The 144,179-nt window shown below is 37.3% G+C and overlaps 9 protein-coding genes, 2 long non-coding RNA genes and 3 pseudogenes across 19 annotated transcripts; 7 read left to right on the top strand and 7 right to left on the bottom strand.

The window, feature by feature from the left end:
• Positions 1–15,704: 15,704 nt before the first annotated feature.
• Positions 15,705–20,127, bottom strand: LOC113304952. Its single transcript, XM_026554071.1, has 11 exons — positions 20,074–20,127; positions 19,825–19,833; positions 19,132–19,307; positions 18,901–18,973; positions 18,304–18,834; positions 17,888–18,166; positions 17,274–17,630; positions 16,947–16,998; positions 16,662–16,836; positions 16,475–16,574; positions 15,705–16,358 (listed from the first exon to the last, which is right to left on the bottom strand). The coding sequence occupies exons 1-11, from the start codon at positions 20,125–20,127 to the stop codon at positions 15,705–15,707; spliced, it is 2,460 nt and encodes an 819-aa protein (XP_026409856.1).
• A 21,829-nt stretch (positions 20,128–41,956) lies between these two features.
• LOC113306900 (acyl-CoA thioesterase 2-like) lies at positions 41,957–46,756 on the top strand. The gene is made up of 16 exons (XM_026555818.1): positions 41,957–42,169; positions 42,261–42,328; positions 42,424–42,505; positions 42,706–42,752; positions 42,846–42,968; positions 43,106–43,183; positions 43,407–43,494; positions 44,298–44,410; positions 44,576–44,638; positions 44,726–44,781; positions 45,190–45,294; positions 45,412–45,468; positions 45,608–45,709; positions 46,096–46,144; positions 46,303–46,371; positions 46,481–46,756. The coding sequence occupies exons 1-16, from the start codon at positions 42,061–42,063 to the stop codon at positions 46,556–46,558; spliced, it is 1,287 nt and encodes a 428-aa protein (XP_026411603.1). The 5' UTR covers positions 41,957–42,060; the 3' UTR covers positions 46,559–46,756.
• A 2,978-nt stretch (positions 46,757–49,734) lies between these two features.
• Positions 49,735–54,040, bottom strand: LOC113303750. 8 transcript variants are annotated; one of them, XR_003337738.1, is made up of 7 exons: positions 53,827–54,022; positions 53,636–53,749; positions 53,495–53,551; positions 50,767–53,410; positions 50,580–50,650; positions 50,169–50,260; positions 49,735–50,016 (listed from the first exon to the last, which is right to left on the bottom strand). It is a non-coding gene; the product is annotated as an uncharacterized LOC113303750 (long non-coding RNA). The 8 variants fall into 8 exon arrangements; XR_003337740.1 differs by having other exon boundaries at positions 49,765–50,016; positions 50,580–51,817; positions 53,336–53,410; positions 53,827–54,040; XR_003337744.1 differs by having other exon boundaries at positions 49,765–50,016; positions 50,580–50,988; positions 51,134–53,410.
• Positions 54,041–61,661: 7,621 nt separating this feature from the next.
• Positions 61,662–65,662, top strand: LOC113304247 (bifunctional 3-dehydroquinate dehydratase/shikimate dehydrogenase, chloroplastic-like). Of its 2 annotated transcripts, none has more exons than XM_026553313.1 (6): positions 61,662–61,801; positions 61,923–62,155; positions 63,258–63,363; positions 63,452–63,670; positions 64,012–64,987; positions 65,077–65,662. In XM_026553313.1, exons 1-6 carry the CDS (start codon positions 61,781–61,783, stop codon positions 65,115–65,117), a joined length of 1,596 nt encoding a protein of 531 aa, XP_026409098.1. In that variant the 5' UTR covers positions 61,662–61,780; the 3' UTR covers positions 65,118–65,662. The 2 variants fall into 2 exon arrangements, with proteins under 2 accessions (XP_026409098.1, XP_026409097.1); XM_026553312.1 differs by having other exon boundaries at positions 63,452–63,679.
• Positions 65,663–66,473: 811 nt separating this feature from the next.
• On the top strand, positions 66,474–70,238 carry LOC113304457 (acyl-coenzyme A thioesterase 8-like). Its single transcript, XM_026553585.1, has 16 exons — positions 66,474–66,595; positions 66,691–66,783; positions 66,864–66,931; positions 67,013–67,103; positions 67,329–67,375; positions 67,476–67,676; positions 67,916–68,003; positions 68,207–68,319; positions 68,421–68,483; positions 68,572–68,732; positions 68,852–68,908; positions 69,072–69,173; positions 69,267–69,315; positions 69,398–69,466; positions 69,607–69,704; positions 70,027–70,238. Exons 1-15 carry the CDS (start codon positions 66,580–66,582, stop codon positions 69,682–69,684), a joined length of 1,296 nt encoding a protein of 431 aa, XP_026409370.1. The 5' UTR covers positions 66,474–66,579; the 3' UTR covers positions 69,685–69,704; positions 70,027–70,238.
• Positions 70,239–70,607: 369 nt separating this feature from the next.
• LOC113304951 (aspartic proteinase CDR1-like) lies at positions 70,608–71,948 on the bottom strand. Its single transcript, XM_026554069.1, has one exon. It carries the CDS (start codon positions 71,946–71,948, stop codon positions 70,608–70,610), a length of 1,341 nt encoding a protein of 446 aa, XP_026409854.1.
• A 5,307-nt stretch (positions 71,949–77,255) lies between these two features.
• On the top strand, positions 77,256–81,639 carry LOC113304950 (annotated as a pseudogene).
• A 36-nt stretch (positions 81,640–81,675) lies between these two features.
• LOC113304949 lies at positions 81,676–86,925 on the top strand (annotated as a pseudogene).
• Positions 86,926–87,737: 812 nt separating this feature from the next.
• Positions 87,738–88,524, bottom strand: LOC113301496. The gene is made up of 3 exons (XR_003336352.1): positions 88,204–88,524; positions 87,952–88,043; positions 87,738–87,865 (listed from the first exon to the last, which is right to left on the bottom strand). It is a non-coding gene; the product is annotated as an uncharacterized LOC113301496 (long non-coding RNA).
• A 2,432-nt stretch (positions 88,525–90,956) lies between these two features.
• Positions 90,957–91,722, top strand: LOC113304246 (putative glycine-rich cell wall structural protein 1). The gene has a single exon (XM_026553310.1). It carries the CDS (start codon positions 91,099–91,101, stop codon positions 91,495–91,497), a length of 399 nt encoding a protein of 132 aa, XP_026409095.1. The 5' UTR covers positions 90,957–91,098; the 3' UTR covers positions 91,498–91,722.
• Positions 91,723–110,275: 18,553 nt separating this feature from the next.
• LOC113304948 lies at positions 110,276–110,927 on the top strand. Its single transcript, XM_026554068.1, has 2 exons — positions 110,276–110,341; positions 110,427–110,927. The coding sequence occupies exons 1-2, from the start codon at positions 110,276–110,278 to the stop codon at positions 110,925–110,927; spliced, it is 567 nt and encodes a 188-aa protein (XP_026409853.1).
• A 798-nt stretch (positions 110,928–111,725) lies between these two features.
• Positions 111,726–112,277, bottom strand: LOC113304947 (putative invertase inhibitor). The gene has a single exon (XM_026554067.1). The coding sequence runs from the start codon at positions 112,275–112,277 to the stop codon at positions 111,726–111,728; it is 552 nt and encodes a 183-aa protein (XP_026409852.1).
• A 9,452-nt stretch (positions 112,278–121,729) lies between these two features.
• On the bottom strand, positions 121,730–124,925 carry LOC113304310. Its single transcript, XM_026553386.1, has 2 exons — positions 124,339–124,925; positions 121,730–124,228 (listed from the first exon to the last, which is right to left on the bottom strand). Exon 2 carries the CDS (start codon positions 123,734–123,736, stop codon positions 122,819–122,821), a length of 918 nt encoding a protein of 305 aa, XP_026409171.1. The 5' UTR covers positions 123,737–124,228; positions 124,339–124,925; the 3' UTR covers positions 121,730–122,818.
• A 5-nt stretch (positions 124,926–124,930) lies between these two features.
• LOC113304946 lies at positions 124,931–130,548 on the bottom strand (annotated as a pseudogene).
• Positions 130,549–144,179: the final 13,631 nt, after the last annotated feature.

The raw sequence follows: 144,179 nt of genomic DNA, 5'->3' as shown, positions 1-144,179 counted from the left end.
TTCAACTTACAAACAAAATGAAGACATAATAAAATGTAGTAACAGCTTTTCCCTCTTAATACCTTCACAACACCCAATCTTCTCAAGTCAGAGTTCTTTTGGACTTCTGATTCACAGGAATCGGACACTTAGCAAAGAACATCACACCATTTTTTACAGAATTAAGATGTTGTTGGATACTTGGATCTCGTTCCTGTTTCAAACCCCAAAATATTATAAATTGAATACTACTCATTGACAAAGAAAAAGAAAAACATGATGAAATGGTTTTGCATTAAGCTTTACCAAGTGATAATTAAAAGCTCATCCAGACTGATTCCACGTGGTGGACAATGTCTACAAACCACAAATTAAAGAATAAAATCAGCAAACTGAGCTTTACGGCAGTGTTTTGCAAAGGGGGTGTAAAGGTATCAGACCCGAACAGAAACAACATGGTAGTATCCTGACTAGAGTTCCCTCGACAAATGCCGTTACAACATGGTAGTATCCTGCACATGATAGTAGTCACAGGAACAACCTGCACATGATAGTAGTCACAGGAATTATTGTATTGACGCATATATAGTAGGTGATGCAGAAATCATTGAAGGCAATACAGAGTCTCACCTGTCAGCATCGCTTAGGTCTCCAACTGTATGTGTTTCATCAATCATCTGAAAAAACTAAAAAACTTTGCGAAGCTTACAATAAAGGACTTGCTGCAGAACAAGAAAAATGAAGAGGTCAGAAAGTATAAAACCCCTTTTCATAAACAAAACAAGAACCCCTAAACAGAGATTATGTTGGAAACTAATTTGTAATCTAGAGTTACTTTTACTGTTTGGTAAATCTTGTAACGGAACTAATGTGAACTAGTGTGAACAAGGGCAAATGAGTCGGCTGATAGAAGAAATATCTAGAGAACAACAAATTCTAGAGTCAGCTAGAGTTAGTCGGTCAAAATAGTTGAGATAAAGATCAGAAGACTCTAGTTAGAACTAGAGTGTGTACTGTCGGCAATTGTAGCCTATAAATAGGCAAGACATACACAGTTTGTAATTGAGCAAGATAATATAATAGAAAAGAGTTTCAAAGAATTTAATCTTGCTTCCACTTCTTAGATAATCTCCATGATCATCAAAAATATCAAAAAACCATCAGATTGAAATCCACAAAAATTACACACAGTAGATTCAGAGATAAACAAGTTGTATAAAAAAGGGACATATTTTTAAAAATCATAAAATCGAAAAAGCGAAAGATTCAGAGGTAGATCCACAAACCTTTGAACACAGCCACACCTCCAAATGGACTTCCAAAACTACCCCTAAAAATAAAGTAGAATTAGAGAAAAATTAGTACCAAAATCTTAATATACAGAAACAGAAACCTAAAATCTTAATATCAAAACCAATTTCCAAGAGAAACTGAAACCCTAATATATTAATATCAAAAATTCATAAAATTAAACTAAAACAAAAATAGTTTTCACCTTAAGAGAGGCAGACCGTGAGAGATGATGTGATTGATTGAGAGATTTGAGAGAAAGAAACCCTAAGTTTGGAGAGAAAAAAATAGAATCAGGTCAGGAGACCAGATTATACAGAAAAGAGAGGAAGGGGGAACTAAAACTTAGATTTGAATCCATTCTAAAATTTCAGAGTGATTTAACGGAAGATTTAAGGTGATAGGGGAATTTTTTTTGGAGCGGGAGAAGAAAAGATGAGGGGGAAAATGGGGATTTCGTTTTTCACGAAGTTGATAAGGTTTTGTGATGCAGAGAAACAGATGTGGTCTAAGGCGGTCCACGTTAACATTTTGATCACCATTCATTTTTATTATCCTAATCGACGGTCTTAAATCCTTTATTTTGCTCATACGGATCCAGTCAAAAATGAGGGTTAAAATAAAAAATTTTTCATACGGATCGCGCAATTGACGGTTCAAAATTAAAATAACTTATCAATTTCTGAGACACATTCGATTGAGATGCACTTGTCTAAACCAAATAGTAGATTTCGGATAATAAGGTCGGCCTGAATTATAATCGGGAATCCATCTTTAACATGAGACCGAATAAATAGAAGTAAATTCACAAATCAGTAGATTTTGAGTTCCTCATCAGTTTCTGATATTCGAATACGATTTGCTTATAAGCATCTGATATTTCGTTGGATAACAACACACAAACTTGTGTCTGGAAGACATTATCAGATTGAGAGGCACTTTTCTAAACTAAATAGTAGGGTTTGGATAACAAGGTCGGTATAAATTATAATCGGGAATGCATCTTTAACACGAGACCGAAGAAATATAAATAAGTGCACAAAATCGGAAGATTTTGAGTTCCTCATCAGTTTCTGAGATTGAGATCCGATTTTCTTATAAGCTTCAGATATTTCGCTGGATAACAACACCCAAACTTGTGTCTTGAAGACATTATCAGATTGAGAGGCACTTTTCTAAACTAAATAGTAGGTTTTGGATAACAAGGTCGGTCTAAATTATAATATGGAATGCATCTTTAACACGATACCGAAGAAATAGAAATAAGTGCACAAAATCGGCAGATTTCGAGTTCCTCATCAGTTTCTGAGATTCAGATCCGATTTTCTTATAAGCTTCAGATATTTCGTTGGATAACAACACACAAACTAGTGTCTTGAAGACATTATCATACTGAGAGACACTTTTCTAAACTAAATAGTAGGTTTTTGATTACAAGGTCGGTCTAAATTATAATCGGGAATGCATCTTTAACACGAGAACGAATAAATAGAAGTAAGTGCACAAAATCGGCAGATTTCTAGTTCCTCATCAGTTTCTAAGACTCGGATCCGATTTTCTTATAAGCTTCAGATGTTTCGTTGGATAACAACACTCAAACGTGTATCTTGAAGACATTATCAGATTGAGATGCACTTGCCTAAACCAAATAGTAGGTTTCGGATAACAAGGTCGGTCTAAATTATAATCGGGAATGCATCTTTAACACGAGAACGAATAAATAAAAGTAAGTTAACAAAATTGGCATATTTCGAGTTCCTCATCAGTTTCTGAGACTCGGATCCGATTTTCTTATAAGCTTCAGATATTTCGTTGGATAACAACACACAAACGTGTATCTTGAAGACATTATCAGATTGAGATGCACTTTCCTAAACCAAATAGTAGGTTTTGGATAACAAGGTCGGTCTAAATTATAATCGGGAATGCATCTTTAACACGAGAACGAATAAATAGAAGTAAGTGCACAAAATCGGCAGATTTCGAGTTCCTCATTAGTTTCTGAGATTCGGATCCGATTTTCTTATAAGCTTCAGATATTTCGTTGGATAACAACACTCAAACGTGTGTCTTGAAGACATTATCAGATTGAGATGCACTTGTATAAACTAAATAGTAGGCTTCAGATAACAAGGTAGGTCTAAATTATAATCGGGAATCCATCTTTAACACGAGACCGAAGAAATAGAAATAAGTGCACAAAATCGACAGATTTTTTTTCATCGGTGATGCATTCAATACAAAGAGAGCATTGATGAAATAAGCAAATGAGTGAACCCGACGTGAATCGAACACGCATTTTCTGCCTTGAAGTTAGATGTACTACCATTGCACCACATATTCATTAGTATTCAAACAGATTCGTTAGTTTCGTGAAACCCCTAGGAAAAGTGAAGATTCATTAGTTTCGTGAAACCCCAACGGAAAAGTGATTTGCAGTTTAGTCACTCAAGTGACAAAGTGAGTCAGAAAAGGTATTCGAAGATTGGACAAACCAGTTCGACATTTGCCTATGCAGAAAATGACCAGACTACCCTCCAATTCAACCACAATTGCATATGCTATTATTTTCATCAAATAGGAAATGACCAGATTTCCTTTTCCAAAATAAGTACAACAATTATTCTAGAAAAACGGTAAATGACCAAATTGCCCTCCAATTTCTTCATAATTGCATATGTTATTGTTTTATCAAACAAGAAATTGCCGGATTTAGAGATCGTGAAAATGACCAGATTACCCTCCAATTTTTTCATAGTTGCGTATGTTATTATTTTATCAAACAAGAAATGGCCAAGATTTAGAGCAGCAAATATTCCGGAGATCATGAAAATGACCAGATTACCCTCAGAACTACAAAATAAATTAAACTACAATATAAGCCTTGTGAATATTAGCTGATACTATATTTGTATTTCCTACTCCAAATAGAAACTCGGGATTTTTAACTAATAGGAATACAAAAACACAAAAATTCAAGAAAAGGCCGGAAACAATCAATTTGCCTCCTAGCCGAGCCAACAAGCAACTCCATCATCAGCGTCTACAGCTGCAAGTATCTCAATGCGTACATTCAACACAACCTGCATTTTCCAAAAAACCAAGTTGGGTTAAGAATAGCACCATCATTCTTCGACTTCTTTTAGTGCAATTTGATAAAAAATTGGTACAGGTTCCAACAAAACGAAATTTTAACAAGAAAAGAAGAACGAAAGAAAATTCTTCAAACAAGAAGAGAGGTTGATCTCAGGCATTGCAAAAGAGGGGTAGTGCTAAACTAGCAAACTATGGTATGTCGTTTTCGCCAGAATTCAATGCATAATTCCACTGAAGTTAGGTAAGTAGATGTTAACTACACATGTACACTAGTAAGACGGGGAGAAAACACCACACTAACTAGATCGTTTACAAGACTATAGAAACAGAATTACCTTAGGATTCTTACAAGTAGTATAGTACACAATCAGTATGAAGCTCGTTAGACGAAAAGTAAAAGGCCCTTAACTAGATGTAAATAAAACCAAACACAAGAAATTTGATGAAAGTAAACCAAAATCGTCGAGGAGTCCACAACACCTAGTGAGTTAAGCAAGATTTGACAAAACTTAACAGAACAACCATAATAATGATATTCTAGATTATCATAAAAGACTTATGATTGGTACTCATTACCTAGAGGAATTTGATGAATAGACATGCATAAATCTATAACAGCTGCAATGCAAATATTAGTACTCATTACCTAGAGGAATTTGATTATCTAATCCCCACTGATCAAAACCTCCATGGCTCCATCTAGTATAGAAGGCCAGAACAATTAAGAGATAACTTCAGTATGAGTTTATTAGCATTCAAAATGAAGCATTGCAACCTTATAGGAGCTGTACTTTGCCACCCTATTCTAATTAGCCGCGAGGATATCTGAGACCATGATTGCTAATGGTAAAAAGGTTACCAGAAAATCCCACTTCCTAGATGTTGATTCTTTGAGTTGCTGAGGAATTGGAAATAACCAAAAGTTGAATCCCATCTTTAGGATCTTGACATGGTAAAATTGTAAATAACCTAAGTTGAATATCACATTTATGAAAATAATCAGTCAGGATAGACATTACTCAGTACCTAGTTTGCAACCTGCATTTGAGGCTCTCTGCACTCAGATGCATAATACATTTGATGAGAGATGGATTATGGGCTTCAATAGTAACCTCCATCATCAACACCATCGTGCCGCGCCATGACTTGCCACGCCAACACCAACAAACTCGCCAAGCCAGCGTCACGATGTTCCCTAACCCAGCCAAGGTGATGCATGGCCAGACTAAGCCGACGATTTTCATCTCACCACTCCACGGTCTGCACCACCAGTACAATTTATGCAAGGCCGCCAACACGGGAAGAACAAACTCTCTTTACCTCTCGAAAAAGGTTAGTCGGACCTTCCTGGCCATCTTTTCAAGACTTGTTGTTTCGATTTTTGTCCTAGCCTGTCACCATATTATGCTTACCTCGCAACGATGCTCCCGTTCCGAGCTAAGCAGGGGACTTAATGTTGATGGTGGTTTTTATCTTAGGGTTAAAATCGTAAAACCGCACAACTGACATGACGTCACTATGACCATTAACACATTTATTGAATTGATCAGCATGCCTATGTAAGAATTACCAGGGTACCTTTTTTTTATGTCTCATGTTCCTCGGAAGAACCCTGAACATTGACCGACATCATCTATGCCAAACCCTAATTCTCATGCTACCGTGCCAACCATGCCAGCCGCACCACTGTGCCAATGGAAAATCATGCCAACCATGCCATCCGCACCACTGTGCCAATGGCAAACCATGCCAGCCACATCTCCGCGCCAAGGCATGCTAGCCGCACCACTGTGCCAATGGTAAACCATGCTAGCCGCACCATGCGCCAATGGCATGCCAAACCCTTGGCCCCACCATGCCAAGCCAACCGCACCTTACCTTGGCCCCAACCATGCTATCCGCACCATGCGCCAATGGCATGCCAAACCCTTGGTCCCACCATGCCAAGCCAACCGCACCTTGCCTTGGCCCCACTATGCCAAGCCGTCCGTGCCAAACCCTTGGCCCCACTATGCCAAGCCATCCGCGCCATTTGCCTTGGCCCCACCATGCTGGCCTTCCCTATGCGGCTACCAAAACAAAGGCGTGCGACGATCAACGGCCACCCTTCCATCCTAGATGCAAATCCTAGCCGTCCAAGGTCGCCAAACAATGCATGGTAACCTTTTGCCCAAAACCCTAGTCTTGGCCACGCCAAACCGCGCCAAGGCATGCCATGCCACATGTGTCAATGGCATGCTAACCACCATGCCGGCCTTCCCTACGCGGCTACCAAAACGAAGGCGTGCGACAATCAACGGCCACCCTTCCATCCTAGATGCAAATCCTAGCCGTCCAAGGTCACCAAACAACGCATGGTAACTTTTGGGCCAAAACCCTAGTTTTGGCCACGCCAAACCGCGCCAAGGCATGCCATGACAACCAACTTGCCGCGCCATACCATGCCGACCTTCCCTATGCGGCTACCAAAACAAAGGCGTGCGACGATCAACGACCACCCTTCCATCCTAGATGTGAATCCTAGTCGTCCAATGTTGCCAAACAACGCATGGTAACCTTTGGCCCAAAAACCTTGTTTTGGCCATGCCATACCGACCTTCCCTATGCGACTACCAAAACGAAGGCCTGCAACAATCAACGACCACTTTTTCATCTAAGGTGCAGATCTTAGCCGTCCAAGGTTACCAGCTAACGCATGGCAACCTTTGGCCTTAGTTTGGTCGCGCCTAAACAAAGCCAAAACCCTAACTTTTGGCCGCGCCTAAACTAGGACATATTAAAGCCATACTGATCATGCTTTCATGCCATTGGCTACCAAACGAAGGGTTGCAATAATCAACGGCTACCTTTCCTCTTAAGATGCAAAATCTCAACCGTCGAAGGTCACCACCGAGCCGACAAGTCTCCCAAGCTCAACTTGCCAGACAACAACAACGTGCTACATGTTTTTCACGAAAACACTCGAGACATCAACGCATTTCACAAACTGGGGGATGCTCATTGGGTATTGGTTTGGTGGGTTACATCGTGCGGAGTACACTACGCCCGTTATAAGAAAGTGTCATAAGGATGAGGCGGGTAGTAAATACAGGGAGTAATGGTGAAACGCTTTCTTTTATGGAACATCAATTTCAGGCGTTACCGGTTACCACCTTCTCCCATTTACTCACCTTTTTTCCATTTCTTAACGAGACTAGAGTACGTTTCACTTCGACTTGTATAAATAGGCATTACCTATTTCCACCGAAAACAAGTTTTTTGTCAGGAGCATACAACACTCAGAAATCACCTGTTAGCTTTCCCATCTGTTAGCTTACGCTTTCTGATACAAGTCAAAACAACTACTCTTCCAGAATCAACTATTCTGGTCTCAACACTCTCTTCACTTCCCTCCCCAAAACCAACCCTTCTCCTCCACTTTGTGACCGAAGCAAGTATGAAACGACCATTTCTTGGTTTAGGACGGACTTGTACATATTTATCTCTCGAACCTAAAGTACTCCATTGTAGTACATTGTTTAGGTTTAGACTTGTTTCTCACCCACATCGCACGAAATTACCGAAACCAACAGAAACTGTTTTCACCCTCAAACACTAGGTTAAAGGATAATCGACTCTAGTCGCAACTAGTATCACACAAGAGGTGTGGGGATTAGGTTTCTCATTTGCTCGAGTTGTCCGTTATATAGTATTCAAATTAGAGTTTTCAATCAATGTTACCTTGGTAACAAAGCATTCAATATTCACCATTATATGAAGACCTGATTAGACTCAAGCTAATATATTTCAACCGTTAGATCGAACTTAGCTTGTAATACACAAATGAAAAGTGACTTCATTTAGATATGAGTAACTGTACCTAAACCTGTACACCTTGTTGGCTCAATAATAGTTAACCGAAGTTAGCCATGTGAACACTTTCATATCAATCTTGTTCATCTTAACACAACTAGTTCAAATGACTCAAATGAAACTAGTTATGGAGTTGTTCAATTGTTTATATTCTCATAGAAGTATACAAGACACAATTGAAGAAAAATCGATTTTGATTCACTCGAATCAATTCATGAAAATTATAGTCACGGTTTGTAAAAGATTGTATTCCTTATTTTATAAATGTATTAGTTCATGAACAAACTTATTTTAGAACTTAACCCACTCAAGTGTGCAAACGGGTACACATACCTAAGTAGCGGACTTCATCTGGGTTCGCCAGTATGCGAACGGGTATGCATACTGTCGTACACCACCAAACCCAGTTGAATTCCCGGACTTGAACTTACGCCGGTACACATATGAGTATGCATACTAAGTTCCCGAACTTCAACTATCAAACGAGTACGCATACGGGTATGCATACTATGGTTCCCGGACTTGGAATAACTTGCAACAGTTAGCATACGAGTAGGCATACTGTGCTATATCCAATTAATGGTTAAATATTCTAAACTCCCATTTAAATCATTGAAACATTCTTAGAAGACGACAATAGCTATCTCACACACACTATTATCTTCAAAGCATTTTTCAAGTGATCGAATGACAAATACGAAACATTCCGATTCTACACCAAATGACTGTCTCACACAAATCATATAAGATTTTACCAAGTTATTTTCACATGATCATCTTTTTACTTTCATCAAGAATATAAGATGAACTTGGTTAAACCGAAAGTTTACGAACACATATTTCGTGAAATAGGTAAGAGAGTTAAACTCAGCTCGAAATATCAAATATGTATAATCGAAGTCTATATAGCCATACGAATTTTGTCTCAAATAGGAGATAGAGTAGAAATAAACTTCTGAATGATAGATGGGTTCAAGTCTCCACATACCTTTTGTTGATGAAGTTCCATAAATCTCTCCTTTGTAGTTCTCCGTCTTCAATCGATGAACGCCGTGAGGTCTAAAGCTCAACTACACATTCTATCCTAATCCGAGACTTAGCTATAAGTAGACTAAAAATCAAGACTTATAGTTTTGGCAAATAAACTTGACAAACAAGATTAAGATAGCAACGCTTGCGAGTTTGACAGAGCAGTGCTCTAACACAATCAGATAATGATAGGATTTTAACATATATATAAAATAATCGCAATCGCACGACGTCTATAATGTAGACAACATCAAGTATCGGTCGAACCCACTAGGAGCGATGAAAAATACCGTAACCAATTTTCGTAATCGACTAACTAAACAAGATATGAATCTCTGTTTTTTAATGAATAAAGCAAAGAAAATAAACTAAACTAATAAAATAACAAAATAAATTCAACGAGAAAAAGGTAACCAGGGATTATAGTATCCACCACTATTTCTATTCAATTACTGAAATAAAACATAATTCATGAATTATTTATTGTCCGTCCTACTGACATCACCTATTATATGTAATAGAAGCGCAAATATGACTGGGACACCCACCATCAAATTGCATTAGTGAAAAAATTATGCGAAACTAAATATAAGTTCACAAATAATACTTGGCTATTCTAAGCATACCCCATCAAAGAATTCAACCCAAGCATAGAGTATCTGAATAAGTAGACATATATATTTGCAATCCTATAAATTAAGCACGTAGGTTATTGTATTATACGTAAAAACTAATTTCATCATTAAATCGATATATAACATCATGTAATTGATTTATTCAAATCATAATAGTCTATGTTCTATAAATAAATTCAATTAACCTAATCTCCATGTAGTTTCAACATAAACCCTAGTTATAAAAATCTAGCAAGACATGAATCAAAATAGAACTGAAACCACCAAGGAAAATAAAACTTCAAAACCCCTTTCCCTTCTCAGCTCTATAGCCGCCTCCCTTCCGACGCCGGTTTTCCACCTTCTAGTACCGCCGTCCAAAAATTGGCGGAAGAACTCCCCATATTGCAACCGGAACCTTCACTTTTTTATTCCTTCAGTTCACTCATTCCACATAGAGAGCGACATCAATCTCGTTGTGCCTAAAGATAATTAGTCCAAAAATATAAAGAATTCCGTTGTACCATGTTATAGTGTGTAACCAACGAGCAATACTAAATGAATTTGGTATGTATTTTATGACTTGTTCTTTACGACACACGAAAAAACCTGTGGAGCAACAGACCCTCAACCACTCCTCACTTTGAAAATATGATCATAATATCATATCACATTGAAAGTGGGTGCAAAGTATGTGAATACTAAAATTTTCATAGGTTATCTGAAATCCAGTTCACACAGCAAAGATATTTTCTAAACCGAATTCCATAATGATATATGCATGGTCAAAATAGAGTACAAATAAGGAATCATCACGTACTTAACATGGGAAATCAATTTCCTTCATCTCATGGGCATAGTAGTCTTATTAGTTTTCTAAAGTGCAACTAGGCACACTTCACTAATTCACGACCAAAATCAAGTAGGTGCATTATCTCTTAGCTCAACAACACCATGTCATTTATTTCCCTAACACATTTGCCTCCCAGTGATTTAACAAAGAAAACAACTCTTTGTTCCACCACTTTTTTTTTATCTGTGAGTAGTATAACACTGCATTTGCCTCCTATTGATTTAACAAAGAAAACAACTCTTTGTTCCACCATTCTTTTTTTTATCTGTGAGTAGTGATGAAGATATTATATATATGCAGAATATGATCTTTTCGTCGCAAACATCATTTTGATCCTTATTTAGCCTTTTATTCTTATGGATGACTGGATTTGCTTGTATTTCCTACAAATGACTCAAAATAATCTTATTAGCGAAATAACGAGGCTTAGTTAATGTAGTTATGAGTATAATTATGTTTCATTTATGTGCTTATAAGATGCTATATGTTTTGAAGCGTTGCTTTTTTCTCTATGCTATTCCCTTCAAAAATGATATCTAAGATATCCCCAGATTCTTTTGAAGTTTCAATGTAGTCACATGATTTTGGGGATCTTAGCGTATCGCATGTATAATACCATTCAATCCATCCAACCCACATTAATTCCAATGGCGTCATAATCACCAATATCTTTGGCATAGGTTACACGGTTTACACTAATTATTGTACGAGTATAACCTTTCACCTGTGTATTGAAATCACGAGCTTGTAAGAAGGAATACATAAATAGTTTCCACCATAAGTAATTAATGCCATCAAATCCCGGTGCTACCTAAAATGAACCGGGTTGACACAAGCTCAAATTCATGTTTACAGGTTTAGATCGCAATGAACACAAACTTATTAGGTCATTACAGTGTTTGCCTACTCTGATACCAATTGAAAAGAGAGAGTAACTAGTACATCACCAACTTTTTCGTTTGGGAACTTATATGGACAATCCTTGTACAACCTATATGTTTGGTTACGAAAATGTATACAATATTATTTTACAAGATAAACTCAGTATATACCTTAACTGTACACGAACCGATATCTGATAAGAAGAAGTCTTGTAATTTATATTTCAAGACATGAATTCAACAAGAACGAGTCTTGTAAGTTCTTTACAGTTAAGTTAATACTATCAAGGTTTAATGACGTACAACCTATGATATTTCAATTGTAAAGATAAAACAATACAATGCGGAAAAGAAATAACACATACACTAAAAAAAAATTATTAGCGAGGAAACTACAATCTTGCAGAAAAACTTCGGGCCTAGTCCAGATTGAACACACAATGATTTAAGTTGTTACACCAATTGCCTACTACCAAATTTCAGGCTAGATGTAATACCTTCTTCAGTTGTGTTCTTGCACTTGTAAAGCTCCTATCAGAACACCGAGTATCTTTAAGAATTTTTCTTATTATAACTATTCTAGCAGAACACTAGTTTTCTTTAGAAGATATTAAAACAGTTAGGGTTTACAACTTTACACGTTCCACAACCTAATTGATTTACCTCATAAAAAATATTCTAATGATATCTTGATATATCAAATCTAAGGTTTATGATAAATAATCACCTAAATACAGGTTGCCTAATTATCTAAAAAGATTATTACCAACATATGCTTTAGGATCCCAAAGTAAAAATTTAACGTTTCACTCTTGTTCGTGAACATCAAGAGGTGGAAATAACCTTGTGTAACACAAACACAATTTTCCAAGGGATGGTTTGTGTAGCTACATGAAACCTCCTTTAATAATGAATAACCGATGCTAAGTTGCTTAGAATTCAAGTCACCTTGTCTAGGAATGGAAACATCAAAAACTTGACCAAAATAGGCTTAAGGTCACGTTTTTTCTCTTTAGTTCACAAACTATTGCAAATAGTTCGTGGCTTCGTGTACTATTCCCTATTCACGAACTGCTTTTAGCCAAATACTTCTTCTTTAGTAAATCACGCATACCTTCTTCATTATAACTCAGAATTGAGTGATTCTTGGCTCGTTTACTTCAGATTTTTGTTCACCATACCATGGAGACCTTTCACGCGTTAAAGGTCGTTCTCACTAAAGTCCTAGGCTTAAATTTTCTCGTGTGTATACATATGTATATTTACCGTCATAGGAATTATTCTAAAACATGAGCACTTTGTTTCAATAGATAGATAGGTAGAACAAACAAGAGAATTAAGTATTCGTTACTAACCTTTAATGAAGATCTTTATAGGTCTTTATGTAGTCTCCAATTCATAATTTTTAAAGATAACTTCGATTCCATACTCTACTACTTCTAATCTAATCCGAAAATGAGTTTGTGGACTAAATCAAGAATGTCTTTTGGCATCTAATTTTACAACTGACTTAACATACCAACACCAGTGGGTTTAACTAAACAATGCTCTAACATAAGTTCTCGTTGATATCTTCGTGTGATCTTCGATTTTTAATCTCCATTCATCTACGATATATGGAGAATTATGAGACTCAACTATATAATCCAATCTAATCCTAATATGAAACTAACCTTAATAGATTTAAGCCCAAGAAATAGTTTTGGTCATCTAACATTGACAACATACCTGACAGCACTAACGGAGTCCGGAACACATACAAAAATGAAAGAACATCAAGCTCTCACATTTTGAACCTACTCACCAGTGGTGAAACATGAGATTGTTTTGGGTGCAAAGATAAAAAGCCTTAGAAGGAACGGCCAAACAACCCATTTTTTCCCATATAAACGTAAATTAACTAGTAAAAGATTTGAGAATTTTTTGTTAGGTTATAAACATTCATGCCTTAAATTTTTTGTACAATTTTCATATGAAATTATTATTTTTAATACATTTTTCAAAAATAAAAAATGAAAATCCTATTTCGGACAATGAGTCTAAATCGTAAATAAAAATAATCGGTGAATCCTAAAACTTCAATTCATACCTCAAAAAAAATGTCTCAGTCACTTTTGATTTTTTGTTTATTTCATTTCATTTCTTTTGGTATTTGAAAGATGTTTTTATAAGATCTCTACACTTTATAACGGAGACTCAAAAGATGTTTTTCGTATTTGGATACTGTTACTGTTAAATTGGCAATGTTACCCACCAGTTCATGTTATTCACATGTTCTGATGTATTTTGGGTTAGACTTGATCTAGTCATTGCCTTATACTTTGGTACATCCTGATTTTAAAAACAAAATCAGTTTGTCCCTAGTTGTTAGTTCCTTTCCTTTGCGAGAGAGAAGAAGGTCCTCTAGAATTGTTTTTAGGTATGAAATGATAGGAAGGAGTCGGTGGAGATACTACAACTTCAATGACTCTTTTGTAATCTTGATTTATTTATTTTTTGTAAGGTATTCGATTTATTAAATAAACTTTATTAGCCTTTTTATCCAGGAAAAAAAACAAATGGAGACTCAAATCTCGATATACCGGTATGACAATCTGGGCTCTGGCCAACCGGGTTAGTGTCACACCTTCAAACACCCCAGATATTTTTCTGCAAAAGTGTAACCCGGTAGCACAGTGGTTCTGTGAATAAAGCTTCACCCACCTGCACTTCAGCCTTATAAGTTTGCACCTATGCAAACAACCAACTCTTCAATTTATCAGCGGAAGTCTTTACACTACGGGAAAAACAGTTATCTATAATTGTAACTTGACAACTCATATTTTTAAATTTATGAAAGGTGGCATGTTTTACTACATTTATCAAATAATGGTTGTCAAAGTTAAAAAACGTCCAACTCTTAGGACAAAGAGGACCAAAGAGTAGTGACGAGAATCAAAACCACAACATTTTGTGTGCAAAGAGTAGTGACCACCTTTAGACTTTAACTACTCATAATGTAAATATAGTGAATAACTATATAACAACATTCATAACGGTTGTTGAAGTTAAAAAAAATATTGTTTCGACAAAAGCAGTTGGAGAGATTCGAACACAAGCCTGCTACGCGTTAGTACAAGTCATCAACCATCCTTCCGTATTCACAATATTGGTAGATTTGTGTTTTGTTTTTTGATCTCTATTCAAAACCATTATAAGAGTTGTAAAATGAAGAATTAACTTTGAAAAAATATTGTTTCGACAAAAGCAGTTGGAGAGATTCGAACACAAGCCTGCTACGCGTTAGTACAAGTCATCAACCATCCTTCCGTATTCACAATATTGGTAGATTTGTGTTTTGTTTTTTGATCTCTATTCAAAACCATTATAAGAGTTGTAAAATGAAGAATTAACTTTGAAAAAAAATGAAGATCGGGAGAGTCGAACCTGAGCCTCCTCTGTCCAAATCTGGGATTCCAACCGTCTTTCCACATTCACATGTGTGGTTATATTTTACTTCTACGTCTATATGTAAGAAAAATTTCAGCTGAGCTTAAAAAATGATGCCAGTGAATATAGCCACTATGCCTGAAACATACAAGGCATTCTCTGCAATCACATTTCAATCAACACTCATAGTATATCTATATCTCCACTGACGTACCAGATTCACGCAAGTTTTGGTGAAGCAAAGACCAGTCCTGAAGAAGTTTCAAATGCTCACAGTTGTGAAGTATATTGACTGCAAAAAAAAGCAAGACATTGACTGCAAAAAAAGGCCAAGTGCAGAATTAGAGACCACAACATGATTTAAGTCACCAATTTCTGCACATAACTTCAGAAAAACTGCATTTAAGTAACAAATCCTCTTTTCTGTCCTCCTTTATCCGGGCTTGAGACCGGCAATGAAATGATATATATATCATTTCAATGGCGGAGTTAAAAATGGGGGTTCATCTTAAGAGAAACAGATAGCATATCATATATACCAACAATATTACAAGTCATAAAGTGAAACAAGTAGCATGAAGTTTTAAAGATAAAACAACTCCAGACCAAAAGTACAACAAAACCAAAATGAAACAAAAATAATACCCAAATTCAGTATAAATGAAAAAAGTAAACCCACCATCAATGATACTTATTTTTCTTTTTCTTATTCTTCTTGTTCTTCTTCTTTGTTGGAACCACTAAGATAGGTTCATCATCAGTTCTTTCACAACTCTCGGTCTCGTCATCCATTTGTGAGACAAGAGTTGAAGGATCCACTGGATGGCAACTTGTGTCTTCTTGTTCATTGTATTCCTCTAATTCATGGAAACCCCTAGGTGGTGGTTTCAACATCACAAACCAATTAGATGTATCTGACTCTCGAGAATAGAAAACTTGCGGGGCTTGTGACGCTAAAATGAATGGATCATTCTGATATTGGTTCTTATGCTGACGTAAGTTTACCAATGTATAGCCTTTTTCAATCTTGACACCAAAATAGGTGTGAGCCCAGTCACATTTGAATATGGGAATCTGAAACATATGTTGGTAGTCCAACACGAGAATTTGTTTTAAAACACCATAGAAACCACTCATTTGTGACCGTCCTGCAACTAAAGATTTTGATTCAATTGAAACACCACTGTTTTGTGTGACTCTTTGAAAATCCTTCGTAATAAACCTTGACCCATTTATTTCCAAGCCTTTATATGATACACAATTATCTAAAGGACCATATGCCAACCATTCTACTGTATTTGATACTGATATGCCTTGACTAATTTTCATTTTAACCTATAAATATAATTTAGTTAGAAGAATACAAGTGATCACAGTAATTGGCGCAAGCTGTTTTGGGTAATGCAAAAAACAGGTACTACTGGCAAATGACCAAGTGGTAGTGCACATACCTTTAGCCGTATCCAATCTGCAAATGTCTCTGAGTGTATGGAAATGAGTTGGTTTTCATCACTGGAAGTATCATAAGAACTTAACTCATCCATGTGCATTCTAATAAGAAAAAAGTAATATGAAAAAGATTTGTAAAGGTATAATAACTGATAACAATTTGAAATGAACATATAATGTCATACTTACGTTCTATATGGGTCAATTTCTGTTGTGTTAAAAAGAACGTATCTATGAGCGATATTTAGCATATCACTATCAATACACACTCGAGCACCTTTAGAAAGAGGACGCCCTGCAGTTGTGGAAGCATGTTGATTGTCTTCATGACGGCTCTGATCTACTCTCCCTTCATCTGCTTTGTCTGCATGAACATTACAAAACCTGACGCACTCCATTCCCAGGTAACACTCTTATATACATGCTTCAGGTTGTGCGTAATTTCTTACGTATTCTTTGAATATCTTCATATACCTGCGACAGACCAACCTTTAACTATTAGAACATTGCACTTAAGTTGTTTTTTCTGTTTACATGAAACAAGAAAACAAAAGTGTTAAAACTAATGAAACAAGTAATACCTTTCAAATGGATACATCCAACAATATTGTACGGGTCCACACAAACGCACTTCTCGATCTAGGTGAATTTTCAAGTGTACCATCACATCAAAAATTATAGAGGGAAGTACATCTCCAACATACACAAAGTCTCAGCAATTTCTTCTTCAAGTTCTACTAATCTATCGAGATCAACTGCCCTTTGGCATATTTCGTTAAAATAAGAACATAACCGATTAACCGCAGTACTTGTCCCATCAGGTAAAAGTCCCTTCAAAGCTACAGGTAATATTTGTTGCATAAGAACATGGTAATCATGAGCTTTAAGGACACCCAAGCAACCATCTTTCGAGAAATGCCTCCTAAGATCAGAACTATACCCAGATGAAACCTTAAAATTTCTCATCCTATTATAAAATATAGCCTTTCCCTTGTCTCTCAAGTTATATGGTGCTGGTGGAAGCCATGTTTTGCCATTTTTGAGTGTTGGATGCAAGTCTTCTCTGATTCCCATACTTTTCAGATCATTACGGGAGTTTAAGCCATCTTTTGTTTTAAAATTTATATTCAATATAGTACCAATGACACTCTCACGGACCTTTTTTTCGTATGCATAACATCAATATTATGCCGTAGTAACAAATCCTAGGAAGGAAGGAAGATAATAACATCAATATCTAGCTCATGTGATAATATTTTGACTATCCAAACACTATAAGAGACAGCCTATTTACATATTCATACCGGGTAGCAGATGAAAAAGAGACGATTTACATATTCATACCGTGTAGCAGATTAAAAATAGTCTATTTAGATATTCAAACATGCCAACATGCATTTGAGGTTAGAACTTACCTTCCAATAAGGAAAGTCGAAAAATATGGACTGTTTGTTGAATATCAGATGGTCAGCATCCTGTGTACCAGAAGTAGCAGCAGCACTCGAACATGCATCAGTAGCAACTGCCCTTTTCCGCTTCTCACACTTAGAATTACCGTCATTTGCACCTGTTGCCGCACTACTCTGAACCTTTTTCTGGTTATTCTTCTTATTATTTTTCTTCTTATCATCTTTATCTTTCCTTTTCTCTGCCTCGTTCTGCTTCACTTTCCAAAAATCATTCACAATAATGCTCTGACGTTCAAAGGCCACAACACAGACATAATAGGTGGATTTTCATTCCTTTCAATCTCTCCATTAAATATGGCTTTCTTATTATGCGATCGATAAGGATGATTACACGGTAGAAATATTCTATGAGTCATGTAAACAATTTTACGACTAAATGACAACCAGTTCGAAAGAGTATTATCACCACAAAGAGGGCAGGCTGCCTTCCCCTTATACGTACATCCAGATAGATTACCATAAGAAGGAAAATCATTTATCGTCCGCATCAATAAAGCCTTCAAGTTGAACATTGTCTTACTAAACTTATCATAAAACTCCACGCCATTATCCCACAACTCAATCAGATCATCTATCAGTGGTTGCAAGTATATATCGATGTCTCTACCTGGTTGTTTCTTTCCTGGAATCAGCAAGCTTAAAATAATATTTTCGTCTTGCATACACTGCTGAGGGGGGAGATTATATACCACAATCAACACCTGCCAAAAACTGTGGGTTGGTGAAATATCGCCAAACGGATTAAATCCATCAGCAGCAAGCCCAAGACGCAAATTACGCGATTCTGAAGCAAACTCGGGGAACTTTGTGTCTGTGTGCTTCCAAGCCAAAGAATCTGATGGATGACGTATCTTCCCATCTTTACTCTTATGCGTCGCGTGCCATATCAGTTGCTGAGCCAGATCTATTGATTTATACAATCTCTTTAATCTCGGCACAATGGGGAATTATCTAAGCACCTTAACCGGTATCTTCTTTTTGGGCCTGTCTATCATGTCATCATATTCCATGTTAGATGTCTCTTCCTTCCACCTAGAATAGTGACATTTAGGACATTCATCTGCATCTTTCAACTCCTTTATGAACAAACAACAATAATTCTCACAAGCATGTATTTTCTCATATATAAGTCAGTTTAAAAGCCTTCAACAACTTTTTCACTTCATATGTTGATTTGGGAAGACAATGACCTGGGGGGATACATTGAACCAGTTATCTTGAGAAGTTCATCAAAAGCTTTCCGAGATACACCATTTACCATCTTGTGCCTATACAACTCAATAGTGATCGATAGCTCCGTGTATGTAGTACAACCAGGGTATAAAGAGAAGTCAGCCTCTACTATCTGGTTTGCCAACCCCTCGTCCTGCATAGTATCCAGATGACCCGGATATAATAACCTTCCACATTAGCTTCTGTACACATATGATAAAAATTACGTCTTGCTCCCTCTTCATGAACATCATTAGAACTATTATCCTTCTCGCCGTGAAGAACCTACTTTGTGCAAGTAGGATCCATTCCTCGTTTTAGAAAGTGAAGATGCACTGTACACGGAGGAAGTGGCTCAGCAAGATTCTTACAATCAACACACGGACAACTAAACTTAGGAGGATTTCCAAGTTTTTTACGAGCCATATCTACGAAATTTTGCACTGCATCCTACTATGCAAGACCAGCCCTACACGAAAGATGGATAAATTTAAACACGGTGTAGACAACATGGCACAACAAACCAAAGTAAAGAATGTAATATGTAGATTGACTTAAATCTACATTCTAGAGTGACAATATAGCATAGCAAACCAAACTTGGAAGGATATTAACCTTGGCCAATAAAACCAATCTTTATTCATCATTTGGACGGAGTTGAGTTTACCTACCACTTGAATCTGCAATAGAAAAAATTAAAAAGAGTTGGAGCAATATGATTCAGACAAAATATGCAGCTCTATCTATTTCAGAGAACCATAAGTATACACTTGTCTTACTTTGGAACATCTACATGAAAAGATTGTACTTCATATTTCATTTAAATCAGGTCTTACACATATAATTAAAAATTATTACATACGAAGACTTTTCCCTAGATTTTTAATTAGATCAGCCATTTGATTTTTAGAAACTCTAACTTTTTCTTTTGCAGCAATGAAGATAGCATCTGAACCCATGTAAAATCTCCACATTGTTCACATACAAGGTAAGCTATGTTCTTATTGTGTTGATTATTGCATATTTTTAGGGTGAGTTTGTAGTTGCAGTTTGAAGAGAAGCACAACTGATCATGCAGTGGACAACTTTTGAAAGAGTGTTCATCTTCTCCACAAGCATTACAGGTTTTCTCTCATGGTAACAACAACAACTTGGCTTTGCAAGGGTCAGAAGCATCATCAAACCATTCAAAGTAGGTGCAGGTAGGTATGGTGCACTTGAAGAACATTTTTCCATTGGTTTCAGTTGTTGTAGATCGTAGAAATGCTCTCACACCAATACAAGGAACATGCTTGCACCTAGAATAGAGCCAGGGACAAACTTTTGTCTCATGGTTCCCTTGTTCACACATAGCACACTCATTTAGGATTTTTTCCATTCTCATCTTACTGTTGATGTTGTTGCAGCTACTACTGCTACTTGGAGAGTCTTTCACACCTCCACCCATGACTGATCTACCCTACAAATAATATGCCTAATTAAGTAAACCAACAAGTAATGCAATCCTGCCACATTTGACTACTTTTAACAACAAGAAATGCACACACACAGACACACATTAAACTTAACGAGGTCCAAAATATGTATAACACAATCAGTTGACAATACTCTAAATATCTAAAACATACCTTTGAACTCTTCTCACAAATTAAGCTCTGTACATGAAGTTCTTATGAAATAATAAACTGATTTGAAGACCAAATTGAAGAAAATCCTGCAAAACAATTAAAATTTCAATCAAAATTTTAAATAGAATTTCATAGAAAAACACCTGAATTTAATGCAAAATTCCAATCATTTGAATTAAATGCAACTACTACATGAATTTAATGCAAACCTAAATTCAAAAAAAAACTAAAATTAAATGCAAACGTAAATTCAAAAAAACCCTAAAATTAAATGCATGCAATAATTTAACTTATTTAATCCAATGATTGAATTGAATGAACTAAATTAACTCAAATGAATTAAATGCAATGATTGGAATTTTTTTAAAAATCAAAAAATCAACATACGAGTCACATGACGAGAATCGAAAAAAAAAAAGTAAAACCTTAAACATATCGAGAAACCCAAGTTACAGACCTGTTAAGTCTTCAGCTACCTCGATCTATTGATGGTTGTAAGTATTCAACTTGATCTGTTGGTGAAGAAATCTTCAGCTACCTCGATCTATTGATGGTGGTTAGAGTGATTGTGAGCTGAGTTGATGATGGTGGTTCTGATGATGGTGAGTTGTTGATGATGATGAGCTGTTGATGATGGTGGTTTAAAGAAGAAGGGACGAAGGAGGAGGTGCTGCAAAAATGGTTAGAGAAAAAAGAAAAGAAGTGGCCGAGAATGGTTGAGGAAAGAAAAGATAAGGATAAAATGAAAAACAAAAACAAAAACAATATTGGACGGTTAGATATTGAAATGGATGGTCATGATTTAATATTTTGTATAACCCCTTTCACAAGTGTTATAAAATGTCGTCATAGGGGTTTTGTCATTCTGCTAAATATTTTCACTTCTGCTAAATTTGTTTTCACTTCTGCTAAATTTTTCACTTCCGCTAAATTTTTCTGTATTCTGCTAAATTTTTTCACTTCTGTTAAATTTTTCTCTATTCTGCTAAGGTTTCGGAGAATATACGATGGAATCTTACCCGTAAATGGTTTAATTCGTCGTTCTTACGAAGTTTCAGACTTATGCTCAGGTCCAGGTTTCGATCTCGGACCCAGTTTCTTTCTCGAAGTTGACGAATTTAGGGTTTGTTGAACGTTTCGGAGAATGTACGATGGAAGCTTACCCGTAAATGGTTGGATTCGTCGTTCTTACAAAGTTTCAGACTTATGATCAAGTACAGGTTTCGATCTCGGACCCAGTTTCTTTCTCAAAGTTGACGAATTTAGGGTTTGTTGAACGTTTCGGAGAATATATGATGGAATCTTACTCGTAAATGGTTGGATTCGTCGTTCTTACGAAGTTTCAGACTTATGCTCAAGTCTAGGTTTCGATCTCGGACCCAGTTTCTTTCTCGAAATTGTCGAATTTAGGTTTTGCTGAATGTTTCGGAGAATATACGATGTAATCTTACCCGTAAATGGTTGGATTTATTGTTCTTACGAAGTTTCAGACTTATGCTTAGGTCCAAGTTTCGATCAAGGACCCAATTTCTTTCTCTAAGTTGACGAATTTAGAGTTTTCTGAACGTTTCGGAGAATATACGATGGAATCTTACCCGTAAATAGTCGGATTCGTCGTTCTTACGAAGTTTCAAACTTATGCTCAAGTCCAAGTTTTGATCTCGGGCCAGTTTCTTTCTCTAATTTGACGAATTTAGGGTTTGCTGAACGTTTCGGAGAATATACGATGGAATCTTACCCGTAAATGGTTGGATTCGTCTATCTTACAAAGTTTCAGACTTATGCTCAAGTCCAAGTTTCGATCTAGGACCCAGTTTCTTTCTCGAAGTTGACGAATTTAGGGTTTGTTGAACGTTTCGGAGAATATACAATGGAATCTTACCAGTATATGGTTGGATTCATCGTTCTTACGAAGTTTCAGACTTATGCTCAAGTCCAGGTTTCGATCTCGGACCCAGTTTCTTTCTCGAAGTTGACTAATTTAGGGTTTGCTAAACGTTTCTGAGAATATATGATGGAATCTTATGGTTGGATTCGTCGTTCTTACGAAGTTTCAGACTTATGCTCAAGTCCGGTTTCGAACTCGGACCCAGTTTCTTTCTCGAATTTGACGAATTTAGGGTTTGCTGAACGTTTCAGAGAATATACGATGAAATCTTACCCGTAAATGGTTGGATTCGTCGTTCTTGCGAAGTTTCAGACTTATGCTCGAGTCCAGGTTTCGATCTCGGACCCTATTTCTTTCTCGAAGTTGACGAATTTAGGGTTTGCTGAACGTTTCGGAGAATATACGATGGAATCTTACCCATAAATGGTTGGATTCGTCGTTCTTATGAAGTTTAAGACTTATGCTCAAGTCCAGGTTTCGATCTCGGACCCAGTTTTTTTCTCGAAGTTGACGAATTTACGGTTTGTTGAACGTTTCGGAGAATATACGATGGAATTTTACCTGTAATTGGTTGAATTCTTCGTTCTTACGAAGTTTCAGACTTATGCTCAAGTCCAGGTTTCGATCTCGGACCCAGTTTCTTTCTCGAAGTTGACTAATTTAGGGTTTGCTGAACGTTTCTGAGAATATACGATGGAACCTTATGTTTGGATTCGTCGTTCTTACGAAGTTTCAGACTTATTCTCAAGTCCAGGTTTCGATCTCGGACCCAGTTTCTTTCTCGAATTTGACGAATTTAGGGTTTGCTGAACGTTTCGGAGAATATACAATGGAATCTTACCCGTAAATGGTTGGATTCGTCGTTCTTACGAAGTTTCGGACTTATGCTCAAGTCCAAGTTTCGATCTCGGACCCAGTTTCTTTCTCGAAGTTGACGAATTTAGGGTTTGTTGAACGTTTCGGAGAATATACGATGGAATCTTACCAGTAAATGGTTGGATTCTTCGTTCTTACGAAGTTTAGACTTATCCTCAAGTCCAGGTTTCGATCTCGGACCCAGTTTCTTTCTCGAAGTTGACTAATTTAGGGTTTGCTGAACGTTTCTGAGAATATACGATGGAATCTTATAGTATGATTCGTCGTTGTTACGAAGTTTCAGACTTATGCTCAAGTCCCGGTTTCGATCTCGGACCCAGTTTCTTTCTCGAAGTTGACGAATTTAGGGTTTCTGAACGTTTCGGAGAATATACGATGGAATATTACCCGTAAATGGTTGGATTCGTCGTTCTTAAGAAGTTTCAGACTTATGTTCAATTCCAGGTTTCGATCTCGGACCCTGTTTTTTTCTCGAAGTTGACGAATTTAGGGTTTGCTGAACGTTTCGGAGAATATACGATGGAATCTTACCCGTAAATGGTTGGATTCGTCGTTCTTACGAAGTTTTAGACTTATGCTCAATTCCAGGTTTCGATCTCAGACCCATTTTTTTTCTCGAAGTTGAGGAATTTAGGGTTTGTTGAACGTTTCGTAGAATATACGATGGAATCTTACCCGTAAATGGTTGGATTCGTCGTTCTTATGAAGTTTTAGACTTATGCTCAAGTCCAGGTTTCAATCTCGGACCCAGTTTCTTTCTCGAAGTTGACTAATTTAGGGTTTGCTGAACGCTTCTGAGAATATACGATGGAATCTTATGGTTGAATTCGTCGTTCTTACGAAGTTTCATACTTATGCTCAAGTCCAGGTTTCGATCTCGGACCCAGTTTCTTTCTCGAATTTGACGAATTTAGGGTTTGCTGAACGTTTCGGAGAATATACGATGGAATCTTACCCGTAAATGGTTAGATTCGTCATTCTTACGAAGTTTCAGACTTATGCTCAAGTCCAAGTTTCGATCTCGGACCCAGTTTCTTTCTCGAAGTTGACGAATTTAGGGTTTGTTGAACGTTTCTGAGAATATACGATGGAATCTTACCAGCAAATGGTTGGATTCGTCGTTCTTACGAAGTTTCAGACTTATCCTCAAGTCCAGGTTTCGATCTCGGACCCAGTTTCTTTCTCGAAGTTGACTAATTTAGGGTTTGTTGAACGTTTCTGAGAATATACGATGGAATCTTATGGTTGGATTCGTCGTTCTTACGAAGTTTCAGACTTATGCTCAAGTCCAGGTTTCGATCTCGGACCTAGTTTCTTTCTCGAAGTTGACGAATTTAGGGTTTGCTGAACGTTTCGGAGAATATACGATGGAATATTACCCGTAAATGGTTTGATTCGTCGTTCTTAAGAAGTTTCAAACTTATGCTCAAGTCCAGGTTTCGATCTCGGACCCAGTTTCTTTCTCGAAGTTGACGAATTTAGGGTTTGCTGAACGTTTCGGAGAATATATGATGGAATCTTACCCGTAAATGGTTGGATTCGTCGTTCTTAAGAAGTTTTAGACTTATGCTCAAGTCCAGGTTTCGATCTCAGACCCAGCTTTTTTCTCGAAGTTGACGAATTTAGGGTTTGTTGAACGTTTCGGAGAATATACGATGGAATCTTACCCGTAAATGGTTGAATTCGTCGTTCTTATGAAGTTTCAGACTTATGCTCAAGTCCAGGTTTCGATCTCGGACCCAGTTTCTTTCTCGAAGTTGACTAATTTAGGGTTTGCTGAACGTTTCTGAGAATATACGATGAAATCTTATGGTTGGATTCGTCGTTCTTACGAAGTTTCAGACTTATGCTCAAGTCCAGGTTTCGATCTCGGACCCAGTTTCTTTCTCGAATTTAACGAATTTAGAGTTTGCTGAACGTTTCGGAGAATATACGATGGAATCTTACCCGTGAATGGTTGGATTCGTCATTCTTACGAAGTTTCAGACTTATGCTCAAGTCCAAGTTTCGATCTCGGACCCAGTTTTTTTCTCGAAGTTGACGAATTTAGGGTTTGTTGAACGTTTCTGAGAATATACGATGGAATCTTACCAGCAAATGGTTGGATTCGTCGTTCTTACGAAGTTTAGACTTATCCTCAAGTCCAGGTTTCGATCTCGGACCCAGTTTCTTTCTCGAAGTTGACTAATTTAGGTTTTGCTGAACGTTTCTGAGAATATACGATGGAATCTTATAGTATGATTCGTCGTTCTTACGAAGTTTCAGACTTATGCTCAAGTCCCGGTTTCGATCTCGGACCCAGTTTCTTTCTCGAAGTTGACGAATTTAGGGTTTGCTGAACGTTTCGGAGAATATACGATGGAATATTACCCGTAAATGGTTGGATTCGTCGTTCTTAAGAAGTTTCAGACTTATGTTCAAGTCCAGGTTTCGATCTCGGACCCAGTTTTTTTCTCGAAGTTGACGAATTTAGGGTTTGTTGAACGTTTCTGAGAATATACGATGAAATCTTATGGTTGGATTCGTCGTTCTTACGAAGTTTCAGACTTATGCTCAAGTCCAGGTTTCGATCTCGGACCCAGTTTCTTTCTCGAATTTGACTAATTTAGGGTTTGTTGAACGTTTCGGAGAATATACGATGGAATCTTACCAGTAAATGGTTGGATTCGTCGTTCTTACGAAGTTTAGACTTATCCTCAAGTCCAGGTTTCGATCTCGGACCCAGTTTCTTTCTCGAAGTTGACTAATTTAGGGTTTGCTGAACGTTTCTGAGATATACGATGGAATCTTATAGTTGGATTCGTCGTTCTAACGAAGTTTTAGACTTATGCTCAAGTCCAGGTTTCGATCTCGGACACAGTTTCTTTCTCGAAGTTGACGAATTTAGGGTTTGCTGAACGTTTCGGAGAATATACGATGGAATATTACCCGTAAATGGTTGTATTTGTCGTTCTTAAGAAGTTTCAGACTTATGCTCAAGTCTAGGTTTCGATCTCGGACCCAGTTTCTTTCTCGAAGTTGACGAATTTAGGGTTTGTTGAACGTTTCGGAGAATATACGATGGAATCTTACCAGTAAATGGTTGGATTCGTCATTCTTACGAAGTTTTAGACTTATCCTCAAGTCCAGGTTTCGATCTCGGACCCAGTTTCTTTCTCGAAGTTGACTAATTTAGGGTTTGCTGAACGTTTCTGAGAATATACGATGGAATCTTATGGTTGGATTCATCGTTCTTACGAAGTTTCAGACTTATGCTCAAGTCTAGGTTTCGATCTCGGACCCAGTTTCTTTCTCAAAATTGTCGAATTTAGGTTTTGCTGAACGTTTCGGAGAATGTATGATGGAATCTTACCCGTAAATGGTTGGATTTCTCGTTCTTACGAAGTTTCAGACTTATGCTCAGGTCCAGGTTTTCATCTCGGACCCAGTTTATTTCTCGAAGTTGACGAATTTGGGTTTGCTGAACGTTTCGGAGAATATACGATGGAATCTTACCCGTAAATGGTTAGATTCGTCGTTCTTACGAAGTTTTAGACTTATGCACAAGTCCAGCTTTCGATCTCGGACCCAGTTTCTTTCTCGAAGTTGACGAATTTAGGGTTTGTTGAACGTTACGGAGAATATACGATGGAATCTTACCCGTAAATGGTTGAATTCGTCGTTCTTACGAAGTTTCAGACTTATGCTCAAGTCCAGGTTTCGATCTCGGACCCAGTTTCTTTCTCGATGTTGACTAATTTCGGGTTTGCTAAACGTTTCTGAGAATATACGATGGAATATTATGGTTGGATTCGTCGTTCTTACGAAGTTTCAAACTTGTGCTCAAGTCCAAGTTTTGATCTCGGGCCCAGTTTCTTTCTCGAATTTGACGAATTTAGGGTTTGCTGAACGTTTTGGAGAATATACGATGGAATCTTACCCGTAAAGGGTTGGATTCGTCGTTCTTATGAAGTTTCAGACTTATGCTTAAGTCCAGGTTTCGATCTCGGACCCAGTTTATTTCTCGAAGTTGACGAATTTAGGGTTTGTTGAACGTTTCGGAGAATACACGATGGAATCTTACCAGTAAATTGTTGGATTCGTCGTTCTTACGAAGTTTCAGACTTATGCTCAAGTCCAGGTTTCGATCTCGGACCCAGTTTCTTTCTCGAAGTTGACTAATTTAGGGTTTGCTGAACGTTTCTGAGAATATACGATGGAATCTTATGGTTGGATTCGTCGTTCTTACGAAGTTTCAGACTTATGCTCAAGTCCAGGTTTCGATGTCGGACCCAGTTTCTTTCTCGAATTTGACGAATTTAGGGTTTGCTGAACGTTTCGGAGAATATACGATGGAATCTTACCCGTAAATGGTTGAATTCGTCCTTCTTACGAAGTTTCAGACTTATGCTCAAGTCCAGGTTTTGATCTCGGACCCAGTTTTTTTCTCGAAGTTGACGAATTTAGGGTTTGCTGAACGTTTCGGAGAATAGACGATGGAATCTTACCCGTAAATGGTTGGATTCGTCGTTCTTACGAAGTTTCAGACTTATGCTCAAGTCCAGGTTTCGATCTCGGACCCAGTTTTTCTCTCGAAGTTGACGAATTTATGGTTTGTTGAACGTTTCGGAGAATATACGATGGAATCTTACCTGTAAATTGTTGAATTCGTCGTTCTTACGAAGTTTCAGACTTATGCTTAAATCTAGGTTTCGATCTCGGACCCAGTTTCTTTCTCGAAGTTGACTAATTTAGGGTTTGATGAACGTTTCTGAGAATATACGATGAAATCTTATGGTTGGATTCGTCGTTCTTACGAAGTTTCAGACTTATGCTCAAGTCCAGATTTCGATCTCGGACCCAGTTTCTTTCTCGAATTTGAAGAATTTAGGGTTTGCTGAACGTTTCGGAGAATATACGATGGAATCTTACCCGTAAATGGTTGGATTCGTCGTTCTTACGAAGTTTCAGACTTATGCTCAAGTCCAAGTTTCGATCTCGGACCCAGTTTCTTTCTCGAAGTTGACGAATTTAGGGTTTGTTGAACGTTTCGGAGAATACACGATGGAATCTTACCAGTAAATGGTTGGATTCGTCGTTCTTACGAAGTTTCAGATTTATCCTCAAGTCCAGGTTTCGATATCGGACCCAGTTTCTTTCTCGAAGTTGACTAATTTAGGGTTTGCTGAACGTTTCTGAGAATATACGGTGGAATCTCATGGTTGGATTCGTCGTTCTTACGAAGTTTTAGACTTATGCTCAAGTCCAGGTTTCGATCTCGGACCCGGTTTCTTTCTCGAAGTTGACGAATTTAGAGTTTGCTGAACGTTTCGGAGAATATACGATGGAATCTTACCTGTAAATGGTTGGATTCGTCGTTCTGACGAAGTTTCAGACTTATGCTCAAGTCCAGGTTTCGATCTCGGACCCAGTTTCTTTCTCGAAGTTGACGAATTTAGGGTTTGCTGAACGTTTCAGAGAATATACGATGGAATCTTACCCGTAAATGGTTGGATTCGTCGTTCTTACGAAGTTTCAGACTTATGCTCAAGTCCACTTTTCGATCTCGGACCCAGTTTCTTTCTCGAAGTTGACTAATTTAGGATTTGCTGAACGTTTCTGAGAATATACGATGAAATCTTATGGTTGGATTCGTCGTTCTTACGAAGTTTCAGACTTATGCTCAGGTCCAGGTTTCGATCTCGGACCCAGTTTCTTTCTCGAATTTGACGAATTTAGGGTTTGCTGAACGTTTCGGAGAATATACGATGGAATCTTACTCGTAAATAGTTGGATCGTCGTTCTTACGAAGTTTCAGACTTATGCCCAAGTCCAAGTTTCGATCTCGGACCCAGTTTCTTTCTCGAAGTTGACGAATTTAGGGTTTGTTGAACGTTTCGGAGAATATACGATGGAATCTTACCAGTAAATGGTTGGATTCGTTGTTCTTACGAAGTTTCAGACTTATCCTCAAGTCCAGGTTTCGATCTCGGACCCAGTTTCTTTCTCGAAGTTGACTAATTCAGGGTTTGCCGAACGTTTCTGAGAATATACGATGGAATCTTATGGTTGGATTCATCGTTCTTACGAAGTTTCAGACTTATGCTCAAGTCCAGGTTTCGATCTCGGACCCAGTTTCTTTCTCGAAGTTGACGAATTTAGGTTTTGCTGAATGTTTCGGAGAATATACGTGGAATCTTACCCGTAAATGGTTGGATTCGTCGTTCTTTTGAAGTTTCAGACTTATGCTCAAGTCCAAGTTTCGATCTCGGACCCAGTTTCTTTCTCGAAATTGAAGAATTTAGGGTTTGCTAAACGTTTCGGAGAATATACGATGGAATCTTACCCGTAAATGGTTGGATACGTCGTTCCTACGAAGTTTCAGACTTATGCTCAAGTCCAGGTTTCGATCTCAGACACAGTTTTTTTCTCGAAGTTGACGAATTTAGGGTTTCTTGAACGTTTCAGAGAATATAAGATGGAATCTTACCTGTAAATGGTTGAATTCATCGTTCTTACGAAGTTTCAGACTTATGCTCAAGTCCAGGTTTCGATCTCGGACCTAGTTTCTTTCTTGAAGTTGACTAATTTAGGGTTTACTGAACGTTTCTGAGAATATACGATGGAATCTTATGGTTGGATTCGTTGTTCTTATGAAGTTTCATACTTATGCTCAAGTCCAGGTTTCGATCTCGGACCCAGTTTCTTTCTCGAATTTGACGAATTTAGGGTTTGCTGAACGTTTCGGAGAATATACGATGGAATCTTACCTGTAAATGGTTGGATTCGTCTATCTTACGAAGTTTCAGACTTATGCTCAAGTCCAAGTTTCGATCTCGGACCCAGTTTCTTTCTCGAAGTTGACGAATTTAGGGTTTGTTGAACGTTTCGGAGAATATACGATGGAATCTTACCAGTAAATGGTTGGATTCGTCGTTCTTACGAAGTTTCAAACTTATCCTCAAGTCCAGGTTTCGATCTCAGATCCAGTTTCTTTCTCGAAGTTGACTAATTTAGGGTTTGTTGAACCTTTAGGAGAATATACGATGAAATCTTATGGTTGGATTCGTCGTTCTGACGAAGTTTCAGACTTATGCTCAAGTCTAGGTTTCGATCTCGGACCCAGAATCTTTCTCGAAGTTGACAAATTTAGGGTTTGTTAAACGTTTCTGAGAATATACGATGGAATCTTGACCGTAAATGGTTGGATTTGTCGTTCTTACGAAGTTTCAGACTTAATTTCAAGTCCAGGTTTCGATCTCGGACCCACTTTCTTTCTCAAAGTTGACTAATTTAGGGTTTTATGAATGTTTAGGAGAATATACGATGGAATCTTACCCGTAAATGGTTGGAATCGTCGTTCTTACGAATTTTCAGACTTATGATCAAGGCCAGGTTTCAATCTCAGACCCAGTTTCTTTCTCGAAGTTGACTAATTTAGGGTTTTCTGAATTTTTAGAAGAATATACGATGGAATCTTACCCGTAAATGGTTGGATTCGTCTTTCTTACGAAGTTTCAGACTTATGATCAAGGCCAGGTTTCAATCTCAGACCCAGTTTCTTTCTCGAAGTTGACGAATTTAGGGTTTCTTCATTGTTTTATTAGAAATTTTTGTAATCTAACAAACCAAATTTAAAGAAATCAAATCTCAAGCCAATCTAACGGTCAACATCCTTGTTTGGTTATACCAAATTTTGTGTTTTCTTCTCAATCCGTATGCTCTTTTTTAAACCAATGAAAATGTCCCATTTTTAATCCAACGAACCAAATTTAAGGAAATAAATTCTCAATCCAATCTAACGGTCAGCATTTACCAAATTGCGTATTCTTCTCAATCTGTATGCTCTTTTTGAAAATAATGAGAATGTCCCATGTTTCCCACCAAAAAAGCCTGCCCAAATTTTCACACATCCTTCTAGATTTTGACTATTGACCAGAACATTTGTTTCTCCGTCAGAAGAAAATAAACCTAACTATCCAAAACATTTTTTTTTCTTCTCATTTCATTTCTCCTTTCTCTCCGTCTCTTTGAAGGTGTTGCTCTGCAACTCAGAAGAAAGTAAACCTCACCCTTAAATAAATTTCATTCATACCAAAACCCAACTTCACCTCTTACCCAAAAGAAACTGAAATCAGAAAAAACTCAATCGCAAAATCCCAAAATCAATTGATCTGAAAAAACTGGAATCTCGCCTAAAAATTGAAGTCCGAGAGTTCAATTGAAACCCTAAGAGTTGAATAACTTCACCTTTAACCCAGAAGGCTCAGCTTCAATATCAGGTATAAATCTCACCTGATTAGGTTTTTTTTTTTTCAATTTTCAGTTTGATTTCTGATTAGTTTTTCATTTAGAGTTTCATTTATAGTTTTTAATATGCTTTGTGTTTGATGTATAATTTGATTTTAGAGTTATTTCTTGATCGGGGTTTTGTTAGCCGAGTTAGGGTTTTTTATGAAACGGATTCATATGCCGAGTTTGATTTGAAGTTTGATTTTTTTATTCTTTTTGTATGATTTAGAGTTATTTCCTGTCAGGGTTTTATTTTTCAGCCGAGTTTGGGTTTTTGACAGAACTGATTCATATGTGGATTGTTTAGAGTATGAACCGATTCTTATGTTGATTGATTTAGAGTTTGATTTTTGAGCATGTCTCTTATAAGCTACCAAGTAATTCTATTACGACAGGGGGTTGGAGTTCCGAACCCCTGGATCATTCTCAACTGAGATTTATGCAGGGCTTCGGTATTCCAACCTCCTGCTGTCAGTTGCTTGGTGGTTAATGTTGCTTGATTTTTATTGTTTGAATAGATATATGTATGAGAAATTTGGTGGTTAAGTATTGATGAGATCTAGAGCACTCTCTTTCTTATGAGCGAGACAATTGCTTTATTTTTAAGCAATCAACTTACTCATAAGAAAGTGAGTGCACCCGCTCATTTAAAAATCCTTCTACTTTGGTATCAATATAATGTTTTCTTGATGTTTGCTAGATTGTATGTGGGTGTTCCAATTATGCCAGATGAATTATGTATTGGTGGTCCAATTATGTATGAAGAATTTTGATGTTTTTGGTTTTTAATTTTGGACTTTTTAATTCTGTTTTTGCAGTAGCTGTACGTGTGGATCAAAAATGGTGAAGAACAATTTGGTGCGGGTTACCAAGGAAACCAAGACCAAAAACTCTGTTCAAACTCCCAAGAAGAAGGTAAATACATATCGTCAGCATATAATTCTTTGTTTAGTGTAATGATTTTATTTACCATCTTCTTTTGTTTGACCTATTCTAGTTTATGTCGCAGATTAGAAAGGAAGACAAAATTGTCCAGTCTGTCCAATTACCAAAGAATAAGGTACTAAGACATCTCTTATAGTTTACCAAACTATCTTGATTGTATAACTCAATTTATTTACCAAACTCCTGTTGTTAACTTATTTAAGTTGCAGATCATTTTGAAAAAGAAGCAGAGTTCGCAGTCTTCAAAGTCTGAAATCAAAAAAACAACTCCTAATAAGAAGAAGAGTTCAGAGCAACCTGCAATCCAAGAATCTCCAAGTCATTCACCAACTAAACGTGAAAAGACACCAAGACGGGCATCCCCTAGGTTTAAGAACAAGTCATAGGAACGAGATCATACTGCTGAAAAGAGTACTCCAACGCGATCATCACCTAAGAAAAGGAAAGGTTTAGTTGAACCGAAAAGCGCCGCACAATCTGAACCAGTCCAGTCCACATCAGGATCATCTCAAATTGCACGCTCCAAGGAAGTTACTGAGAAGGAAAGGACAGTGAAGCGGAAATTGTACCAATCAGGCCCATGTCCGAATGTGCAAATCGGGAATCCAAATGATACCTTCTCTGATATGGTTGAAGAATAACAAGAATATGAAGATAAAGAGAAAGCAGGACCAGAAAATATTGTTGCTACTGAAGAGAGGGAAGGTGAAGACAAGGAGATGGAGAATTATAAAGAAAATGACATCGCAGCAAATGAAAATGAAAAAGGAGATGAGGTATAACTCTTTGTGTCGTTGATTTAATTTAAGTTGTTTCCTTATGATAGTTTTTTAATCCTTGTTTAACTCTTTTTCTTGATAACTGTGATAACACTTAGGTTGTACAAGGAGAAGAGAAAGTGTGTTCCTCGTGGCCCAACACTGATGGCTTCACTAGGGATAACAGAGGTCATAACAAAAAATCCATACAAGGCCACTGTTAGCTTTAACAATAAAGATCAGCCCATTGGTGACCCTTCTGTGCAACTTGCAAGTCTGTTGGGAGTTTTAGTTAGGCGAAACATTCAATTAAATTTCAAGGACTGGAGAGTGGTCCCTAAAGAAGCCAAAGCTAATGTATGGAAGATTTTCCAGGTAATTTGTTAACTCTTCAACTCTTTACCTTTAGCTCTTTTAACCTTCAATATTAATCTCAACTCCTTCACTGTTATTTGCAGATGAGGTTCATTGTTGATGATTTCTACAGAGATTACTATTATGGGAAGATGGGTTGTTATCTTAAGGAGGCTAGGTCTAGGAAAGCAGGCAAGATATTAGCCCTTGATGAGTTGGAAGAAGAAGAAAGATAGAAGAGGATAAAAGCACTTAAACCACAGAACATGTCAGACAATGAGTGGGAGGAGTTCGTTGAAACTGTTTGCTCGGAGGAATTCAGAGTAAGTTTTTATATTATGTAATTTTTTAAGTTAAGTCCTTCTATAGTCATTTTGTTGGTTATGTCTTGTTACTTAACGACATTCCATTACTTTGTCAGCCAAAAAGACTCAAAATGCAGGAAATCCGGCAAAAGCATACAACCTCACACACGATCAATAGGGAAGGTTATGCTCGTCTAAAGGCGAAAATGGTATGTTCATTATGTGTTTGCTAGTATTAATGTTTAAAAACTATGTGTGGATTTTTTAACCAACTGAATTTACATTTTGTTTGCAGCAAAAGGAGAGGTACACTACTGAAGAGATTGATAGAGTTAAATTGTGGATAACGGGTCACAAGCAGAAGGAAGGAAAGGAACCAAATCCAGGGGTTCTTGAGGCTTTTGTGAGGACCCAAGAGACTTATTATTTCTTTGTTTATGTGTTTGAATGATTCAATTCATAAATGTGACTAATTCTGTTTAACACTAATACATGACAAAATTGCAAGAGCTGAAGCAGATGCTGGTGCCGATATTGGTGAATCATCTGTGATAGATGATCTTCTTGTCAAAGCTCTTGGTGATGACAAACCAGGTCGACTCAAAGAAATAGGGTTTGGAGCGACAAATACAAAGATGGTTGTCAAGTCCTATTATAAGAAGATCATTCACGAGTGTCGGGAAAGTGTGAAGGAATTGAATGGGAGACTTACGATGTTAGAGGTGAAAATTTTATTATTGATGTTGTATTCTTTTCTTAGTTTATGAATTCAAACGTGCCCCTTATACAGCTGGTTTGGTCTTTATATAGGAAAGGAGCTCGAGATGTGTCTGCTGCCATGATGGATCACTATTGCAAAAGGCCAGTCCAAATGTAAGTATGTTTACTTGTTTCTTCTTTGCATTATGGCATTTTTTTCTCTTTTCTTTATGTAAATTTCTCTTGTAACTGTGGTATGTTTCTGTAGTCTGGAAATGCTAGTAACAACCATGCTAGCGATAGCATTGTCCGTGAAAATGACAGTCCATTGAGAAGAACAAATGTGGTGCCACAGCTAGTGGGAGTGCCAGAGAAGAATAGAGCTTGAAGGTTACTCAGTTGGTACACTGAGGGAAAGATTATGGTTGATGCAGTTATTGCTGAAACAGATCCAAAGAAGTTAATCCATGGAATTCCAATAGGTTTTGGAGCTTACAAGGTATCTGTGAAAGCTTCTTGCGTGGATGATGCTCTTCTCTACAGGAAAACGAATGATTTGAAGTGTATCCATGATGGTATAGGAACTTACATCTCATGGGCCAAGGATCTGATATTGCTTGACTAGCCATCTGACTTCTTAATCTTCTTTGGGAGTGTTTCAAGAAACTTTCTTCTATTGCTGTTCTTTTTTTGTGTCACTGGATATTTTGAATGGACGAATGGTTTAGTGTTTGAATGATCTAAAACTGGTTAGGTGTTTGAATGAATGCTGGTACACTATTTTAATGGTGAAATGATTTACTGTTTTAATGATCTTAAACTGGTACATTTGGATGAATAATGTTGGTATATTTGAATGTTGTCGCCAATTTCATTTTGTTTTTCACAAATGATAAAGAACCACAACTGTTTTAAAAGCTTGTAAGTGGATTGTAATACATGTTTCTGCTACATGTAGCTTGGTTGTCAAAGATTTGACATACAACTCTAACAATACTTGTCAACTAAATACTTGCAAGTCTTCCTGTTGTTGTCAAATACTTAAGATTCAACTCTTACATGACTTGTCAAGAAAATAACTTGCAACTCTTCCTTTTGTTGTCAAATACTTGAGATACAACTCATAAATGAGTTTCCAATAAAATAACTTGCAATTCTTCCTTTTGTTGTCAAATACTTGAGATACAACTCATACATAAGTAGTCAAGGAAAGTGACATACAACTTTAGTAATTGTTGTCAAAGAAAAGACATACAACTATGACCATAGTTGTCAACATATTTTCTAGGACAGTAACAAGTGTAGTGTAGTAGTTATTTTCACAACACATATATGAGTTATGTTAGGAATTAAGAGGAAATTTTGAAAGACATTCACAACTGAAGCAAGTATTGTACAAAACTAATCGACAACTATGTTTACGACTATAACTGAAGGTTTGTAAAGATTTGAGGATTTTCTACAACTCTTTTCGGGAGTAGTTTATCACTTTTTCCCCCATAGTGTTAGCCTTCTTTCTCTTTTCTAAACTCATCAAATATATCCCATAATGCATTCAATCTTTGCCAGACTTTACTAACAACAATCATCCAACCAAGAACACTTAAATCATGACACAATCATCTCATTTCATTGCATCAAAGGGAAGAAATATAAAACTTGCCCACTTAAGGACTTACACAGACTTGTTCACCTTGAACCAAGCCTTAGCCTTACAAAAACTCTCCTATTTTGAGTCTCTCACTCACATATGCAAGCCTGCCGAATTTCCATGCCTTAGGACTATTTATACAATAGCTTTTCTTGGCCAAAATTGTGCACAACCGTTGTACACGCATGGGACAGCCATCTGTCCCATAAAGCAGTTCTGTAACCGCTAATAACTGTGCTAACTGGCCAGTTCTCTCCCAACTCGCGCCAATCATCCAACACCTATTCTCTAGAAGTTAGAACCTTTCTCCCACGCTTATAAACTTCCTTTATAACCGTTCTTCTTTGTCTCGCGTGTTTGGCATGCTTGTGAATCTCGTAACCAACTTGCAGCCGTCACTTGAGCTGTATTGCACTACTTGTTGCGCACTACTGGACTAAGCCTTGATTCCATGCTCAGCTATCTTGGCACTGCCAACTTCTTGCTCTAAGCTAATGCACATACCATTCTTATGATTCCAGCATCAATGCCACTTCCTTAAGCTCACTCTAGTTACTCATGGCGCCATATGCTTCACTTCGCCAACTTGCATGACAATAGTAATGCCACTCTTGCATTACTAACTTGTTTGCACTTGTCCAAGCTTTGGCCCTTCCTGGAACTCATGCATAGACTAATACTTAGTCTATTCTACTTGCTTCCGTCGTCTTTCAGTTTGGGCTAACTCAATTCCATGGACATGCCACTTGCCAACATGCCACACCGCATGTTGCATGTTGCATGTTGCATCTTGCAACTTTGGCTTCGTCTTTCCTTTCCCTCAATGAAGCTTCATTGTGTCGGCTAACCAGCTTCATTACTTAGCCAAATGTATTTACAATGTAGTGCTACTCTTTCACATCATTGACCCTGCAGGGTTATGCCATTCTTGGCACTTGACAGTCTATACAGTATACTGCTATTATGGCTTTGGTATTGCGCCATTACGGCTATACTGACTTGTCCTGCAACTCTGTAACGCGTACTCATTATGCGTCACTTGCATCCATGTCATAGAACTCCCCCACCTATTCTGTTCACCGTCCTCGTTGAACGCGATCCAGTATGAACACCATACTTGTCTAACCTTCGCCGCGTGCACTTTCAAAACCTCTTATGAAATTCAAAAATATTTTGCTGGCCTCTGAAACACGCTTTTGCCAACTTACATGCTTTAGCATCATCACCACTTAGCTTTACTGCTTTGCCATCGATCTCATCTACTTGAGCCACACATTAGCGCTGTGCACTACGCTTCAGATGCTACCCAAATTACGCATCAATACCCAAATGCAACCTGAAATTCTTCTTTTGCCAACACCCTTTGGCCTGAATTTTTCCTGAATCATTTACGCATAAGTGTACGCACAAAATGATTTTTCTCAACTTGATCATCACGATCATTGCCATAGTCTTTCGCCTCCAGACTTTCCCTTTTGCATCTAACTCAACATGACAAGGTCTTATAAACGACATTGGCTCCATTTTTCAATCAATTTTGTTGGCAACCCGCCTTTGGACTGTTGTCCTCCGTGATCCTCGTTAAACATGTCACAAAGTAAACATGGTTATCTTTGCATAAGACACCCGGATTCAATACTTCATGCCTTGCCAAACTCTGATTATGCAAACATCATTCAAGAACTAATTTCTCTGATTGGGGCCGCGAAGTATAAAACTCTCTATACTTATGCCATCTCGCATACCCGAACTAGAATTGCAAGTTTTCTTTGCTCAACTTCCATACAACAAAACTATTGAGTTGCACAACACATCTATGCAACCGTGACTAACTATCTTTTGGACATATCATTATCTAACCCGTTAGTTTTCCATGCGCCATGCCTTCAAAGCTAATATGTCTCCAAATACTTCTTTGAACTTCATTGCTTGTTTCCTGGAAAGTGTCTCTTTCGCCAAGGCCATGAGTTCTACCAAACTAATGCTTGTTGATAAAATGATTTATAACTTGCTATATTGCTTGCACTGTCGCCGCCCATCTGCTGTCGTGCCATTTTGCAATCCCCAAACATCAACTAGGAACCTTGTCCTATGCTTTGCTTATTAGCTTTCAACTTATCTTGCCATTGCATACGTTAGGCTAAGTATGATACTTGCAGCATCTCCCCATGAACTAGCTTTACATCGTAAATAAATAGGCAAGACTTTATAAACGAAAACACCTTCATTCATTACTGCTCTTACATAACAAGACCATGTACTATTACATGATTGATCCACTGATCACTTTTGCAAAGCTAAAACTTCATAAACAAAGCTACTTTCTTACACCAAAGCAAAGTCTATACAAACTTGAAGACTCAAATAAAAGTCTGTACAACCAAACTCTACACACAAAGTTTGCAACAACTAACAACTAAAGATACATAAAACAAACCAGAAAACACTCTTGTTTTCGGCATCAAACTGTTGCCAATGGAGACAACAACACACAATCTTGTTCTTAGCTTAGTTTCTCTTGTCAAAGTGAGCGAAAATTTCGCTGCGAGGTCTCCTCTTTGAACCTTCACTTCAACCTTCAAGAGTCTTGCTAGAATGACTCCCATAATCATCCCCAACTGATGCATTGAGTTGTGCCTTGAGTGGATAACTTCTAGCGAAGTGTAAACCTTTGCAAATGAAACATCCCCTGTACTTCCGGGCTGAAGAGAGTAGTTCATCTTCTTTAGGTTCATGCTTGCGCTTACTGCCAACAGATTTTTCCTTTCCTTTGGTTTTTCCTTCACAACTTTGCACATTTCCAGTTGTTGTGCTACTGGCAAGCTCTCTTACCGTCTGCATAGCCATCTGGATACTCTGAACTTTGCACTTATTAAGTTCAACAATCACACTTGAACTTCGCCCGAAAATTGGAACATCTGATCTTCTTCACTCATGCCAAACGTATCTTTCACCAATGCAAGGAAGTTTTCAGCATGGGCCTGTGGTGTACCAGTCATTTTTAGCCTACGCAAACTCTCTCTTGCGTACCAAGCACCATTGCTTGGCCAGAACTGACATCTCAGTCCATCTTTCATGTCATTCCATGACATAGGATTGGCATAACTAGCAGCTTCATCTTCTTGCAGCATAGTTCTCCACCAAACCTTTGCATCACCACCAAGGTAATTGCCTGCAAGAGTTACTTTTTGTCCTTCCCCAGTTCCATTCGCCTCAAAGTATGCTTCAACGTCATACAAGAAATTCTCAATTTCTCTAGCATTTCTGGAACCTGCGTAAACTCTTGGCTCGGAGACTCGATTTGAGCTTTCTCCATGCACGTTTTCCCCTACAAACATGCCGTTACCGATTAACCCGCGAATGCTTGTCACTTCCTCAGACATTTTATTCGCATGGCTTGCTAGTATGGTCTTTATGTCACTGAATTGCACCTTCAATTCAATCAGTTCAGCATTGGTTTCACAATTTAACAAGGTAGCATCATACACCTTGTCTTCAACAACACCTACCCTTTCGTCAAATTCTTTAGTCTTTCCTTCAAGTAAATCTAGCATGCCCTTATCTTCAGAAACAAGAGGATTTTCAAGGCCATCACAGCCCATGTCTATGGTCAAATCACCAAGATCGCCATACTCCTAAGGCTGATCAAACGTACCCGGTAGTTCTTCGTCGATCATCATGCCATTAGAACTCATTTCTAATGCAAAACTCTGAAAATAATGCACCACTTACTTGCTCACAGGAAAATAGCTTAAGAGAGAAAGAAGCACCAGCGCATTATCCAACAAATACACTCGAACTGTGTACCAAACACAGCTCTGATACCCGAACTGTCACACCTTCAAACACCCCAGATATTTTTCTGCGAAAGTGTAAACCGGCAGCACAATGGTTCTGTGAATAAAGCTTCGCCCACCTGCACTTCAGCCTTATAAGTTTACACCTATGCAAACAGCCAACTCTTCAGTTTATCAGCAGAAGTCTTTATCCTTCTTTCTCTTTTCTAAACTCATCAAATACACCCCATAATGCATTCAATCTTTGCCATACTTTACTAACAACAATCAACCAACCAAGAAAATTTAAATCATGACACAATCATCTCATTTTATTGCATCAAAGGGAAGAAATATAAAACTTGCCCACTTAGGGACTTACACAAACTTTTTCACCTTGAACCAAGCCTTAACCTTCCAAAAACTCTCCTATTTTGAGTCTCTCACTCACATATGCAAGCCTGCCGAATTTCCATGCCTTAGGACTATTTATACAACAACTTTTCTTGGCTAAAACTGTGCACAACCGTTGTACACGCATGGGACAACCATCTGTCCCATAAAGCAGTTCTGTAACCGCCAATAACTGTGCTAACTGGCCAGTTCTCTCCCAACTCGCGCCAATCATCCAAAACCTATTCTCTAGCAGTTAGAACCTTTCTCCCACGCTTATAAACTTCCTTTGTAATCGTTCTTCTTTGTCTCGCGTGTTTGGCATGCTTGTGAAGCTCGTAACCAACTTGCAACCGTCACTTGAGCTGTATTCAACTACTTGTTGCGCACTACTGGACTTAGCCTTGATTCCATGCTCAACCATCTTGGCACTGCCAACTTCTTGCTCTAAGCTAATGCACGTACCATTCTTATGCTTCCAGCATCAATGCCACTTCCTTAAGCTCACTCTAGTTACTCATGGCGCCATATGCTTCACTTCGCCAACTTGCATGACAATAGTAATGCCACTCTTGCATTACTAACTTGTTTGCACTTGTCCAAGCTTTGGCCCTGCCTGAAACTCATGCATAGACTAATCCTTAGTCTATTCTACTTGCTTGCATCGTCCTTGAGTTTGAGCTAACTCACTTCCATGGACATGCCAACATGCCACTTGCCAACATGCCACACCGCATGTTGCATCTTGCAACTTTGGCTTCGTCTTGCCTTTCCCTCAATGAAGCTTCATTGTGTCGGCCAACCAGCTTCATTACTTAGTCAAATGTCTTTACAATGTAGTGCTATTCTTGCACTTCATTGGCCCTGCAGGGTTATACCATTCTTGGCACTTGACAGTCTATACAGTATACTGCTATTATGGCTTTGGTATTGCGCCATTACGGCTATACTGACTTTGCCTGCAACTCTATAACGCGTACTCATTATGCATCACTTGCCGCCATGTCATAGTTAGCCATGTTGGTTCCAGTCACTTTTGTTTCCCACTCAGAGACTTCCATACGACTGTCCTCCATATGATTTTTGACTTTCACAAGTCTTTGATATATGTCATTCCGGCCAAAAATTCAAACTGGTCAGTGGCCGGTGGCAATTACAAAACTGCATTACACGCGGCGTAACCGTCCAATTCATCCAGTCTTTCAAAAATAAAGGCCCTCAATTAAAACGTGTCCGAAAATAAAAAACAAGATATCATTTCCCAATGAATAATAATCCCAAACCATAGGAAAAAAACCGAACCAAAAAGTTTTAGGTTATAGAAAAAGAGAAGAAGAAAAATCTCAAATCGGAATTTTGAATCATGAGTACAGAATCAGTGATCGAGTTTTTGTCTCACGTTCCATTATTACAGAGATTACCGAGTTCATCTCTTGATAAGATTGCCAAAGTCGTTCAATTCAAACATTACAGTAAGAATTTCAGTAAATTTCCTTTTCATTTTTGCATTTTTGATCAATTCTTGTATTTTGATACTGAATTTTGGTAATTCTTGGTGTACAGAACCAGGTGAATATGTTGTTAGAGAAGGAGAAATTGGGGATGGAATTTATCTTATTTGGGAAGGAGAGGTAAGAATTTGTTTAATCAACTCATTCAATTTTGTTTTTGTGTTGTTTAAGTTCTTCTTAGAGAATTGAGTGAAAGAATATGATTATTTTGGCAGGCTGAGGTGCATGGATCTCAGAATGTCGAAGGCGAAGATCGTTCAGAGATGCAATTGAAAGCATATGATTATTTTGGTCATGGTGAGACACCTAATTTTGCTGATTTTAGGTCTTATTCTACCATAATGGAAGGATTTGAATTGGAGAATTCATATGTCTAAGACTTTGCTGTGATGCTATGAGCTGTATTCGATCTTTCTAGGTGGAAAACAGTTGATTTTATTGTTAGTTGACTTAGAAAGCATTTATTTTATGAGAATGTGACATTGTGGTTTTTACAGGGACTTTATCATCTTATCACCAGGTTGACGTAATTGCTTTGACTAAGGTATATGTACTTCATAGCGTTAATTGCATAACTTCATAAAGGTACTTTATGATAGTGGTTTCTAAAATGGGTAACTGATGTTGATGGTGGCAGCTAACTTGTTTGGTGTTGCCACAAGGGCATAGTTCATTGCTGCAACCGAAATCGATCTGGAGGGCAGAAGAGAATCACGAGACCTCACTGATTGAACATGTACTGCATTTGGAGCCAATTGAAGTATGTTTCACTCTTGCTATGCTGCTTTTATGTTTCAATTTTCTACTAGATGTGGCAGAAGTAGAATTACTGCTTCTTGGGCAAAATGAGATATCTTATACTTATGAGTTACTCGTTTGTCTCCTTGTGTTTTGAAGGTAAACATATTTCGTGGACTCACATTGCCTGATGCTCCAAGGTTCGCACAGGTTTTTGGAGGACAACTGGTTGGCCAGGCATGCTTTTACCATTCTATTTACTTTTACTTGTCATATTTTGCTATCGTTCTGAAGATATTTCGATTATTGAGACTTGGTGGTATACAGATTGCCAAGGATTGTTGTTCCGAGCATATCCTTCATCTTGTTATTTTAGACACATTGATTTTGTCATGCACTTCATATTATCCGAGGCTTTAGTGTCCTAAATCAGTGATTTATTGTGCCGGTTCATTTGCAGGCATTAGCTGCAGCATCAAAGACTGTTGATTGCCGTAAGCTTCTTCACAGTTTGCACAGTTATTTTCTACTTGCTGGTGATCTTGGCAGTAAGTTGATCATACTCCTTGGATCCTTTTAGTGGTTTACATAATCAGTTTTATTACTTTACATCTTGAGGCTGTACTTGTCAATTGACAGAAACGTATGTTGGTGTCGGACTCAGATATAAGTGTCACAGGCATCTTCAGAATCCAAAGAACACATACATGCCCTGTTGATAGATACTAGTCATTCAAATTTGTAATACTAGTTTTAACAGAGAAAGAGAACAAATAAAAGAGGAACATATTTTAAAATAAGCATATGATGTTGAAATATCGGTTCATATGTTGGATGAACCCGTTCTGATCAATTTGATAGAACATTATGGTGGAAAAGGCACGCCATCCAAGTACTCAGCTTTCAGTTTGTGGGAGCACCATAATGGTTATATGGGATTTTCCAACTGGGCATGCTAGTGGTGGCATTTAAAGGACAACAGATAGATGCCACTAGTGCCTCAGTAATCACTGAGACCAAATTATTAGTTTTAATAATGGATGAAACATTGTGCAGGGAGTGACAGTATAACCATGAAGCAATACTTATACATACTCTGAAACCAATAGATCATCATTTGAAATCTGGTTTTGTAAGAGTTGCATGTGACATAAGAGTATTCATGAACTGTAATTGGCTCATTAGAAGGTTATTACCTCGTCTAAGTGTCTGGATCTTGTTGATTAGTAGGTCGTGCTATTCTCTGTTGATGTGCATAGGAACTGCATTTTGAATGCACATTACATATTATTATTTCGGGATGCAAGAAGTATTTCGTACGATTATATAATCTAAACACACAATTTTGCAGTGCCAATTGTATATCAAGTTCATCGTCTGCGTGATGGGAATAGCTTTGCTACTCGACGAGTAGATGCTTTGCAAAAGGGAAATGTCATATTCACTTTGCTCGCTTCTTTTCAAGTAATAACATTTGCCCAAATTTCTGACAGTTGTTTCTAAAATTTAATTTTAATGTTTCCACAAAAAACTGCATATGTACGATACCGGTATTGAGAGCAGAGGCATCTGAGTAGATGCTAGCACATTTTCGGTTGTATTAATTGGCTAGCTGTATTTGTTTTACAGAAAGAGGAAGACGGGTTTGAACACCAAGAAGTTACAATGCCATCTGCTCCTGCCCCAGAGATGGTAACTGTGCTTCGTTGCTCTTTCTGTCCTTTTTAAGTACCCGAGTCGTTTCCTCTTGTCTGACTGAAATTCAATGTTTCTCTCCAGCTTCTGTCGATGGAGGAACTGCGGGAGAGACAAGTTTTTGATCCCCGTCTTCCCAGGTTTGATATGCTTAAGATTTGATGTATGATTTATTCTTTTCACACATTCTAGCCTGTGTAATAGTTGGTTGATTTTAGAATTCTACGAATCTCGTACTGCATAGAGTACATAAACCAGTAATTTTCTCTGATAGTGCTTACAACTTGCTATCTCTGAACGAAGACCCATTTAATGCTACAGTGTGTGAATCTTGAGAAATCACTTCACATTTGCATCTTATTGAACATCTGCCTCTTAGAGGCTCCTACACTTTAGATTAACACAGCTACAAACTTTGGAGATACCATGTAAATATTAAGATGCACACAGATGTGGTCACTTTGTGTTGTTCACCAATATGTATGTATATTTTCCTTTCTGTTATTGAAATTTCCAAGTCCTAAGTTTCTAACTTAATGAAGCAACAGGAACTATCGGAACAGGGTGGCTACAATGAAGTTCATTCCTTGGCCTGTAGATATCAGATTTTGCGAGCCAACTAATTATACAGCTCAAACCAAAACTCGTGCAAGGTTAGACTTGGTTTGTTGCATTCTTCCGTCTCTTTTTTCTTTAGCAGACTATCTGTTGGATCTTTAGCTTCTAAGTTAGATGTATCACATTTTTTTGCAACTACTGAACAACTGCAGTACAAGATTCTGGTTCAAAGCAAAGGGAACACTTTCTGATGACCAAGCATTACATAGGTGAGCTATCATTCACTACAACTTATAACTTGGAAGATTGAGTAGTATGATTGAAAGGATATGTTGCTCGTGGAAAAGCATTGCACAGCTTCTAAACCATGCACATCTAATATGACTATGTTGGATGGTTGAATTGCAGATGTGTGGTGGCCTATATTTCAGATCTTATATTTCTTTCTATAAGCTTGAATCCTCATCGTAAAAGGGGTTTGAAGGCAACATCGCTCAGTTTGGACCACGCGTAAGTCTCCATCTCTCATTTGTCCCAATTCAGTCCTTTATGAGCCAAGAGAAATTGAAGTCTGACATTCAGCCATATAGAGAATATGCTGTTTTGATTTTTGCATCTGTTGGATGTTTTTTCCTTGTGATTATGTCGTCAAACCTTTAAAGGAGGACTGACAACATAAATGCAGTTTGTTGAAGAGTGAATTTAATCATATTGAACTTGTGAAGGATGACCTAAGGCCAGATAGTATAATTAGAAAAAAAATTATATGGAAGGGTTAATCATCTAGTCTAACCAACTACTTTGGAATTCTTGATTAAAATTCCACGTATAATATTTAAATCCATAATTCTAACCTTTGTAATTGTTAATTTGATCGTCCATTTCTTCCTTTCCAGGATGTGGTTCCATAGGTCTTTTCGAGCTGATGAGTGGTTATTGTACGTGGTAATTATAGAAACCTTTGAAATCTCTTGATTGCATACTTCATAGTTCATAGTACTTGAATATCAAGTATATCTCTGGACTCTGGTTCACCGAATAGGTGTCAACTACTTTTGTTTCTGTTCATATCATCTAAAGATTATCCAATAATGGTTTGTCAGATTGAAAGCCCATCTGCCAGCAATGCGCGTGGATTTTGTTCAGCTCGAATGTTTAACAAGAAAGGGCAGGTAAGGATACACTTGCGGCATACATTAGAAACCAAACACTCTTTTGCTGTCCTTGTTCCATTGATATGGATTTTAACTAGTACTTTAAATTGGTTTTTGTTGACGGCAGCTTGTGGTGTCCTTGATTCAAGAGGGTCTAATTAGGACGGCTAAAGCACAACAACCAGTGGCCCAATCAAAACTTTGAAAACGTTCATCTGAAGTCAATACATATATATCTTTTATAGTGAGTAGATAAAAATATATTTTTTACAGAGAGTAGATTACTGTATATTTTTGTTGATCCTGATAAAAATTCATTCAAGGTTATAGAAATAAACAGCCCCAACAAAATACTCGTTCTGACTTGTGAGTTACTTCATCAATATTATATTTTCTTTAAGTACAAGAGTAATAAGTATGCCTGAGACGAAATCAGGCGAGGATGCGTCTGCTTGTATAACTAAGAGGTGGCTGGAGCAGTCCAGTATCTATATCCTGCATTTCTCCCGGGAAAAAGAGTAGGACATGATTGCATGCCCAGAGCGAGCTCACGTTTCTGATTCGCAGGAGGTTGCCGATCAACACCATTCTTCTCTGCACGTTTCCACAATTGTTCGATCCCATCCATATGACCCATCCCGCCAACGGCAACTATTTTTCCTTGAAAACGTCTAAGCTGCATAAACATATGCTTGTCCCTATCTTCCATAAGTACCTTGAAAGTCTCTGGAGAAACATCTTTCCAAAAGTAGAATTTGGATCAATGATCTTGTATAGCCTTCCTTCTCTAAGATCTCTTTATAGAATTCGTGAACTTTTTCATAGGAATACAAGATTGAGTCCGAAGTATAGATAATTATCTAGTTTTTGATGAGTAACATTTATGTTTTCATCAATGAAGAAACATCCAGCTCCGACACTAGCAGCTTCCTCCATCGCAACCCTGAATTCACTATTTGATGGTATAACCTCTCCATGCAACAAGTGCAAACAGCTGCGTATAAAAATACCAACCTTTGTGGACAGTCTACCTCGAGCTCTCTTGGACTTTTCATACAATGAGGACCAACCATCATCTTCAGATGCCCATTGCAGCCATTTAGTGCCACGACTGTAGCACAACTCAATCGCAACAATATCAGGCCTTACATAATTGATCACCTTCTTGACGGTTTAAGTAGTCTCTTTATTGCGATGAATAGTTCCAACAAGATAGACTTGAGACCCATTATTGGAATTCTGAAGAAGAACAACTTTTCCATCATTGGGTATTCCAGGAATACCATGTTGGTAATGATCCTGCTGCTTCCTAGAAGATGGTGATGGTTGATAAGAAAAACTTGTTCTTTGTGTGCTTACCAAAGAAACCCTAACTAACTGACTGAATATGGACGACATAAACATTTCTTCTTGTTTTTGGTTTGCAAAGGAAGCCCTAATTTCAGTAACTGGAGTGGATTTTCAAACCTAGAACAATCAATTTAGCTAGGGTGGCCAACTGAGGGTTCATATTGCGTTTGTGTTTGTGTTTTAGACGGTAGATAAAAACCTAGCTCATCGTTGTCAACTTGAAGTAGAAGTAGTTTTTCAAACTTTTTGGAAGCAAAAAAGTTACTTGTCAAAAAAGTAGGCTTTGATGCACATGCAGAATTACTTTTTGACTTCTAAATATTTCAGAACGACTTCTAAAAGCTGAAAAATCAGTTTTTTGTAAAGCAAAATAGTTCTGTTTCTGACTTCTGCTTTTCCAGAAGAGAAGTCAGAAGCAGATTTGTATCCAAACGCGATATAAACTTTTAGAAGTTACTTTTCAACTTTTGGAACCGAAAATGTCATAAGTTAGTTGAGGGTGTTTGGATACCAGAAGCAGAAATCAATCCTAAAAGTCAGAAATAAAAACATTTCGCTTCATAAACCTTCATAGTTTGGGGCTTAGGGAATCTATTTGGACCTATGGATTTCTTCATCCACCCAATAGAGAAGGATATGAGATATATGAAGTGTATTAAAATAATAAATTACCCTTATACAAACTCTAAAACAAATACTAAATCTAATAATCTTGAATCAAAAACTAAAACCCAATCCATTAAAATCAAAAACTAAAAGGTAATAAAACAACAATTCAATTCTCCATTTTTTAGTTCTCGGACAACATTTAAGCGACAAACTAATTCGAGCGATTAAGTTAAATCCCTTTAATTTGTTTCTTTTAAGAGAGATTCATCAATGATTTAATTATGAATCTCTGAAATCTGTCATCAAATTTTTCTGAAACCAAACCAGAATCGGTTGATATAAGCATTAACGTAAACAGATTTTTGTTGATGTTCCCCGAAATCGGTAGATATGGTACACCTACATAAACCGATTCTGGGTTGATGTGATGAACATCAGCCACAATCTGTTTATGCTAACACACACATCAACCGATTCATTAACCATATTTGAATTTTTGCAAAAACCCTGAAATTTTTATCTCTATATTATTGAGCATGAAAATACGAGTTGAACGCAAAAAGAATGAGGTCATTTCGACACCGGACGAATAAGTTATGAGCAAAACAATCGAAGAAATGCCCAGATTTATAATCGGTTTACGTGGGCATTTATGTAAACCGATTCTAGTGAAACAAAATCACAGAAAAACTCTTGAATTATACAATTGGTCTATGTTCTAAGTCTTATAAACCGATTCCTAGAATCGGTTTACAAGTGCATGAACGTGTACTAATTCTGGGTTGAGTTTTTTTAATATATATATATATATATATATTTTTAATGTTTTGATGATGAACCAAGATTAGTTGGTTTCTAGGTTAACATGATTAAACATCAATTAATCACCCATATTAACCCTAATTAATCAGGGTTAACTTAACCATTAAGTAAAATAGTTGGATAAAGGGTTTTCTATTTTACTTCGAAATATCTGTTTTTTCTCGTAGTAGCAGGCCCCAAATAAAATGCCATCCCAAATTACCAAATTAGGAAGGTTCATGAAAGATTAACTTTTCTGTTTTTAGAAGTTGTTATGAAATTGTATACTTAAAAATAACTCGTGCCATAACGGCACCACTACACCAAATTTAACGTTTAGCAACATCAAATGGCAATTGCAAAACGGGGTCGATGTTGTAGTTTTTCGCAACGGCTACAATTTTGCGTTGCAAATATTCGGTTGAGCTGTTGGAATCTGTTGCGACGCAAAAATTTCGTAAAAGATTGAAACTGTTGCGACCAGCTGATGTCGCAACAGTTCGACACTATTGCAACTCTTAAACTGTATGTACGTAGCAGTTATCCGAAACAGTTACGAAATTTTTATCCAGTTTTCTTAAAGAACGGACAATGTTATCCGATCCGACTATAATAGTTTTGGTATAAAATTAGCAACAGAATGCATAGTTGCAAATTTTTTGTAACATCAAAAATATAGTTCCAGGTCAATTTTGGCCTGGTCAAAATGAGGATACCTGCAACAGTACCTACTTTCTTAAACAGAGTTCAGCTTTAAGCTTTTTAGAAAAACATTCACAACATACAAGAATTCTCTACGATACACTATTGTTACCCATTTACACACCACAACATTTGTGTATCATAACATACAAGTATAAATTTCTACACTCGCAATTCTTCGACAAGCAAGCATATCATCGTCTGCAATTTATAAAGAATGAGAAAGGATATGTAAGTAACTAAACATAGTCATTTCCTAAGTTGTTTTATTCTCATTTCCTAATAAATACTTGAAGGTTTTGTCTAAGACATACGAAACTGAAAAAATGCAACAGTGATTAAAGAGTACTTACTACAGAGAAGCATTAACAGTGCTCTTCTCATATTCTACATCCTCAACTTTATCTAGAAGACCCAACTCAGAATCTGTGATACCCAAGAGAACCTGCACAAAAATTATCCATTCCTGAGATACAATCCATAACACATCCAGCATTACGAAGAAAAACAAATTCAAACTCCACTGAAGTAGAAAAAAATGACAATTCAACTAACTGACAAAGGAAATAACCAAGAGCTGAGAACATTTTTAACAGATGCGAAACATTAACTGCAGGTCACATCTCTATTTACATATAGACTATTCAAGGCAAATAGGAAACTCGGATAAGATATGGAAAGAAACTCAATTTTTTCAGTTTAAACATAGAGTTGTATTTAATGACTCTAAAAAATGAATTCAGAAGCGTAAAAAGGAATTATACCTGCACAGGTTTATGCCGATCCTACTGCAGTTCACTTCTCACTAAGCAAAAATAAACATTAAGCATAATACCTCGCAAGTAGACAAAAAACTGAAGGTCAGACTCCATAAACAAGGTATACTTGAAGGTTTTTTGTTTAAGAAATAAGAAACTTAAAAAAATGAAACAACGATTAGAGAGAACTTACAATCAGAGAAACATTAAGAGTGAGCTTCTCATATTCTACATTCTCAATTTTATTCAGAAATCTTATCTCAGAATCTGTGAAACCCAAAATCTAGTGACCCTACTAAGGCAAGTAACAGATAAGATAACAAGAGGAGGTTCAATTTTTTTTTCCAACTCACGTATCCGCAGGTATGGGGCATAGATGACTTAAAAAGTTAAAATACATAGTTTTTTGATTAACCTGCAAAAAGTCATGACATGTAAAGAGGAAAGTTAATATAAATAGTATAGCAGATAAAAAATCAAATTTTTTTTCAGTTGATGAATTTTATCAAAATGGTATGCGAGCACATATGAAAAGTTTCAGGTTTTAACTTGTGCAAAACCTTCGCTGCCAAAGCTTATCCATCATTTAGTTGCCAAAGCTTATTCATCATAGCAGCGATGTAAGAAAAACAAAAAGGAAATCAACAATTGAACTCAATGAAAGAACTTCATTGCAGAAGAGTTTAACTACAACAAATCAACCAAAAAGAGTTAATTCTCAAAAAAGGAATAGTGGATTGAAGTAATTAACTACCCTCCGTCGATACGTTTCAGAGCTAAGAGACCGAATCCATTAACAAATTCGGAGTGACTCCTACGTGCAGGATAACCTGGAATATCAGTTCTTAATGGTCGACATAAAACTAAAAAAAAAAAAAAGGAAATGTAAGCGAATGGACAGAAAGCAAGAGAAGGAGATATAAACAAAAAGGTATGAGCAAAATTTCAAGAGCGAGATGAAGATGGAAAGAAAAATTCTACTTTGTGAGGTAGAAAGAAAATACCCATAATATTAGCATATCAAAAATTAACATAAGAAACACAGAAATGGTTGTATGCTGAGCTTGTTTTAAGAAACTACCCAAATGCATCCTGCGCAAGGAATACGTCGTTCACACAAATTTCAGCTACCAATTTTTCTTGGAGTCCACCTGCAGTGAAAGTGATACATTTTTGCAAGACACAACATCCATGTCAATCAACTGCAATATCAGTGTAGAATCTCTCAGCAATTCGAATGTAAACTGCAAAAAAAGAAAGAACGTCATGTATAACTTTGAATAAGAAAGGCATAGATAAGTCATATTAGAAAACAAATTAATGTACATAAATCCGCTGAATAGCTAATGAACGAAAGTACATTTGCTGAAAAATGAGATAACATATGCTGAAAAGAATGAGATAATGCTTCCCTTCTTTTTATTACTAGAGAATGACAAAAAAAATTATGTTACATTTGTGCAAAAGAACAAAATATAAAGGGAGTGACATGATCATATCATCATTGAATCAAATCACTGAAATGAATTTATAATCGCAGGTAGTACCATTGCAGGTATGATGCCACCACTTGCACTATTCGATCTTATCCTGCACTAGCTAGGTACGACTACAAAAAAAGTGACTGAGATATATTATAAGCTGACATTCATCGCTGAAGTACTTGCAACAGTGTTGTCATCACCATCAACCAAACGAGTCAACTCTACCTGATGGATATCTCTAAGAGGATACCATCAGAAGCAACGAAGAAAGCCGACATAATACTTGCAGAAGCTCTAAACAAGGATAACAAAATAGGTGCTTAGCAGATTAAATTAAAAACCCTAGAACAGACAGAAATATTGAAAAAACTAATTTATTGGGAAGCACATAAAAATTGCGTTCGTTCTTTATGTGTATCAGACTGAACAAATACCAGATAATCAAATTGTTATCCTCACTGTGGTAGGATATTGAGAAATGTGGCTCTAACAACACACTGAGATAAAACTTAAGCGGGAATGTATACTTTGACATAGAAAGAGACTCAAGTATCGTATGTCAATTAGTTTCATATATGGCCAATAAGTACATGGTGACTGGGAGAGGCATAAAACTAATGAAAAAAACAAAACCAAACATTATGACTTGGGATGAAGCAACATAACCAAAAGATTTTGAGATGAAAGACAGCAAGCAAGCCTAGCTAACAACAATCACAAAAGCATGAACGAATAAGAAACACTTTAAACTGAATATAAATGATTGAACTCAATCAATATAACATACTACAGCTTATAAAGAAATCAATTTTCTAGAATATACGACATATCTAGAGAGAAGGTTTCAAACATAGTTGAAATATTAATCAACAAGACAACACTAAAGAAATCCAGGTATTCCTACCATAACCCTTTCAGAAGAAGAAAAAACATGAGATTTCCCACAACTCCCTATCTTGTAAACATAACTTCACTAATAAATGATGGCCCTTCTAGAGAACCAAAATTGTAAATTCAGGTATTAAAGGTGAAACGTAAAGGCATATTCAGTAAAGGCATACTATTTATTAAACCAGCTGAAGTGATGAATTCACAGAAATCTTAGCAAAATCACAGATCAAACCTTAGCTTTATTAGACAATAGAATGATATTAACCTTTGCTCCACTTATATACAAATCCAAAAACAAAACAATTCATTAAAAAAATAAAACAAATTAGTTCCAACATAAAAGAAGAACCCAATATATATATTTAAGTTTGAGGATCATGAATTGACCTTCTATTGTTTACCACCACCAGATTTAGCTGGCTTTGAAAATTGAGGGAGCTAGACCTTTGTATTCTTTGGTGCCTGAATAAAGAAAAAATACAGACAATCAATTAAACAAAAATAAAAAAAACAAACCGACAAGATGAGAAGATGCACAATACCAACCATTGAATTGCCATGATGAAGTCTTGTACTCTGAAAACCTAATCCATAGGAAGAATTCTGGCAAGAAGAGAAATCAAAACCCTAATTAAAAATCAATACATAGTAGCAACTAAACATATATTGAAATTTGAAGTGGCTTACCGTTGATTAAGAAACTTGAACCCTTAAACATCTGATTGAAGTGACGTATCATCTCTACCATTATCATAGGTTTGATGAAGACGACTCCTCGATAGATTGAAAACCCTAACCACGCTGTAACAAAGATCCATACACTAAATTAAATCAATCAGAGAAATCAAACTAGGGATTGTAAGATTGAAAACCCTAACCTTATAATATCGAATAACTCCTCAGTTGCAGTTTTCTTTGTGATTCAAATCGTCCTCAACAACGGCGTTAGGCTTTTACTTGACAAAGATCAAATATATAGATTCAAGAATATTTTCGTATAGAGAGAATGAAAGAGAAGAGATTCAGTGGTGGTGGTGGTGAGCGAAGCCAGCCGCAGAGCTAGGGTTTTGCTGGATAAAGAGAAGAAGAAAAGGAAGTGAGAATGAGAGAAGAGATTTCTTTTGATAATAATATTATGCCGAGTCAGTTTTGATCTGATTGGGCTGAATAACCAACTAGACCGAGTCAGCTAAAAGTGTAGGCAACCACACTAGTTTTCCACACGCGTACAACTGGATGTAGTTGCGAATCGCAACTGTATCAAACAGTTCCGAGTTTCATAACTGTTTCAAACTGTTGCGAATCTGAGTTGCTAAACCCCATATTTGGTGTAGTGCACTGACATGATTTGATATTGAGATTGTTGATTATTTTTTCTTTCCAATTACTCAAATTCATAAACAATTTGAGTAATTGGAAACCTTCGATTACTCAAATTATTTCCAGTTCTCTTTCCTCTCTTTTCTCCTCCGTTGAGATAAAAGAAACCTTCGAACCCTAATCGCCTCCTGCTCATATTTGTTCCCATGGGGGAAAATCTAAGCAGATCATCACAAACAATTAACTCATCAATATATATACCACCCCTCTCTACCCTTTTCTGTTGTTTTCTTTAGTTTTTATTTGCTAGATTTAGGGTTTTTCTTCCACCAGATTTTCTATCATCCTTGATCCTAATTCCTTTGTTGTTTTCCTTGTTTGGGGTTGGATCTATCTCTTGGCCTTTCGAATCTCTGATTTCAGCGAACTTTTTAGGGATTTTAATTTATTTTTAGGTTTTGGGTCTTTTTAGTTAAGTTTTCTTGTTTATCAGTCATGTTATCTTTGGGGTTTCTTATTAGGGTATTTTGTTTCATAATCTTGTTGTTTGATCTGTTATTGCTTCGTCACATCATGATGTTGGTTCGCTCAAATGGAGAGGTTGTTTCCAAAAGAACATCAACTTCAACAAGAACAAGACTAGCATTGAATACTTCAACAACAGTAGGAACGAAATCTAAAACAACATCAACAACAAAAACAACAACAACAAAAGCAACAATAACATCAACCTCCGCAACACCAGTCACTGAGACTCAAAAGCCACTTCAGACACTACTTCAGACCGATTCAGACAATAACTAACCGGTTCAGACCGTTTCAGATCTGTTATTGCTTCGTCACATCATGATGTTGGTTAGCTCAAATGGAGAGGTTGTTTCCCAAAAAACATCAACTTCAGCAAGAACAAGACTAGCATTGAATACTTTAACAACAGCAGGAACGAAAGCTAAAACAACATCAACATCAACAACAACAAAAGCAACAATAACATCAACCTCAGCAACACCAGTCACTGAGACTCAAAATCCACTTCAGACATTACTTCAGACCGATTCAGAGCATACCTAACCGGTTCAGACCGTTTCAGATCGCCGAAGACCGATTCAGATTGAGTTTGTTGCTTTCTGCTACATTTTAATTTTAGTTTGTTACTTTATTATGGAAAATCTTGAGAAATGGATGGGTCATTTGCTGATCCTAACTTTCCTACCTAGTGAAGCGCTGTTAAATTGTTTGATGTTGTCTTCTACAACCCAAAAATGGCCATTTAACTTAGTTATGAAAACCCTTGAGAAATGGATGGGTCACCTGTTGACCTTAACATCTCTGCATTTTGCAGTAATGTAAAATTGGTTGGTTTTGTTTATACCAATCCAAATTTGTCCATTTAACCCAGTTCAGTCTATCTGTATTTGACATTTGATGGTTTTGATAGTTGTAATGGTGGAATTCTCTAACTTGTGGAGAGTCTTGAGTACTGATGATGTTGGTAGCTTAATCTTTGAATATGTTGCCTTTGAAAACGTTGTCATGATTGTAATCTCTAAAGTCAATCCTGTAACAATCCTAAATCTGTTTTAATGTATGAGGTTCGCCTCTTTTTCGAAAAAAAATAAATTCATAAACAATTTAGAAACTTGTATCAAACAAAAATCTTCATACACAGAAAATTAACCCATATACCTCAACTATAAATCAACAACCAAGTTCCTTAGTTAAGATGATTCGCTTCCCATCAAACTTGTACACAAATATAACATATTTGGCATTTTTATAATTTGAGTTATGTCCATAAATTAAATTTTTTGTAATTAACAAAACTGCAGTATCACTATAGATACCATGTATTAAGAATGCCAATTGAACCCCCTCAAAACTGGAGTATACATATTTTATTACCGGGTTTATTATGATCCTAAAATATCTTATTATCTTATTTGTAATCGTAATAGATACGACGCACATATTTTTTTTATTTGGTTTATCGTTCAGTATCCCTTTTAACATCTTGAGTTATGAGATGATCCACCAATTATTAGATTAAATTTATAACGAAAGAGGTTACATACCCACTAATTATTAAATTCATAATGAATGAAAGAGGTTACAAACACGACGACCTCCAGACGTCTATTGATAGGATGAGATTGAGATGGTTGGATCATCTGTTTCTCTCTTAAATATTATCTAACCGTCGGTGGCTCAAAACCCATCCCGTTTTTCATTATAGATATTAAGTTCTGAATTTTTTTCCTAAAATTCGAAAACAACTTCTTAAGCGAAATTGTCTTTTTGCATCTACTGAACAATTGCAGTACAAGATTCTGGTTCAAAGAAAAGGGAACGCTTTCTGATGACCAAGCATTACATAGGTGAGTTAAATCCCTCACTACAACTTAAAACTTGGAAAATTGTGCAGTATGATTGAATGGATATATTGCTCGTGGAAAAGTATTGCACAACGCTATTAAATCATGTACATATGGCTATGTTGGATGGATGATGTGTGGTGTCCTATATTTCATATCTTATATTTCTTTATACTAGTAAGGCCACATGTGCGATGCACATGCTTGAATTGGACTTTTTAACAATACCAAATATGATAATAATGAAAAAAAATTCTTAAAATAAAAATATTCTTGTTTGTACTCATTAGGTAGATAATTCAAAGAGCTTTCCAAATATACTAATTTTGTAAAAATCCGATATGTAAAGTTATTTGTGTTTTAAATTTTTTAATCTATCTTTAAAACAATGACATTCTTGTGAATATACAAACATTGATCCAATGTACGTTTTCACCCTTGAATACAAATGCATAGTAGTAGTTAATATTTAAGGTCATATTAGTAATATCAGGGTGACACCAAACTATTTTGGCTTTTTGTGACCAACCAAAAAGAAGGCTTCACCTAAAATCCTTCTTTTCTTTATATTAGTAAGATAAGCTTGAATCCTCGTCATAAAATGGGTTCGAAGTCAACATTGCTCAGTTTGGACCACGTGTAAGTCTTTGTCTGTCGTTTTTCCCTTTAAGTGCTTTATGAGCCAAGAGAAATTGAAGTATGACATTCAGCCATACGAAGAATATTCTGTTTTGATTTTTGTATCCGTTGGATATTTATTTCCTTGCGATTATGTCGCCAAACCTTTAGAAGAGAACTGACTATATAAATGCAGTTAGTTGAAAAGCAAAGTTAATCATATTGAACTTGTGAAGCAAGACCTAAGGCCAGAAAATGTAGTTAGAAAAATAAATATGGAAGGTTTAATGAAATAATGGTGGGAGTCCCTTTCTTTTGTAGGTACGACGGGTGAATGTTTTTTAAAGAAGTTAAACGCTTTAAAGGAGAAGTTGAAGGTATGGAATATAGATATCTTTGGGAGCATTGATAGGTCTTTAGACATGGCTCTCACCAAGTTGAAATAATTGGACGATCTAGATGATGATAGGGTCTTATCGAAGTTGAAGAAGACATGCTCGCGACGACTAAAGTGGATTTATAGGTGTCTCATCGTCGTTAAAACATAATGTTGAGACAAAAGTCCAGAATTAGATATTTTAGATGGCGATCGTAACACCAAACATTTTCATTGAGTGGTGAAAGGTCATAAAACTTTTAATAACATCAATAACCTTGGTATCAATGCCCGTTAGACCAGAAATAAGGAAGAAATCAAGATGGGTATTGCAAATCATTTTGAGTTAGCGTTTCAAGAAACTTCAAACAATCATCCAAGAATCAAAAATATGTGTCTAAAGCGTATTGATGAGAATGAAAGTATTTGGTTAGAGAGACCTTTTAGTGTAGAAGAAGTTAAGAATATAATTAAAGATTTGGGAACTGATAGTGCTCCGGGTCCGGATGGATTTCCTATGAAGTTCTTTGTTGTTTGTTGGGATTTCCGAAAAGAATATTTGATGAAGGTTTTAGAAGAATTTCATGACTACAATTTTCTTAATTCGTCATTGAAAAACAATTTTATTGCGCTTATCCCTAAGAAGACGGGTGTAGAGGAAGTGAAAGATTTTCGTCCTATTAGCCTCATTGAGATTATGTACAAAATCGTTTATAAGGTTTTGGAGGAGCATTTAAAAGTATACCTTCCTACTCTAATCTCAACAACTCTATCTATTTTTACCAAAGGAAGACAAATTCTTGATCAAGTATTGATAGCAAATGAGTATGTGGATTCTAAACTTCGTCAAAAAATTACTGGGGTTGGTTTGCAAGCTTGATTTTGAAAAGGTGTTTGATAATGTGAACTAGAATTTTTTAAATGAAGCCTTATTCAAAATGGGGTTTGTTGTTGTTTGGAGGGATTGGATTAGAAATTGTTTGACATTCTTTAAATTCTCGGTTCTTGTTAATGGATTGTCTTTCAGTTACTTTGGTAGTGAAAAGGACTTCATCTAGGGGACCCTATTTCTCCTTTTCTTTTTACTACTATTGGTGAAATTAAGTTTTATGTTGAGAAAGATGATGTCATTCGTTACCTTCTTATTTGTTTCGAGTTAACTTCGGGTTTGAAGATAAATTCTCTCTAAAAGTAGATTATTTGGGGTCGCAGTTGAGGATGAAGTTGAAAATTATGCTAACATGCTATGATGCAAGTGTGCGAGTTTTCCTAGCATATATCTTGGCCCATCTTTAGGAGACAAAGTAGGAGACACTCAAAAATGGGAAAAAACACTTGAAATTTGTGGGAAAAGAGTTACTTCCAGGAATGGAAAAACAATATCAAGAGGAGGTAAGTTAACTCTCATCAAAAGCGTTTTAAATAGTCTTCCCATTTATTATCTCTCTATTTTGTTGATCCTTGCTCCATAACTAAGAAAATTGATAAAGTTGTGAGAAATTTCTTATGGGATGATCAAAATAAGAAAAAAATTCACAATATTGGTTGGAAATTGTCTTCTACACCAAAAGAAAAAGGTGGTCTTGGTACGTATAAGAAGAACTAAGCAAGTGAACTCGGGTTTGCTCAAAAAATGGTGGTGGCGCTTTGGCGTAGAGAAATATGGGTTGTGGAGGAAGATCATAGTTGAAAAATTTGGAGAAACATTTACCGGTTGGGAAACTCTCCAATCCAAAGGATCGAAAGGTGGTATCTTGTGGTGTAGTATCTATAAAGAGATTGAATATTTCAACAAAAGTATTAGATTTAATATTGGAGCAGGTAAGGAAACTAGATTTTGGAAAGATTTTTGGCTTGATGAAATAAGATTATGAGATATGTTTCCTTTGGCTTATGAAGCTTCAAGGACCAAAGAATTTGTGGTATCTAGTATGTATGAAGTTAGGGAAGGTGGTGTAAGGTGGGAGTTTATGTCTAGGCAAAGATACTCTCAAACCATTACAAACAGTTGCGGAGGAAGTACAAAAACCTTTGGGTTCTCTTGATTGCATGTCCATACTCCATAGAGTATTTCTAAATAGACAACATAAAAAACAATTCTAAAATAATATACTCCAATGAAGGGTGATGAACCCGTTGGAAGCAGTGAGTCCCTTACTGAATGCCATGGTACCCAACAAACAAGAAAACATGTGAGTGGTTTTTTTTTTTTTAACATTGTTTCTTTTCATTGCTCATCAATAATTTTTGTACTTCATAGTAACCGAATATACTCACTGAGTAGGTGTCAAGTACTTTTTTTTTTGTCAGACTGATTTTTTTTTGTACTTCGTAGTAACCAAATATATTATATAAAGATTTTCCATTAATATTTTGTCAAATTGAAAGCCCATCTAGTAACAATGCGCATGGATTCTGTCCAACTCGAATGTTTAACCAGAAAGGGAAGGTAAAGGATACACTTGTAGCATACATAAGCAACCAAACACTCTTTGACATGGATTTTAACCAGTAGTTCAAATTGGTTTTTGTTGATGACAGCTTGTGGTGTCCCTGATTCAAGAGGGTCTAATTAGGACGGCTAAAGCGCAACAACCAGTAGTCCAATCGAAACTTTGAAAATATTCATCTGAAGTTAATTACACATTTTATAAGTTTTATAGAGAGTAGTCTGAGTAGATTACTTTATATTTTTGTTGATCCATGTGATAAAAATTCATTCAAAGTTGTAGTAATAAACATCCACATCAAAATATTCTTTGTGAGTTAGGGCAACTCCTATGGAGCAAAAAGTCATCCATATCTTTATGATAATCCACATCTTATGGACCAAAAAGTGCTACTATGGGTGATTTTAACATCCATATGTTTATGAGGTCAAGATAGTACTCCTCAAATGTGTGGAGGGTGTTGTGGAGAGTCCATCTGGTCATAGGATGACCGGATACCCCATCCAGACACTAAGTGTTCAGATCAATTTTTTTTTTTATTCTCATCCGGTCACTTAATGATTGGATGGAGTTTTTTATTTTGGCTGAAATTAATTAGTGACGGGTATAAAAGTTGCTGATTCAGTTTAGTGTTTAAGGATTGAAAAATATTACATTTTGGAACGTTTATAAGTGTACTCATTCAATTTAGTGTTTTTCTCAAATCAGGAACAAGTATATCTGATGCAAAATGTCATATTTTTGAATCCGGCCACCTGTTAACCTGATGGATCAATTTTTTTGATTTTTTACCATAGTGAGTTTTAACTCCACTCTTTGCTGAGGGTCCACATATATGTGGATACTCCTTAAGTTATGGATGATTTTTCCTCCATATCATATGAATTGCCCTTATTTATTATCAATATATTATTTTGTTTCATAAATGGTGTGTTTGTTTGCAAAATTCTCGATTTTGAGAATTTATGGTCCATCAGATTACAAGTTTGGATATCAGAAGCAAAATTTAGAAGCAAAATATTTTTGCTTCACCAAAACTGGACTTCTTGTTTTATAAAGTCATTCTGTAATCATGTACTAAATTTTGATTTTTTTACTTCCAGAAGTCAAAAAGTAACTTCTGGAAATAGTATCCAAACAGGTCATTAACTTTTCTCATTCTGAAAGTCATTCTGAAATTGTATACCGAAACTAATTTCTGACTTTTTCGCTTCTAGAAATCGAAAAACAACTTTTTAAGTAATACGTACAATTTTCAAATGACTTATATAAGCAAACAATTAACATTTTACGAAGCAAAATGTTTTTAATTCCGACTTGAATAGACTTCGGCTTTTGATATCCGAGCACCGTTGCTTTCAAGCTTCTAAAAATCATTTTGAAATCTGATTACTAACATGATTAATGACTTTTCAGTATAAACTTTTTCAGTGTATCCAAACACAATCGCCCCCGATTAAAAGGTTAACTGTTGATTGTGTTCCCAAACGGACTTCTGTTTTGATCTCCTACCTAACATCAACTAAACTTGTCAATCTTGTCTAAACCGGCACCAAGGGGATAAAATTGGAAAGCCCACGCGGAATTGCGGATTTTATGAAAATCCACCAACCCCTCACTAGGAGCAGCCACCTTTCTCTCTCCTTCCTCTTCACCTAAACAGTAATCCGGAGTCTCCTCTAAATCTTCAATTCCAATGGACTCAACCAGTCTCTCAGTAAGATCTCACTACTCAGTTTCTCCTTCTTTCAAACTTATCTTCTCCACCCTAATGTTCTCCCTTTTTTTCTGATTTTTTTGGAATTTTATTGAATTTTATTTTGTGATGAAATTTTCAGTTATCAGGTATTGAAACGAATAGCGGAGGAGGAATGGGAACAAATTCAACACTAGTATGTGCTCCAATAATGGGGAGAACAATTGAGCAGATGTTTATTGATATGGCGAAAGCTAAAGAAATTGGAGTCGATATTGTTGAGATTCGATTAGATTACTTATCAATTCTCCATCCTCGTAAAGATCTTCAAAACCTAATCCAAAATTGTACTATGTTAACTCTTTTCACATACAGGTACTACAGATTCTCTTCCTTTTTACGTACTTTACTTGCAATTTGTTTGAATGAGTTTCAAATTCAACTTAGAATTCTGGGACAATGTATTCAGATTTTTCAAATAAACAACAGCTTTTTCATTCATCCATCTACCTATATTGCCCAAATCAAAGGGTGTCGTGACACTAGCTAGTTTATTTAACTTGCAATTTTGATGCTGTATGTATCTCCCAAACAAACTATCCTTATCATGACCATATAACAAGATTCAATTGTCGAAATTTCCTGTACAACAATCAAATTTTGAGTTAGACAAATATCTGGTAGCCACCATGCTGTTCAAATAACACATTTCCTCTACCCGTAGTAGTAGTAGTACTAGCATTTTGTTTAGCATTTCTTTCACTATCTGTCATAGACTGGAACTGAGCTGCCGCATCTCCTATATCTTTGTTTATATGTGCTACCCAAATCAAATGGTATTACGACACTAGTTAGCTTATTCAATGACGAACTATCACGATGTATATATCTCCTTAACTGACTATCCTTATTATGACCACAACAGGATTCAAACATTGAAATTTCCTGCACAAAACTCGAATTTAGACGAACATCTGGTAGTCACCGTGCTATCTACATAGACATTTCCTCTACCTGTAATAGTAGTAGTAGTACTAGCATTTTGTTTATCATTTGTTTGACTATCTGAATACAACACAACATTCTCTTTCACATTAATACTAGTATCACTACATCTACCAAATCCTTTAGGCTGCGAAACTGATAGACCTTGATTAGCACAATTCCATAAAACACCCACTGCTGACACAAAGTCAATCGTGCTCAGAATTTCTGTAGACTTGGGTTCTGAATCGTGTGAATCAGAAATATATTCATTTACAATTTGTTATAAACCAGAAACATCAATATTACTTTTCAGTTTGTGTACTTTTTGTTGAGCTATTTGGGTTCGCTTCTGTAATTTTTTTGGCTAGTTTCTTCTTTTAGTTCCAACTTTTGTAAATCTGTTTCTGTTATTCTTTGGAAATAAATTTGATGATTTAGCTAAAAAAGAAAAATAGTTTAGTAACTGATGTAATTGGTTTGTTTTACGAAGACCCAAATGGGAAGGTGGTGAGTTTGAAGGTCATGATAGCATTCGGCTGGAGGTACTTAAATACGCCATGGAACTGGGGGCCGACTATATTGATGTTGAGCTTCAGGTTAGTAGCAATAATTTCTCTGGCCATTGTGATGTTCATTCTGGCTTACTAAATTACAATATAATGGTTGATACTTTTTGTCTTGAAGGTTGCGCATGAGTTTATTAGTTCGTTAGATGAGAAGACGCGTGGAAAGTCTAAAATTATTGTTTCTTCTCATAACTATCATGCCACTCCTTCAGTTGAGGAAATAGGCGATCTTGTGGCCAGAATACAATCTACTGGTGCTGACATAGTGAAGATTGCAACAACTGCCGTGGATGTCACAGATGTTGCCCGCATGTTTCAAATAATAGTCCATTCCCAAGTAAGCCATGTAACTACACATCCTTTATTGGAAAATCTTTTATAGCGGCGAACTTTCTCACTGTCATATGTGTTTCTTCTTACCGTTTATAACATTCACCTAGAGTAAGTGTAACAATAATACACGGCCCAATAAGTTCCATCGTAACTTGTATGCACCAGTTTACTTCTCTGTACATGTGCTCTTACACTTAGGTAATCTCCACATATTAGTAACTTTTTTGTTTTTTGTCGTTTTCAGGATAGGTGCCAACTGCAGGATTCTATTAGTTAATTTTGCCTTACTTTAGCATTTTCTTGAATGCTTTCACACTTAATCTCACCGATTGATTGGAATTTCAGGTTCCATTTATTGGATTGGTAATGACTGAAAAGGGTTTGATCTCACGGTTACTTTGTCCTAAATATGGTGGATATCTCACTTTTGGTACTCTTGAAGAGGGAGTAGTATCAGCTCCCGGGCAACCAACAATCAAGGATTTGTTGGATAAATACAACCTCAGACACATAGGTCCTGATACAAAAGTATTTGGAATTATTGGGAAGCCTGTCGGTCACAGCAAGAGTCCTCTTTTGTTTAACAAAGCCTTTAAGTCTGTTGGTTTTAATGGAGTTTATGTGCCCTTTTTGGTGGATGACCTTGCAAAGTTTTTGGCTACATATGCATCTGCTGATTTTGCTGGATTCAGTTGCACGATTCCTCACAAAGAAGCTGCACTTAAATGCTGTGATGAGGTTGATCCAATTGCCAAGTTAATAGGTGCTGTTAATACCATTGTTAGGAGACCAAGTGATGGGAAGTTAATTGGTTACAACACAGACTATATTGGTGCCATTTCTGCCATAGAAGAAGGGCTGAGAGGTTCAAATAAAATTTACCAGGGGAGTGGTTCACCCTTAGCTGGTAAATTGTTTGTAGTCATTGGAGCGGGTGGTGCAGGTAAGGCTCTTGCTTATGGTGCAAAGGAAAAGGGAGCAAGAGTTGTGATAGCCAACCGTACCTATGAACGCGCCAAAGAACTAGCAGATTTGGTTGGAGGCGATGCAGTTACTCTTGCTCAATTGGAAAACTTTCGCCCAGAGGATGGAATGATTCTTGCAAATACGACATCTATAGGGATGCAGCCAAAAATTGAAGAAACACCCATACCAAAGCATGCCCTAAGTGCTTATGCACTGGTATTTGATGCTGTTTACACTCCAAAAATGACAAGACTCTTGGTGGAAGCAGAAGAATCAGGAGCTACAGTTGTTACTGGGGTAGAGATGTTCATCGGGCAGGCATACGAACAGTATGAAAGGTTCACTGGATTGCCAGGTGAATTCCAATCTCCACCCGTTCTTTTGTTTTTCTCCTCTTTCTTATTTCGCTTGGTCTTAACACTTGCATTATCCTTCTTTCTGCAGCACCTAAGGAACTCTTCAGGGAAACCATGTCTAAACTGTAATTAGTAAGGTGATCTGTTCATACTATGATTGTTCTCGAGTTCCAATGGAATTGAAAATTAAGGTATTTATTAAGCCCCTTACTTTTTTCCCGAAATCTTGTCTGCCTTTTGCTCGGTGGGTCTGTGTTGTTGGAAAGGAACGCCATTCCGATTGCTTAGAAACAAGGGATAACATCAATGTGTTGTTACTTAGTTGGTCCATCAATCTTGTTTCATTTCAGAACATCCAACTTCATGATTTTGTATTTGATTGGGCGAATTTGTTTAGAGAGCAAGTTTGTTGTAAGCTTTTGTTTTTGTAATATCTATCAAGTTCTGGAAGCTTTATTGTTTGACCGGGAAAATTTGTCAGAAGCTTTTGTAGCAGAGTCAGAGATGTAATATCTAATAAGTTTCTGTATTTTGATTCTTGAATTGCTAAATGTCATGGGCATTGAATGAGTTCAGGTTGTAAAATGAATGAAGTAAAAATTCTTCCCATTGGGTATGTACTGATAGACTTCTCTGTCTCTGCATTTAAGGGGGTGGTTCGCTTGTGGTTTGAACTTTGAATGTGTAAATAGGTGGTAGGTACTAATTTAGAATTTAGAAAGGGTTGAAATCTTGACCTTGTGACTTTCCAGTTTTTTCTTAGCTATTTCCTACTTGTAAGACGATTCCTAGGTTGATTTTATCACAGAAAAACGACTTGTTCTTTTATTAAACTTACATAGGTATATTATTATTATTTCCTCTTGACTGAATGATAGCTGGTTGACTTAGATTATTATTATTTTTAGACTGCTGATCGTTGAAAGCAAATGCCTCTTGACTGGTTGAACCAGGAGGTTAGGTAAACACAAAATATTCTTTTAAAACATTCAAAAAGTAAACAAGCGGATTTCGTGACGGTTTATTTCGTCGGTAATTCGCATTCACAGTTCATTTCCTCGGCAATTCGCATTCTAGATATATTTTTTTTTTCCTGCTCAAAGGTGAAAAACGTGTGCCGGTTGCTGCACCACTCCAAAGTAAAAAAAAAAGAAATGATGGCAGCTTGGGCTGGTGGACTCCAAAATATAAAAAGAATGATGAGAGCATGGGCTGCTGCACTCCAAAGTAAAACAGTAAAAAAAAAATGATGAGAACTGAGGCAGCAATCTAGTGGCTGCTAGTCAGCACAAATGAATGACCACCGAAAGAAATAATGTCAATGTTGACTTGATATCCCAATCTTTTGCTTGTAAATTACTCCTCCGTGATAGATTTGCCTGGTCAGAGATTTGGAAATGTTTACCTATAGATTTTGTCTCATACACGTGAACAGAAAAAAAAGAACGTTAGTTAATTCCAAAGCGCTGCTGGGCCCAAGTGGAAGCAAAACCAAGAAGAAATTCAAACTTTTAAAAGAAGAATAATAGGTTTTTGGGTAAAGCATACATTCCAGATATCGAGAATTCTTCCTCAGAACCACCACCGGCGAATGGATATTGAACAAGGTAATTAACCTCATCAACATCATACTCTTTCTTTCTGATTCTTGAATGTCCAGAACTTTGTCTGATTCTTGTTGCTGTTGGTGTTGGATGAGCAGTGATTGAGTTTTTAGCTCATGTTCCGTTGCTACAGCGGCTTCCGGGTTCATCTTTTGCTGAGATCGCAAAAATAGTGCAGTTCAAACATTACAGTGAGTAGATTTGTTTCTTTTTCTTGCTTTCTAATTTTGGATTGGGTTTTTGTTAATCTTTTTTTTTTTTTGGAATGTAGACCGTGGCGAGTTCATCGTTCGGGTGGGAGACGCCGGGGATGGAATTTACTTCATTTGGGAAGGAGTGGTAAGAGAAATGAAAATTGATGTTAATCTTTTTCGTTTTTTTATTACAATTGAAATTGTTGTAAACTTGAAACTTGGGCAGGCTGAGGTTCAAGGATCTATCAACGATAGCGAAGAATTTCACGAAGATCGCTCCGAATTTCAATTGAAACGGCACGATTGTTTTGGCCACGGTGAGAAATTGAATTTGATTCTTCATTTAGGAAGACACACATCAAGCGATTTAATGGGTTGGCTACAGAAAGTAGCTGTCAAATTTGCCCAATTGAATTACTACTGTGCATTAGCATTGTTCGCAGCTTTAACTTTTTTTTTGAAAGAAATAGCTTTAACTGTTGAAAGCATTTGTATTGCATTATCACCAAGGGATAACACTCATACCTACTTTGATTTTATAGGGACTGACACATCCTACCACCAGGCTGCTGTAGTTGCTTTAGATAAGGTAATTTTTCGCTAGTTTGAATGTAGACTGTTTGTCCCGTTACCAGACGCCTTTCAGTATTGTCTCTACTGGATCTCTGATGTGCTGTTGATCATTACAGGTTACCTGCTTGGTGTTGCCAAATGAGTATAGTGCTTTGCTTGAGCCATTGTCAATCTGGAGTGCCACTGAAACTGAAGAGAACTCGATGATAGAACGCATACTGCAGTTAGACCCAGTTGAAATAAATTTATTCCGTGGATTTACACCGCCTGATGCGCCACAGTATGCAAAGTGTTATGGAGGCCAGATCATTGCACAGGTATGATTTATGTCTTTGGACATGTCAGAAATAAATGAGCAAATAAATACTTATTGTTCCCAACGCTGTCTAAGTACATGTATGTATCTATGATTCTCTACCTAATGAAATGCAAATGGTAGTCCCTTCAATTTTGGAATTGCGTCTGACTACGCAAATGAGCTTGTTACTCTCATGGAATTCATAAAACATCAAGTGTTTTTATATCACTGACTTTTGATACCGGTCTCTCTTTGTAGGCATTGGCTGCAGCAGCAAAGACCGTTGATCATTTTAAACTTGTTCATAGTTTGCACAGTTATTTCCTGCTCGGCGGGGATCAAAACAGTAAGTCTAGTTCCTATCTGTTCCACCCAATTTTTCTCTTCTCGTTCAGTGTCTTTTAAATTTTCTGAAAGTTCGTTCATGTCGCTAATCTACTTGAGCTTAGATGCTGCTTTTAAGCATCACTGGCTGGTTAGATGTTGGCGATCTTTTATGGTGTGAAAACTTCAAATCTACACATCTAACCATCCCATGTACATTGTCAGTGCCAATTTTATATCAGGTCCGTCGTTTACGTGATGGAAATAGCTTCGCAACCCGAAGTGTAGATGCAACACAAAATGGGAAAGTTATTTTTACATTGACTGCTTCATTTCAAGTAAGTACTGTCTTGGTCGTGTAATTTCGTCCTATTTATGGTTGGGTGTTCCTGAAATGTTTTCAGATCTCACTAATCAATGGATGACTTCTGTTTCGCAGAAGGAAGAAAATGGGTTTGAACACCAGGATATAAGAATGCCAAATGTTCCTGCTCCAGAAACGGTAACTGAACTTCAATTATCTGCTCTAATATTCCAAAGGCTGTTAATAGACTCGTCCTAGATGATTGACATCCAGTATTTTGCTGCAGCTTCTAAGGAAAGAAGAGCTGAGGGATAGACAACTTTTTGATCCTCGGCTTCCCAAGAATTATAGAAACAAGGCGGCTGGCAGAAAGTACATGAACATGCCAGTGGATATGAGGTTCTGTGAGCCACATACCTATACACACCAAATAAAAAACCCATCAAGGTCAGATACTTTTATTTCCTATAATGATACTGCTAGTCGTAAAAATTATAGCCTGGATTTTTATGTTCAACCATACACATCTGTTATTTTGTTTTCTGAAATAAGCTAAATTACTGCAGTACAATGTTCTGGTTTAAAGCGTGGGGGAAACTTTCAGATGATCCAGCCTTGCATAGGTGAGTTGATACAACTTAGGGACATTATGATGTGACAGCTTAGCAATATGCAAAAGACATCTGCAAAACAACTTAGCAACCTTATGAGCCAACACTTCCTTCATGCACTATTTCATCTTGCACTTCTAATATGCAAAAGATATCGTGATTCGTTGAATTGCAGATGCGTGGTAACATATATTTCGGATTATATCAGTCTTACAGTAAGCTTAAATCCACATCGTAAAAGGGGTTTGAAGCCAATACTACTCAGTTTGGATCATTCGTAAGTCTCTTTATTTTTCCTCCATTTATTCAGTTTTTCATATGATAAATATTTGGCAGTGTAATAATTCCTTCTTCTGCTTCCTTTTCGTAGGGTGTGGTTTCACAGGCCATTTAGAGCTGACGACTGGATTTTAGCTGTGGTAAGCATATACAAAACTTCAGAGACATTCTTGTTCTTCAGTATATGTAGATCAATGGTCTTAACACTTGTGATTTTAACAGATTGATGGCCCATCTGCCAGTGGTGGCCGTGGATTCAGCCAAGGTCGTATGTTCAACAGGAAAGGAGAGGTAAATTGACTTGCTTGCTATATTCCACTGTATATTTCAGAATTAGCATATACAAGAGGGTGTACACAAGCTGATCACCAACTCAGTTGACATCTTGCAGAAATGAAAACATTAAATGTCTCTCAATTTTTGATCTACAGCTTATCGTGACATTGATTCAAGAGGGTGTAATCAGGGCAGCAAAACCACGACCTCCAGTAGCCAAATCAAATTTGTAAATTGAATTTCTTATAATAAGGTAAGACTCTCCCTCCAACATTATTTTTCACACTTCAATTAAGCTGAGTTAAGTCCTGGGAGTCCCAAGGTTTTGGCCGCTAGAGTAGCTCCATCATCTGACATTCTACACTGCGCCAAACCAGTGGGTGAACATAAGTCTTCCCTTTATCAGACGGTGGAGACTTCAACCATCAAACCACATCATTAACATGGTGGGATTTTGTTCCTGAAACCCAATTTGGACACCAAAATGCATACTTAAGTACTGTTTTTTTCTTACTCTGCCAAGTTTTCCTGCCTGTTCTTGCTAAATCTTAAGCACTTTGAATGCTAATTTGCAGGATAGTACCAATGAGACATCACCAGTGAGGCAATGACCATCTAGAGTAGACTCTACTCGAAGAAATGAATGAAAGAAATGTAGAAGTTGTAATTTTGGTTCTCTAAATTTTTTTCAACAACAAGAAGATGTATTATTGTTGTAAGCATTTGTTGTACATATCTTTTGATCTAATAACATATACGTAACCAGCGAATTCCTGGCTCCCCTAGCAAACACAGATATTGGCACCTTCTGTCCTTTTGCCAAGGCCCAGCAGCATTGTCAATGAAAAACCCTTTCAGGAACACAAAATGATGGGCCATAATCTTTTAAGGCGCAATCTCAAGGGAATCTTAAAATATTTTCATGGATGCCGTCCTTCTAGAATCAACTATTTTCAAGATTTCTTTCTGAAAAAGAAATAAAAGAAATTTCCATATCAGATAAGCAGGAAAAATGAAGGAACAGAAGAATTATATGGCAAAAGAGAAATTTATTTATTTAGCAACAAAGATGACCATTACATGAGCTTATACACTAAGAAACCCGATCTATGAAACGAAATACAAGCGAAATAGCAGATCAACGAAACAGTACTAATTAACCCTTGGTGCAATCAGTTTTCTTGAAAGAAACCTTTTTGCCCTCGACATCATATTCGACAAGGAAATTTATCTGAGCTATGTTCCCATAAATGGGCACAGAATCAGTAGGAACAAAAAGTAAGCAAACGACACCATCGGCAGCTAAAGCGAAAGCGTTTCTTGGTTCAAGTTCAAGGTCTGCATCTGTAAAATGAACGGTAATGTTGGGGAGTGACAAACTCGGACTGTCTGCGTAACATAAACTTAAACCTTCTGGAGCAGCAATCGGCTCAGCGTCGATCGCTTTCATAATCTCTGATTCAAATTCTGTATACATTGTTGACGGGAGAAGGGTTAAAGTCGTTCCGGAATCGATTATAATGTTTCCTTCTACCTCTTGTTTCTGGTGATGGCCTTTGTTGTTAACCTCTATGCTGCTGCTTTGGAATGGAACCTTGTTTTCGTTAACACTGATACCTTCAAGGGACAGATAATGGAAAGTTTGTTTTGTTTCATCATATGAAGATATTAATGGAGTTGAAATCACACCCCTTCCTGTAATTTCAGCATGACTACCAAAATTCAACTTACTCGAACGGCTAGAATCAAAAGGAAGTAGACAATAAGAGAATTTTGATTCAATTCTTGAACCTAATTGAGACACTAAAGAAAATCCACCGCCACCAAGACCAACTATACCAGTCCCATGGTGGCTAAAGGTTCCTGCATTGTTATGACCACAACCAATTGCGATTCTCGGAAGTTTAACGGATCGACCACTTGTTGAATCAAATGATAAGGTTTCAAATGCAAGGTTTCCTTCAGAGTAAGATTGATCTCCATAAGCAACACCATACTGGCATAGCTTTCCTTGACAAGTGACATCGTGAAATCTTTCACAAGTTTGTGAAGCACAAGGAACGTTTGTGTAGGTTGATGACTTTTTTGGATCAAAGATTGGAGTAGTTTGCTTATAGCATTGCGAACAAGGTTTACATTGAACCCAAGTAAGATCACTACCGGTATCCATTATAGCAAGTACTTGACGAGGAGGAGTTCCTAATGAAATATTCAATAGGAATTCACCATTATTAGCAATAACACTTGCTCTGATAGTATCATGACCGTTTCCATGCCCGCCAGCTGCAGACAGAACTGATGATAAGTAATTTGCACGGTGCATAGAACGATGGACGGATTTTTGAAATCGATCAGTGAATGTGTCTAATGGGTTGTAGAAAGGTGAGTCAGGAGAATCGCGATGGATCAAGTTAACACTAAAACCATTTCCATGGACAGAAACTGAAATTGAAAGAAAAAGAACTACGAGAAGAGAGAAACGATGAGTTGCTGCCATTGTGATCGAGAAGAAGAAGGAGAAGAAGAAGATGATGTCATGATGTGTGGATTTTGTGGATGAATATTTATAGAGATATAATCTTGATTAATATGGAAGATAAATTTTTTTTTAGGTTCATATTCATTATTATCATATTATGTGCATGCAATCGTGCATGCATGAATATGGAAGGTCGAATTTTTGTTAGAACGGCAAAAATCCTCATTTTTAAGGTAGTAAATGACTCAACATAAATGCCTTTTTAATTTTTGATTTACAGCTTATTTGTGACAACGATTCAAGAGGGGTGTAATTAAAAGATAAAGAAAGAAGTAACTGAGAGGATCCACTGGATAACTGGACCCATTTCTCTTCACTTTTGGTGGATTCGGATTTTAAGAAAACCACTATTTGTCCGCCTAATGGAATTCTGGACAAACCCTAATTCTTCCATTCTCTCCTTCTGCCAGAAACTAGGAGCGATGTCTAGTATTCCTGAGGAAATCTATCTCGAGATCCTTTTAAGGGTACCAGTGAAATCAACGTTTATATGTATGTGTGTTTGCAAGACTTGGTTTTACATAGTTTCTAACCCTAGTTTTGTTAATAACCACCTTAATCTTACTACCCAAAAGAACAACTATAATTTGATGCTACAAAGTACTTGCGAGTATGGTTTTTATAACACAACTTATGATTCATTGTTATCATCATCGAAAAAATCTGATGATGTTGTTCCTGTTGAAATGGATTTCCCCTACAAAACTTCAAGACGTGATATTGATTTGTTGGGTTCATGCAATGGCTTAGTATATGGGTGGGTTCATCAGTCGCTATCCTTCTTTTTTATATGGAATCCAACCACAAAGGAATACAAGAGATTAGGAACACCATATGATGAAACATCATTTGAGGCATATAATGGCGGCTTCGGTTGATTACATGGTTTTGGTTATGATTGCAAGAATGACGATTACAAGTTGGTAAAGATTTTTCCGAGTGAGGAAGACATCATGCAAAATAAGGAGAGTTATTCAGTTCAAGTCATTTTTTTAAAATCAAACTCATGGAAGAACTTGCAGCCCATCCAGTATGGGTTTGATCTTAACCAACCATCAGCTCTTCATTGGTTGGGGCCTATTGTCAAATTTCCTTCGGGTAAAGTGTCCTCGAAGGTGATAGGCTCAATGGACATTAATGAAGAGAGATTTGAAGAACTGCTATTACCAACGACTCACAGTTGCTTTATAAATATGGGAGATTGGGAGTGTTAGAGGGTGCCTCTGTGTACTTGCTTATAATGGGAAGACTTATGAAATATGTGTAATGCAAGATCATGGTGTTAAAGAATCTTGGACTAAACTTTATACTATTGCGTTTGAGAGGGCAATGCGTGTGAAATTTATCGGCTCTTTTAAGAATGGTGAGATTTTGTTCAAGGACCGAATGCGTGCAACGTAATTTTATATGACCCAAAGTATGGAACTCAAAGAAAAACACAAATGCCTGGTTTAAATGTGGAAGGAGCAGCGAATTATTACGAAGGAAAAAGAAAGAAATCACTAAAATTTTGAAGAAGAAAAAGACTAACAGGGGTGTTTTGGATGAAGATTTGTATGGATAAAATGAGATACTAGTTTGCCCGAATCTAGTGGATTTATAATGTTTCTTTAAAGAATCTTATAGATTCTTATAGATATATAATTTTTAGATTATATAGATAAATAAGGACTAGTTTAGATTTATATTAAATTGCATCATGTTTCCCTTTCAAAACAAAAACATACATAAGTTGAGGTGGTGGGTGATGGTGGCAGTGATGGTTGTTGTTGTTGGTGGTGGGTGGTGTATATGGTGGTTGGTGATGATTGTGGTGGTTGTTTTCGGTGGTCGATGGTGGTGGTCACTGATGGTTGTCATTGGTGGTGGTGATGGTTGTGGTGCTGATCGGTAGTGGTGGTGGTGGGCGGTGGGCGGTGGCGGTGGGGAAACATTTTTTTTGATACCCTAGATTAGTGGTTCCCAGACTACATCCAAACTCCTTAAATTGGAGTGGATTTTGGCCATTACAGAGTTCTACCTACGCAGTGGAAGGGAGCGTGCCAACCACCACACCACTTGGTGATTGGCTCGGTGGGAAAACATAGCATGATGTAATAAAAAATTAAAAAAAATTATCCATAAGAGTCCATAAAACTCTTGTGGTGTGAGTTGAGATTGATATGAGATAATAACACACATATTTTACCTACAAATATCCATAAGAATCCATATATATTTTGGCCCTCAACTATCCTAAGAAATCTTAAATGAATTGAATACTTAGGATATTTGTGGGATCTGAAACTATCCAAATTGAATACCATGGATAATTAATGGTTCATTATAAATCCTAAATACCTAAGAGTTTTTAGGATTGTTAATTATCCATTTATATCCTAATCCAATACACCCCTGTAAGAAGAAAATCCGGTGAATATGCTATTTAGTCCCTTTTTCTTAATTTACATTCTGTGTGATTCTTCAGTGAACTCTCTTTATGTGTTTTCCATGTATTAGTACCTGAGATGCATCACATAATATATGGAAGTGAATTTTTGGGTGATATCGCATCTGCAGTTGCTGTGTTTTCTTTGCATTCTACTATTAGCTTTAGTAGTAAGACTAAGAAGAGAATCGGGTCAATATGCTATTTAGTCCCCTTTTCTTAATTTACATTCTATGTAGTTCTTTGGTGAACTCTCTTTCATTTACGTTTTGTTCCATGTGTAGTACCTGAGATACATCACATATATGGAACTGAACTATAAGCATCTCGAATTCTCGCTTGACAACCCTGAACTGGATTGGGCTAAAGAGGGGACACTGAGATTCGAACATCTTCAAATCTGCGTCAAAGATCTCTAGGGACTAATGCACTCTGGTTATTGAGAATAATGGTTATAGAATAATGATTATCCAATGAAAGCCTTATTAACTTTCAGTTTCAGCGCTAGCTCAATAGCCAGGAAGATTCCTTGCGCATCGTCCACTATGGGATCATTATGAGTTGGGAGAACTGAAGCAGCAGCATGGCATTGACAATGGGAACTTCTGGTTACAACTGCAGCTGACGTGTTAGAAACAGAAATCGCGCCATCAAAGTTGATCTCTGCGAATCCCTCATCCCTCTTCCGGTGGTAACCAATAGTAATCCTTGAACGTAGTAGCTACTTGAAATTGAAGAGCCCTGTTCCTAGATCTCCATATTTCCCAAAGAGGAGTAGCACCATAACTGAAGGTCAAACTGCTTGTCGTTGATTGAAAGCAACTAACTATCACGTCTCCAGTAGATTGATACTGATCAGATCTTAGGTGCAGAGAATAGCTCTCGACCTCGAACATTATAAGAAACAAGTGGTCTGTTCTGTCTTCTTCATCAACACAAAAGCAACAAGATGGGTCTAGATTCTGCAGGAATTTATGAGTGGAATAGCTACATACTAGCCCATAATAAATGAGGCGCCATATGAAGCTTAGGAGCAATAGTCTTAACACCACAAAGTCTTTTCCAAGAGAAATTGGCAACTGCAATCCTTCTTCGGCTTATAATGGGAGTGTTAGAAGGGTACCTCTGTGTACTTGCTTATAATATGGAAGACTTATGAAATATGGGCAATGCAAGATCACGGAGTTAAAGAATCTTGGACTAAAATTTATACCATTGCGTTTGAGAAGGAAATGCGTGTGAAATTTATCGGCTCTTTTAAGAGTGGTGAGATTCTGTTCAAGGACCGAATGACGTGCTACGTAATCTTATATGACCCGAAGTACGGAACTGAAAGAAAAACACAAATGCCTAGTTTAAATGTGAAGGGAGCAGTGAGTTATTATGAAAGCTTAGTTGCATTAAACTCTACTTTTGGCTTTGCTGTTGGAAGAAGGAACAAGAGAGAAATCACTCAAGAATTGAAGAAGAGAAAGACTAAGAAGAGAATCGGGTGACTATGCTATTTAGTACCTTTTTCTTAATTTACATTCTGTGTGGTTCTTCCGTGAAGTCTATTTATTTATGTTTTGTTCCATGTGTACCTGAGATACATCACGTAATATATGGAAGTGAATTTTGGGTGATATCGCGTCTCCAGGAAACTTTTTCCAGTTATATTTCTTAACTTGCTGTGTTTTTTTGCATTCTACTATTAGGTTTAGTAGTACTAGTGCTCCAGATCCAAATTATGTTAGGTAGTAAAGGTCCGTGACTCTGTCCAGCCTAGACCAAATTCCTAGACAAAATTGAATAATACAAATATGTAGGATTAGCATCCCCGCGATGCGATTCTTCTAAGTGAGCTGCTGTTCGTCCCTCCACTATGCTCGATCCTTGTATGAAAACGTAATACTGACTACCTGAGGATCTTCGTTGGGGAAGAATCATAAATAAACTGACAAGCCATAAACTAGATAACGTGGTATGCATATTCTTTAAACAAGAATCATAAAAACTTATAATTAGATCTGTTGATCCGAGCGGAAGTTTTATAACAACCTGACAACCTTACCTGACATCAATATGGCCACGATCAGCCATCTCATGACATGACTCATGAGCTCGATCACCTAACGGGGAAATCTTCAACGAGTATTAAAGATTAATGCATCTTTTTTGTGATTAACTAATACTGGATTTTGATTATATAGGAAGATTTTCCTTTTTTCACTATTTGATTTTCATTTGTGCAAAATGGCTTGGTAGTGGTCGTTGGGTTGGTGCGGTTCTATAGGTGATGGTGGCGTAGGCCAACCTGTCCAGATTCCAGCATTAATTAGATGATCTCGTTTGCCCAAAAAAAATGTTAATTAAATCCAACGTGCATAGGCCTAATGCTCACGTGCAAAGATTTTGGTGCCACAAATCAAAGATCAATCGATCAGATAATATTTTTCTGTTTCAAAGTCCTCTGAAAGTGAAATTGAATTAGTAGCATTAGTTTACAAAGTTGGTTTTTAACTTTTGCAGTGAACTCAAAAACTCTAGTGATTTTGCTGCTTCTTACTTGTTGTTTGTTCATAGAAGCAACAATGTATAATGATCATAAAGTGCATTACGAGAATTGTGAAGGTTGCAAGGTCGATGCGCGCAAAGACAAACACAAAGATGTACCTTGCAAAGAATTGTTCTTTATATGGGTAGTCTGTTTAGCTTCTGGTAAGTGATCGTGATCTCAAAGCATGGTGTGTGTTTCATATTATGCAAATTGATCTAGAAGTTTCGGGTATATATTATGCGTATGATTAGTTGTTAACATGTATTTTGTTTCAGCACTACCAATATCATTTCTCTTTCCGTTCGTATACTTCATGGTAATCAGATATGTGCCTTGTACTTCGAATTTTGCTTAATTGTTATGGTTGTTATGAAAACTTTTCGGTTGCATTAAGCTAATTTGATTTGTAGATAGAGGACTTCCATATTGCAAAAAATGAAGAAGATATTGGATTTTACGCAGGATTTATGGGTGAGTATGCTTATCGAAGAAATAATGTTCATCATTATGTAATCTGGCCTGCCCTCCATCCTTCAAAGAGTACTGTTGATTTACATTCACTTTTTTGTATTTCATTTAGGGGCATCTTATATGTTTGGAAGAGCTGCGACCTCAATAGTATGGGGAATGATAGCTGATCGATATGGTCGAAAACCTGTTATAATCATCGGAACTTTTGGAGTGTTAGTATTGTTTATTCGTTGAGCTTCCAGTCATAGTTTCAACAGTTCAATTCAAGAACTTTAGATCATTTCATGAAAATTGATTTTTACTGATTCTTCGGGTAATTTGTCATCTCAGGGTAGTCATGAACACTATATTTGGTCTCAGCACAAATTTTTATATGGCAATATCTACGAGGTTTATCCTAGGATTGCTTTGTGGTTTACTTGGCCCCATCAAAGTAAGTTTCTCTGCAATACACACCATAGTTGCACTGCTACATTTAAGACCTGAAAGATATGGGAACATTGGTGGTAATTTCTATAATAAAACCTTGAGATGAAATAAAATAGAAATCGACTTTTTTTCAGGCATACGCTAGCGAAGTTTGCCGACCTGAACATCAAGCTGTGGGACTATCAGTTGTAAGAGTTATATTTATCTTACCTATTTCTAAATGGGAATGTGCTATCCGATCAATTATTGTGCTGCTTATTTTGCTTGATACTATTCAACCAATAATTTCTTCTCAGATTGCGGCATCATGGGGAGTAGGTTTGGTCATTGGTCCAGCCATGGGAGGCTTTCTGGCAAAGGTAAGATTGAATTTGAAACACAATAAAACTATCTTGCGGTTTCGGGAGGGAAACTTATTTAAATACCCTCAAAATTTACCACTCACATCAAACCAAAAAGTTACCCCTGCTTTTTAAAAATGGAAATAACCAGAACAAATTGTTTCTAGAAGTCGACGTAACTTAAAAAGCAACTAGTACAAGTTGTTTCCAAAAACGGAAACAACTTTTTCAAATTGACTCTGGAAAAACTTATTTTTACCCCACAGAAATATTTGTACAAGGTGAACCAAAATGGAGGGTAATAACATTCCCACTGGAGGAACATTATTACCATTATTTAAAATGGTACTTCAAACAAAGACTTAATAATGTGTTTTGCTTCTGAGTTTATGTTACAGCCTGCAGATAAATATCCGAAACTATTTCAGGAGGGATCTCTCTTTTTGAGGTAATTAAGCAACTCAATGTACTGAACATTCTTTTCTGTTTATCTTTTCTAATAATTTTTTTTTTGCAGATTTCCGTACCTCCTACCTTGCCTATGTATATCATTTTACGCAGGACTTGCGCTTATAGTCTGTCGGTGGCTTCCAGTATATACTCTTTGATCCTTCGATTTACATTCACAAACGTCTCTACTGCTTTAGCTTTTAATTAGAATGAGAAATTACACCTTACACTATGTGTGATGCCGATTGTAACTGACAGTTTCTGTTCTTTTATAGGAAACATTACACACACATAATGGGAAACATGAAGAACAAAATGTGCCGGATATAAATGAAAATCTACTAGAGAAGGGTACAACCGGATCTGACTCAGATAGAAGTCTTTTTAGTAATTGGCCGTTGATGTCATCCATCATTGTATATTCTATTTTCTCACTTCAAGAAATGGCGTACTCGGAGGTACGCATTCTATATATCCCATCTTAATTATTTAGGGCCTGTTTGGCAGTTGGGATATGAAATACGTTGTCCAGGTTAGGGTACTCCTTGGTTTATCCAGGATTATCATGACATTGGTTATTTTAAATGGTGTTTGTTTTTCATTGTGGGTTAACGCAGTATGTTGTCTGTCAAAGCTTGTATACAAGCCAAATTAATTAATTAAAAAAGAAATAAAAATCAAAACCATATAATTTTATGGTTTTGAGTATAAGAAAAATTAAAATAAAAAAATTAATTATCAAATTTAGGAAAAGTAACAGTCAAACTCAGGAAAGGATCAAGGTATTCCAGGTTTTACATGGAATTCCAAAATCCCACCTTTTTAGCCTCCTAAAATTTAGGTAGGATACATTATTCTTATCTTGGCATGGAATAAGCATCCACACAAACACAATATAGGATGGTTATTTAAGGGATAACCTACCTAGATTAGGATATCAAGACTCCAAGACACGACCTTAGTTTTCACTCTCATCTCCAAACAACTTTTCGTTTTCCATATGATACCAACCAATATTTAGTGTGTAATTGGGTTGTGACACACAGTAATATATTGTACAGTAAGACGATTACACGACAGACTTGAAAATTATATCTTATTTTTATCACTGAAATTTTCTTGTGCATATATTCTCATTATGGGCTGTTAGTCCTAAGAAGTTCGGCGGATTGAGATTTTCAACTTAGAATGTTGGTATAGTACTTTCAATCTCTGGTTGTGGTCTAATTATCTCTCAACAAGTTCTATATCCAATAACAGAGAGGATTGTTGGTCACATAAAGGTTACTCGTATTGCTTCGGTATGATCAGAAACTATTATAGGTTGACCACCAAATTTTATTGATAATTGACTAAATTTGACTGATCAAAAAAGGTTATTAATTAATCTTTCTTTACTCTTTTACTTTTTGAAGGTTTTGACTATACCATTGCTAACAAGTTACCCCTTTATGGTCAAGCTTTCTGGATTGAATCTTTCTTTAGTGTTGAACTGTGCATCTATACTGAAGAACGCATTTTCTATAAGTATAAGCAAATTCAAACATACATACCTTTTGGTTTCGTTGCTATATATTTCTTCTCTACTAGTTTTTGAAACTTTTAAATCTGATGTCCATCAGAGTGCAATTCTCACTGGATTAATCATTATTCAAAACAACGCGGTCGTAAGTTATCCTTAACCTTTTCGCGTTATCTAGCTATATTTTAACAAAAATTAACGTGTTTGCACTTACCTGAAAACAAACAAATATCCTCAACACCAAAGAGGAGCTGCAAATGGTATTGCAATGACTTCAATGTCTCTATTTAAAGCGTTTGGTCCAGCCGGAGGTGGTGTTATGTAAGTATCCCTTATAAATGGATTTCTTCTTCCACAATTGTATGCTATGTGATCATTTATATGTATATTTCGTACCTAATTTACATATTGTTACTCCTTTGTGACGGATTCTGTGTTTGTAGATTTTCATGGGCTCTCAAACGCATGGATGCATCCTTTCTCCCAGGTCAGTCATGTAGGCATGTGATGAATACAAATCGTGAGTAGAAATTTCTTTGAGAATCTCATATAGAAGGCACAATTAGGGGATACTAAAAAAAAAATACATTATGAAGTAACTGATGTATCCTTATCCAAGTGTGTTTGGGGATACTTCAAATAATATATTTTGAGATGAAAAGGAAGGACTTTGGAAGATTTGAGTGATATGAGAAGGTGTTTAAATTGATTTTAATGACTCCTAATTGCAATCTTTTATAGACAATCAAACTTTCGTCTATGAAAAAACTCCAAACCAAATCCCAATTCAAACACTAAGTCAATCAAATTTTGAATTTACAGAGTCACAATGGGTATTGTATTCATCCGACAAAATAATACCGATTGAACTTTCGGTATTGTATTCATTCGACAAAACAATACCAACTTTTAACCTGCTATTGAGATTGAAATTCGATTTTTTTATTTAGTAAAATTTTGACTTTCTTTTGATAACCTACATGGTTTTGATTCAAATCATTCCGATTATCATAATTTGCGTTGCTACTCAAAATGATTTTTTTGATAACCTAAATCAAAAATCATTTATCATAATTTGTGATTTTTTTGATGGAGAAGAAAAGTGAAGGGGTGATACTAAAAAAAATAGGTTTTTAGTTTTTCTTTTAAATTTTTATTAGGATAAGGATAGTATCATCCCATTTGTGGAGGTATCCCCCAATTTCGCTTCCTTATATAGGCTTTTTTTTTTGTTTTGTTTTTTTTGTTTTGTTTTTGTTTTTTTTTTAAATTCTGGACCAGTATTGGAATACAATCACTAATACCCTATAGCCATTTGTTTATTGAGTTCCCTATCATCTTTTTTTCTTTTATAAAAGTTTGCTTTATCGATTAATGCAGGTGTTCACATGGTTTTCTTCATCTTGAATGTGATTGGAGTAATCGGGTTACTATTGACTTACGAAGCGTTTCTGCCACTTCCCAAGTGACCTAGATAGTTCTTGTAATGCAAGTGTTAGCATGTAATGAGTGTCATATATGTTACTAGAGAGTGTGCTGGAAAGATACACGAGAGGAAGCTAGCCAGATTTTCTGATGAAAAACGAGGGGTTGGGAACAAATTCAGAATGAGTTTGTTTGGCTGTTGTTCGTGTAAACTCTACCGTATGAAGAAATGAATGGTTTAGGTAGAATCTGTAATTTTAGCTGTCTCTAATTTCTCAACTACACCAAGTTGTAATTTTGTAAGCATTTGTGCGTATCTTTTGATATGATACAATGAATGCCTTAACATAGAAAAACTACCGCCTTTATATGAGCTTTATTAAATAAATTGTCAAAATTACTGATCGAAAAAGTTAATGATGGATATGAATATGTAGAGCCTAAACCTGCATACCCCTGCACCTAAGCCTATGGATGCTGATTATGTTTGAATATATCACACAACTTTTAATGACAAATTATAGATTTAATATGATAGTAGATGAAATGGATATATTGTGCTTGTTGATACTAATTTAGATGATATCAATTTTCGATCCGCAGGTGTGATACATAGTGTTGGTTCTCTTGGTTTGCGATTGTTGTTGATGTGGATGGGATTATACCATTTTTTTGCAGGTGTGCTATGCATACTGTTGGTTTATTAGTGCGTTTTTAATTTAATTAGTAAGAATATTTTAGCTTATCAAAAAAATTAGTAAAAACATTTCATGTACCTGCTAAAATACTCAATTGCTTTCGAGTGGTGTATTTTTTTGTGGTTGCAATAACTATAGCGCTTGTAGTATTGGAGTTGTTTAGGTCCTTCGCTATTAACCATTGGCTAATATGTAAGTACCGCCTAACACACATTTTTAGTTGGGGAGCCTATGTGATCTACTAGTATATTCCGTCTAACATATCTTTTATTGCATCACATCTAATAATGCTGGTAACGGGGGTATCATTTTGCTTGGGGGTGTACCAAATGGGTTATAAGACAATATATATTTTGGTAAGGGATTTCTACACCCCAAGCAAAATGGTACCCCCATTAGCAACCATGCCATCTAATGATACTTTTGTGATTGACAATAAAACTGTGGGTTAACATTCATCCTGTCAATCATATTTTTGTGGTGCCATGAAAAAATGTGGGTTCACATATAAATCGCTTCTAACTTACTTTTATAGGATCTTACATGTTTCTGCACTTATTGCTATGTTTTCATGGGAAAGAAATTGGACGACTGATAATTTCTTCGAATTGCGAATTCTTCTTAACTAAATATTGTGTATGTCAGGCTTGGGTATTGCCTTAATTAGGTTCCAGGCGACCAACTTTTCACGTTGTCATAATTTTGATCGGCTATGTAAAATTTATTTACAATGACCTGGCATTAGTTTCCTTGTGTTCTTTCTGTTACTGAGTTTTAATTTGTTATAGGTCTATATTTAGAGCGCATACTGCAGTTAGACCCAGTTGAAGTAAATTTATTCCGTGGATTTACACCGCCTGATGCGCCACAGTATGCAAAGTGTTACGGAGGCCAGATCATTGCACAGGTATGATTTACTTCCTTGGAAATGTCAGAAACTCTATGCTTTCATCATTTGACTAAAAAAAAGAGCAAATAAATACTTATTCTTCTTAACGCTGTCTAAGTACATGTCTAATATTTTCTACCTAATGAAATGCAAATGGCAGTCCCTTCAATTTTGGAATTGCATCTGAGTACACAAAGGATCTTGTTACTCCCATGGAATTCATAAAACGTCAAGTGTTTTTATATCCCTGACTTTTGATACTGGTCTCTCGTTGTAGGCATTGGCTGCAGCAGCAAAGACCGTTATCATTTTAAACTTGTTCATAGTTTGCATAGTTATTTCCTGCTCGGCGGGGATCAAAACAGTAAGTCTAGTGTCTTTTAAATTTTCTGAAAGTTCGTTCATGTCGCCAATCTACTTGAGCTTACATGCTGCTTTTAAGCATCACTGGCTGTTTAGATGTTGGTGATCTATCTCTCTTTTATGGTGTGAAATCTTCAAACCTACACTTATCTAACCATCCCATGCACATTGGCAGTGCCAATTTTATATCAGGTCCGTCATTTACGTGATGGAAATAGCTTTGCAACCCGAAGTGTAGGTGCAACACAAAATGGAAAAGTTATTTTTACATTGACTGCTTCATTTCAAGTAAGTTCTGTCTTGGTCGTGTAATTTCGTCCTATTTATGGTTGGGTGTTCCTAAAATGTTTTCAAATCTCACTAATAATTGGACGATTTCTGTTTCGCAGAAGGAAGAAAACGGGTTTGAGCACCAGGATATAAGAATGCCATGTGTTCCTGCTCCAGAAACGGTAATTGAACTTCAATTTTCTGCTCAACTAGATTTGTGCCCATGCTACGCACGGGACGTCTTTCTTCTTTTAACTTGGTGTGCACGGGGCATCACCCCGCCCCGTGGCGATGCGTTTTCGATTTGGTGTTTGCTGGACTTCGTCCCTCCCCGTGACAATACGTTTTTGATTTGGTGTGGTAGCGCGAATACATAAAATACGTTTTTTTCTTTTAACTTGGTGTGCACGGGGCATCACCCCGTCCCGTGGCGATGCGTTTTCGATTTGGTGTGCATGGGGCTTCGTCCCTCCCCGTGGAAATACGTTTTTGATTTGGCGTGGCAGCATGAATACGCTAAATACGATTTTTTTTCTTTTAACTTGGTGTGCATGGGGCTTTTCCCGACCTATGGCGATGTATTTTCTATTTAGTATGCGCGGGACTTTGTCCTGCCCCGTGGCAATATATTTTTTATTTGGCGTGGCGGTGCGAACACATTAAATAGATGGAGAAAATATAGGAAATATGTGTCGATTTTAGATACCTTTTTCTTTTATTTTCGCAGAAAATATGTGTTTTCTTTCTCCCTTAGGTATTAATTTGGAAAAAAGAGTCCTAATATATGGTCCGAACTGGATTGAACTTGCATAAAACTCCAAACATAATATGGTAGTCCTAGTACGTATTTCATGAAGCTTAAGAGAACCCGTTATATGTCAGATATCCGGCGATTCCTATTAGTAGGGCTACATGATACGGCAGTTCCTTACCAATTACAACTATAAAGGAATCGTAAAATATTTTATGGGAATCTGCAACCTATTATATGCATTAGAGAATACTGTTTACATGCATCAAAAGTCACTAAAGGGGAAACCTTCGACCTCAAATATTTGTCCCCGTCATTATTAGCAAGTACTTGGCAATTTTGTGTTAAAAACATTACACAGAACCCATGTACTATTAATGGTTGGAAATCCAATTGAAGAAAGGATTGCTAACATAAGATGCCACATAGTTCTAACGAAGTGAAGTAACTACCTTTGAGCAGGGAGCCTCCATACAAACAGAAGTGAATGATAAAAAGATATCAACCAAGCGATCGATGGCGGCGACAACTTAGACCACTTTTGTTTCACGGGGAAAAAGCATTGAAACTTTGAGATGGAATAAACATTGAGTTAATTTGATTCATAAAGGAACTAAAAGACAGTGGAAGCCAAACGAACAAAGACATGTAAGACGTTTGAGTTTGACTCGACATATAGATTTTTGTAAAAAACTAAAAGAAAGACGTCAAACAAAGAGATAAAAGGAAAAAGTAAGATGGATTACCTGGAAGTTTTGCAGAAACTCACTACAAAAGCTTCTTATGAGGATGATATTTTGAAGGTAGGTAAGGTGGTACGCCCAACTTATATATACACACGATGCTCTTTTAATCCTATTATAAACTGAGTTTAGGAATCTACCTTTTCTGTATTAAAATTTCCTTATTAAGGTGAGTTTAGGAATCGACGTAGGAATTGAATTTGGATTTCTATAGAATTCCAAACACGGTGTGTTACGATTTCTTTTTTTGGTCCATTTTTTCTTTTTTAACTAATCATAAGTTGTCAAGTGTCGTCACCAAAATGCTTGTTTCACAAAACTCAAAAAGGACTTATTCCGGCCAATAAAAAACGAGGGTTTGTTCACCGTTCAACGTGTGAGCTTTATTTGTCTAGACCTTTAAATCTCTAGATGTTCCAAAGGCTCTTAATATACTCGTCGTGGATGATTGACATCCAGTATTTTGCTGCAGCTTCTGAGGAAGGAAGAGCTGAGGGATAGACAACTTTTTGATCCTCGCCTTCCCAAGAATTATTGAAACAAGGCGGCTGGAAGAAGGTAAATGAATATGCCAGTGGATATGAGGCTTTGTGAGCCACATACCTATACACACCAAATAAAAAACCCATCAAGGTCGGATATTTTTATTTCCTATAACGATACTGCTAATTGCCAAAGTATAGCCTGGATTTTTATTTTCAACCATACACATCCGTTGTTTTGTTTTCTGAAATAAGCTAAATTAATGCGGTACAATGTTCTGGTTTAAAGCATGGGGAAAACTTTCAGATGATCCAGCCTTGCATAGGTGAGTTGATACAACTTAGCGACCTTATAATATGACTGCTTAATTACAACTTAGCAACCTTATGAGCCAACAGTTCCTTCATGCACTATTTCATCATGCACTTCTAATATGCAAAAGATATCATGATTCATTGAATTGCAGATGTGTGGTAACATATATATCGGATTATATCAGTCTTACAGTAAGCTTAAATCCACATCGTAAAAGGGGTTTGAAGCCAATACTACTCAGTTTGGATCATTCGTGAGTCTCCATATTTTACCTTCATTTATTTTGTGTTTTTTTATGATAAATTTTTGGAGTGTAAAAATCCCTTCTTCTGCTTCCTTTTCGCAGGGTGTGGTTTCACAGCCCGCTTAGAGCTGATGACTGGATATTGGCTGTGGTAAGCATATATAAAACTGCAGACACATTCTTGTTCTTCAGTATATGTAGATTAACAGTCTAACAACTTTGTGATTTTAACAGATTGATGGCCCATCTGCCAGTGGTGGCCGTGGATTCAGCCAAGGCCGTATGTTCAACAGGCAACGAGAGGTAAATTGACTTGCTATATTCTACTGTATACTTCAGAATTAGCACATCATAGGTCCTTGGGACACCGATTTTCCGACAAATTTTGGATTCTCTGTTTTCAATTATTTAAAGTTTGTACACAAGCTGATTACCGACTCAGTTGACATTGTGGGGAAAGGAAAACATTAATTGACTCTTAATTTCTGATCTACAACTTATTGTGACATTGATTCAAGAGGGTGTAATCAGGGCAGCAAAACCACGACCTCCAGTAGCCAAATCAAATTTGTAAATTGAATTTCTTATAATAAGGTAAGACACTGCTTCAACATTATTTTTCACACTTCAACTAAGCTGAGTTAAGTCCTGGGAGTCCCAAGGTTTTGGCCGCTAATGTAGCTCCATCATCTGACATTCTACACTGCGCCAAACCCGCGGGTGAAAAATGAAGTCCCAGATTCTCCTTTGCTATTTATGCAGTTGTAATCTGAAAAAAGACCCCCCATTGTTAGTGGTGGAGACTTCAACCATCAAACCACCAACTTGTATCCACACCACTAACATGGTGGGATTTTGTTACTGAAACCCAATTTGGACACCAATATGCAGACTTAAGTTCTGTTTTTTCTTACTCCGCAAAGTTTTCCTGCCTGTTCTTGCTAAGTCTTAAGTTATTTGGGATATTTTGACTTAGTTGCTCATAAAATGGTATACCTTTGCGTTTGGTAGTAGGTAGGCTTCTTGGAGAAATAACAAAAGTTGATGCGCAGAGTTCTTTTCCCCGATAAGAACAAAATAAGCTTGATACTTTGTTTGACCCTGACATGGAAGCTCCTCGAACTCATTAACTTGGTACACGTCTTTCACAAGTGGACAAAGTAAATTACTTTGGTCCATCTCTCCCTGAACAACAGCAGCTAAGACAGTGTTAAGCTCATCTTGAGCAAGATCTTGGTGTGATATTTCATCCGTACACTCTAGACATCAACAAATCTCAACTGCAACATCAACATACACACTTTATCTTCCATTACCAGCAAGCTTCTCCTTCTGCTAATCTCAGTATCACCTGATTTAGGACTCAATCAAGCTCCTTCCAACTGCATCATACACACAAACAATGACAACCCATTAGCCTGAACTGCAAACAACGACAACCCATTAGCTCAAACATTCTAGCTTCAACTACCAATAACAATTATCTCAGTATCTCCTTCAACTCCAGTTCATTGCTGCAAAGTACAAACTCAACCTCAAAAACCATAACTTCCCAATCAATCAGAAAAACAAACAAAAAACCAAAAAACATCAAACTTACCTTAGAAGTAGTTAGAACAGCACCATCAGCACTACCAGAAGCAATCCCAACCCCCTGTAGCTTCTCAATCAGCTTATCAACTTCATTCCCATCTGCATCAGAACCCAAATCTGAATAAAATGCGCTGAATCCGAACCCAAATCTCATAATCGATTGAACAAGAAACCCTAAATCAATTATCATTTTGAAAACCTAAAACAAATATCTAAATCTAGCTGAAAATAAATCAAAATCAAAACCTAAAATAGATACCTAAATTAAACAAAGTAGAACAGATGCTTTCTCACGATTAGCTGAGAGTGAAGATCAGTTCTTCAAAGTTCAACTCCGGCGAACAAACTAAAATCGAAAAAATGAATCATAATAGACTAAAACCCTAAAATCGATTTTTGAGGGCCTAAAAATCCTAATAAAAATGATGAACAAACTGAATCAAAACTGGTTTACCAATCACGCATCTATAAATCGAAACTGATTTATCAATCGATTCCATTTCTCTTTCTGCATCGGTTGAGGGGAAGAGAAGAGAGGCTGAGAGCAGAAGTGAGAAAAAAGAGAAATGAAATATGAAAAATTCGATTTGGTTTCATTAGGGTAATACCAAAATCACGCATGGGAGGAAATATCCTCTAGTGTTACTCACTTTGGGTAGAAACATAATAATACGCGTGTGAGTGGCACACACAAGCTGTAACGGCCATTTGTAACGAGAATTTGTAACGGCCAAAGCCGCTACGAATTCCTGTTACGAATCCGGAAATTTGGTGTAGTGAACTGACACACCTCTTCTCTGTCATGGAGGGAGTCGAAGAAGCCATGGAAGGATTGTTGGGAAGGAACCACGAATCAAGGAAGATAACAAACGGCAAAAGTCGCAACATCAGCAAGGGAAAGTGGTGAAAGGACCAAAGGATGATTGAAGCTCACGAAGAATCAGAAGACAAAAGGATATCAGAACAACAGTCGGAGGAAGAGACTAAGGAAAGATGATACAGGTTTCTGAAAATGGTAAAAGTGAAAAACCAAGGGTTTTTGGCTTGAACTTATAGTCCCAGCAATTATAGCCGGCGAAGAAGGTCAACAAGTCATAAAGGCGAGTGTAGTGGGGAACAACATGGCGTGAAACACGGCATGGCAGCGGATGTGGAAGCCGAAGTGGTTTCTTTCCCTCATTTCGATCACACGAGTGAAAAAAGTGGTATAAATGTAGGTGTAAATAATCCACAGTTCCAGGTGGAGCAATCCGAGGTAATGAGGCATCCACGACGGATGAAGCGTGAAGCACCAAATCATTTTATCTCGCCTAGGCGCGAGAAAAGAGACACTAAGGGAACCCGTGGAAACAATACGTGTAAAGGTCGGAGGTGACATCCATCGAGTACAAAAGCAATAAATGCACTGACTAGGTAGTTGAGAAGATAAGGAGAATCTGGTCAAAGTAAGGCTCGACTAAGAGCATCAAGGGCGACATCGTTTACAATCGATATCAGATGAATGGGCATCGGGAGAAGACATCACTAAGTTCAGCCCTACATCTCGGACGAGACATCACCAGCTACCCGAGAAGGACATCAAGGAATATATATCACGACACACACTGCAATTTGGATGTATCATCAGCTGTAGCTATAAATAGGGAGCCATGTAGAGAGATGAGAGAGGCACTTCAGTGAGAGTGGAGAGAATACCAATAACTTGAGAGTGAGAAAAGAAAACTTGATAGTGAGACACACCCATTGTAACCTTGAATCAAGTAATAAGATCATTCCTTTACCCCCGTGGACGTAGGTAATCATACCGAACCACGTATATCTCGTGTTCTTATATGTCTCTTGCTTGTTTGCTTCTATATGTGTGAGTTTGTGTTTCTTGGATGTAGAAGTAGGATTTTCCGCATCTACATTTGTTTTCCGCATTATATATTTGTAGTATCAGCTAGTGCTCCTAACCCAAATCATGTTAGGTAACATGGGGTTGTATCAAAGTAGTACTACTCGTGTTTTAAGTTTGCTCGTTCAGAACTGAATTCCTAACAGCTTGTAATCATTGCACCTAAGGGGTACCCGTTTACTGAGGCGGGTATCAAAACCCATATTAAACAAACTAGATTTTTTTTTGTCTTATATGAACTTTGGTATCCTCTTCAACAATCTGGCACCCCCATTAGCAATGTTGCTTGTAATGAGATTCTTTTAAGCTAATCCAATCAACTGATAATGAGATTGGCTTCAGCATGTCTGTGTTTCTGCATGGTGTTGCACGAGCTAATCCAACGATTCATGTTGTCTCCTAAGGCTGGCAATGGAGACCATTTCCTTTTAAGCTTAATATATATTTTTTTAAGGTTAAAAGGAACTGTCAGGCAGTGAGATATCGGTGTGAGAGGAGGCTTTTATTTTTGTATAGCAGGTTCATAAGGACCACAATAACAATGGGTCTGGCAAATTGCCAGTAGCCATTATGACACCATAACTCAACAGCCAACTCCACTATGCTCATCCTTCGTATGAAAACGAGTAATACCCACTACCTGAGGATATTTTTTATGGAACCATAAATAAGCTCACAAATGTCTCAAGCCAAACCTAAAGTAGTATGGATAACAGGATTGAAAAGAGAGGAATGTTTTGTAACATATCACTTTCACGAGAGGATAATGGGAGGATCTTTCAGTCAACTTCTAAAAGTAACATCTTCTTTTGATAGTGAAGGAAGAAGAAAAATAAACTCTTGCCGACTTCCCAACTATGATTTTCCACTCAGAGCTTTATGACCCCACTCTCCATTAAACCCATGCAAATGCAGAGAAATTGAAGTCGGTAAAAGTCTATTTTTATAGCTTCCAGCATTTGACATGTCCAGAGCCATTCAGAAGTTCTCTGTAAAAAATCTATGAAAGTTGTGGATAAGGGTGTCGATAAAGTCTGGGGCGGTGGGTAAAAAATCTGGTGGGGGAGGGCAGTATCAGGTTTATTCTTTTTTTCTTCCCTACAAACAACTAAGAAGCAAAATAAATGTTGTTGTCACTGACTGGCACCAATCACCAACACAAAACTACTTATAAATACAAAACGCAATTAACAACAACGATAACTAAGCTGGAAAAACAATCTACAAATACAAAGTATATCAAGAACTTTTGTGCAAATGGAAATGGAACCCAACAGAGCTCACCTTATTTTGCTGTTACTCCTCTCACTAACCTATGCCTCCTTGGCTCACCCAACAGACTTATCAGGGGCGGCGTTAGCACCTAGTGCTAAAAACCCAGAAGGTGTAGCTGTTGCTGCTGGGGGTAGCGGTTCTGGTCATGGTCGAAACTGGAACTACAATTGGGGGTGGGGATCAACTCCTGCAGGTGGATGGGGTTATGGTTCAGGTTCAGGTAGATCTCCGAACGGTCCGGCAGGTGGATGGGGTTATGGTGCAGGGTACGGGTTTGGAGCAGGAACTGGAAGTGGATCAGGATCAGGGTCTGGAAGTGGAGGTCATGGTGGTGATCACAGCACTGGGAGTGGCTATAACACTTCTCCTGAAGGAAATTAAAGCGGAAATGGTGGTTCACGCAGAGCAGTGATAGCTGATAACCGTTGGTTTCTGCACAACAAAATAAAATGGTAACTATATCAACTAAAAGGATCAAGATTTCGCAGGATGTAGCTTCTACGGTATAATATGATGTATGCTAAAGCAAATGTTTTCTGCAAGCCATATGTATGATAATCATAATACAGATAAGAATGAATAAAAAAGAGCTATTATTTTTCTCCATGAAGTTTCAGTTTATATGCCTCCATCAGTAGCTAGAGAAGTTAGATAACCATTTACAAAGAAGCAACCTCCATCAACGTATATTACAACTGTTTCCAACAAATCCAAGTCGCCAAGTCGATTTTATGCACAAATATGTGAAACTTCAACAAGCTGAGTCTGTTCATTGCAAACTGGCAAATAGTTCACAGCTGCACCATACAAGTGTTACAAACATTATTATATATATGCACCATACAGTCCCATCCTACAGATCCTAATTCTCGATACAACTGGAAATTTATCAAATTACCTAACCAATGATGCCGTTAATTTAAGATTTCTAAGATGAGATTGACAGCGCAGAGGGAGCCTTGCTCCAACTATCAATATATCTGTTGTATCAGTAAAATTAAGCGGCAAAAGAAATTCAATTGTAACACTGATAACCCTAGCGGCAGTCTAATTTCAATAAACAAGGTTGGACTCTGGAGTATCAATTACCATACTCAAAATTTTTACCAATTGAACAACCAAAAGACAAAAATTTCTACAATGACTATATATTGAGGTGTTAAACTGGAAAAGTGAACCCAATATGTCATATTCCCATGAAAGCAACAACTAACATACAATATGCACCTTTAAGAAGAGGACAATATCATGGATTTAGAACTCTCAAGGGTGAAATTGCTATAGGGGATTTCTGCTTCGCAGCAGGATACACACCTCCTTTCATGCGAACTCCACCGCCATTTCCACGTTTCATTCATGCATACTCCATTTCCCGCAATATGCCTTGATATATCCTTCCAGTCCACTCTACAGAACCATGAACTGTGTCTACCACATAGTTGGAGTAACATATCAACTGCACTCTACAGAACCATGAACTGTGTCTACCACATAGTTGGAGTAATATATCAACTCTTGGAACAGAGGGATGTCTACAGCAGCAAATAGCATTCTGTGTTGCATCCTCTTGTCATCATGACCATAAAGGACATTTTGGGCTATTGAACTCAAGAGCGTCAATGGTGAACCCCTTATCTTCCACATTTTCCCAAGAGATACTAGCTGATTGCAAGTCGGGAGGGATTACATTTGACAATCAAGCCCCCATACTTTGGTTGCTGTTTTGACCCCTGCCAAGATCAAAAAGATATTCGTCATCTCCAATCCTTTGATCAGCTTTCTTTTCCGCGACGAGCTTCCCCTTGTACTCACAAATGAAGCTTCCAGAGGGTATTGTATTCAAGAACCTAACTCCCATCCCCTTGACTTAGTTTCGGAGATCTCCAATTGAAACTTGATACCGTGTTGGATTACTCTATTATGACACGATGGAGGACACTTACAAAGAGGGCCGCATTCATAAACAAGGGTCTTGACCAGAGTACACCAAGGCATCAAAATCATCACTCATCATAACACCCGGAAGCCACAACACTTGTTGCCACAGGTTTACCATCTTTCTGTCATGATCAATACCACCCTGAAAAGGTCCATGAAGACCAACGATAGAAAGCTCCACCCTGTAATGGAACTCGTCTCTAACCTCAACCCGTAGTACACCTTCTCCTGTTTCTTCATCTCTTTGAGATTACCAAATCAATCCTCTTGAACAGAGTTCCAGGCACCTTGAATTCTGATTCCTCTTTTTGTAACATCTTCCTGAGCACTGCTTGAAATAAACGAAGAGTCTCTCTAACCTTGCTGCGGGTCAAAACGTCGTCATTGTTAAGAGTCCGCATGATCAAAAGGAATCACACTCAAAGTCGACTGCAGTGACCTTGGAACTAACAAAATCTTTTCAGCCGTGTTATCATGTTCTTGTTTATCTTTCTCGTCATCCGAGCAAATGATGCGACCAGAATTATATTCTAAACTGTTCCTGTTGAGATACTCAAAATCATCAGGCAACCCACAATAATATATCATTGTTGTTACTTAGTATAACTAGGTTCTATAGAATCACACTGTGAAACGAGTTTGAATTCTTAGCTTTCCTATAGTTAATTAAGAAGATAATGTCCAACTCGCTAAGGGTACATAACTTTATACAACATTGCTAAGGGTAAATAACTTTATACAACATAAATCAGTAGATACGAAGAAGTACACCATTTCCATCTTTAAAAGAAAACAACAACAACAAAAAAAAACAAACTCCGCACTAGTCTAATGACTCTAATCTCTTAAAAAAGGAAATATCAGTCAATTGTGGTTTATTTCAGCAAAATGTTTGTAACTAGAAACAATACTGGAATGAAATAATTCAATGATGATTTTATCGATACTAGCAAACATAAATTCCTCAGAAAATCATATAATGTATTAGAAACTCGTCTGTTTCTGATTTAAGAAACTTAACACTACTGATTTATTAATTCGTTACACTAAACTAAAATGTCGGGAAACAAATTGATGATTCTAGAGGACTACAGACTACATCAGCATATACAGCATAATGTAATACATCATTTGAACAAATACCAATCTCACAAGCGAAATATTTAGCAGATTAAAATTGAGATCAACATTGAAAAAACATACCTTGTGTGCGACACAATTTCCTGATTCTTCACTTGATGTCTGGCTGTACCTTCGCGCCGTGGTTGACCTGACAATCCCCTTTTGCACGTATCCAACCAATCGGATATTCTCGAATAGCTGAACCGCTTCTTCTAGGAGGTAATTCTTTATAAATACTTCCCAAATTTAATGCACTAACCAACTCAATCTGATCCAAAGACTTCGAATGCTCTAAAACCAGTGTCTCCAAAACTTTCTCAGTATTCAATCTTGCAGCACATCTACCACAATCTTTTGGAAATTCTCTTGTGGAAGAGACTTTCCGCCCATTGTCGATGGTGGCAGCTTAAAAGTATCCAACATTCACACTGATCAAACAGACAACAATTGTTTACACCAATCTCAACTCAAACACAATACATACACATTTACATCAGCAATATACAATAATAAATAGAAAAAAATTCAAGTTAACAATCATACAAACAAAAACCTTAAAAATGCAATCGGAACACATATTCACAATCAAAAAAATACCCAAAAAATTCTTTTAACTAGTCAAATTATACAGAATCCGTATCAACTCAAAGTCTCAATTTCGAAAATTTGAGAACAAGCAATAGCGTCTAGGGTTGAGTATAAAAAAAAAACCCTTTTCCAAAACCTAAATCATACAAAAAGGGTTAACACAAATTTTAGGGTTTAGAGGAATTTGCTTACCAAATCTCAACTGTTCAACAATCTGGATTTGGAGATAGATCGATTGTTTGAGATTGAATCTAAACAGTTTGCAAGGGAGAAAAAAAATCGCGCCGGACGAGGTTTTGGATGTATATTTGTTAAAATTGAAATCTTTCGCGATTTTCAGTAAAGACGTACAAGACTGTCGGGTTGGTACCAATCCATTTGGATCTGCCGCCATATTAAGTTGTTTTCCATGAATTGGTGCCAAGCCCTATCCGATTCTTTTTCTTTCTTTCTTTTTTTTTTCTTTTCTTTTTGATAAGGTACCCTTCCTCCGGAACATGCAATTGCAGGATGCTTTTTTAAATGGGGATATTTCACTGTAGCGTTTTTCAATGAAATCGGCATAAAAAAATCATGCCGGTGAAATATTCTCTAATTAATTGTTCTTTTTTAGAGCAACTGCAGTGGTGCGAGTATAACCAAAGATCAAAGACCAAAAAAAAACGACCAAATTTGAGTTTAGTCTGGTGTGTGACGCTACGGGTGAAGACTAAATTTGATCGAGCGTAACACTGTGCATTCGCCTGATGTGGGGCGTGTGACTATACGTCCGCCCGTTGTTTTATAAAAAAAAAAAAAAAATTGGGGCGGAGGATTAAATCTCCGCCCGTCCCACTAATATTTCAAAGTCATCTTATGGGGCGGAGGTGTAAAGCCCCGCCCCATACAAAATTGAAAAAAAAAATGAATCGCGCGGAGATTAAAAACACGCCTGGTGTGGGGCGTAAACTAAATGTACGCTTGGTGTGGGGCGTAGCCTTCAGGTCCCGCGCGATCAAATTTGGGTTTAGTCTTGGTCCCAGACCAAATATAGTCTGGAATTTAATCGATGGTCAGGATTTAATCGATAATCCGTCCCACTACGTCTCGTTAATAAACCAAATATTTGGGTTTAGTCGCCCACTGTGGATACTCTTAGCATCTAGGTGATTTTGGGTCAAGTTTGTCTGTGTTTTTTTCTTTCTTCCAGTTTCTTTATAGTGTTTTTTTGGATAGCACATCAAAACTAGCTAGCTTTTTAACTTTTAGAAATCGAACAGTCAGAAATCTATTTGGGTGTCAAATTTCAAAACAACTTCTAAACATTGAAAAAGTAATTTTTTATGAAGCAAACTTGTTTTGCTTATAAATTCTGCTTCTGAATTCTACTTCTGGAAAAGCAAAAATCCGAAGCGGATTTGTATCCGAACGTGTTATTAGTACAAATATATCTCCCCTTAAAAAACAATTGAATCTGATCAATAACATTCCCTTCAAGGGATCTAATAACTTAAGCATCATGAAATAAGAAAGAGACTTAAGCATCATGTTGTTTAAGTTTTATTTAATTTGAATTCCACGGGCATATATATAAATATATATATATATATATATATATCCTGATAAAAAAGAGACTGGAAAACTATTTAACCATACGAATTATGGCACTGGAGATTTTAATTAGCGGAAAGAACTCACCATCTTATTTGGTCAACGAAGAAGTCATAGCAGCTTACTTATTTTCACATATTGTTGGAACATTTCATGCATCCTCCAAAAACGAATCAGCTTCGGTATAATTTTTAATTTTGAATCTTTTGATAGCAAAATTAACAATCGCGGAACTCATCATATATATATAACCCACTAAACGAAACTTTAAAGGATGTGAACGTGGCTTTGGGTCTGGACCTTGTTTTCCAGCTTTCAAGATTTCATAAATACTCATTCCGTTCCATTTTAGTTGATGTTTTAGGGTTATATTCTTGTTCCATAATACTTGAAAGTTTTCATATTTTTCCACAAAATTACCAATTACATCCTTACATTTTGTCTTGAAATCATAATCTTTTTTTAAATGCACTAATAACAATTAATGTTTGAAGACTTTTCTCAATGGTATAGATGGAAAACCTTCATATCTCTCTCCATTTCTTAATATGCGTGAAAACTCCAAAAAAATCGTCTAAAGTGGAACGTAGGGAGTATAAGAGTAAATAGATTTTGAATTCTTTAGACATGTTTGCATCGATATCTCTCGGAGTTCCAAAAGATCCGCATCTTTACTAGCAAGGTTTCTTGAAAGAGATGAAACACAAAAATCATACTTGAGTTGTGGATTACTCATTGATGACTTTTTACATATATCACTGATTAAATCACAATTTGCACCATGAAATGAATTGAGTACAAGAAAAACGACGAACACTGAAGAGAAAAAAACAATGAGAATGTTGGATTCTTTTTTTCGTTTGAAATTTCAGTAGAAGGTTCTCTGTAATGATCTTCGTAGTATTGAAATTCATTTACATTTATAGTTAAATTTGGCTATAGTTGGTCCTTGCAAGAGCATTATTAACGAAGTGATAAGATTTTTGAGATTTAGATATTAAAAAAGTGATTAATGAGGTATCAAAGAGGTGTTGTTTTTAGGAATTGACCATCGATTATTAGCTTTTAATAAATCTAAGTATGACTTATGGCAGGAGCCGGAGGATCTCCATAAAGGGAAAAATATTTTTGATAGTGTGCTGGTTGTGACAGTACTCGTAAAAACATTTAGTAAGTAAAAAGTTGTTTAAATCAACTGGATTGACCAAATATCGCTCATATCGTAAAATAATTAGTTGTGAGGTTATTACATCAAAAACGTTTGAGTAGTGCATGATCAAAACATTTTCCTTAAAAAGGCAAAAGGGAGTTTCATGTTTGCCAACGTGAGCATCATGAGGAGCCACTCCATTAACTGAACCTTAACCACCTTGCTAAGTAGCATACTTCGCTGTTAACAAGCATGCTTTTTTTTGTTTTTTTTCTTACGAGGAGGGTACACTTTACTTTTAAGATATCGGTATATTTCAATTCAAATCACTATATTGGTTCCAACACCGGAATCATTAGGAAAAATTTATAGCTATAATGCACCTTTACAATTAGCGTCATGATCCCATAAATTTTTGAAGGAGAATTATTTATAATTGTAATACGCTTCTTAACCGATGACTCCAAACCTTCCTTAGTATTCAATCTTTTGTTCCGTCTAGACAGTTTGTTGGAAATTTTCTTATGGCAGAGACTTTCTACCGCTTACACTTATCAATATGAGTGAAGTTTAGACCATCAGTCGAAACCCTCATTGTCGGTGGTGGACGCTTTAACTAATCAAACAGAAAAAAAATATTTACGAACTAATTCCAACTCAAGCCACGCAATACATACACATTTACATCAACAATAAACAATAATTAATAGAAAAAAATTCAAGTTATTTACAATCACACAAACCTTAAAAATGCATTTGGAACACATAATCACAATCAACAAAATACCCAAAAAAATCCATAACATTTTTTGTAACTCAATATTGGTCAAATTGTACAGTACAGTACTTATAGAAACTGAAACACTAATTCAATAGTAAAAATAAGAACCTATAACCAATTGCAAAATTAATGGCCAAATTCCGAAAACAAAAAATGCACTAGATGAAATCAACTTATGCATAAATTAGAACATACTCATAAAAGCCTAACCACAAATATAACATCAAAGTCCTAATTAAAAAAAACAAAAAAATGAACAAATTTGAAAACAAGCAATATCTTCTACGGTTTGAGTATATAAAACACCCCTATTCCACAACCTAAATTATAGAAAATGAGTTACACAAATTTAAAGGTTTAGAGAATTTTGCTCACCAAATGGTCAGTAATTTGGATTTGGAGATAATATCGATTGTTGAGAGTGAAGAAAGATTGAGAAGAGGATGAGAGTGTAAACTAGTTAGTAGTTACACATTTTACAACATTTAAAATTCTTGAAATAAAGTATATGAGCATGTAATGTTGTGTACAGCGACTACTCAGTTTCTTAACTAGCGGTTGACAAATTTAAACCCCGGATCCAAGAGTGATTTTCTCTTTTAAATATGGAGTGTTCCATACAAAAACCATATAATATAACAATTGTCTAATTAATACAAACCAATTTTACAACATGTTTATTTTTGATCTATATAGGTAGAGGTTACTCCATAGAGGTTTACCTCTATCTTTATATAAATACCACTATATAATGTCTCTTAAATTTATGTTTGTTTAACCACTATGTATTAACTCCTCATTACGTAACCAATTATGTATATTTCTCATTTTTTCTTATAAAATACGAAAAATCAATGACGATCTTTCCAACCCATCATTTTCAAAAAGTCAGAAAATAAATTAAAAAATCCATAACCTTCAAAATTTGAAATTAAAATACAAAACACCAAACAGAAGAGAACCATCTACATCCTCACGAGCACTTTCCCACCATCCCTACACCAATATACAACCCATCAGCTCATTCAAAACCATCTAATCAAAGCATGAACCAATTAATTTGTTAGAGGATTGTTCGGTTGAACCCACCAAGCGTTGGTATATATCATGTTTGGTTGTCATATTTTAGTATCAAAACTCAATTAGAGTCGCTTGATTGAATGTACTAGAGTCAACGTCGTTTAGGTTAGACTAGAAAGTCTAGGAATGTTAAGACATACAAGTATTACCTTGAAGATCCGAAGATCGTGAAGACGTATTGACTACAATGAAGACATCATCCTTCCACTTGAGGTTAGTGATACTGACTTGACTTGTTTCCGTTCCTATCAGTACTTTCAAGTCGTTAACTTTGAAAACATAACATGCAAGGTTATATTTAATACTCTAGTATTATACTTGGTGATTTTATTATGATCAAAGTGTAAGGAAGAATATTTCTAGAATATAAAACAAAGCTTGTCTAAGTTAGGCTAGATAAAGAGCGGCCGAGATTTTTCTAGGAGGGATAAATCTACGGCCGTGGTTTTTTCAATTAACCATTATAAATACTTTATTAATTAGTGTCTTATAAATTGCTCATGATGAATGATTAATTATTTTTCATGATAAATGTTCATTTAATGAATGTAATAAATATATATTTTTATTAATAAATAAGTTTATTAAAAAAATATATGTATTTGATCGGTAAAGAATTTGGTGCTGGCAAGTTTCGAACTCAGGTAACTGGTATCATCACCTAATGACTTTACCATTTTACTACAGTGAACGCCGTTAAAAATTATATTAATAATTTTTAATGGTGGTAGTGAAAGAAGCGGTGGGTGGTGGAAACAGTGGCGGATATTTGTGAGTGGTGGAGGTGGTAACATTACTGGTGGTGGAAAACATAGTGGGCGTGGAAGGTTTTTACGTACGGTGGTGGATGTTAGTGAAAAATAGTGGACAATAATATTTTTGTGTCTTTACAAAATGAGCAACATTTTATTGTGATAGATGTAGTTGTTTGTTTTTAGCACAATTGGTAAGGACAAAACACAAATATTTTGAGGAGGATACTAAATCATATAAGACAATATGATCATGACCGCTGGATCACCCAAATGGGATCCCATCTATTTATAATACCCGATAGAATAAATCACGGTTTATAGTATTAAAATAAAATTGATTACATTTCCAGAAAACAAGAAAAAGTTTGGACAAGTTAGGCTAGATAAAGAACGATCAAATTTATACGTGCAGAACATGAATCTACCGCTATAGATGATCACGTTTAATTAAAATTTAATAATAAATGTTCAATTGATATTTCATAATAAATGTTTCTTTAATTAATAAAATGTTTGAGTAGTATTAGCTTAATTTATAACATAAAAGAAGTTACATAGAAGGCAAGCGAGCAGCAACATGCGCCGCAAGCCCTTTTTGAATAGCAAACCCTATCCTCTTAAATACGAACTCTCTCGAATCAGGAGTCATGACATTACTGTGCATGACTCTTAGAACTCTCGCTAGAAGTCCAACCGCCTCTGGTGCCAGGTACCCAAAAGTGTCAAAGGCGAAGGGAATAAAAGCATGTCCATTATCAATACACGGTTTTTCATGCTTCTCTATCTTACCTGAGGCATCTCTCAAAGCTGCCTGTCCAACTGTGAAAGAACCATGTCCAATGCTAACTAATGGATAAACCCCAGTAAGGTCAACACACGCATGTTTACCGTTAACCCATCCAAAAATAAGAACGTCTGCTGGCCTGAGTGTTGATCTCCCTTCAAGAGGATCCGTCAAAAAGTTGACAACCGCTTATTTCTTTATTGAAATACCATCCCTCCATAATATATCATATAAGGTATCTCTCACATGATCATGTCTATATTTAAAATCAGGATCCACCTTACAATGAAATGCATGTTCTCGTATGTGTCTAAGCAACCTGTAATGCAAGCAGGGAAACGTGAATCAGAAGGTATAAGGGGATCATTAACCTGTATTTAAGGATGGACTGGTACTCCAAGGGGGACATCTTCTGCCCAAGCCCCTCAATCGGGATAGCAAGAAGAAAATCCTGCGCATGCGCTGCTTGTAGGCAACCAAAAACTTCTTTCTGCTTATCAGAAAACTCGTAAACCCTATCCTTTTTTTTTAACTACTTTACCAAAAAGAACACTCGCCAGGTTTCTTGTGCTTTACGGGGGCGGTGTCTTTATTGGTGAAGCTTCTAAAGTTTTGGTCAGGCAAAGTTTCTTGTAAGGTTTTCAATGATATATAAAAATTAGCATCCATACCTTCCACTCCACTATCTCTTAGTATGTGATCCTTTAGTATTTGATCTTGTAATCAAATGAATATATTTTTTTTTCATACATGATAAATTTGCCAGTAAGCATTGATGGTGGTCGTGATGGTGGGCAGTGGTGGGGACAATGGTGGTGGGTATTGGTGAGACTGGTGGAGTGGTGACGATAATGTGGTGGTGGAAGAAATAGTAGTAGTAGGGTGAGAAAAGGGGTCCTAAGATAGATAAATTATGCATTAATGGTGGTTTTGATGGTGGTGGATCGACAATGGGGATAATGGTGGTGAGTATTGGTGAGACTGGTGGAGTGGAGATGATATGTGGTGATAGAAGAAGTAGTGGTAGTAGGGTGAGAAAAGGTGTCCTAAGATAGGTAAATTATTTTATCACCCTTGGTTAAATTTTATTTGTTTTGTTTTTTGTTTTAATTTTAGTTTTCAAACTACTTTTTTTATTATTTTTTGAAATCAAAACAATTTTTAAAGAAAAGATTTTTCCAAAAATAGAAGATGTTGTGATTTTAAGATTTGCCGAGTAAGAGTAGGCAGAAAAATGAAACCTATAAAAAAATTGACCAAACACAAGGCTACACACGAATTAATTGTAATCGGTTCAGTTTCTCACATCTCTCTTTGTTTCCCTTTTTTTCATGGTTTCTGTTTCTGTCATTATTTCTCCCCTACTGCATGGGATTATGCAAGGCTACACGTGAACTAATTGTAATCGATTCAGTTTCTCACATCTCTCTTTATTCCCTTTTTTTTTATCATGATTTCTGTTTTTGTCATTTCCCCCAATTTCGTGTAATTATGCATGCTTGAGAAATAGTTCATGATAATAGGTAAAGAGACAAGAAAACAAATGGATCAAGAATTAAATATTATTATAAATTTTAGGAAAATGAATAAACACAATCTATGCAAATTGGGAACCCAACAATTTATATCAAAGAGAAAAAATAAATTATAATGCTAATAGATTTTGCAAGATTAATCTAATTGATTTTAAAGTAATTTTAGGTATTTTTAGTTTTGTTACAAGTTTGGAGAATGACCTTTGATGATATTTTTTTAAAGTAGTGAACGAAGTTATATTCTACTGCCAATAGGATTTGCTCTAACGATTAACTATGTTTGTTCCAAAGGGTTGTAAGACTTACATACACAATATTAAAAAATGCGAGGATAAGGACATGCTTATTAACCAACTCCTCAAAACATTTAGACCTGAATCGATCGGTTCGATTCTTCTCAGACAATTACGACATGTATGAATCCATGGATACATTTGAAACACATATCCTTGCTCGTGTCGTTACGGCACGGGTTGAGACCTAGTAGTTATATACAAAGTATAACGTTTAGGTTTTGAACTTCGTAAATGCAACATAAACATCATTTATGGAACATGTTACTTTATTGTGCATTGGATATAGGTGTGACTTCATGCATCCTGGGGAACTATGATGGATTACATATGTTAAAACAAAGTACATATGCGAAACTTGTTTCGTAATCGAAATGAAATCAATAGGCGTTTTGGTCTAGTTTTCTATGAAGATCTATTGGATGACCAATTCAAAGCTAAAGGTGAGAACTTTGGTAGAACCGATCTTAATTTGTGTTGAAATTTATGGTAAAAATGATCCTTAACTAATTTTGGATACACGTTTGTGATGCTGCTAGATCAAAAACGTTGGAGGCTTCCAGCAGCGATCAAAATATTTTCCCCAAAAGAAAAAGAGTTTCATGTTTTCCTAAGTAAGCATAACGAGGGCCCACTCCATAAACTGAACCTTTGGTTCCGTAAAAAGTAATAACCTTGCTAGGTAGCATGCTTAGAAGTTAATAGGCATGCTTTTTCTTTTTCTTTTTCTTACGAGGTGAGCATTCTTAATGTTTAAGGTATCAATAAATTTTAATACGAAAAGTCAAACCTATGAATCGGATCCAGCACCAGAATTATTGAAAAACAATTTAGCTACGACCATGGAGATGTCGATCCATTCAAATTACCATCATGACCCCATAAAACTCTAAAGGATCATTATTTAAATGCACCTTTAAAATTAGCATTATGATCCCATAAATTTTTAAATAAGCATTATTTAACATTTTAATACTTTTCGGATTTTCTTCCATTGAAAGAATATTTATTACCGTACTGCTCGGTTGAACTCATGAGTGATGATATGTCAAGCTTGTTGTCAAATTATTTAGATGAACAAATTATATATTGATTTATAGTCTACTAACTAAAGTCAGTCTCGAACTAGGATTAGAGCATGATCTTTGAATTTCAGAATTCACCGAATAAGCCTTAAGGATTTGAGAGTGAAGATCACAAACACATTTGTGAGAAATTCATCAGCAAAGGTATATGGAGATTGACTATCTTATTTACTCATTATTTCTATCATTCTATTTACCGAGACAATGTTATATGACTCAAGTGAAAAGGCGGGGATCTAACAACACCACCCAATATTTCACTTAGCAATCTGTATGGACTAACTCCGAAATACTTTCTAGAGAATCAACTAGACAGTCAGACTCAATCTAGGTAAAAGTATCTCAAGGAGTTAATATCTCTCTCTTGTTTTGATTTACTCGAGCTAATAGAAATCAACGAGTCTTTAATCAAACACAAGAGTTAGAATACGGGCATCCAACTCAAAACCAATTGGCAATGAGTGGAGAGGCCCTAAGGGATTATAAAGCGCAGGATCTTAGATGCCCAGACAATGTGGGACTAATAATCTCAACACGCCCCCTCACGTGTAGCTTCGTTGGGTCTAACACGTGGACAATTAAATCGGGTGACGCGGAGTAAAGGCGCGGTCAAAGACTCGTTGCAAATAGCCTGCTCTGATACCATGTTAGAATACGGGCATCCAACTCAAAACCAATTGGCAATGAGTGGAGAGGCCCTAAGGGATTATAAACCGCAGGATCTTAGATGCCCAGACAATGTGGGACTAATAATCTCAACAACAAGGAATAATTTGGATGGTACCAAAGACCAATATCCAAGGATCAATCAATGACAATCAACAACCAAAGGTTGGATTAATCTAATTGATGATTTAATGCACAACCTTAATTATTTCAATTATAAAGATAAAACAATATAATACGAAACCTGAAATAACACAGATACCAGAAATTTTGTTAACGAGGAAACCACAAATGCAGAAAAACCCCGGGACCTAGTCCAGATTGAACACACACTGTATTAAGCCGCTACATACACTAGCCTATTCCAAGCTAACTTCGGACTACACTGTAGTTGAACCCCAATCAGTCTCCCACTGATCCAAGGTACAATTGTACTCCCTACTCCTCTGTTCCCAGAAGGATACTGCGCACTTGATTCCCTTAGCTGATCTCACCCACAACTAAGAGTTGCTACGACCCAAAATCGCAGGCCTTGACGATAAAAAAATCTGTCTCACACAGACAAGTCTATCAAAGGATCAATCTGTCTCCCACAGAAAAATCCTAAAGTTTTTGTTCCGTATTTTGATAATAATCAAGGTGAATAGGAACTAATTGATAATCCGGTCTTATATTCCCGAAGAACAGCCTAGATAAATCAATCACCACACCACAATCTTAATCGTATGGTAGCGAAACAAGATGTTGCGGAATCACAAACAATGAGACGAAGATCTTTGTGATTCTTTTTTATATCTTGCCTATCGAAGATATTAATCTCAAGCCAATCAATCTGATTGTACTCGTACGATAGAAGGTGTAAGATCAAATCACACAACTACTATAAAAGTATTATCGGTCTGGCTTCACAATCCCAATGAAGTATTTAAGTCGTTAACCTGGTTTTAGAAGAAGAAAACCAAAGGTTAAAGGAGACACGACCCTAGCATGCAAACTAGTATAACACGTGAAGTGTGGGGATTAGTTTTGCAGAGTTGCTAGACGTCCCCTTATATAGTCTTTCAAATCAGGGTTTCGCATTGGTCACAAAGTAAACGATATCCACCGTTAGATGAAAACCTGATTTAGATTCAAGCTAATATTTCTCAAACTTTAGATCGAAAACTTAGATTGTTATACACAAATGAAACGCACGCTTCTAGGTTTGTTAACCGTACCCAAATGTGTACATTTTTGGTTCAACAATAGTTAACCAAAGGTTAGCCATATGAGCATTTCATACCAACCATATTATTCTTCTTCACCATAACTAGTTCAAATGACTCAAATGAACTAGTTAGAGAGTTGTTCAATTGCAAGGAAATCTTATGTACTACACAAGATACAATTGAAGCAAAGATGATTTGATTCACTCGAATCGGTTCATGAACTTTATAGCCATGGTTTGCAAATTGCATTCCTTAGTCTTTATAAGTTTAAGTTCAGAAATCATCTTCAGATATATAACATTCTTAAGTTCGCACACTAGGTTTGCGGACTTAAGAAACCGGGCAGAGTTTACAAATTCCAGCAGAAAATCTCGGCAAAGACTTTCCGCCGGTTCGCGGACTGGGTTCGTGGACTGGTACTCACGTAATAAGTTTGTGAACTCCAGTAGAATTTCTCAGGATGAGAAGTTCGGCAGTTCGCGGACTTGGCAACAAGCCATTCTTCCGGTTTCTCTTGATCAACAAAGTTTGCAAACATTGGTTCAAGGGATAGGACTTATGCACATATGTGTTTCACAACAATACTTATGTCCATTATTGGTTATGTAATCTAAGCTCTCATTCCAACCATTGAAACATTCTTAGAGGACATTATATAGTTGTTACACCATTTCTCGTCAAAGCAATTTTCAAAGTGATTGAAACATATCATGAGTTTCGTCACTAGGTAAAGATAAACATGGTCGAAGCGAAACACTTACCAACACATATTTCGAGATATAGATAGGCGAGTATACTCGGATCTAAATACCAAATGTGTATAATCTAAGTCTATATATAGCATACGACTTTTTGTCTCAAGAAGTAGGAGATAGAGTAGATAGACTTTTGAGTGACAGATAAGTTCAAGTCTTCACATACCTTTTTGTCGAGAAGTTCCACCGGTTCCTTGAGTAGTTCTTCTTCTTGTATGATGAATCGCCATGAAGTCCTTGAGATCAACTACACTTTCTATCCTAGTCCGAGACTTAGCTATAGTAGACTAGAAATCAAGACTTTTAGTTTTGATCACTAACATTGAAAAATATGCTTGAGATAGCAACAGATGCGAGTTCGAGCGAGTAATGCTCTAACATCTAGTGTGACGCTGAATTGCAAAGAAGAAGTTTCGAGTTTGAAACCGGCTACGTGAATTCAATTTAAAATGGAATGGGTTATTGCTCTTTTTTCTTTTTATTTTCTTTTTGTGTTGTTTGCTTTAGGCCGCTGGTTCTTCTTAGCTTGAGTTTTACAATTTGGAATCTGTCTTGGTTGAAATTTTATTGAGTTTGAGTTCTGTCTCCGTCTTGTAGGCAGTCCTCCTCAAAAAAAAAAAGTCACTTTTTATGTTGAGGTTTTTGCACCGAAAGATAAAAGAAAACCTAAAATCAACAGCTAAAAACTAAAGAATGGACAACATGTCCCATTTACATCGAACAAATCTTAGTAAGGTAAAAACCAAAGCTTCAAACTATGATGAAACGGCTCGTGATTAGCCCTTCACTTCTAATAAAAAAAAGCCTTTTCAGTGGTTGTTTTCTATAGAAAATTTATTGTATAAATATATACGAAAGCCGGACAAAAGAAATCAGGGACAGGCCTGTGAAGGGCTAACCCAGACTATAGCCCGTCCCTGAATTTAGCCCAATAAATATTTAGTAGACATTTGATTTGACTGATTTTTGTTCATAGCCAGTTAGCCTACTCGATAAACTAATTAGCCCATTTAATTTCATTGAGCAAGCCTGCTATCATAAATTATTACCAAGCCCACTATCGTTAATGTGTGTGTTAAATTAATGATTGAAGATTTGAATTCACTGATATGATGAACAGTTTTAGGATTTTACAGTATTACTCAAATATCTTAATCTAAAAATAATTTCAAGAATGACATTTCTATTTTTTTTTAATCAAGCTTGGCTGTCTGGTTTAGATTGTGTTGAGTAGATACAGACCCTGTTGTTTCTTTGCCGCACATCAGTTCATGTAAATGGAACAAATGAGAATGTGCCAAATGAATACTTTCAAGAAAATGTACTGCGCTAACAGTCATTAAACACTTATGTCTAGTAAAATATCAGATTCAGAAATTATGAAACCATATTAGTGATTGCAAGCCGTTATCTTAGAAAAATCACCATCCTGTTTGGTCAAAGGAGAAGTCAAATATTGACTAACAACTTCCTTAAACCCATTTTCACAAGTAACTGAAGCATCCATGGCAGCGCTCATTTCTATATTAGCACTGCTATAATCTTTATCCTGAAAGTATTGCATAGCCTCTGGAATGAAATCAAGAGCATCCTCATAAAGATCTAAACAACCTTCTAAATATGGCTTTGCAGCTGGTAATTCTTTCCCATCTTTCAAAATTTGAGCAATATAAGAATGAACAGATGTTGCATTTTGTAGACATAATTGCATTGATATGATTCCAAGTTCCAAAAGATCATGAGCATCTTTAGTTGCAGGGTTTGCTGAAAGAGATGCAACACAAAAATCATACTTGAGTTGGGGATCAGTTGTTGATACATTCTCACATAAATCACTGACTAAAGCACCATTTACACCATGATCAAAGGAGTTTCGAATAAGAAAAACAATGAAGATAGAAGACAGGGAAAGCAATGAGAATGATTGATTCATCTTTTTGTTTAAGGCTTTTGAAAAAGGTGACCTCCTTTTTTTTTCTTTTGAAAAACTTTGTTGTAATGATATTCGTTTACATTTTTTATAGGCATAATTTGGCTAAAGTTCATTACAAGCTGTATAAATTCTTTAAAGAGATAACGTATGGTATTAAAGAGGTATCGAGAATTTTGCGAATTTTAGTTACTTTTAAAGATTTATGGTGGATTTTACGCTGAATTTAAATTTCATGTAGTACTACTAATATAGTAATAGGCGAAACAATAATAGGCCGAATTTGGTTATAGCTGCGCGCACCATGCAAGCAATATTAGTTCTCTGAAGAGGTAATAGGAGGTACTAGAGAGGTACTAGACATTTCTGGTGCAATAATAAACCTATCTGTCAGGTATCACGCAGGGGACAACGGTCGGGCTCAATCTTTTTGTGGCTATTGCTTATATATATGTCATGTCAGAGTCAGTTAGGGGTTACCTCCCTGCACTGGCACTGGGGATTAGAATTAAAAAACTACACAGCGGGAGTTCCCCAGTCAAGGACGGGTTAGGAATCTGTTTTGCATTAGGATTCTGAATTGTTGAGATGAAATACAATATTTATATATAGTAATAAGATCCCTTAGAGCCAAGGCAAAGCAGAATTTTTGGTTCTGCCAGAAGTTAGGAGCGATGTCAAGTATTCCAGAAGACATCCATCTCGAGATCCTTTTAAGGGTAGCAGTAAAATCAACGTGTTTTTTGTTTGTTTGTTTTTTGACTTAGAAAGGGAAATGTAATATAAAAGTCAGCACATCACCAAGGTGGTAAATGGCTGAGAAGAGAATACAAGAAAAGGCTCAATTATAGTAGAGCCACTGCAAAAGAAAGAAATGAAAAACCCAAGAATTCTAATGCATTACTGCTTCCTGTTATACAAAACAGAATCAAGTGAAACTCCCTTAAAATATCTGTTCTCAAACACCAGTTGTAGATGAACATCTTTACACTGTTAATGATTACCTTCATAGTGTTATATCTTCCATTAAAAAGTCCTCCATTACGCTCAATCCAAACCGCCCACCAAATTGCAAATGGAATTATATCCCAAATGTTGTTTTTGATATTGTTTGCTTTTCCTTTTTTCCTTCTCCATTCCCAAATAGTCTGCCTAACTGTTTGGTGAAAATCCCATTGCAGATCATAACACTTCATGAAAAATAGCCAAATAACTCTTGTGACTTCACAATGTAAAAACAGATGATGGTTTGACTCAGCTGCTTTCTTGCATACACCATAATTGAATTCCTATAAGAGTCTTGTGTTGGGGCTGCATTGTAACATAGAGTCCAAACAATTTTTTTTACCTTTTGTGGAATTTTTGGATTCCAAAGTGATTTGTAAGGAAACTGCAACAGTCCATCAGCCTCCATAACTTTATAGCAGTCTGCAACAGAAAATCCATGTCTTCCATTCTGCCAAACTCTCTGCAACGTTCCATTCTGCAACGTTTGTATGTAAGTGTGTTTGCAAGAGTTGGTTTCAAATAACTTGTAACCCTAGTTTTGTCAAAAACCACCTTAATGTTTCTACCCAAAGAAACAACGATCGTCTAGTGATTGAAAGTAATAACGGGTATGGATTTTATTCCGAAAGTTACGATTCATTATTACCATCGTTGAATAAAACTGATCCTCCTGTTGTTGTTGACATGGATTTTCCATACAAATCTTTAAATCGTGATAATCGTGAGATTAATGTGTGGGGTTCATGTAATGGCTTAATATATGGCTGGAATGATAAGTTGCACTTATTTTTTCTGTGGAACCCAGCCACAAAGGAATACAAGATATTACCCATATCACAAGATGCATACTATTGCTTCGACGGTTTTCATTGGTTTGGTTATGACTGCAAGATGGACGACTACAAGTTGGTAGATGTTATTTACAATCGAGATAGTAATGAGAGTTCTGCAGTTCAAGTTTATTCTTTAAAATCAAACTCATGGAAAAGCTTGCAACCAATCAAAAAGTATGTGTTTAATTTAAAAAAAACCTGGGGTGCAGTTTAATAGAGCTCTTCATTCGTTAGCAACAAATGTGATGGTCTCATTTAATATCAGTGAAGAGAGATTTGAAGAAGTGCAACTACCAATGCCACTACCATTTGAGGGTATGATTGGACTGTTGAAAGGGTGCCTCTGTATATTTGGTCGTAATGAAAAAAAAAGAAGAGAAGTATGGGCAATGCAAGATCATGGAGTTTCAGAATCTTGGACTAAACTTAAAATCATTCGGCTTTTTAAAAATGTCTCTATGAATTTTATCGGGTCTTTAAATAATGGTGAGAGCCCATTTAAGGACCGAATTACGCGTGACATATATTCATATGACCTAGAGTATGAAACTGCTGGAAAAGGAAAAATCCGTGGTTTTATGGTGGAAGGAACAGTGAGTTATAATGAAAGCTTAGTTTCACTAAACTCTAGTGCTGCTGTGGCAACAAGTGGAAAGACAGAAATCACTCGAAAATCCAAAAAGAAGAAGACTAAGAAGAGAAAACGTTGAATATGATGATATTTATTGTCTCGTTAGTTTGTGTTCTTTTAATTCTTCATAAACACTCTTTCATTCGTGCTCTGTTCCATGTGCATGCTTGAATCGTCCAATATTTTGTAGTTCTACAACGATAGTAAATTCATGTTTATTGATGCAATGTCAGTCTCTCCAATGTTTACACTCATTTTGCACGCTCTGTAGTTGGTCACACTGAAAACATTAGTTGATGGTAAAGTCAGTACTTTCACTTGAGTGCCATGATGAAATTAGTCTCTCATTCATGTAGATCTTTTTTCTGGGGCAATGCCCGAAAGTATATATATATGATAAGCTACCAAAATATTCCATGCTTACTGCTAGTTGCCTGGTTCAGATATTCTTGTTCTTGCTTTCACTGCTTTTCTCACCTTGGTTGACTCTTTTATCACTGGCCATAACTTAAGCTTGTGCACGTAGGAAATTGTCATTGTTTGGTAGGTTCATCAGCTTTTCCCTCTAGGTGCATGGATGACTGCAGAAGGAGTTAATGCAAATGCTTGCCATCAAATGATTTTGTTTGCTTTGGGAGTGGTTGGTACTTGATAGTCCAGAGATACAGATATTAAAGCCCATCTTATCTGATGTGGGCCAAAACTCAAAATTGGACGGACGTACCATCCAAAATCTTGGAACATCAATTCATGTAAATGAATTAATGAAACAAATGAAAAGGTGCCAAATTAACACTTTCCAATGGAGATGTATTAAACCAACAGTTATTAAAATTCATCGGTACAGTTACGTCTAGTAAATTAGATCAGAAAATTACTAAACCATATTAGTAATGGTAAGAGAAATAGCAGTTAGCTGAAAGAAATCACCATCTTGTTTGGTCAATGGAGAAGTCAAATCAAATTCCTTAAACACATCTTCACAAGTAACTGAAGCATCCATGGCAGCACTCATTTGTATATTAGAACTGCTATAATCTTTAGCCTTGAAGTATTGCATAGCGTTTGGAATAGAATCAAGAGCATCCTCATAAAGATCTAAACAATCTTCTAAACATGGCTTTGCTGCTAGTTCTCCTTTCCCGTCTTTCAAAATTTGAGCAATATAAGAATGAATAGATGTTGCATTCTGTAGACATATTTGCATTGATATGATTCCAAGTTCCAAAAGATCATGAGCATTTTTACTTGCAGGGTTTGCTGAAAGAGATGCAACACAAAAATCATACTTGAGTTGGGGATCCCTGGTTGATGCATTCTTACAAAAATCACTGACTATATCACCATTTACACCATAATCAAAGGAGTTGAGAACAAGAAAAACGACGATGATTGAAGACAGGGAAGGCAATGGGAATGATAGATTCATCTTTTTGTTTGGACTTTTCTAAAAGGTGATCTCCTTTTTCTTTCTTTTGAAAAACTTTGTTATAATGATATTCGTTTACATTTAATTTATTGACCATTTTGGCTAAAGTTTCTCCATTGATAGTTGTATAAATTCTTTAAAGAGGTAATACATTGCATTAAAGAGGTATTACGAATTTTTGGCACTTTTAAAGATTTATTCCGGGTCGGGATCCCCTGTCCGTGGTTTCTCTATACCCTCGTGTCCCACTAATTATAATACAACACTTGTCCTAAAAATACTCACCAAATATTACTCCGTTATCTTTCAAAAATGGAATGTTACCTGTAATAAAGTATTTTTTGATCATAATTAATTTTTCCATCTTTTGATTGATTTTGAATAGCAAAGGAGAAGAAGGAATGAAAAGGTATTTTGTAGACATACAGTCTAAAATATTACCGAGAATAGGATAGTGGTTCTTCCATGACAATAGGAGTTTCAACGTGACAAATATATGCTGGGGAGAGTAGTTTGAATTTTTTATGTTCTCTGAATTCAATTCTCTAAACTGTCGTCGCTCTTTGCTTCCGACATTAGATCCTTACTAACTGAACAGAAATTGGAGTCTAACTCCTTCACTTTTTCACACTTACAAAAAATAATTATGGAATCATAACTGCATATTAGTCTATATATGTACGATCAATAATCTTGTATCACCATTAATTACAGACTTACAGTTCTTTTATGATCAGGGATCTAGTAGTTACTATGCAAAAAAACTAATTGATATGTCATTTGGTAGTCTGATTGAAGGCTAAACTCTGTGGATTAGTAAAGTTTTTTTTTCCCCTACACCTTGAGATCTCTACCATTTTCTGATAATTAAAGGAAAAAAAATCTCAAAATCTTTAATATTGTCACAATAATCAAATCCCAAACGTAAGGATGAAGATGCACAAATTAAATACTGGAATATACCTAACGTCAGTGGTAACGGTGTTGATTAGGTAATAATTCTGTTGACAAGTGTTCGATTATAATTGGAGTGACATGGGGGGATACGCGAAAGGGGGACAGGGGATCCGGAGCCATTCCCCCCATTACAAGCCAAATTCACGTAGTAATACATTAATTGGCGAAATTCTTGGGATACTGATTGATTTTATTAGAGATTTTGTGCCCGTGCTACGTTCGGGCGGACCCGAAAACAATCTACCATATTTTTATTTTTTTTACTTTTAACCATATTTTTTGTTTGGTGTGATGTACACTTCGCCTCGTCCCGTCGTGCATTTTTATTTGATGTCGAGGGGTTTCTCCACGCCCCTTGGCTTAGGATTTTTGATTAGTTGTGGCTCGGCTTCGCCTCGCTCCGTCCCAATGCATGCTTAGGATTTTTGATTTTGTGTGGCTCGGCTTCGCCTTGCACGGTCCCGATACATGCTTGGCTCGGCTTCGCCTCGTCCCGATGCATGCTTAGAATTTTTGATTCGGTAAGTCGCACGTTGCTTTCTACCACATCGTTTTAAACGAATCGTTTAGGATTTTTAATTTGATGTGGCTCGGCTTTGCCTTGCACAGTCCCAATGCATGCTTGGCTCGGCTTTGCCTCGCCGCATCCCGATGCATGCTTAGAATTTTTGATTCAGTAAGTCGCACGTTGCTTTCTACCACATTGTTTTAAATGAATCGCTTAGGATTTTTAATTTGCCGTGGCTCGGCTTCGCCTTCCCGTCGCTTAGGAATTTTGATTTGGTGTGACTCGCCTTCGCCTCGCCCCGTCCCGATACATGTTTAGGATTGGGGTAACTATTTCTTTTAGAATTGTATACATTTTGGGTATCTATGTAATTGTTAGGAGGTGGCGCTCACCTCGTAAGGTTAACGGTGAATCTCACCTCGCCTCGTCCCAATGAATGCTTAGGATTTTTTATTTGGTGTGGCTCGGCTACTCCTCGCCCCGTCGTTTAAGATTTTTGATTTGGTGTGTCTCGGCTCGGCTCGCCCCGTCCCGATGCATTTTTGATTTGGTGTTGTACGGCTTTGCCATGCCCCGTCACGATATATTTTTGAACTGATGTGACTCGGCTTCGTCTCGTCTCATTGCTTAGGATTCTTAACAAAACTAGCATGTAACCCGTGGTATACATTTGGTTCCTCGAGAACTTTTGAATAGGTATGGCAGGGATTTTCTCCGCCATGTCACAATGCATATTCTCTTGACAAAACTGATACATAACCCTAACATTGAATTTCTTTTGCTTTGAATTTCACTATACTTTTGCTTTGGCTTTCACTTATTCCCGATATTTGCAAGATTCCAAACAAAATATTCATAGTTTTCAGTAAATCCATTGGCCATATTAAACAAAATGTACTTCGAACCATAATATATATACAAGCCTTCGAATCATCTCTGCAAATTCACACTCTCTTTCACACACTGATTTTTGACTACTTGCTGAGTCTAAAATCATCATACAATCTAACAGATGCCATAGTGAACTCATAGACAACAATCAAACAAAAATAGACAATCATACATTTTAAAATGTTCAAATTACTGAGCATAAATGGTGCCTTGACCAAAATTCTTTAATATGAACATCAGTAAACAAAGGTGTTACTGGAAATATCTCAGTCCAAGCATCAACCATTTCCAAATGGAACATCTGAGATCTGAGGACACCTTCTGCATGTGTAGAGACTAAATTTGATAAATAAAAAAAGAAAACAAAAAGGAAAAGGGTTATTTGGTGTTCGGTAATCATATTTTGTCCAATATTAGTGTTTAGTTTAATTTTTGTCCAATTTAGGGTTTGGTACTTGAAAATGACGTTGACTCGTATTGACCGGGTTAATTTCTCTTTACAAATTATTAAAAAAGTTATATGAAATTAAATTACTAAACGAATTTACAATCGTACCATTCACTTTATTAACATTTACACTACATAATAATCAGGAAAGTGTGAACCCATCTTTTCTTCGTTCTGCAAACACTTCGTCGGCGCCGCTCTATCACTACCACCGCAAACTTCATACCCCACTGCAAACTTCATACCTGTGTTGTAACATATGACCATCATGAGATCAACTTTCCACTTACAGATAAAAAAGAAGCTAACCATTCAGAAATCAGCAAAATTCCAAATGGAAAAAAAAAAGAAGCAAAAAACGTTCACCATTATATCAAACCCATCGATCCAGTTAACAACTCCATAAATAAAATGAGGGGAAAATTACTACCACTGAATTGCATAAGCCATTCCATATCATTTCTCACTATACCCTTCTGAAACCCAGTTAGATTAGTGAATCTGCGAGAAGAACCAATGATTCCCTCGTATCTCATCAAAATCGTCAATCGAAACCCTAATAAAATCACAAATAAAATATGAACTGAATACCTATTTAATCGATACTTTCATTAACTCAAGTTGAAACCCAAAACTAATCGAAACCCTAATTTAAGTTCTCATTTGAAACCGCAATTATTCAAAACAAAGAAACCCTTACTGAACGTAAATTGCACCATAACTAAATGAAACCTTAGGGTTTAGATTTCTGCAACAATGGTTTTCTTTATCGTTTGATCCAGGTAAATCGATTGTTGATATACGATGGTTTTAATGAAAATAAAGAAATCACAGAGGTTCTCTATAAAGTGGAGACGGCAGTAGCAGGGAGATAATACAGAAGAGAAGAATCTCTTGTGAATAAGAGAGAAGACAATGGGATATCGGACCGTAGACTTTTTTTTGTTACAACCGTTGGATCCTAGATCCCTTTAGGGATACAAATGTAAACAAGTATTTTACAGTATTTTTATTCTATAAAATTAATTAAATTCTAATCACAAACAGTCAACGAAGTTCAACGTCAATTCCAAGTACAAAAGTCTAAGCTGGAAAAAAGTTAGACCAAACATTAACATTGGACAAAATGTAAGTATCAAATACCCCAGAAAAAAAAAAAAAAATCATTCACGGGAGCCGTCCCGAAATGGTGCTCGTGGCAACCATGATTTACAGAAAAAGCCAAGGAAACAGTGATTTATGCAATCCCAGTCACATACAAATGCACATTTGCACATAGAGATGATCAAAATATCCACTGAAATATGTTAAGCTCGAACCACAACTGTCAACAATGAGAATCATATACACATCTCTAACAACAAAAAAATAATGAAAAGATTAATAAAAATTGAAATCTTAGTTACTTACATTTATCAAACAACTAGTTTATGAGTTCAGTTTCATCGATCTATACATACTTGGTTAAATAAACACTGAATAGCTCATTTGTCGGTGCAGTTAGGCCTATCTAGCAGTTCTGGTTTATTGCTGACACAAACCCACTTTCTTACTTCGTATTTCAATTTTTTTCCTCCCTGTAATCAAATTTTCACCCGTACATACTCACATACTTCACATACCATTTATCATGTATCTTCTAATTATACTGATATCAGATACTTGAATTCTCTTTTCTGTGATAATAAAACATGTTTATGCTTCGCTCCATCAGTTCTTCCTGCTTCCCCTGCCAACAACATTTTTCCTTTGCATGCCAATTCATGATCAATATTTTTTGACCAAGCAAAACCAAGGAAAGTTGGTGATTAGGTGCGAAAAAACACTATATATCAAAACACCAATACTTTGCTTATCGAATTAAAAAGAAAAAAACTGCGCGCTAGCTAATTATACAACTTGGGAAGGCAGAAGAATCAGTGTTGACAGCCATCAAACAAAACATAGTAAGAATGGTACTCCCTTTTTGATGAATAGAAACATCGTTTGAACAAATCTATTGCAGCATTATGCTCTCCCTTTTTCCTATTGGTCTTATTGCGGACATTGTTCTTCAAATGCTGGTAACAAAAACCATGATGGAAAGTTGGAAAAACATAACAAATACCTTGGATCAAACCTTCATGGATCCGAAATAAAAGTTAATACCCGAGGATTCAAGATAGATTTTAATTTCTCCAAGAACCAATGCCAATTGTCAATAGTTTCACGTGAAACGATACTGTATGCAACTTCTTCTGTTGCAAACTTGAAATTAAAATAAATCTCCATCCATATGGTACATGAACTTCCCCAGCCTTTCAACAACAACAACAAAAGAATGAATAAGCCCGAGATGACAAATTGAAATAAAAACATATGAGTTCGAATTGAACATGAATATAATACAATTAACCGTGACAGTGAATTTACAGAGATTAGAGAGCAAAATCAAAATATAACATAAAAAAGGAGCAAATCCTATTCTTTCTCTGTATGATCGGATTTGATTACCCACAACTATAAAATCAAAAACCAAAAATCAGCAAACCCTATTCTTTCTTTGAATGATCGTATTTGATAACCCACAACTATAAAATCAAAAACCAAAAATCATGTTTATACAAATACGAAATAAAAATAATATTATGAATAACGAATTATAAAAACTCATATCTAATTAAGAATTCAAAGAAGAATTAATCCTATCCTCCGGAGTTGAGAATGAGGAACATTCAGGAAGAAAAGCAAATGGTTAGACTTAGGCTTTACCAGTTGTTTTGAGGTAAAAACTGATTCTGCTATTTTTGGTAATTTAGGGTGTGTTGATAAGAAACGAGTTCAAACCCTAAAAAAATGCACTGCACGGGAATGCTTTTAGGTTCGAGAAATCAATCTGTAAGACTCTGGCCTAAACCAAGAAATGGCCGTTCCAGATTCAATTCGGTCACAAAGTGAAGGAGAAGGGTTGATCTTAGGGAGGGAAGCGGAGAAGGTGTTTGAGATCAGAGTGTTGAACTATGAAGGTGTGGCTGTTTATGACTTGTGTATCATAAAATGGTTTCCGGCTACTTGTGTTTGTAACATTTGTGTTCTCCTTTGTTGAAATATGTTTAAATTCTATTTATACAAGTCATTGAGCGCACTCCTGATCTCGTAGGAAGTGAAGGAAGTTAAGTAGTGGAGTAATGGAGTTGTGTAAGAGGTGGTGATCATTGTGTGATCACACCTTCACCCACTACTCCATCATTACTAACTGTCCGTCTTTTCGTAGCACGTTCTCGTAATGGGCGCGTTGCACGCCGCTGTAAACCGCCAGACCAATACCCCAGTAAAGCATCCCCCAGTTTGTGACATGTTTGATGTCTCGAATAAGTGGGTCAAGTCGTGGGACCCGCCGCGGAGAATATAAAATATTGTATGCACTCGATGCATGTGAAGCATCGCATTTAAGCAGCTCAAACTAATCGATGTGTATGAAGCATCATTGTTTTAGAGACTAATTGAATAAGTCGCGGATTAGGCGTCTTAAAGGAGGCAGCATGATCGTCTACCTTTGAGTGATCGCTTGAGGACCCTACGATCAAGTCATCACTTGGTCGATGGCCTCATGTGTAAGAGGGATGGCCGGTCTTCACAATGTTGCTTTGCTTGTTTTCGAAAAACAAATCCACACCATCCAACTAGATTAACAAAGTTGGATGGACGATATGATTTGGGGAAGTTGCATACTGCCGTTGACGCAACTTTAAGGTTTAAGGAGCCGTGTGGCCTACCCCTCTTTGGGCGCGCGTTTCGAGGCATTGATCCCTAGTTTGCGTAGGCCGTTCAATCACGTGTAAAGGTGGGTCCAAATTGATCACGTTAACACCTTCAAAATCACTTAAATCTAGATCTATGCCGCTCGTATAGGATGGCGAAGATGGATGATTGTGATCAATCTGTGACAGTTATCTACTGCCGTGACCTAAATTAGGGTTTTTGAACACAACGCGTCTGCTCAAGTTTGTGCAAGCGGTCGAGCACCCTATAGGCTTTCCATAGGCAAGTCGATCGTCCAAGGGGGAAGTGGGCCCGCCAATGACCATGCTAATACTTTTTTAATCATTCGTAGGAAGATCTAAGCCGTCCAACTAGGCTGGCTAAGTTGGGCGGACATGATGGCTTTTGAGATCGTTTTTTATAGTCTTAGTTCGTTCGAGGTTTCCTTTACGTAGCGCACACGCCCACGTTTGGGTCGGAATTTGAAGAGCTTGTGCATGGGTAACATGGGGCTCGATCAATTATAGAACTAGTGCACCCGCCGGTGATTGCTACGACGGCTTTTTGATCGCCCAAATCTCAATCTAAGACGTCCAACTTGGCTGGCCAAGTTGGACGGACGTGATGACTTTGAGACTGTCATGGTCGGTCTAGCTCGTTTAAGCTTCTAAATAGCGCGAATATCCACGTTTGGGTCGGTGCTTGAAGTTCTTGTGAATGAGAAGGAGACTACTCGATCGACTAGGGCACTAGTGGGCCCGTCAGTGGTTACTTCCAGGAGTAATCTATGCTTGTTAAATCAGCCAAGTTATGTGGCAGTGATTGTTTCTGAGACTGACATTAACAGTCTAGACTTTCTTTAAGAATAAATGTGTGCTCAATCACGACAACTTTAATTAAAAGTGTGTGAACACATCGATCTCTTTGTCAAAGAGATGTAACTCGTATGAGTATTTTTGTGCAGATCCCAATACTAACACTTTGGGAGATTCATGCTACTCTACTGAGAGTGAGTATCAATCGTCATATCATGTCAGTATTGAGAGTTCTATTGGGAACATAGCACGGAAAAAATATCAGGCGAGTCATGAATTAGTTAATAATGCTAGCGTAAAATAGAATTTACAGAATACTTGGGATTACTACTGTGCGCACCATGCTGAATGAATTTCATATATACTGAGTTGTTCAATACATGTGTAAATAAAGAGGTTTGAGCACTCGTTACTTTCAAATGGCCTTTATTCCTTTGCAGGGCGACAACGTATTAAGATACAAGGTTTTATAATTTTGACCCTAGGCTAAAAACTACCATCAACATTAAGTCCCCTGCTTAGCACGTAATAGCGACGATGTTGTGGGGTAAGCACTAGATGGTGATAGACAAGAATAAATCGAAAAGGAAAGGTATGGAAGGATTACCAGGAAACATTGATGCACTGTTAGTCCGACCATGTAGTATTGGCGCTCACGGGGCAGCTTCCATATTCAATGCATGGCACAAAAGAAAAACAATTTTTTACACTCGGATTCCAATTCGTGCGTATAAAAGGGAGGTCGTCCTTCCTACTTATTGTTCACCCGCGTATCTTCTTGCGGAAGTTGGTGCTCTGTGTTCATCTCACACAAGGTGGTGGCTGCTACTTGAATTTGGAACAACGACCCCGCATCCCAGTCATGCTGACTCAGAATCGGTTTGAACGCATTCCTTTTTGACCGTCCAACGGTCCCTTCCTGGTTTTTAAATTAGGGTTGCAACAAGAAGCATGACCTAGTTGGCGTTGAATCCTCGCTTATTGGATGAATCTTGTTACATCTTTTCAGTCTTGTTTTAGGTTTTCTGTCATGTACATATACATAGACACCCTTATTGTTCCGAGATAAAAGTTTTCCTGCTGGGATTCCCTGCTTTCATCATGTCATATAGAAGTGGATCATCTTCCTCAGCTCAGTCAGATTCTTCTGCTAAACGCAAGCGACTTGTATCCAGAGTATGATTCTGAATATTAATGATTTTGAAGTAGCGATTCTTCTTTTTCTTTTGACGTCTAATCATCATTTTCTTTCAGAGCGGCCGAATTCCTGAGCCTTGCGACGGTTCTCCTGCTCGAACTATGCGAGTCAAGAAGATCATACCGGTATATTTTCCACTAGTGAATGTGTATTTATCCGTCATCGCCGGTAGGTGACAAGATCTTCTCATTCTTCTCTTTCCTTTTTTCTTTTGCAGAGGTATCCTCTCTGGAACACGTGTAACAGTGGTTAATGATGATGATTTAACCACTCCTCCCCCTTCAAGCTCCAACTCTCCTGCTGCTGACCTAAAAGACGCTGATTTGGGTATCTCCTCATACGAGTATCCCAATGCGGGCTTGCGTTTCGATGTTCACATGAGATGTTTGTCTTCTAGTTACCGGGCTGTTGGCGGTTTTCTAGTGAGGAAGGAATTCATGCCTCTGCATGCAAAAATATGGAGAAGGTACGACCATATTGTAACTAGGAACGTGGTGAGGCACTACTCGTCTGCTTTAGTTACTAAAATGAACTGTCTCCTATCCATGATTGCCGAGATGGAAGGCGCATCCATTCGTGATGTTGCTGAATCAAGTATTGAGAAGTGGGAAGGCATGATATCTACCTGTGAATCCATGGAGTTCAACGTGGGCTGGCTGCGGCAGTGCCTTGATGTTATCAAAGTTGATCGAGATGGTATCATCGCCAATGTTGTCCTACGAAATCCATCTTGGAATAAGAGAAGGCCTTGGCTGCGGAATCTGAGAAGGTGGAGCAGGCGATCCGAGACTTGAAGAGTAGGACTGAAAGGTATCAAGAAATGCTGAAAATGATGCTTTCAAGGAATTACAACTTGTTGGGAGGCCTTTTCTGAGTCGTACTTTTGTCTTGAATAAGTAGGCACAATGATATTTGGATCGTTTTTTTTTTTTGGGTTTTGAACCTTGCTTTGGAAAATAAATCGCGTTGGATTTTGTTAAGTGAATGGAGTTTACATCAACATGTTTTCATTAATGGAGAATTTAATAACTGATACTTGAGAAGAGTGACAATGCCTGATTGTTGCATTGCAAGGCGGCAAGATATAGAACGATGATCGGGCGTAGTATGCCTTGAGCCATTTTCCGTTGATGACTGCTTTCAATTTACCTCCATCCTCTTTAATAATCTCGTAGTATCCAGTGTTGTAAGCCTTGTTGATCACATAGGGACCTTCCCATTTTGGAGATAATTTTAATGTGGACATGTCTTGCTGAATGTGCTTGACAGGCTTCATAACTAAATCTCCCACTTTGAAAACTCGTGGTTTTACAGCTTTGTCGTACGTTCTGGAGATCCTGCTTCTGTATGTTTGACTACGTTCTTATGCTTTATCTCTCCTGGATTCTAGGGTGTCTAACTCTACAATCCTGGAGCTCGATGCTTCGGCTTCATTCCAGAGGACCCCACTTGTTGCTGCAATCCTGGCTGACGGAATTTTAATCTCTGCCGGGAGAATCGCGTCCACACTATAGACGAGTGAGTAAGAGGGAACGCCAGTAGAACTCCTACGTGCCGTCCGATACGCCCACAATTCCAATGGTAGATGTTCGTGCCATGTCCTGAGATGATCATGCACTGTTCGACTGAGAATCTGAATTAAGGTTTTGTTGGTGCTTTCGGCTTGCCCGTTCCCCTGGGGGTAGTAGATGGTGGAGAAGATCTGCTTAATTCCATATTATTCGAGCAACTCTCGTACCTGTTTGTTGGCAAAAGGAGTGCCATTATCAGTAATGATATGTTCAGGCACGCCAAACCGACAAATGATGTGTTCCTTAATGAACTCCGTGATTGTTGTTCCGGTAGTCCCTTGTAGAGGAATGACTTCAACCAACTTGGTAAAATACTCCGTTGCGGTTATGATATAATCGTGCTATTTTGACGATGGCGCGTTGATCTTCCCAATGATATCAAGTCCCCAGCTATAAAACTTCCACGGACTACTCATCGAGTGTAAAGAAGTAGAAAATGCATGAATAAGATTTCCGTGCATTTGACATTCGTTGCATCTTTGAAAAACGCAGCAGTATCGTCTTCGAGAAATAGCTTCTTCCTTCCCCGGTGTTCGCCTTCGTGCATTTCTTTCATCAGAATCGGGATCTCCACTTCGGCCAGGCACCGTAATAGGTCGCCTCCAAAGCTTTTGCGATACTGGATTCCTCCATGAAATACGAATCTCTTGGCTCGTTGCTTCATTTTGGCTGCGTCCTTTTTGCTTGCAAGGAGTACTCCGTCACGAAGGTAATTGACATACGGCTTTCGCCAGTCCCCAGTGTGGTTCACGTTGAAAACCTCCAATTGGTGTGGAGGTATTTGACAATTGGAGTAATACCCTTGGAGTGATCGATATTGAGTCTCCATATCTGGCCAGTAGAAGCCAAGGCGTTGGAGACGTCGGTAAAGAGTCACTACCAACGTTTGTCCGCAAATTTCGTTGTGAATGCGGCTAAGTTGTAGTTGCGCTTCCTCGTCTCCAAGACATCTTGACAGAGACCCATCTGGATTCTGGTGGTACAACACTCCATGAAGCATGAAAAAGCTTTGCAGGGTTTTGAGACTGACCTTTCCTTGGGAGAGTGAACTGTTTAGCTCTTGAACGATTTGGGTCCTCCAGTCGTCAGTTTCAGCATCTTTAGATTCTGCAACCCACGTCGACGCTACAGTCCGTCTCCTCACAATCAAAGTTTCTTCCAAACCTTCAAATTGCAGCTTCGAGGCCAATGTGTCTGGGCAATCGGCGTGTTTGTTGTTATTGCGGCCAATATGAGTTATGGTCACATCAGAAAAGTAGTTCAATATCTTTTGCGCCTCGGATCTATAAGGGGCCAGCGTTACCTCCTTGAGTGAGTAGATCGACCCCATTCATCTGATTGACCGGCAGCTTAGAATCACTTCTTACTTCCAGGTGTGCGACTCCTGCTTGTTTGGCTAGTGACAATCCTATTAGGAAAGCTTCGTATTCTGCCGAATTGTTGGTGCATTGAAAGTACAACTTGAAAGAATGTGAAAAGACTTCGCCCGTTGGAGACACTAAAACTATGCCCGCTCCTCCAGTATTATACCGTCGAAATACAATATCCACGCCTCGTTTTTGATAAAAAATATTTCGGGAAATTCTCCAGGAAGGTCTTCATGTTGCGCGGTGGTTCCTTCTCCTGGGAATGCTGCTAGAAGATCTGCCACCGCTTGGCCTTTGATAGCTCTTGGAGGAGCGCATGTTATATCAAACACTGACGTTTGAAGCATCCATTTGGCCGGTCTGCCTATCAAGGATGGTTTCAAGAGTAAGAACTTGATAGGGCCATCTCTGGATATTAACACCACCTTGTTCGACAGTAGATAATGTCTGAATTTCTGCACAGCGTGAACTAGGGATAAGCATGCTTTCTCTACTTTGGGGTACCTGAGTTCAGCATCTCTCAACGTACGAATGAAGTAGTATATAAGATGTTCAATCCCCTCACCATCTTCCTGAGCAAGGAGGGATCAGACAACAGTGTCGCTAGAAGCAGTGTAGAGGCATAACTCTCTTCCTTGCATGAGAGATTTCATAACGGCGGGTGACGACAATATTTGCTGGAATGCTTCTTGTTGCTTTGTACTCCAAATGAAGATTACTCCCTTCTTCAGCAGGGGAGTGAATGCAGCGATAAGTTGGGCCAAACCTGGTATAAAACGGGATATAATTTACCTTGACCATGAAGCTTTGGAGTTCTTTCACAGTTTATGGGGGAGGCAGCGTAAGGGTAGCTTGGGTTTTGGTTGGATCGACTTTGATTCCTTCAGGGGTGACTTGGAATCCCAAAAATTTGCCGGAAGAGACCCCGAAAGCGCATTTCAGAGGATTCATCTTCAATTTGTACTCGCGACATCTTTCAAACACTTGTCGTAGGACGTCTATATGGGCTGCACGAGTTTTTGAATTGACCACTATGTCATCTACGTATTCTTCGACTTGCTTGTGCAATCATATCGTGAAAAATTGCAGTCATGGCGCGTTGATAGGTAGCACCAGCATTCTCCAAACCGAAAGGCATCACAGTATAGTAAAAGTTTCTGAGAGGAGTTCGAAAAGCTGTCTTATTTGCATCGTGTTCATACATCTTTATCTGGTTGTATCCGTCCATGAAAGAGAACATGCCATGTCCGCTGGTAGCATCTACTAGCATGTCAATGTTGGGAAGGGGAAAATCGTCTTTAGGGCAACACTTGTTTAGATCTCTGAAATCAACATAACATCTAATTTGGCCGCTTTTATTCTCTACGGGGACTACGTTGGCTAACCAGGTAGGATGGTGAATGGTCTTGATGAAGCCAGCAGTCAACAACTTCTGAATCTCAGTTTTGATCTGCTCCTCCACGTCGTGCCTGAATTTCCTTGGAGATTGCTTGATCGGTTTAGATCCAAACTTTATATGTAGATGATGGGTGACCAGTTTTTCATCCAATCCAGGCATTTCCTCATATGTCCATGCGAATATGTCTTGATACTCCTTGAGAAGATTCACGAGCTCCGCGTGTTCGTCCTCACGTAAAGTCGAACTGATGGAGATAGGTCGTGGAGATCCTTCATCTCCGATATTGATGACTTCGAGTTGATCGGTTGTGGAGTCAGTTCCGTCCTGCAGCTGTCGCGGAGCATCCGGTAGTTCTTCTTGCAGCTTGTCGCTGTGGTTGCATTCCATTGGGTGGAGAGACTGGGTGATAGCCTCTCCTGCAAATTGCTAACAGCGGCGACGATATACAATTTTACCTTGCTGGTCTCGACTCGCCATAAAGGTCCGTTCCCTCTTAGTGTGGAGGTAAGTTGAGCCTTCGCTCGATGAAGATGAGTTAGTGTGTCTTGATAGCGGAGGCGTGTCGAAAGACTCGGTCTCCCTGTTCAGTGATGTGAGCCGGTCTTCTTTCTCGATCGACGTCCATGTGGGGAGTGGAGTGCAGTAAACCTTGTTTGACGATCCTTGTGAATTCTCCCTTGGTTCGAACAGTTCCACGCCACAAATCGGTGTATAAGGAGACAATGACGCAGGTATGCGAATAACTTCTTAATTCACAATGGTTTTCAGGAATTGGTGATACGTCGAGGGAACGATCTTATTATCATGAAGCCATGGTCTCCCCAGTATCATATGATATTCTGATTCCTTCTCTATCACTTTGAATCTTACTTTCGACCGGATAGGTCCCACTGATACATTTAAATTAACATACCTGTATGTATTAGTTTGGTTTCCTTCGAAGTCCGTCATCGTGGTAGGCTGCTGTGTGACTGCGTCTGGTCGAACCTTGGCTGTCTTGAGAGTTTTAAGAGTAATGACATTCGAGGATGCTCCGGTGTCGATAAGAGCTCTTTTGAATTCCAAACCTTTGATGCGTGCAGTAACATGCAAGGCTCTGTTGTGACCTTCCTCTGCCATCATGTCGTCTTCGGTAAACGTGACATTGTTTATGAATACCTCTGATGTTTTCAAGGCCCGATTGCCCGAAGGGGTCAAACATGTGTCTAGAGCTATCTGATTGATTGCAGCAAACGTTTCCACTCGCTGGTCCTTTAAGAGGTGTAAAAGCTCGCACAAGCTTTCCACTAGAGAAGCCGCCTCCTGGTCCACTGGCCGTCAGTTGGTGGTGAAGCTATTTATTTGAGGACGGTCATCGGTTGAAGATCTCACTACACCAAATTCTGGGATTAGAAACAAAACTAAGCCAATATTAAAACGGGTTGTAACGGCTCCTGCCTGTTTCAAAAAGGGGTGTTATCAAAATTAATCAATAATGACCAATTTTGACCAGATCAATATGACCGGCAGTTCTTTTTTACCGGAAAAGAGCAAGAATTCAAAAGGAACCAGCATACACCTTTCAATTCATTCATCATCCATATTCAACAATATTCCATTCAATTTATATCAAATGTTCACTCGTATCATATAAAAAAATAATACAAATTCTTGAAGTACCAAAAAAATTCTAAGGGAATAGATAAAGATAAAAACTTCACAAGTTGAGTTCATGCTCACCTAAATCATTATAAGTTCATTCTTATGTCCTAAGGGAATACAAATTCTCTGTATCACAAATATAATGAACATATTTTGTAACTAAGCATACCATGAGAGTGGATTGGTTATCTTTGTTCGCCCTCAGCTGCTTTCTTTAAGACCAGACGAGCATTTCTTCTTTAAGTGCCTGCAAGTGTCGAAAGAAACATGTAAGCTGCGGGTAAGCAAAGACATGCATGAAGCAATGCTGAGAGTGGATAGTTTTGGATGCACTATCCCTATCCGAATATCCTGACTTATGAAACCAATTTTAACAAACAAAAAGATGAAGAGAATGAAGACTTTAAATAAGATACTCTAATGTTTAACAAAGATAAGAACATGGCTCTGCATACATACTCTAAAGGAAGGAATGGAGGTCAGAAAGAACTGCAAGCAACCTCCTATGAACACTAACATGTCTTCATTCTCTCATTGTGATAGAATTTATATCTCTAGAAACGAAACTCATGTAAATACGATGCTTACATATATTACAGAAACAAGTATTCTGATATTAGAAGCTTACCATCCCAACCAAAAGGAGCAGTCTATTCAGAAACAAGTACTCAGACCGGATAAAGGGTTGAGTATAAGTATTACCTTCAATATTCTATTCAACGCCTTAGCAAGTGCCGGCTTCAGGTCAGCAGGATGCAGTTTCTTGTTTTGGTAGTCAGTAATTAGATCTTCTAAGTTTTTAAAGGTCCTGTACAGAGAAGAAGTCAGATTAAATACAAATCAAAATCACTGGCAAGAGAAGCAGACTATCAACCCGATTGACTGCAGGCTAAAACAAATGAAAGATTGAGTGATGTAATTTAGGATGACTCACTTATTCCCTCCATGTTCTTCAAAACGCTCTACTTCGAACTCCTGAAACCATGGGAATATGATGTGCTTTATGTACTCCAAACATGGATTTCCTTCCACAATTCCTTCTGGAAAATGTGCCTTGTTTATTTTGTTTTCCACTTGGTCTGTTAACATTGTTTTGGATCCATCAGATCACATTGATTCGACAACAAACTATGTTCAATACAGTAGCAAAACAAAGAAGGCAAATGCGAGAAGAAGAAGAATTAAAGCACCACCGACTGTATACCTCTTCATCTTCCATAACGATGCAGATGAAACATCACTTTTAGACATCTTATCCTGCCCTTCTTTCAAATCAGGTAGCATGTCTGCGAGGCAATGTATGTAAATCAATCACAATTTGTAGGTAGCATGCCAAGCCTGATCATATGGCAGTCAAAGCACATTTCAGATTGCATCACAATATAATACAGTTCGGTCGAGAATGTAAGGTATTAGCACACTGCATACAAGGGTACATTATCTGGCCAGGATTCAAGTCTTCGTTCTCCTCCCGACCCGTTATCGCACAGCACCTTCACAGTTGAACAAACTCAGAAGATGAATTGAAATCTAACAAATTAATCAGTACGTAATTAAGAAAAAAACTAGTAGTAGTTAGTACAAAAACTACTACTCACTTTTTTATCCTTTCCCCATTAAAGGTACCAACTGTGTCCAAACCTAAATCCCAGTACTCAGAAGCTCGTGAGTTTATTGCATTAGGACACCACAGAAACTCCACCTTATCAAAAAATTTCATCCTTATAACCTTCCAAATCTCCATAAAATATTTGCCAGCAACTCTAATTTTTTCCTTGTCTCCACACAATTTATTGTTTAGCTTTTCAAACACATCCCCAACCAATATCTTAACTCTACAGCCAAAGTCTGTTACTTTATTGACCTTTATCGCCTTTACAATAGCCTGGATCATTTGGAACAATAAGCTTGAGTGTTACACATCATGGTAAGATCATTCTATACAGAAACACAAAAACCTTGGAACTTGAATCCTTTCCTGTGCAATGTGCATCCTCCCAGATGGATCAAAACCATCATAAGAAATTGGTTCAGGCTTATTCTTAAGCAATTCCATAAGTTCAGCATCCATGATGCGTTCTTCCCTATACTCCTTACAATCCCAAATTATCGAACACTAAGTGTCATTTTGCATTGCTTTCTTAATAATTAACACTCAATGCATTTCCGGTGAACATGTATCACATCCGGTCGCGATGCTTACCACTTCTTCTCCACAGGAAATGTGCAGCATGGATCCAAAACCCTAAGTGTGCCCATACAGAAACATGGAAAATCAATCAATTGAAGAGATAATATATTATAGCTATAAATCACCTAACAAGACAAATAAATACATTTTTTCCACATTGACAAGGTATAGATGAAACATTGTGCTTAAGCATATCAAAGCTTCCTGGGCTACTCTAATTTAGACAATTATATAGAACATGTGTCTGTATTAATTTCAATTTAAGCAAAACGAGAGTTACCTCTGATATTTTTAAGGTTTGGCATCACCACATGCTCGACGTTTTTGTTCTTCGCATCCTGTATGCAAACAATTCGAGAAAGCAAGGACCGTCTTCGCATCCTGTATTAATTTCAATTACTCAATTCAGTTCAAACCCCTAAAATTAAATGAACCCATCTCTGTAACTCAATCACCAGTAGAAATCCATATTTAATCTTCAGTTCTTCATTTCTTTCTCGCCATGAATCAGCAGCAGAAATCTGAATTCTAATCCTATGTTCTTCGAAGCATCATAATTATCAACCACAACACCCATCTCTTACATCTGCTACACCAATCATCAGAAAACAAAGGAGAAAAAGAAGATTAAGATTTAAAATAGGAAGAAAAAAACCCTATAGATTGAATTTCTACCCTTGGAAGAAAGATAAAAGCTAGTATTTAGATTTAATACTTAAATCAATACCTTGAAGTGAAGAGGAGCCAATACCCTTTTCAACGAAATCCATCTATCATCTACTGAAACCCTAATTTCTCTGAAATCCATCAATCTATTGAAACCCTAATTTCTACTTTCTCTGTCTCTTTTTGTACATGACAAGCAGATATTACTAAAAATCATTAAAAGAGAAGAGAAGAGAAACAGGTTTGATCGAGAGATCGACGGAAGAAACTGAGAAGGGAAAGAGGTTTCTCTCTGGTTTTTGGCGGAAGAAAAAAGAAATAAAATTCATTAGAGGGATAGGACTTGAGAGAGAAATTTTTGGGAAGAAATATCATGTAGTATTAGGGTGGTTGGGTGGAAGTAGCCGTCCAAGTGTGATCAACCTAGTGTGACCAAGCGTGTGGCTGGCACGCTTATAAAAAACATTTAACGGCTTGCCACTGTTACGAATTATTGAAACATTCGTAACGCTATGACATGTTACAACATTTTCGTCACGGCCGTTTGTAACGAAAATTCGTAATGGACAGTAAACCGTTACGAATTTCTGTTACTAATCCGGGAATATGGTGTAGTGAGAGTTAGTCCTCATCGTCGGAATCTCCGGAGCGGAGAAGCCGCTTAAATCAGATGTGAGCTTGACGAGGAAATTGAGTATGTTCTTTATCGTCTCTTCCATCACGTCCATGTTCCTCGTGTGGATTTCCTGTACTCGAGCCAATTCTATCAGGGTCGGAATTTCTCCATTGGCTGTGCGATCAGTACTGGAAGGATGAACATCAGCATTTGAAAGGTCCTGCTCGGAGTTTGAAGTTGAATTGATCATAAGACCAACCATTCTAAATTTGAGAAAATTGTAGTAAATTGAAATTTGATCTTGCAACCGAGAGATTAATCTCCCGCTGTAGTCGCCAGTTGTTTTGGGTTAAAAACTGATTCTGATGTTTTTGGTAATTTGGGGTTTGTTGATAAGAAACGAGTTCAAACCCTAAACAAATGCACTGCACGTGAATGCTTTTAGGTTCGAGAAATCAATCTATAAGACTCTGGCCTAAACCAAGAAATGGCCGTTCCAGATTCAATTCGGTCACAAAGTGAAGGAGAAGGGTTGATCTTAGGGAGGGAAGCGGAGAAGGTGTTTGTGATCAGAGTGTTGAACTATGAAGGTGTGGTTGTTTATGACTTGTGTATCAGAAAATGGTTTCTGGCTACTTGTGTTGATAACACTTGTGTTCTCCTTTTGTTGAAATAGGTAGAAATTCTATTTATACAAGTCATTGAGTGCACTCCTGATCTCGTAGGAAGTGGAGGAAGTTAAGTAGTGGAGTAATGGAGTTGTGTAAGAGGTGTTGATCATTGCGTTATCACACCTTCACCCACTATTCCATCATTACACCGTCCATCTTTTCCTAGCACGTTCTCGTAATGGGCGCGTTGCACGTCGCTGTAAACCGCCAGACCAATACCCCAGTAAGCATCCCCAGTTTGTGAGATGTTTGATGTCTCGAATAAGTGGGTCAAGTCGTTGGACCCGCCGCGGAGAATAGCATGGTGCTATTAGGTGAAACAACTAAGTTGTTTATGAGGCAAATATAAAATATGGTACGCACTCGATGCATGTGAAGCATCGCATTTAAGCAGCTCAAACTAATCGATGTGTATGAAGCATCATTTTTTTAGAGCCTGATTGAATAATTCGCGGATTAGGCGTCTTTAAAGGAGGAAACATGATCGTCTACCTTTGAGTGATCGCTTGAGGACCCTGCGGTCAAGTTATCACTTGGTCGATTGCCTCATGTGGAAGAGGGATGGCCGGTCTTCACAATGTTGCTTTGCTTGTTTTGGAGAAACAAATCTACACCATCCAACTAGATTAGCAAAGTAGGATGGACGAGATGATTTGAGGAAGTTGCATACTGCCATTGACGCAACTTTAGGGTTTAAGGAGTCGTGTGTCCCACCCCTCTTTGGGCGCGCATTTCGAGGCATTGAGCTCTAGTTTGCGAAGGACGGTCAATCACGTGTAAAGATGGGTCCACAGTGATCACGTTAAAACCTTCGAGATCACTTAAATCTAGATCTATTCTGCGAGTTTAGGCTTGCCAAGATGGATGGTTGTGATCAATCTGCGACAGTTATGTACTATTGTGACCTAAATTAGGGTTTTTGAACACAACGCGTCTTCTCAAGTTTGTGCAAGCGGTCGAGCACCCTATAGGCTTTCCATAGGCAAGTCGATCGTCCAAGGGGAAATTGGGGCCGCCAATGACCATGCTAATACTTCTTTAATAGTTCGTAGGAAGATCTAATCCGTCCAACTAGGATGGCGAAGTTGGGCGGACATAATGGCTTTTGAGACCGTTTTTTACAGTCTTAGTTCGTTCGAGCTTCGCTTTACGTAGCGCACACGCCCACGTTTGGGTCGGCGTTTGAAGCGCTTGTGCATGGGTAACATGGGTCTCGATCAACTATAGAACTAGTGGACGTGATGACTTTGAGACTGTCATGGTCGGTCTAGCTCGTTTAAGATTCTAAATAGCGCGAATATCCATGTTTGGGCCGGCTCTTGAAGTGCTTGTGAATGAGCAGAAGACTACTCGATCGACTAGGGCACTAGTGGGCCCGTCAGTGGTCATTGCTAGGAGTAAGCTATGCTTGTTAAATCGGCCAAGTTGTGTGGCCGTGATTGTTTCTGAGACTGACATTAACAGTCTAGACTTTCTTTAATAATAAATGTTTGTTCAATCACGCCAACTTTAATAAAAAGTGTGTGAACACATCGATCTCTTTGTCAGAGAGATGTAACTCATATGAGTATTTTTGTGCAGATCCCAATACTAACACTTCGGGAGATTCTTGCTACTCTGCTGAGAGTGAGCATTGATCGTCATATCATGTCAGTATTGAGAGTTCTACTGGGAACATAGCACGGAAAAAATATCAAGCGAGTCATGCATAGTTAATAATGCTAGCGTAAAATAGAATCCATAGAATACTTGGGATTACTACTGTGCGCACCATTCTGAATGACTTTCATATATACTGAGTTGTTCAATACATGTGTAAATAAAGAGGTTTGGGCACTCGTTAATTTCAAATGTCCTTTATCCTTTGCAGGGCGACAACATATTAAGATACAGGGTTTTACAATTTTGACCATAGGCTAAAAACCACCATCAACACCAGTCATGTATTGTATTTTTAGTTTTTAAGTTTATCCTTTTCCTGCTTCAGCCAAATTCGCACCTGTAAAATAAACCGAAGAAGAATTTAGAAGTATCAACAATACGAACAGAGTACATGAGAGATGAGGAATAAAGAGAGAAGAAAAGAAGCGGCCGGAAAAAAGAAGTTAGGGTTTAGAATTTCTCCCAGGGAAGAGGTGCGGACCAAAGAAAATAACGAAAGGTTTAACCCCTAGACCAATTGAGTCTCGTCGAGTATCCTCTCCAGGTTTAACGTGAGAACGCTTTTCTCAGCGATTGTGGCCCTCTCGAAAACTCACCATTCTCTCGTTGAACGGTGACGCTCACTGGTGGGTTTTATAAACAACCTACAAATTGACCTGCAAGTATACAGGGTCAATTGTAGCTAGAATGGGAAGAAAGGGAAAGTCCACAGGGACAAGGGGGAGCAAATGTTGTTTTCCAGCTTCTCTAGAAGCTTCCTAAGCTAACATGGAGCTGAATGGAGGCAGTAAACAGTAGCATGCAAGGGCCTTTGAATCCACTTCTTGATCCTAAGCTAAGGCAGTACCTAATCAAATCATTGTTCTTGTTTCATTTCAGGGAAGATCATAATGGATGATTTTCTTGACTACTCTTTACTCACTTGCCCCTAGCATCAGCTGTCTTCTTACAGCACAGCTGATCACAGGCTTGTTGTTCAAGAAGCTATCTATCACCCTAAGACAGTTAAACACAGTCCTTCAAATGGACTGAATTCTTAGCTACCATCATTCTTTCACCCCTAGAATCAGTTGTCTTCTTACAGCACAACTGATCACAGATGCATTCACTCAAGTAGATATTATCAGTCCTATTAAATTTAAGCACTACAAGAACAGTTAACATGATCATGGATTATCCTAGCATACAATTCAAGAGTATCATCTAACCCCTAGCATATGAAGTTAGAACATATTGAAACTAATTAACAACTGGAATTGAAGTTGAACTAAAACATTGAACTGAAATTAAAATTGGAATTAAACTGAAATTAACAGGACATTGAAATTGCAAATTAAAGATTAAAGAACCCTAAATTAACAGTAAATTGACATTGGTATTAAACTGAAATTAACCCAATTAGGGGGTATCTCGGCTAACCAAGAACACCCTTCTCTCTACACATCAATTGCCTTTTATAGTTTTACAAAATATCCCCAAATTTCGAAACCCTAACTTGCAAACCCTAATTTTTGAATTGAAAATTCCACTCACCTAATCCCTGAATTGATGTCGACCCATGCCTATTCTCTCTTCTCTGCTCCTCTCCATGTCTTCAATTGCGTCTTATAGCCTCACCTAATTTATTGATTTATCACCTAGGGTTTCAGTGGTGAAAAATCAATAAGTTAGATGGCTATAGAGGTAGGGGAGGTAGCTACGGCGTGTAGGTGGTGTTTGGTGACAGTGGAGGAAGTGGCGATGGCAGGGTGGTGTGGTTCAGCGAGGTGTAGCTGGTGGAGGTGATGGAGTTGCAGAGCAGCTCTCTGCAACAGGGTATGGAGGAGAAGAGGTCGAGTGATTTTGGGTTAGGGGGCGTTTGGCTAGGGGCATAGGGTGTTCGATACTTGGGTGTTAGGCGGGTGCAGCGAGGTTTGATGATCTGCGACAAGGAGCGATGGATGGGAAGATGGTAGGTGGATCTGACGGCGATGCGGAGGCAGGCAATGAGCGACCGTCGGATGAAGAGATACAACGAAACGAACGGTACTTGATGGAGTTAGGTACTGTAGTGTAAGGCGGAGATATCAAACTTCGATGCACAGCAAGGGAGCGACCGTCGGATGCTTCTGAGAACTGATCTGACGGCTGAAGACGCAAGCGGGTATGGATTTGGGTTTTAGGCTTTTGGGTATAGAATATGGGTTTGGGAAATGAGTTTGGGCTTGGAAAACCTTGAGCCCACTTCTTCTTTAAGAACAACTTTCTTCTTCAAGCCCATTTCTATCCTTTTTTTGGTCTTCCGCACATCACTCTTCGCGGCTTCCTTGCGTAATTCCTCCTGGCTTTTCACTACTTTTCTGCTCTTTTTGCTCCGCAACTCATCCAATCTTTATTTATTACCTAAAAATGCAAAATTAAGTAAGAAAAATATTTATTCTTGAAAATAATGAAAATACAGAATATGGGATAAAATGTAGAATTAATGCACAAAAGATGAGTTAAATGCCAAGAAAAATATATACAAATATGCACTTTTTAGCACTCATCAAATACCCCCAAACCTGAATTTTACTTGTCCTCAAGTAAAACAAAACTAAGGAAATCCTACCTATACCACTGTCGCTGGTCTCTCGAATGCATTTAGCGTATGCACTAAGCCTTTTAAACCACTAAGTGTCCCTAGTGGACGAGTTGAAGTCTCGTGAAGGTTTGCTTAGAACGTACCTACAAAGTTCTAGGTCAAAATATAAGCTCAGATTCCATCAAATGTGACATGTGCAAAACAGTTTAAGCTCACAGCAAAATGGAGATGTCAATCTAGCTATCGAAGGCACAATCCTAGCACTGATAACAAAAAAAGACATGTGATAAGAGTGTAAAGTGTATCTACACATGTGTAAAGAAAGATCTGAAGTTATGACTACTAATCACCAAGAGATAGTTTCTCAGGCTAAGAACTGAGGTCGAAATCTAGCTAGCTGTCCGGACTTTACGAGAATTGTGAATGAGTTGGAGGTATTTCACAATTACTCGCGTTGTACATCAATGGCATACACCCTCCTTGCTTATTACAACGAAACACAAAAGAACTCTTTACATGACTCTTATTTACATTGACAAATCTCTTTTTATTTTTGGAACAAGAGATGATGGAATTGATAAATACTTGATTTTTTTGGATTTTTCTGATTTTATTTTTTTTTATTTTATTTTTTTTTTCTGAATATATACATCGTTTTTTTTTTTTTTTTTTTTTTTTTTTTTTTTTTTTTTAGAACAAGGAAACACTTTTGATACAAATACAAAAGGAAACAAAAATTACATGACACTTTGCAAGAGGTAGCCCTTTTTGATGCACCCAGTTAAATTCGATGGTTGTCTTTCTTAATGTAACCTCCACCTTCTATCCCAACCAACCAAAGAACAAGCTAGTCAAGTTTCGTTCAGTATTCTAAAGTGATTGGCAATCGTAACTTCCTATCAAACACCTTGAAGATCGAGGCCATACATGTATTGGTAGATCGTGCGCGTGCAAATTTCTTATCACTATGTGAATTGTGCTAGAATCAGGGTGCCTAAATATCTAGACTAAGACTCCTAATAATTACATATTTGCACAAGAGTCAACATTTCAAGGTAAATGAGCTCCATTTTTATGATTTTTCATTTTTTAATTTTTTTGGAATTTTTCAATTTTTTCAAAAGAAGAAGGAGTTCGTTTTCAATTATAGCATATTATCATGGTATCTACTCTATACCCCCAAACCTAAAATAAACATTGTCCTCAATGTTTCAAAATATGGAAAGAATTAAAATGCAACATATGGAAAGGGACATGCTGAGTAGAGTAAAAGGAGGGAGAATACCCGATTTCGGCGAAAGCAGAATTAAAACTCCGTTATTCAAGGCAAAAAAAATCCAACATATTTCAGCCGAGATCATATTGGATTAGCAAAATATATACAAAAGGAACAAAAGGGTTTTTAAGAAATTTTATCTACTGGATTATAAAAAAAAAATTCACCATACACTAACAATCTAAAGAGTTGAGGATCAACCCAAAAGACAAAGTGTAGACATTTCAACAGCTTCACACATATATAACAGGAAAGAAACGCAAGTGAAACTGTGAAACAAAATGAGCTACCCCCAAACCTGGATTTTACAGAAGATATAATTTTGAAAACAAAATCGCGCAGTTTCTGGGGTTCATCATGCAAAAGGTCTAGCTCGAAATGAACTTTGCTAGGGACGGGCAAACATGCTAATTCCAACTGTGGTTCCTCAAATGTATTATACTTAGAAGCAAAATAGTCCAAGAGGACTTGGGAAGCACACAGTTCCAAACCTAGATTAGGGACTCTCAGAAAAGTTGGTTTGACAATATGGGTACAAGCCAAATCTAGGTTGGGTGGAAGGCCATCAGATTGTGACTTATGTAGGATGATAGGTGCGTCATTATTAATCAAATCAAAATCTCCTAAATCATCTACACATGTCACATCATGCTCACAATCATCAATCAGTTTAGCAAGTTCACACTCAGAATCATCAACATCATCAACAAATTTATTCTCATGCATCGGCAAATCAGGAGAAATATCACAATGTGACCTAGGTAGAGAATCAGACACATCAAATATATTTTCATGCATATTAGTGTCTACAGAAGATTCAACTATTCCTATGTCATGCTCATCTTCACAGAATAATTGTACGAATCCCATGTCAATATCAAAATCATATGAATTACAATGAGTATTAGAAAAAACAACATTCATGAAGGTCGAGGGCGAGAAGCCATATGTTTTTGAACCAACAGGTTCCACAATATTGTCATGTTCTTCTAACATATCATCATAATCATCATAATCATCATCATGGTAGCATGCATATTGGTCCTCATTAAAAGTGGTGGTGTCGTTAGTCGATTCATGTTCCTCTAAATTAGGTTCATATTCAACATCATTTACATGAATGGGACTAGACTTTCATTAGGGACAACATACATTTCCTCATGAATTTCCTCCTTTTATAGGTGAAGCAAAATCTGATCTAAATATTCCTGAATTCGTGATGTAGATCTATCGAAGTTTTGCTCACTGAGTCTGAAAGCTTCTGTGGTGGAGTCTAAATTCATGGGAGTACAAAATTCTTCATGTTCAAATTGTGGTGATTGGTACATGTGTGCATGGTCATTAGGGTTTATAAAAGATTGATCGCAACCCTCAAAGGATTGATTATGGTCCCAATGACTACCATTCTCACAATTTATGGGCATTTCATACCTTGGATTTTCTCTAGATTGCCTAAAATTATGCAAAATATGACAATTCTCAACAGGGTGGTCTAAACTACCACATGCGGGACATGCATAGATTTCAGGTTGCCTAAGAAAATTAGATGTGACAGATTCCTCATGTGATTGCATTTCTAAAGCTGCGATTCGAGCTTCTAATTGATCCACAAGAGATGATTGTGTGAGTGAGGTATTAGCAAAATGTTCATTTTCACGTTGTGGCGAATGATGCATGTGTGAATAGTCATTAGGGTTCATGTATTAAGGCTCGGGACTTTGAAAATGTCCATAATAATTCTTATGACTATTGACATCATGGTCTATGGGAGGTTCATAACGTGAAGTTTGTCCACACGCAAGTTCTCTAAGGGATTCGTTGTATTCCCCAACTGTAGAAAAAGATCTAGACATGATTGGGCTCAAAGGCTAAGTAAAGAGTTTACAAAGCTCAAAATTTGGTTTTTAAGGGATTGGACTTTTTTGGAAAAATTTGGTTTTGTTGGGAGAAATTTGGTTTTGGCGGGAGACATTTGGTTTTGATGGGAAAAAGAAAATTTTGGTTTTTAGGGAAAGATTTGGAAAACTTTTTGGTTTTTATGGGAGAATTTTGGTTTTGTCAGGATAAGGAAGAAGAAAAATTTGGTTGTTAATGTGGGAGCAAAATAAAATTTGGTTTTAGAATTTGGGAGCAAGTAAAGTAAATTTTTTTTTTTTTTTTTTTTTAATTATCCTAGCATAAATTAGCACAACCCATAAAAGAAAATAAAAACAACAATAATAATTACAAACCCATAAAAGAAAGAAAAAGAAGAAAAAGAAAAATTATTACAAGGCCAAATAAAAAATAAAGAAAAACAAAAATTATTACAAGCCCACAAATTAAAAATGGAAGCCCACAGGTTGGGTTCTCTTAATGGGTTTAAGCTTACCTTTGAAGCACAGCCCAGCTGTTCAGTTTGGTTGCAAAAGCCCAGTTGGGCTTTGGATCATCCTAAGCTTTGGTTTTTTCTGAGGCCCAGTTGGGCTTGGCTCAACTTGTTAAGCTTGGCAGCAACTTCAGCAGGCCCAGTTGGGCTTGTGATTTGCTACTGATTGGCTTGTGATTTTTTTCTCAGCAGCACAGTCCTGTTGGGCTTGGTCTTCAGCAGGCTCACCAGCTCAGGGCTTTGCAGCAGGAGCAGATCAACAACAACAGGTGCAGAAGGCAGCAGCAGGCAGCAACAGGGAGAGTAACAGCCTCAGTTCCACCAGTTCACCAGCAACATCAGAGGCAGTGCAAATGGGCTAAGAAGTTCACAGCAGTGCACTAAAGCAACAGGCAAGAAGATGCTCTGATGTTGTGCAAGAACAACAAGCCAACAACTAGATGAAGATGTAAACAGCAAGAATGCCCTTTGAAGCACAGCCCAGCTGTTCAGTTTGGTTGCAAAAGCCCAGTTGGGCTTTGGATCATCATAAGCTTTGGTTTTTTCTGAGGCCCAGTTGGGCTTGGCTCAACTTGTTAAGCTTGGCAGCAACTTCAGCAGGCCCAGTTGGGCTTGTGATTTGCTACTGATTGGCTTGTGATTTTTTTCTCAGCAGCACAGTCCTGTTGGGCTTGGTCTTCAGCAGGCTCACCATCTCAGGGATTTGCAGCAGGAGCAGATCAACAGCAACAGGTGCAGAAGGCAGCAGCAGGCAGCAACAGGGAGAGTAACAGCCTCAGTTCCACCAGTTCACCAGCAACATCAGAGGCAGTGCAAATGGGCTAAGAAGTTCACAGCAGTGCACTAAAGCAACAGGCAAGAAGATGCTCTGATGTTGTGCAAGAACAACAAGCCAACAACTAGATGAAGATGTAAACAGCAAGAATGCCCTGTAAACAGCAAATGATGCAAGTGCAGTTGCAAGTTAAAAGCAGCAGCAAGCAAATGAGCAAGGAAAGAAAAACAACTTATGCGCCGCAACAGAGTCCCCGGCAGCGACGCCAAAAACTTGGTAGGCCCCGGAGATATGTATATTTAAATGCAAAATGGTCCCCGGCAGCGGCGCCAAAAACTTGGTGGGTTTTATAAACAACCTACAAATTGACCTGCAAGTATACAGGGTCAATTGTAGCTAGAATGGGAAGAAAGGGAAAGTCCACAGGGACAAGGGGGAGCAAATGTTGTTTTCCAGCTTCTCTAGAAGCTTCCTAAGCTAACATGGAGCTGAATGGAGGCAGTAAACAGTAGCATGCAAGGGCCTTTGAATCCACTTCTTGATCCTAAGCTAAGGCAGTACCTAATCAAATCATTGTTCTTGTTTCATTTCAGGGAAGATCATAATGGATGATTTTCTTGACTACTCTTTACTCACTTGCCCCTAGCATCAGCTGTCTTCTTACAGCACAGCTGATCACAGGCTTGTTGTTCAAGAAGCTATCTATCACCCTAAGACAGTTAAACACAGTCCTTCAAATGGACTGAATTCTTAGCTACCATCATTCTTTCACCCCTAGAATCAGTTGTCTTCTTACAGCACAACTGATCACAGATGCATTCACTCAAGTAGATATTATCAGTCCTATTAAATTTAAGCACTACAAGAACAGTTAACATGATCATGGATTATCCTAGCATACAATTCAAGAGTATCATCTAACCCCTAGCATATGAAGTTAGAACATATTGAAACTAATTAACAACTGGAATTGAAGTTGAACTAAAACATTGAACTGAAATTAAAATTGGAATTAAACTGAAATTAACAGGACATTGAAATTGCAAATTAAAGATTAAAGAACCCTAAATTAACAGTAAATTGACATTGGGATTAAACTGAAATTAACCCAATTAGGGGGTATCTCGGCTAACCAAGAACACCCTTCTCTCTACACATCAATTGCCTTTTATAATTTTACAAAATATCCCCAAATTTCGAAACCCTAACTTGCAAACCCTAATTTTTGAATTGAAAATTCCACTCACCTAATCCCTGAATTGATGTCGACCCATGCCTATTCTCTCTTCTCTGCTCCTCTCCATGTCTTCAATTGCGTCTTATAGCCTCACCTAATTTATTGATTTATCACCTAGGGTTTCAGTGGTGAAAAATCAATAAGTTAGATGGCTATAGAGGTAGGGGAGGTAGCTACGGCGTGTAGGTGGTGTTTGGTGACAGTGGAGGAAGTGGCGATGGCAGGGTGGTGTGGTTCAGCGAGGTGTAGCTGGTGGAGGTGATGGAGTTGCAGAGCAGCTCTCTGCAACAGGGTATGGAGGAGAATAGGTCGAGTGATTTTGGGTTAGGGGGCGTTTGGCTAGGGGTATAGGGTGTTCTATACTTGGGTGTTAGGCGGGTGCAGCGAGGTTTGATGATCTGTGACAAGGAGCGATGGATGGGAAGATGGTAGGTGGATCTGACGGCGATGCGGAGGCAGGCGATGAGCGACCGTCGGATGAAGAGATACAACGAAACGAACGGTACTTGATGGAGTTAGGTACTGTAGTGTAAGGCGGAGATATCAAACTTCGATGCACAGCAAGGGAGCGACCGTCGGATGCTTCTGAGAACTGATCTGACGGCTGAAGACGCAAGCGGGTATGGATTTGGGTTTTAGGCTTTTGGGTATAGAATATGGGTTTGGGAAATGAGTTTGGGCTTGGAAAACCTTGAGCCCACTTCTTCTTTAAGAACAACTTTCTTCTTCAAGCCCATTTCTATCCTTTTTTTGGTCTTCCGCACATCACTCTTCGCGGCTTCCTTGCGTAATTCCTCCTGGCTTTTCACTACTTTTCTGCTCTTTTTGCTCCGCAACTCATCCAATCTTTATTTATTACCTAAAAATGCAAAATTAAGTAAGAAAAATATTTATTCTTGAAAATAATGAAAATACAGAATATGGGATAAAATGTAGAATTAATGCACAAAAGATGAGTTAAATGCCAAGAAAAATATATACAAATATGCACTTTTTAGCACTCATCAAATACCCCCAAACCTGAATTTTACTTGTCCTCAAGTAAAACAAAACTAAGGAAATCCTACCTATACCACTGTCGCTGGTCTCTCGAATGCATTTAGCGTATGCACTAAGCCTTTTAAACCACTAAGTGTCCCTAGTGGACGAGTTAAGTCTCGTGAAGGTTTGCTTAGAACGTACCTACAAAGTTCTAGGTCAAAATATAAGCTCAGATTCCATCAAACGTGACATGTGCAAGTCAGTTTAGCTCACAGCAAAATGGAGATGTCAATCTAGCTATCAAAGGCACAATCCTAGCACTGATAACAAAAAAAGACATGTGATAAGAGTGTAAAGTGTATCTACACATGTGTAAAGAAAGATCTGAAGTTATGACTACTAATCACCAAGATATAGTTTCTCAGGCTAAGAACCAAGGTCGAAATCTAGCTAGCTGTCCGGACTTTACGAGAATTGTGAATGAGTTGGAGGTATTTCACAATTACTCGCGTTGTACATCAATGGCATACACCCTCCTTGCTTATTACAATGAAACAACAAAATGACTATTTACATGACTCTTATTTACATTGACTACTCTCTTTTATTTTTGGACAAAGAGAGGATGGAATTGATAAATACTTGATTTTTTTTTGTATTTTTCTGATTTTATTTTATTTTTTTTATTTTTTTTTCTGAATATATACATCGTTTTTTTTTTTTTTTTTTTTTTTAGAACAAGGAAACACTTTTGATACAAATACAAAAGGAAACAAAAATTACATGACACTTTGCAAGAGGTAGCCCTTTTGATGCACCCAGTTAAATTCGATGGTTGTCTTTCTTAATGTAACCTCCACCTTCTATCCCAACCAACCAAAGAACAAGCTAGTCAAGTTTCGTTCAGTATTCTAAAGTGATTGGCAATCGTAACTTCCTATCAAACACCTTGAAGATCGAGGCCATACATGTATTGGTAGATCGTGCGCGTGCAAATTTCTTATCACTATGTGAATTGTGCTAGAATCAGGGTGCCTAAATATCTAGACTAAGACTCCTAATAATTACATATTTGCACAAGAGTCAACATTTCAAGGTAAATGAGCTCCATTTTTATGATTTTTCATTTTTTAATTTTTTTGGAATTTTTCAATTTTTTCAAAAGAAGAAGGAGTTCGTTTTCAATTATAGCATATTATCATGGTATCTACTCTATACCCCCAAACCTAAAATAAACATTGTCCTCAATGTTTCAAAATATGGAAAGAATTAAAATGCAACATATGGAAAGGGACATGCTGAGTAGAGTAAAAGGAGGGAGAATACCCGATTTCGGCGAAAGCAGAATTAAAACTCCGTTATTCAAGGCAAAAAAAATCCAACATATTTCAGCCGAGATCATATTGGATTAGCAAAATATATACAAAAGGAACAAAAGGTTTTTTAAGAAATTTATCTACTGGATTATATACAAAAAATTCACCATACACTAACAATCTAAAGAGTTGAGGATCAACCCAAAAGACAAAGTGTAGACATTTCAACAGCTTCACACATATATAACAGGAAAGAAACACAAGTGAAACTGTGAAACAAAATGAGCTACCCCCAAACCTGGATTTTACAGAAGATATAATTTTGAAAACAAAATCGCGCAGTTTCGGGGGTTCATCATGCAAAGGTCTAGCTCGAAATGAACTTTGCTAGGGACGGGCAAACATGCTAATTCCAACTGTGGTTCCTCAAATGTATTATACTTAGAATCAAAATAGTCCAAGAGGACTTGGGAAGCACACAGTTCCAAACCTAGATTAGGGACTCTCAGAAAAGTTGGTTTGACAATATGGGTACAAGCCAAATCTAGGTTGGGTGGAAGGCCATCAGATTGTGACTTATGTAGGATGATAGGTGCGTCATTATTAATCAAATCAAAATCTCCTAAATCATCTACACATGTCACATCATGCTCACAATCATCAATCAGTTTAGCAAGTTCACACTCAGAATCATCAACATCATCAACAAATTTATTCTCATGCATCGGCAAATCAGGAGAAATATCACAATGTGACCTAGGTAGAGAATCAGACACATCAATATATTTTCATGCTATTAGTGTCTACAGAAGATTCAACTATTCCTATGTCATGCTCATCTTCACAGAATAATTGTACGAATCCCATGTCAATATCAAAATCATATGAATTACAATGAGTATTAGAAAAAACAACATTCATGAAGGTCGAGGGCGAGAAGCCATATGTTTTGAACCAACAGGTTCCACAATATTGTCATGTTCTTCTAACATATCATCATAATCATCATAATCATCATCATGGTAGCATGCATATTGGTCCTCA

The sequence above is a fragment of the Papaver somniferum genome, chromosome 8 (assembly GCF_003573695.1).
Source record: "Papaver somniferum cultivar HN1 chromosome 8, ASM357369v1, whole genome shotgun sequence".
Taxonomy (NCBI): domain Eukaryota; kingdom Viridiplantae; phylum Streptophyta; class Magnoliopsida; order Ranunculales; family Papaveraceae; genus Papaver; species Papaver somniferum.
The sequence above is the reverse complement of the archived record's forward strand: the minus strand, read 5'-3'. Positions and strand labels throughout refer to the sequence as shown.

Coding starts and splice junctions, on each gene's coding strand:
- LOC113304952 (XM_026554071.1), bottom strand. CDS start 20,127: ATGTGGAGATTTTACATGGGTTCAGATGCTATCTTCATTGCTGCAAAA. Junction 18,974..19,131: donor GGTTCAATGTATCCCCCCAG/GTCATTGTCTTC, acceptor TCACTATTCTAG/GTGGAAGGAAGAGACATCTA. Junction 17,631..17,887: donor TCGACTTTCCTTATTGGAAG/GTAAGTTCTAAC, acceptor TACGAAAAAAAG/GTCCGTGAGAGTGTCATTGG.
- LOC113306900 (XM_026555818.1), top strand. CDS start 42,061: ATGAGTACAGAATCAGTGATCGAGTTTTTGTCTCACGTTCCATTATTA. Junction 42,753..42,845: donor ACGTAATTGCTTTGACTAAG/GTATATGTACTT, acceptor TGATGGTGGCAG/CTAACTTGTTTGGTGTTGCC. Junction 44,411..44,575: donor CTTTGCTCGCTTCTTTTCAA/GTAATAACATTT, acceptor TTTGTTTTACAG/AAAGAGGAAGACGGGTTTGA.
- LOC113304247 (XM_026553312.1), top strand. CDS start 61,781: ATGGACTCAACCAGTCTCTCA. Junction 61,802..61,922: donor TGGACTCAACCAGTCTCTCA/GTAAGATCTCAC, acceptor TGAAATTTTCAG/TTATCAGGTATTGAAACGAA. Junction 63,364..63,451: donor ATATTGATGTTGAGCTTCAG/GTTAGTAGCAAT, acceptor TTTGTCTTGAAG/GTTGCGCATGAGTTTATTAG.
- LOC113304457 (XM_026553585.1), top strand. Junction 66,932..67,012: donor ACTTCATTTGGGAAGGAGTG/GTAAGAGAAATG, acceptor AAACTTGGGCAG/GCTGAGGTTCAAGGATCTAT. Junction 67,104..67,328: donor GCACGATTGTTTTGGCCACG/GTGAGAAATTGA, acceptor TTGATTTTATAG/GGACTGACACATCCTACCAC.
- LOC113304951 (XM_026554069.1), bottom strand. CDS start 71,948: ATGGCAGCAACTCATCGTTTCTCTCTTCTCGTAGTTCTTTTTCTTTCA.
- LOC113304246 (XM_026553310.1), top strand. CDS start 91,099: ATGGAAATGGAACCCAACAGAGCTCACCTTATTTTGCTGTTACTCCTC.
- LOC113304948 (XM_026554068.1), top strand. CDS start 110,276: ATGGACGACTACAAGTTGGTAGATGTTATTTACAATCGAGATAGTAAT. Junction 110,342..110,426: donor ATGAGAGTTCTGCAGTTCAA/GTTTATTCTTTA, acceptor CCTGGGGTGCAG/TTTAATAGAGCTCTTCATTC.
- LOC113304947 (XM_026554067.1), bottom strand. CDS start 112,277: ATGAATCTATCATTCCCATTGCCTTCCCTGTCTTCAATCATCGTCGTT.
- LOC113304310 (XM_026553386.1), bottom strand. CDS start 123,736: ATGGGGTCGATCTACTCACTCAAGGAGGTAACGCTGGCCCCTTATAGA.